Source organism: Astatotilapia calliptera, chromosome 20 (assembly GCF_900246225.1).
Source record: "Astatotilapia calliptera chromosome 20, fAstCal1.2, whole genome shotgun sequence".
Lineage (NCBI taxonomy): Eukaryota > Metazoa > Chordata > Actinopteri > Cichliformes > Cichlidae > Astatotilapia > Astatotilapia calliptera.
In genome coordinates, this window is record NC_039321.1 from 17401281 (window position 1) to 17523176 (window position 121896).

The 121896-nt window shown below is 41.1% G+C and overlaps 7 protein-coding genes across 12 annotated transcripts; 6 read left to right on the top strand and 1 right to left on the bottom strand.

The window, feature by feature from the left end:
- Positions 1–15511: 15511 nt before the first annotated feature.
- On the top strand, positions 15512–16450 carry LOC113013284 (39S ribosomal protein L49, mitochondrial-like). The gene has a single exon (XM_026154075.1). It carries the CDS (start codon positions 15559–15561, stop codon positions 16087–16089), a length of 531 nt encoding a protein of 176 aa, XP_026009860.1. The 5' UTR covers positions 15512–15558; the 3' UTR covers positions 16090–16450.
- Positions 16451–25878: 9428 nt separating this feature from the next.
- gss (glutathione synthetase) lies at positions 25879–36694 on the bottom strand. Its single transcript, XM_026154343.1, has 13 exons — positions 36450–36694; positions 36023–36164; positions 34503–34648; positions 34264–34339; positions 33127–33266; positions 30643–30759; positions 30229–30309; positions 30033–30110; positions 29839–29908; positions 28719–28913; positions 28494–28575; positions 26676–26865; positions 25879–26551 (listed from the first exon to the last, which is right to left on the bottom strand). Exons 2-13 carry the CDS (start codon positions 36158–36160, stop codon positions 26428–26430), a joined length of 1437 nt encoding a protein of 478 aa, XP_026010128.1. The 5' UTR covers positions 36161–36164; positions 36450–36694; the 3' UTR covers positions 25879–26427.
- A 79-nt stretch (positions 36695–36773) lies between these two features.
- zgc:103759 (U8 snoRNA-decapping enzyme) lies at positions 36774–45337 on the top strand. 3 transcript variants are annotated; one of them, XM_026154344.1, is made up of 5 exons: positions 36774–36845; positions 39048–39179; positions 39318–39358; positions 44190–44430; positions 44521–45337. In XM_026154344.1, exons 2-5 carry the CDS (start codon positions 39048–39050, stop codon positions 44764–44766), a joined length of 660 nt encoding a protein of 219 aa, XP_026010129.1. In that variant the 5' UTR covers positions 36774–36845; the 3' UTR covers positions 44767–45337. The 3 variants fall into 3 exon arrangements, with proteins under 3 accessions (XP_026010129.1, XP_026010130.1, XP_026010131.1); XM_026154345.1 differs by lacking the exon at positions 36774–36845 and adding an exon at positions 38810–38878; XM_026154346.1 differs by lacking the exon at positions 36774–36845 and adding an exon at positions 38831–38863.
- A 1602-nt stretch (positions 45338–46939) lies between these two features.
- Positions 46940–76272, top strand: arhgap4b (Rho GTPase activating protein 4b). Of its 2 annotated transcripts, none has more exons than XM_026153988.1 (24): positions 46940–47157; positions 55142–55499; positions 57323–57494; positions 57605–57767; positions 58578–58640; positions 58736–58909; positions 59106–59234; positions 59415–59636; positions 60044–60145; positions 60301–60486; positions 60626–60710; positions 61133–61160; positions 61393–61489; positions 63751–63811; positions 63976–64053; positions 66380–66508; positions 67144–67249; positions 67380–67607; positions 69326–69381; positions 69479–69650; positions 70557–70655; positions 70854–70961; positions 72654–72756; positions 74538–76272. In XM_026153988.1, exons 2-24 carry the CDS (start codon positions 55430–55432, stop codon positions 74760–74762), a joined length of 2856 nt encoding a protein of 951 aa, XP_026009773.1. In that variant the 5' UTR covers positions 46940–47157; positions 55142–55429; the 3' UTR covers positions 74763–76272. The 2 variants fall into 2 exon arrangements, with proteins under 2 accessions (XP_026009773.1, XP_026009774.1); XM_026153989.1 differs by lacking the exon at positions 61393–61489 and adding an exon at positions 62004–62031.
- A 1538-nt stretch (positions 76273–77810) lies between these two features.
- On the top strand, positions 77811–81566 carry cav4b (caveolin 4b). 2 transcript variants are annotated; one of them, XM_026154379.1, is made up of 5 exons: positions 77811–78267; positions 78505–78598; positions 78689–78967; positions 79944–80131; positions 81179–81566. In XM_026154379.1, exons 3-5 carry the CDS (start codon positions 78689–78691, stop codon positions 81360–81362), a joined length of 651 nt encoding a protein of 216 aa, XP_026010164.1. In that variant the 5' UTR covers positions 77811–78267; positions 78505–78598; the 3' UTR covers positions 81363–81566. The 2 variants fall into 2 exon arrangements, with proteins under 2 accessions (XP_026010164.1, XP_026010163.1); XM_026154378.1 differs by having other exon boundaries at positions 77813–78267; positions 78684–78967.
- A 552-nt stretch (positions 81567–82118) lies between these two features.
- fam50a (family with sequence similarity 50 member A) lies at positions 82119–97827 on the top strand. Its single transcript, XM_026154009.1, has 13 exons — positions 82119–82359; positions 83095–83179; positions 83299–83398; positions 88670–88791; positions 89617–89690; positions 90074–90140; positions 91969–92030; positions 92168–92244; positions 92737–92791; positions 92996–93044; positions 94618–94688; positions 95664–95774; positions 97612–97827. The coding sequence occupies exons 1-13, from the start codon at positions 82249–82251 to the stop codon at positions 97618–97620; spliced, it is 993 nt and encodes a 330-aa protein (XP_026009794.1). The 5' UTR covers positions 82119–82248; the 3' UTR covers positions 97621–97827.
- An 81-nt stretch (positions 97828–97908) lies between these two features.
- Positions 97909–114408, top strand: LOC113013262 (interleukin-17 receptor D). Of its 2 annotated transcripts, XM_026154007.1 has the most exons (12): positions 97909–98271; positions 101008–101092; positions 103675–103833; positions 104193–104311; positions 105465–105588; positions 105763–105801; positions 105897–106042; positions 106163–106237; positions 112234–112300; positions 112784–112927; positions 113075–113247; positions 113410–114408. In XM_026154007.1, exons 1-12 carry the CDS (start codon positions 98158–98160, stop codon positions 113923–113925), a joined length of 1761 nt encoding a protein of 586 aa, XP_026009792.1. In that variant the 5' UTR covers positions 97909–98157; the 3' UTR covers positions 113926–114408. The 2 variants fall into 2 exon arrangements, with proteins under 2 accessions (XP_026009792.1, XP_026009793.1); XM_026154008.1 differs by lacking the exon at positions 97909–98271 and having other exon boundaries at positions 100697–101092; positions 112234–112299; positions 112780–112927.
- Positions 114409–121896: the final 7488 nt, after the last annotated feature.

Genomic DNA, 121896 nt, shown 5'->3' on the forward strand with positions numbered 1-121896 from the left:
TATTCACTGAACCTCATTTTAAAGTTGGCTGCACCTGACTTATTTGAAAACAGGACTGAGTTTCTGCTGCTTCGAAATAAAATCCCAGAACAAACGATAACATCGCTTGAACTATTTGGCTGCATGAAGTCAGAGAGTGGTGGAAGTTTTCTATGTTTTTTTTTTAAGTGTGGAGATTTTATCACATAAAAAATACTATCTAGAAAAATACTATTCACTTTTATCTGATCAATTATATCATACCAAGGTTGTTCTGTATGTTTAATATGTGAAAGAATCCACAAAGTTGTAACCAGTGAATGTTAATCCTGTTATTATTAATATAGCTTACATTTTTATGACAGGCTTATGTATGGGGTGTAGCCACTCTGTCTTGCAGGTGACTGCCAACACACATGGCTGCAGCTGGCAGCCTTCCTGACCTCGACCTCTTGAACCATTTGTGGTGTTGGTGCTTATAAGTGCTATGGTTTAATCTGCAGTTAATTTGACTTAATTAACTTTGCTCTATTAATTTTACTTGGGTGTTTGTGAAGCATTGCTTTCTATGGATAAATGCTGTATGGACAAATGTACTGGGCCACCTACACATTAAACCTACAGGAACTGCTGAGCCATGCAAACCCATGCCATGAAGCTCCTGGCACAGAGTTGTTATGCTGATATTAATACCAGAGGGGGCTTGAGACTTTTACATACTATTTGCCTTAACATTCTGTGACCCCGCTCTGTAATTTTACATGGTCTGCAACTTTGTGGCTGTGGTTGACACTTCCACTCTGTAGTAATACCACTTTTAGACAGACAGTCATGAAATATCAAGGAGAGAAGAAATTTGATTTGACAAAACTGATTTGTTGCTATGATGACATCCTTTTACACTAATATCATTGAATTCAATAAAATCCCCTCCACCTCACCCCCAACTGGTTGAGACAGATAGCAGCCCCTCCATGAGTCTGGTTCTGCTGGAAGTTTGTTTCTTCCAGTTTTTCGTTCCCACTGTCACCAACGTGCTTGCTAATAAGGGGTCATCTGATTGTTGGGGTTCCCTGTATTATTGTGGGGTTTTTACCTTACAATATTTAACCTCTTAAGCCCCAACGCCTAACTGATATCCTGCCTTTTGCCCCCGTATCTGGGGGCGTTGGGGCTTAAGAAGTTAAGTGCCTTTAGTTGACCGTTGTTGTGGTTTGGGTTATATAAATAAAATTGGATTGAGTTGACCTGAACTCTTTAGAATGACCCATTCTTTCACAAATGTTTGTAAAGGTAGACTGCACAATACACCGTACTAATGAGACTGAAAACGCCTGATTTCAAAGATTAAGAGATGTGGCCCAAAACTTTTGTACATATCATAAACCTTATATAGAGCAGAGATACTTGACAATAACAAGAAGTCAAATTCTGGTGGAGCAACACATCTACAAGCACAGAAAACAAAAGAAGAAGCCTAGAAGACAAAAGGCCCTTTCACAGATGTTGCATGCACTGCGCTGACCGCTACCTAGTGCGAATGGTCCAAAATTTGTGATGGCTGTTGCGTTTTTTTTGTTGTCATTTTTTTTGCACCCGTTCTACATTTACTAGATGCGCCTGCTCCATGTCATGTGAAAACATGTGTCTCTCATCCATAAAGAAGTGAGCTTTGTCATGATCTCTACTAGTGAAGACTACTTTTCACCCCGAGGTCCTCAGAGACATTGAAAGGAATGACTTATTCAAGGGCTCTGGCGGTGCCTATGTATGCACATAAACCTAAGTTATAAATTTCACTGAACTCCGATATGCACAGAATGCTTTTGTTCATTGTGTGTTTGAACTTAGCACGGCTGTAGGCTTCGTTTCTATTCGTCAAAGGTACGTCACAGCGCGCAACCGTTATTGTGCAGTGCAAGCAATAGAAAAGAATGGAGTTCAGTACAGCGCTGTGGGGCCCGTGTCCAATGTGAAAGGACCTACAAAGTGTTGAAGAACAGAATAAAACATCACAAACATATTACAAACTTCATACACGTCACTACCTCAAACACTTACCTGTAGAATCTCTCTCACACACACACACACTTGCACACCTTCATACATCAAGTTTTTGCTTAATTCTCAGTATTTTGCACAACTCACTGTTATTGTTCACTTTTCTATTACACTGTTGTGTCTGCACTCTCTTGTGTCTGTATGGTTCTGTTCTGTCTGGTGTTGCACTGTCTTTGTTTTTGTTTCTTTTTTGCAATTTTTGCACACTTGCACTTTAGGTAGTCATGTGTTGTTATATGTTATACATAGCACCGTGGTCTTGGAGGAACATTGTCTTGTTTCTCTGTGGACTGTACCACTGCACATGGTTGAAATGACAATAAAGCCGCTTGACAGGGCAAGCCTTTACTTTGCTCTTAAACAAGTATTCAGTGTTTTTAGCCTAAAATGTTAGCATGGTTGTTTGCAAAGTCTGTGAGCTACTTCTGCTACAAAGGTTAGCATTAACTTCTTCAGGATGGCCCAGATGTATAAAGAGAATTAAATATTAAATACTAGGTCCTACTCATAGCATAAATGCTTAATGTTACCACCAAGTGTGGTAAAATATGCATGTGTTCATACTTTTTTGTGGGAGAAAAAGGTTGAAATATATTCGTGTTTTTGGTTTAGAATCTGAGGGGCTGAACATTAACAATCACTGAATATTTTTGTGACATCGATGGTGTGAACAAGTACATGTTGCGAGGTTCTGACATGTATTGTGTGGGTGTACTGGCTGGTTTATGAGATAAACATGACTTATTTTCTCCAATTGCATTTTAATATTTCTGCTAAAACATACTTTTGTGGTTGTTTCATATGTAACAACATGAAAGGAAATATGGGTGAGTGGTATCAGCTCCTGTCAGTCTTCCCTAAACACCCCTCTTAGCTGTCTATCACTCTGTGAGAACCTGTGTGATGTTTACAGGAGATTCTAGGGGAGTGCCACATTCCTCTCCAACTGACTCACAGCATTACACATTGTGCTGGTTGGTGCCACATCCGTTAAGGAAAGGTCAGCCTGCTTTCCCGCTCTGTCAGCAGGCAGTTTGGAAGTTGGGCAAAGGGTGAGGAGACACACACAGATCAATAAGGCAAACACATACATGTCAGTGATCTGTGATCAGCTTCACATTGTGTATTCTGTGTGCTGCAGTGCTTGCCAAGTAGAACACATCGTTTTTTAATGGCATTGTGAAAGGGAACAGAATGTATGATCACCCCCAGCTATAATAATTCCCTCTTTGAATAAGCCATCCCTTTGCCAAATAAGACTCCTTTCACAACAACCACCGGTTTGCCAAGACATTGCAAGTAGTAACACAGGCAGGGCGGGTACACAACAAACCAACCGCAGTGTGAGTAAGATGAGAAATGAGATTATCCAGCCTCAAATGTAATTAAAGTTTTCCACCTTTGCACTTTGCCTTCTTCTCATCCAGCTCTTCCTGTCTGTCTTAACAAATATTTGTCATAACCTCCCTGCCCACGTGCATTCCCATCCGCCCCTCCCTCTCACACTGGCTGTCTTCCCGTAAAGATGCTGCCTCACTCACTTCCTCATTCCTGAAAAAACTAATAAAGAACACTGATGTGGCAACGCTCAAACTTCTGCCTGCTCGTGCTGGCTGCAGTGCAGGGTGTCTGATGCTTATTTACAGATAAGCTCCTCGGAAGCCAAGACAACACGCTTCATTTTCTTAAACGCGTCGTTATGGACTGTCAACTGCTGATGACTGATACTTCAAGGATTAATGATTAACAGTGTGAAAGAGGTGCAGGGGCAATAAAAAGGGTTTTACTGTGATACTGCTTAGTGTATCATAATACCTCGAAGGATTGGAGGGAAACACAAGGCGGGAATGTAATCCTTCCCTTTTGTGTTGGTCATTTGTTTGTTTTATCGGAAAAAAAAAGATTCCGTTGAGAAACTATAGATGAAAATGACAAAATAATCCTAATTAAGGAACAAAACAAGTCTGCATTCAAAATCAATGCACTGCTTCAACAACTGAACTTTGTGGAAGAATTAAACACGTGCAACATTTATTTGTAGCAACAATACAGACAATAGCAAAACATTATTCTCAGCATAATGAAACTGGAATGCTTGTATAAATATTATTTGGTTTTGGTCCTCTGTACACCACAATGCACAGTTTCACTTTCTTCAACATACAGCCATTAAACACAAAGCTTATCAAAAACTGCAGCATTAACTGATCATCAGCAAACGTGAGCACCTGTAGAAAAGCAGACGTTTTGGCAGTTTGCTGGTCTGAAGCTACATCTGAGACTCTACACGCCTCAACTAGCGTGTTAAATGTTGATGTTCGTGACAGTACAATTAGAAAAAGACTGAACAAGTGTGGCTAGTTTGGAAGAGCTGCCAGGGGAGTCTCTTCTCTTCAAAAAGAAAATGGCAGCATGGTGTCGGCAAACTTGCATCTAAGGAATCTGTAAACGTGTCCTCTGAACAGATGAAGCCAAAGTGGACATGTATTGCTACAATACATAGTACCACATTTAACAGAACCAAATACAGCACATCATAAAAAACCCGGAAACCAACTGTCAAGCATGGTGCAGAAGGGGTGATAAGCTATAACACCTGAGCACGTTGCATTGCACTTTAAGTTACCGCTGTTAAAGGTCATTACATAAGCTAATATATCATAGGGTGTATTTATTTTTCCACACGACTGCAGAGATTCCGGTGAAAACTTCAGTTTTTAATGGCTGTATGTATGTTTAACTGTATGTAGCACTGATACACATAGATATGACAATATGCATTAACGCGCCCATACTATTGGGACAAAAATGCCACAATCATCTGTGCAATGTGGCCACGCTTAAAGGCTTTTCATTAACGTGGCATAAGGGATCAATAAGAATGTGCAGTGTCTTCCTGGTGTAAAGAACAGATATAACAGCAGTATTGATTTTCTCATCTACTGCTTGGAAAGAATATAAGCAGGCTCATTTCCCGATGTGTGGAATGATTTCTTAAAGCAATAAAGAAGAAAAAAGCTTGCCTCAGCAGCAAAGGTATCATCTACACTGAGTACTGATGTCTTCATAATCGGAACAACTCCTCCTCTGCACTCCATTGATTCTGTGGAATCTTCAGAGCTAGCACAAATAAAAGGCTATTACCGATCACTGAACACAGTACCTGACCAGCATAGGGGAAATAGTGACCTAGTTGAAAAGCTAAAAGTGTGTCCTGGTATTTAAAAAATAAACCAGTTACAGTTTTTTCTGAATGCTTAAACCCTAACTGTGATTCCTGTAGCACAATCTCTAAAACTATTCAGACTTATAGCAAAACCACTCACTGAGTTTGCAAAACTAAAAGCACAAAAACTGCTTTGCACTCAGTTTGCAATTTTGTAACACACACTTTGCAAAACTGTAGGCACAATTCACTGCACAACACTCAATTACCAAATTTCCAACACACTCGTAGCAAAAGTATACACATGTATGGCTATCATTAACACTAATTTGCCAACTGTCTGGCACACTTTCACATGTCAAAACTTTTTTAGATAATTCGTTCACTTTGCAATCAGCCTAAGCACTATAATACAGGTAAGCTGTGTGTGCGGAGTACAATGGAGGGAGCAGAAAGAGTGAGAAGTAGAGGAGGCCGAGGAAGAGGACGTGGAGGTGAAGAAGTAGGATGAAGAGGACGACAAGGACAAGGAGGAGCAAGAGGAAGACGAGGAGGAGGGAGAGGAAGATGAGGAGGGGGGAGAGGAAGGGTAGGAAGAGTAAGAAATAGAATTGCTGATGACATCAGAGCTACAATAGTGGACCATGTAATCAACCGTGGAATGACCCTGAGGGTAGCTGGCCAACGGGTCCAGCCTAACTCGAGCCGCTACACTGTAGCAAGCATCATAAGGACTTGAAATGAGAATCGGTTAGTACAGTCACTTCGCACAAAGATTTGTAGCACTGCCATATGCCAATGAGAAACACACCAACACCATTGATGTAAAAATACTGAAATTGTTACTTTACAGAATTGCTAGATGACCAGATGCTGGGGGCAGAGGAAGCATGTTCACTGCAGACCAAGTAACCCATATAGTCATTATGGCGATTGCAAATAATCCTATACTTGGAAATAAACACTTGTGTTTGTTTTGATGTGTTTGAATAAACACCAGTACTTGAAGTTTGGATCCCTCTATGCTTATGGATCTATGACAGAAGTATGAGCTCAAACTGACATAGCCTACCTTGTGCACAGAGAAAGCAAAAGCCAGATGTGTTTTGTATTCATACCATCAGTGTGCAGTTGGCACATTGTGTGCTTAGTAGATGATGGCTTGTGTGTACTGTTTGATACGGAAACACCATTTTTACAAAGGTGTGAAGAGTTAATCTAGCTGTGTTTGCTTTTGCAAGAGAACTACAATGTTTTGATTATTGGGTGACAGGTTTTCTTATTTGTGTGAAGAGTTTTGCAAAATTAGCCAATAGTTACAAAAAATGTGCTTAAGCAATCAGAAAAAACTGTAATAGTCAACAGTGCAATAGACTTCAATACTTGAAATGTGCAATTCCCTTGTATTCTTATTCCCATTTATCCCTTTCGTATATTTTATTTATATATGTCTCTGTATTTATATATGTGTATATATATAATATTCTGCTCACGTTCTGTAACTTCTGTCGGTGCTGTGCTTTTGGAAACCGAATTTCCCAGAGGAACCCACCCGAGGGATTAATAAAGTTTTATCTTATCTTATCTTAACACAAAAGACAAAACCCTTCGATACTCATCGTAGAGCGGTTTATCTTTTGAAACAAAATTTAGAAATCATTTCATCTCAAACACCTTTAATTCCTCTCTGCTTATTTTCCGGAACAGAATAAAATGGTGTAATGAATTTCCCACTCGAATGTTGTGAGTGAGAGCAAGCTTTCCGGCTCCTGCGATGCTGGTAGTAACTGCTGAGTAGGGAGAGAAGGTCAGCAGTCGCTGACCATCGGTTACATAAAGCTGTGTCCTTGCTGAACTTTCCATTGGGCTGTTTGTTAATCAGTCATTATTAGCAGAGGAAACTGACGATTAAGCCGTGTGAGGTTTACAGTAATGTAGAACTCGAAAAAGGTACAAAAACAGGAACTGACCTCGACTCTTCCTGCTGACTGTTTGTGTGTGCATGTGCCTGTGTGTATGTGTGCGTGTCTTTGTGTGTAAATGGACATTCTTGCTTCCTCTGAGCCACCGCAGGTAGAGAAATCCATGTGTGTGTGTGTGTGTGTGTGTGTGTGTGTGTGTGTGTGTGTGTGTGTGTGTGTGTGTGCGCTGTAGCTGGAATGTACAGAGGAGTCTTTCCTGTGTGATGAAACTGGTCGATTGCTTGCTTGTTACTGGCATCACTCGTGGCAGCACACACAGTGATGACAGGACAGGACACAGTGATCGCCGGAGAGACAATGCAAACAATGCTGACATTAACATTACAAATATGGGTGCATGCAGAATGCACTGTACAGAATCGTGATAAGGAGACAGATTTTAAAGGCAAATGCTGACTTTCAACCCCATTTGCCTTTAATTGAATTGAAACTTGAAGTGCTGTTATCAGACCGCAGCAGTGTGTGATCATTTGCACATGAACCTGACAGCACAGTCTGTGACAGGTACGAGCGCAAAGCACATGTTGATTACTCAGGGAAAGTGTCTGTTCCATTGAATCAGACATTTGTGTTATCATTTGCAAGCCTAGCTTACTCTTCGGGGTCACATCAGGGTCAAACGTAAAACATAAATAATGTCTTATTTTGTCCAACTGTAATATTCTTCTTTTTTAAAAACATTTTATTGTAAAAGGCTAGTTTTTTTCTTTACTTTCACAGCACATGTGACCTCAATAGCAGGACACTTGGATTGAGTTTGAATGGCTTGTTTTACTTGGGACGTTTTCTAGTAAATGAGAGAAGTGAACCGGAAGTATCTGTGAGGAAACCATATGAGGAGCTGGTTGAATTCTCTGAATTAAAACTCCTTTATTAAGAGGGACCTCTTCTGTATCAAAGCAAAGGAGATAAGGCTGTCGCACAATTTGAAGCAATGCACTACCATAACACGTTACACAAGCGACGCTGTCGTGGAACGAGAGGTCTGAGCAGGTCACCAGTTAGTCACAGGGCTGACACATAGGACAGGAAATGATTTCAAATGAAATTTCATTCATCTTGTTGTTATAGTTTTCTGTTAAAAGTTTGTAGGAGTTCCAATAAAAAGGGGTGAACATTAAAGAAGCCCTAAACCTAATCACAGAAACCTGAAGGAAGACTGGAACATCTGGAACAAAACATATGTGTGGACAGCAGGATGAGCATCAATTCTTAATACTGCATTTTCATATCTCTGTTGTTACTAGGAAGCTATAGTGTTTTAAAGCAGCTGTCCCCAACCCCCGGGCCAACTGAGCGGTACTGGTCTGTGAGTTGCTTGGTACCGGGCCGCGAGAGTTGAGGCTCGAGTGTGAAATTTATGGTTTTCAGGGTTTTTAGCAGTTTTTAGCATTATGTTTCATCGTTTTTATCATTAACCTGGTTTCCCTGGGTCTTTTCACATGTGTTATGAATAAATCTTCTTTTTTTTGGTACCGGTACTGGTTTTATTTTGTTGTATTTATACGCAACACCTTAAAGACCGGTCCGTAAAATATTTCTTTCTTGAATCTTGGGGCACTTTAGTTTGTCAAAAGTTCAACATTTGCTCTCATAATATAAAGATGTCTTTGCTCAGAATCTATGAATAGACACCGCTATCCTGTCCAGTGTGCGAGGCATGGACAGCAGTGCTTTAAGCTAAATGCCAGAATCAGCATGCTAAAGCCTTCATTCTCCAAAGCAGGTATCGTTTTTTGTCTTGTGCACTGCTTCAGCAGCATAGTATCACTGAACAAACTGCAGCAAATGAACAAATCAAATAAAAAGACATTCACCAATCGCCCTTACCAGCACTCTGTATCAAATCTTATCAAGGGTAAGCACTTTCAAAATAAAGAGTTGAGGAATTAGACTTACATATATTATCTTCACACTATTTTCTTTCATTAGAATAATCTTTTTTAAAAAAACACAAACACAATAATGTGTTTTGTACACGGTATTGACTGTAAAAGCTAAAGTGCTACTTCCACTTTTTTCTGCATTATCAGAAAGAATCCATTTCAGTAAATAATTCCTCATCTCCAACAAATATCTGTTAATTCAGATCTGGGCTGATGTCATTTATGGACTATTTATGTAATCTTTAAAAGTATTTTATCCTAAAGTGGAGCCGAAACTAAAGAAAATGTTATGGTGTCACTAACATAATTACATTTCTTCCCAAGGCGCCCATATATGTTTGCATTACATGAAGTAACAGTCCGTGCAGCAGTTATCAGGTCGTTTCATTTGACAAATGTGAGCCTCGCGGTGGTGGGTGAAAGTCATCAAAAAAGACATCAAAGTCTGAGAATTGTGACAAAGTTTAACCTCGCAGGTGTTGAGAGTGAAACTTTGACCTGCTTCTTGCAGAGGACCACAGGAAATCAATCCATCCATGTTTGTCTGCTTATCCAGTTGAGGCTTGCTAAAAACAAAAAATCGACAGGCGTGGTGGTACCTGATCAGGTGATGACCAGTTTAGCTCTAAAGGGGTTGCAAATGGATGTACTAAAATGTATCCTGCAGCAACTGAGATACACCATGCACCCTGTGGTGGCACAAGAGGAAAATTCAGGAGACAGTTAGTTGGAAGTCATTAGACACATCTTGAACCTGTGGAAGCCCGTTTCTGCCTCTTAAAAAAAGTATCCATATCTTTCTTGAAATTTAGAGTTATTTTCTTGAAGGTTCAACTTATTAACTCGAAATTTTGAGAAAAGTAACTCTTCACAAATGATAAAATTCTTGTGTTATTAGCCGAATCACATGGCGTTACTATCTGCAAACGTACCCTCGAGGGTGCCAATTTGTTGCAATCCAGTTTTGAGTGCGCATTCCTCTGCGCCATATCCTTCCGGGTAACAAGAAAATGACGTCATTCATGTAGATTACTGGTTGGCAGAGCTAACTCGAAATTTCGAGTTACTTTTCTCAAACTTTAGAGCTAATAAGTCAAAATTTCAAGTTATGTATAGCTTTTCTTTTTTTTGTGTGGCAAAAATGGGCTTCCATATGAACCCACTAGCTGTTGAGATATTTAAAAATATGAAAGGTCAACCTCACAGTGATACTAAAAAAAGTGATAGTGTTACGAAAGTTAGCATAACTTGTTGTGAAAGTATTCATTATATCCTGGGCTAACCAGTCAACCAATGACATGGTTGGCATACCACCATAGTCGCACTTGGAGTCACCACGCTACTGTTGCTAAAGCTGTATTTTTGCACAGGATTTCCTTTTTGCAGTTTACTTTTAGCAGAATGTTTGTTCCACTAACATAACATGGGATTTTTTTTAGCGCCTTTTTTAGCAGCATGCCAGTAATGCTGCTTTTTATAAAGGGTAATATATTGGTAATATTTATAGATGTGTTCTGGCACTTGGAGAGGAAAACTGACATACCACAATAGGAAATTAGCAGTTGTGGTCAAAGATACAATGGGAGTCAGAGGGCACATGTTCCAGCCTATGAAAGTGGTGCTTTTACTTCCAGTTATTGTTAATGGGACGTACAAAATAACGCTAGGAATGAAGCAGCGGGCGCTATCTGCCGTCGCTGTGTCTCCTCGTAGAGACCCACAGGATAAACACGCAGACACACACCCTACATTTTATGAGAAACTGTTATTGATTAAGAGTGCACTAACACATCTCAAAATCCTGCTGATGCCTCTGCTTCCCACTCTTCCTCTTTACAAAACCAGAGCAGGGTGACTCTGACCCACTTACATCCTGCTGTGACCCACATCGCAATTCTCTTCTTCTGTCCTCTGCCTGTGCAACATAACTGTATACTAACACAGATGTAGGATTTAAAGGAAATACATCAAAGAATTTAAAAGGAAATCTTTTTGTTAATAATCGGTTTTGTTAAATTGTTTGAAACTGGCTGATGGTGCACATTCTTGCCATTAAATCATAACCCGAAACTAAAAGTCAAACATCAGCAATGGTTTGAACTTTGCTGATGTTTGACTTTTAGTCAGCATATTTTTGATGCTGATATATTCAAAATATATCAGCATCAAAAAAACAAAAATGAAAACCGCATGCAAACTACCAGAATTCATAGCAGCAACATTGCATTGACATTTAGGGGGAAAACCGCTTCCACAGAGGTGTTTGTCTGGAGCTATTATCGCAGTGGAACGATGAATGCTGCGTGTTTCCTGTGGGAGATTGTGCCGTGGCGATGGCCCTCACTGACAGTGACATGTGTTTCTGTTTCATGACCCTGGCAGCTAACTAGAATGTGGCACTCGCAAGTCAGCACCAACAACTTCTAATCTGGAAGAAGCAGAAAAACAGGAGGTGGATATATAACAGGAAGATTTCTGTGGCACAAGCAATGAGTGATGTGTAAGGGATGAGACCAACTGCTGTGCAACTTATAGCACTTATTTGCATAAAGATCTAGATTCTGACTGGCTGGCTGGAAGGCATGGATTAATTTTTGGTATATAACAAGTGTAGCTGAACACCTGTGCCACATGTCATTACGCACCAAAGATTCTAAGTTTTCCATTGATGTGAGCACAGAATGAATGCATGGTTAAATGTAGCTTGTAGACTAAAGAGTAGACACAGGTAGAATAGTAGAAAAGTGCTAAATACCAGCCCGGTGTCATTCCTTGCACACAAAAAATACCCTAACTTTGAATCATCAACAGTTTACTTTGTAAAATTAAATATCTAAACTCATACATGCATAAGTCAGTTAATAATAAATTGTAATGAGGATGTTTTCACATTACTGATGTAAATATGTTCAGTTTAATCTCTAAGCATGTCATGCTGCACGCTGAGGAGCCCTCGTGAGCTCTGCTGCCTGCAGATTTCCTCAGGTTTGGCTGTTACTGGTGCAAAATGCCTTTGGCTCTTCTGCCACCTTGTGTTCACTCTGTTAACTGCAGGCCGCTTCATTTTGATTAAAAAACGCAGCACTCCTTGGCCCAACTTTGTGTGCATCACATAGAGCCACAGCCCAAAAAAATATAATGCTTTATTTTTAATAAGAGAAAAGAAAAAGAAAGAAAAGAAAAGCATGTGTTGCGGTCCTAGCAGGGCCTCCTCCTGAAGTTGCCTGTGTGGGCGTGTCCTACCATCTCTCCTGTGCCAAAGGTGCCACCTTTTTCTTTTGTGCAGCTGTGAGTGGTTGCTGCTAGTGAGCTGTGTGTTTGTGTGGTTGCCGCTAGTGAGCTGCTCTTTTTTGACTTACTTTTTTTGACCAACACTTGAGTTTTGTTTGTTTCCTTAAATGGTGATAGCGGCTTGTCCATCTCTTTTAGTTGAGCTACTTTAATAAAACTCTTTAATGTGACCCTTTTGCCTCCTTGTCTCCTTTTTCTGACCCGGACACTTTTTGTTACCTTCCGTCATCGTCTTGACCCTTTTAAGGAAACGTAACAGCTGGACAATCTAACTCAAAAACACACAGTTAGCTCGAGGTGTGATCTGTTTGCCTCTCAGCTCTGATTTACAGCTGAACAAAAAACTGTAGCAAGAAATAATTATTTACCTATAATTATACAATAATCAAGAAATTACAGTTCAACAAATTTATACATAGTAAAATCATAAATAACATGCATAGAACATTACCTTCGTAGCTTCAAAATTCCTTGGGTTTGAGCTGTTGTCCATCTTTCCTTTGTCATTGTCCAGTCACTAGCACTTGGATGAAACTGAGCATAAAGTATATTCTTTTACACCTTTGATTAAAAAAATGACTGCTATTGTCTTCTGTCAGGCCATCAGTAAACACACATGGTCCATCAGCATTTGAAGTGTGCTTCCTGTTTTAAAAATAGTAAATGGTGATCAGCACAGCTGTGAATGCTTCTAGAGAGGGTGCACTGTATAGAGATACTAGTGACCCATCACTCAAAATGATGTTTCCTGACCACAAGGACAAACTCAACATAATCTTTGCTGCCTGGACATTTTGAAAAGAATCAGTGAGTGAGATTTACTCACATCTGGTGAGGCAAATCCACAAGCAATGGAAGTAGTCTGATCCAGGCTAGTGTGATATGCATGACACAGACTTATTCCATCAACACAGCTTATGGTAGCATACAAAGAGAGACTCCACGTCTTCAACTCTCTCACTGTTTCTTAGAACTTTGTTTGTTTGTGACCTCTTGTATCTTGTGGGTTTATGCTTTTATCATTGGTAGCCTCTACAGGTTGCTGTTATAGACTGCTATGCCATAAGGGTTGCTAGATTGCTACCCATGGCTGATGTTAAACTTAGTCTGATGATGTATTTGTCAAATCCTGAAGAAGCTTTTCAAATTGATATATGCTGGTTTGTTTTTTGTCATTATCCACAAAAAATAAAGTTAAAATATTACATCATTTCTCTCAGTATACTTCCACCGCATATATACCACATTTGGAAATATTTTACATATAGTGCTGTTGAAAGAACCTTTTTCCCCTCTTCTTGATATGTTATGTTTTGCATAATTATCCTGTTTGCATATTATCATTAAACACAAAAGTAAATACAAAATACAGTTTATAAATTAAATTTAAATTGTAAAAAACTTATTTCAAAAGCTATATTTCAACAGTGATTGTGAAGGGAAAATAAGTTCATCATTATAAGGTCACATAGGCCTGCAAATTTTTATGGTATTTATTTTCTGTTGTAAGTTGGTACAGGAGAACACAATTACACACAATTATATTGGCAAAATTCATTTTTCACCATGACAATGATCACAAACTCTCTGCCAGTTCAGTAAATGGCTATCTGGATAGAAAAACACAATGGACCATCATAAGTCATGACTGTTCGGAGCTCAGGCCTTAACATTATTGAAGAAGTGTGGGATCATCTTTACAGAGAATGGGATCTGAGCTGATACAGGACGGTGTATTATTGCAGGGTCTACCTTACAATATAAAGCACCTTGAGGCGGCTGTTGTAATTTGGCGCTATATAAATAAAATTGAATTGAATAAGCCTCCACATATCTCAGAAATACTGAGAGAAAGTTTCAGCCAGCAGAGACATTTACTTAAGTCTGGTTGTCTAGCACAAGGGTGTGAGACGTCACACCTGGGTGCAGCCCATGTCTGAGTCCCAAAGCTATCATTCAGCTCTCCATACAGCTGATGAGCATGGGACAGACACTGATGAGGGGTTACAAGTTCATTCTCAGGGGTCTTAAGAACTGAAGATTCTTATTTTTCCTCTTAACATTAGGCATGCACCTCCTTTCTCTCCCCGTTATCAAGGAGTTTAATAGAATAATGATGAAGTGACACTGAACTAAACAACTGTTTTTTGTCACTTTGTCATTCAGACTGTTCTAAAAGCCTTATATGATTTTATAATGTAAGATGATGTTCAAAGTCAGGAATATGATCCAATATTTCATAATAAAACCACGAATTCAAATCAAGAAGCTTGTTGTGAAGCCACAATGCTGCAGTACTGTACCACACTTCTAAATGGATTATTTTTTCTGGAGCCTTCTTCAGAATATATCACACAACATATTATAATACTGTACAGATTATCTTTGTTATAGTACAGCCTGCACATGATTGACATGGAGTCAGAGCAATAAGGGAACACATAGTTACATTCAGCTATTTTAAATACCCAAAATACCCATTGCTAGCTTTACCATATAAATATATCACAAATAACAAAAGCCAAAGATATTAAGACATACCCACTACCCCAGCTTTTGTTAAATATATCAGCAGGGTAATATAGCTGTAAACAGTATACAAAAAGAGGACACAGTTGTACAAACCCACAACATGATTCAGTGTGCCAGTCTGCATGCAAAATGCCAGCAATGATAAGAAGTCCTTTACTGAGGTGCTCTGCTGGGTCTGTTCAGATGCATGTTCAGGAGGGATTTTTCAACATCTTGTTCCCATTATGATCGATTTGGACCAAACAGTTTCAACATTTTGTTTTTAAAATCTCTCATCTATTTCTTTTACCATAATAAAATTTCCCTGTTCCATCCATATTTATTTGAGTAGATTTTTATTTATTACAATGTATTTATTCTAATCTTATACTGGGTCTAAGAGCAACCCCTCAGTTGAACCTTTGTTTCGAACAGATTGTTTTAGCTCTCCTGTCCTTTTGTTTAAGCCAGTTTCCTTGGAAAGGCTCTCCTTGTATACAGAAGGTTTCCCACGGGATGAGATAGCTGCTTTTTCTGACATCAAACCAAGCTGAGTAGAGGGAACTGTCTGAAATCAAAATAACTAAAATAATAATAAAAGTCCTTTTATTTTTCTATGAAAGTCCTCGTACCGGAAGTTGCACACTACTTCCGGGTCGCGCTCGCCACACCGTTCCACATCATGGCGGCCCTCTTCGGAGCTACCGTACTCCGCAGAGCGTGGCTGGGACCTTCCAGCCTGTGCTGCAGGACACCGGGGGCTCCTGTCTCTGCTGCCGGGCTCCGGTTTGTGAGTAATGCTGCTCCAGAAGATAATCGGTCGCCGATAATAGAGTCCACGGAGGAATACAAGTACGTTGAGCGGCTCATCCCCTCATCACGGATTCCCACTCCGCCTAAACACACCGGTCCTACCCCATCGGGCTGGGTCCCTCCTGCGGATTCACCGCCGTCTCTGCCCTACATGATCCGCCGCTCCCGCATGCACAACATCCCGATTTATATCGACGTGACCAATAGCAACCGGAAATTAACGTTGATACGGAAAGTGGAGGGCGACATTTGGGCTCTAGAGAAGGACGTGAGGCAGTACCTGCAGGAGGTGACGGGAAAAGAGCTACCTACACAGGTCAACGAGGTCACCATGACCCTGAAGGTCAAAGGTCACTTCGATAAGGAGTTGAAGGACTGGCTGGTCAGCAAAGGTTTTTGACTGAAAGAGCTTCAGTTGCTGGCATCGACCTGCTGAAGGGACAGAGAGCCGTGGAGGAGGAGGCCTGTCAGCAGGAGCACACTTCAAAGCCTGCTTCAGTCCTTATGGAAGCGAGACTGCTGACCTGGGCCAATTTAATGAACTCTTTGACAGCAGTGAGATGCGATGTGACCACTGAGTGTAAAATGATGCAGGCCAGTTTAAGTCATTGTGATTAAACATTGAAGCATAGCAACTGTCTGTTTAATGTCATCCATGCTTTCTCCAAAAATGATGTAAAAAATCTCGACTCACAGTTTGTAGATTATTCAGACTGAGACTGAGTGCGCACAAACATTAAAATTACCTGCTTTAACAGTGACACTTTTCTGTGGAGGTCAATGTGCAGAAGTGTTACTGGTGGGCGGTTTGTTTGTTTGTTATTTTCAGTTTGGCCGACAAGATGACGTCAGATGTCTGTGATACGAGTGTGACAAACGCTTTCAGCCTTAAAGGGTCCAAAAGCATTTATTCACTAATGAAATTCACAAATCTCTACATCAACACTGAGTGCAGTACTTTCCCAACATGTCAGTCATGCTCATATTAAAACAGGGTGTATGACTCCAGTGAACACGCACCTCTTTCTGTCCCTCACAGTTAAAGAAAGAGGTGTGTGGTCCTGTAATGATAGCTGTGTTGTCTGTGTCTTAACACAACCACAGCTCAGACCCTCCTCCATGATTTTGATGAGTCTGTCACTCTAAACAACATCATTAATTTAGCTGAGAGAGAAAGTCTAGAATTCACCTGATAACCTTTTCCAGTTGAACAGCTAGTGGAGAAAAAAAAAGAAGAGTGAGGAAACAAATATTAAACAAACTCTAAATGTGAGCGTGAGTATTAAAACTGACGGCTCCAGTAGCGAGGCTGTGTTTGAAGCTGCTTTACCTCCTCGCTCATGGACTCAGAAGCTTCTGACACTTCCTTCAGCATTTCCAACTCCTGACAGATGCACACACACACACACACACAAGAGGACAGAACATGTCACTGTGTTTTTGTCCTACGAGACCAGCTCTGTTGAAGCTACACCCAAGTGTTACTTTATTGGTTACTCCGACCTGATATCAGTCCTGCAAAGCATCCTGACTAACTGAAGGTTCAGCTTTTGTTAAAACTGTTTCTGAGACGTTTGGACAGATAGATTCAGAATCTCTGTGAAACACTTCCAAGATAGTAGACACTTCTAAGTAGTGCTGCCAAATAGATAAATAGAATTTCATGTACAACAAGCCTGGATAAGCCATTAGTATGACCAGCTGCACTGCAGCACCAAACCTAGGACCTCGAGAGGTCCAGATCAGTAAGTGAAATGAGATGAATTGAAGCCTAGCAGGCAGAGGTTGGCTGTATGGCTGCCTGTGTCTGCACACCTTCCCATCAAAGTGTCACTAAGTGTAAGTTTCAAAACAGCTGAGTTATAAAAACAGAACAATCAAAACACCATTCAGTAGTTAAGTAAAGGGAACATAATCTAGTTATAGAAACTGGTTTTTGTTTCTGGCTGTAAAATCTGAACCACGTCTTCACTTAGATTGTCGGTGTTTCTATCCGTGTCTGAGACTGGAGTTTGGGAAAAGCTTCATTGCACCCTTCTGACAGCAGGTACTAATGATAAGTAAGAATAGAGAAGGGTGTGGGCACGAAAATGAGAACAAAAAGTGTGTAATGTGGGAATACAATCAGTTATAAAACTAAAAGGGGAGTGTATGAGGTGCAGTCCCACTCCCAGAATTAAGACAAAATATTTTAATTTCACTAGCAGGGAACACATCCTCAGTTATAGTTTCTTGAAAGTGAATGGTGGATGGAATAAACTTTAAGATTGATGAAAAAATATATAAGTGGTAGGCTTCCAATGACCTTAATGAGTTGGTCGGGGATTCTTTTGCGTGAAGCTGCTCTCCTTGTATGTACCCGTCCCAGTTTAGAAGGAAAGGCCAGAGAAGGGATCGGGAAAAATTCCAGGCAATGAGAAAACTTAATGGAAGTCTGAGTAGGACCAGAATCTGGCAGCAATGTGGCCGGACTCAGTGATGACTGGAGGGTCTGAAGGGGAAACTTGCTGGGATTTCTGAAGCTGGAGGTAACAGGCTAACTGCTTTCAAGGACTTGGGAGTTTATCTTGAAGTTAAACATGGGCAGGGGGCTGCTGCTTGCAATCTTATGAAATTAAGTGAAGGCTAGAGACCCACCCATGATGATCTGGATTGAATTTGGTTAGTTTCAAGTCTGAGCAGCGTAGGAATTTGAAGAAAGCAAGCTGGGAGTTCAATTGGAAGTACTAGCTGGACTCAAAGGGCTATTTAAAGAGTTAAACAGTTTACTATTCATTATAGGGAAACATCAAACGGGGGATGTAGTCGCTGTGGAACAGGTGAAACCATTGAATATGTTCTGTTGCGTTGTCAAATTTATCAGGAAGAAAGAAGCCAACTGATTCCAAACCTAGGGGAAAACAAGATTAAACTAGATATAAAGGATTTACTGCAAATGAACTCCAGAAATTGTGGTTATAAATATTTTGTACTTGTAAATCAAATGCATATTTGTGAACTGAGTTTTGTAACCTTCTAAACTAAAATATGTGAAAATTGTATGTTTGTGCATCTACAGATGGTAATTTGTGTGTTTACACGAGTTACACATTTTTTTAAGGTCTGCTTACAGATACAAAGCAAAAAACTACGTGTAAAACTGCGCTCAGGTTCCCTGGCTGTGTGTAACTCTCAACTTAAAAGTACAACTTTTGACTTGATTTTTCTTCCTTTCAGCTGATGGTTAAATTTGTGACTGACATGACATTGACCAATCTAATCAGAGAACAGATGGCTTTGGCTGTTGGAGGGGTGCTTTACTGAGCTTCAGGTCCTGGAAGGGTAATACTAGTGATGGGAATTCCAACTCTTTTTAGAGAACCGGCTCTTTCGGCTCCCAACCGGCTATTCGGGTTGTTTTGTTTCTTTAATTAATTTATTATCAACAACAATATAAAATTATGCACAAACGGAATTACTAATATAAAAAAAAAAAACGTGGGTTTTTTACATATGTTTATATATAAATATATACGGTGGCCCCTAGAGACAAAGCACGTACAAACTCCAAAACACATTTCTAGCATGAACTGAACTTCCAAAACAGAGCTACCTAGATCACTTAAATTACACAATTGAAAGCATGAAAGCATGTGTGTATTGTTTGTGTATTTATACACAAACATTCATTCATATATATTCAAATAATAAAAAAAAAAAAAAAAAAGTTCATTTACCTGTTACTACCACACACCAAATCCGGTCATTGGTACTTGCTGGCTTGTGTAGCCACTAGGTAACAAAAGCTCAACACTGCCCCTAGCATCCTGGAGCACTTCTGTTGTGTTTTGGAGTTTGTACGTGCTGCTTTGTCTCTAGGGGCCACCGTAAATATACTTTTATTTATTCACTCCACATAAAATGTAATAAATAAATTATATAATACAAAAACCAACTATTTACATTTCAACTTTTTCCTTTTAAACTAATTTAAAGTGAAATAACACAAAACACTGCAAACCACAACACAATTAAATATAAATTACAGTATGCAAAACAAAAAGAAGATGCATATTCTCTGTCATATGGGCCTGCATGAATAAACTTTCTGAATCCTTTATCATCTGCAACTGAAAATAGTTGTGGATGATTACTATACCTTTCCAATGTGACGATGTTGTCCCTGGCTTTCTTTCTCTCTCTCTCCCTCTGGCTCTGTTCATGTGCTACTGCAAGTGTAACTACCGCCCCTCCTCCCAGCGCAAAGCACAAGGCTCGCATGCGGAGTGAAGCGGAAAAAAAGGGTGAGAGAGAGGGTGAGAGGAAGAAAAAAAACAACCCACGGCTCGTGATAAGGAGCCAGCTCACGTCGTTCATGTCAAAGATCCGGCTCTAAGAGCCATTTCGTTCGTGACCGACACATCACTACTCTGCAGTGTTAACATCATCCTGAGAAGTAGTGCCTGGGTTATACTGAGCTGCCAGGTTGTGCACAAAGGACTTTGCTGCTTGCTGTATCTGGTGACTGAAATCAGTGATTTGGATCTAACAGGCAGGCTCCTGCTGGTGTAGCATCAAACTGTGTGGAATCAGGATTAAGAATAGCAGCAAAACGTTCTCTTAAACACTTCAGCAGCACTTGATTCCTAAAAGGACTTGTCAGCAGATGTGCCTCGAGGTTGAGCAGACATGGCACTACTTGTAATTGAGAGCGACTGGCTGTCACTCTGAAGATGGTCTGTATGAGCGTTCAAACAGCTTGACAAGGTTCTCCATCTTGGCACAATCATTTGTGAGAAGTGTGTCCATCCTCAGCTGCTCAAGCAGTTGGTTTTGTTCAGCTCTGGTTTCTAGCAGTCATCTGAACATGTCAAAAGTACTTTTCCAACGAGCAGTACAATCCCGGATCTGAGTTTTGCCATGTTTTTTGGACATTTCTTCATTTGCCACTGATGATTTTCTGACAGCATGTACCAGTTTTCTTGCTTTAGTTATGACCAGAGATGGTAATCCGATTACTTTTTTCAAGTAACGTGTAAAGTAAGGGATTACTATTGCAAAAAAGGTAATTAGATTACTGTTACTTTCCCGTAAGCACGCTGCATTACTGCGTTACTAAAACCGTGATTTTTTTTTACCAGAATGTGTCATGACAATGACGTAAGCAAGTGCAACATTTGTGGCAACAGCTGTGTGCAGATCAACAATGGATAATATATCGAGTGCAGGAGAGAGTATGAGCATGCAACGTTTAAAGCATGTAAGTACTGACCTCACTGAGTTTCATTCTGTGATAAAAACATTAGCGTCCATTGTGTGTGGGAAGAAAACTTCTCTTTACAGCGAAAAAAACCCCCTAAACTTCCAAGCAAGCACCGAGTGCGCTACGACGTAATGGGAAATTCACCTCGCGGATTCTTCCACTGACCGCTGCGGCTCACCTGCACCAGGGTAAACCTCCGCCTACCCCACTCCTGCTTTACAGGTGACAATAGAGCAAAAGGACCGCTAGTCTTTGATTTTATTTATTTTCTGCTGTGATCTGATGTGAAAGACTGAGTGTAAACACAAAAAAATATTTTATTTTATGTGCTGGAATGTGCAGAAAATAGGTTTAAATGTTAAACAACAACAACAAGTGAAAAAGCACAACTTCACCCATCTCCCTGCTACCCAAAACCTTTCTGCAGAGAACCCAGCGGTCCCGTTCCCAGCTGAAAAGTGTGTGGAAGCACTGGACATGCTGAAGGTGGAGTTCAGTGTGCGATTCCATCAACTACATGTTCATGCAAAAGAAATCCGTCTTTTCCAAAACCCCTTTGTTGCCGACAACGATGAAGCCCAATAAATGTTTACATTTCAGCAAACCTGCAATCGTCACACTTTTTCTGTTACAAACTGACCCTGGCCCCCCATCAGAGAAGGGAAAAGTTATGTGGCCCTCACTGGAAAAAGTTTGGGGACCCCTGCACTACACCATCAAACACAGCGGTTACTGTGAATGAGCAGCAGCAGCTAGAAGATGTGGACAGGTTCATGTACCTGAGTTGCACTTTTAGCAGTGATGGGGACGTGGAGCATGACGTTAATTGGGAAAGCATGGGCAGCCTTTCAACGTCTACGACCTATATGGATGACCACCGCACTGCCTTTACCAACCAAGTTGCTGCTCCTGAAGACCATCGTTATACCGACGGCACTGTACGTAGCGGAGACTTGGAAATCGACTGCAAACATCAACCGCCATCTCGACGTCTTCCAACAACGTTGTCTTCGACGGCTGCTCAAGATCACATATCGGGATCGCTTTGCCAATGGGGAAGTATATCGCCATGCGGGAGTAGAGCCGCTCAATGTCCAAGTCACCAAGCGTCGCTTCAGATTTGCCGGTCACATCCTTCGGCTACCGGACCCGGGACCTGCCCGTGTCGTGGTTCTTTGGAACCTGAAGAATGGAAAGAGATGGCGAGGAAGACCCAAAATAACATGGAGGAGGACTTTCCTTGAAGATTTACGCTCAGCCGAACTGGGATGAAGCAACAACTGCCGCGATGGACCGAGTTCAATGGCGCTCTCTTGTCGCCCGATGCGCGGGAGGATCTAAGTCTAAGTAAGACACCTGTCAAGCCTACACTTAAGATACAGTATATCATCTCATCCTAATTAATGTTGAAAAAAAAGCTTGTACTTGTCTTATTATATACTTTTTGTACACATTAGTCTGAGTCCAATAATCAAATAGGCTGATCGGAGAGTACTATGAAGAAGTCAAATATGGTTCGATTATTATACGTTTCTGTCTTTCATTTATTATCAGTGAGTTCAAAGTCAAATAACTTCATGATTAAAAAGGGCAAAGCCTGGTTCACTATTTTGCTTTTTATTATTTAGTGTAGTATCTATCAATACCAAGTGAATACAGGCTGGTATCGCTGATAACAATACTGATACTATTCAATAAATAAGGTGGATGCGTTATTGAATTGCCAAATCTCAATTAATTTTCATGACCTTAAGTGTTTTTTGTGATGTTTCCTTTTGTATTATTAAATAGTTAAACCCAGGACATAATTAGGACAAAGTTTATAATTATATAGAAAATGCTTATAGAAAATTAATATTCTTCATCTTAAATAAAAAGTGCACACAAACCAGTAAACAAATTAAAACAAACAAGTACAGTCCACAGCATTGCAAACAAGAGCGGAACTTAAAGTAAAGAATCGATCTCACCAGGCTAGTATCGATCCGATACCGATGCCGACTGGGTATCGATACAATCGATATTTGGGTCGATCCGCCCACCACTAGTTTATTAGTCAAAGAGTCAAGAGACCAGCTCACAGACAGGTCAGCTGATACTGCATGATTAGATGTCCAATCAGCTGAACTGTCACTGCGGGGTACAGCCCAACCACACCAGGATTACTTTTGTCAGTATTACACTACTGGGTATTTAAACCCGTCCAACTTCACTACCCTCTATTCCTTGCAGCTTCAGCTAAAAATGATAGGAAGAGATACAAACCTGTTTGAACGACAAACAGCTGCTATAACACTCCATGTAACACTCCCAACTTCAGGAGATTTGTTTTTTCAGATGTTTAGAGAAATGCACCGTTCCTGGAAATACTGCAATACCAGATTCATGTGTGGAGTGGCCGGAGCAAGCCCCTATTCCAGTGCTGTCCAAACCCAGGCCTCGAGGGCCGGTGTCCTGCAGGTTTTAGATGTGTGCTTAATCCAACACAGCTGATTTAAATGGCTAAATGACCTCCTCAACGTGTCTTGAAGTTTTCCAGAGGCCTGGTAATGAACTAATCATTTGATTCAGGTGTGTTGACCCAGGGTGAGATCTAAAACCTGCAGGACACCGGCCCTCGAGGTCTGGAGTTGGCCAAGCCTGCCCTATTCCACTTCCCCGTCCTTAAAATCAAGTTAATATGTGTTCACACGTTTGTGAAGAAGAGAGCTATCTAGCTAAAGAATCAGTAGTATCCATCAGATATTTTATGCTAACACAATGTATACTTACCTCGTGTAGCAAAGAAATCCTAAGGTTTCACTTTAATTGTCTTCAGAGAACATGTTGAAACACATTCAGAGAGAACTGAAAAAGTTAGAAGTCTTCCTCCATGATATCAGGGTAAGTTTTGCCTTAATGAACAATTATTTGGTGAGGTTTAATACATATTTAGTCAAAATGTGTACAAAAAATGTGTAAATGTGTAAGTCACACTCAACAAGCACCAAGGCCAACCGAGCTCCAAGATCAGTGTGTCCTTAAAAAGCACAGGGAAAAAATGTACAGGAAGACGTGTGATATTTATGAAGTGCAGTGTGTGCCACTCCGGAAGCGAGAGCACGAACCATGTATTTGCCTTTGACAGTGTATAGAGTTTCATTTGCTTGTAGTACTATTCTCTTTCATTGTGACATAAGTACTTTCGTGAAGGTGTTACATCTAGTACTGTGCAAAAGTCTGAAGCCACATCACATAACCTCTGCCAGGGAGGTTGTTAGTGTTTGCATCTGTGCCTGATATTCTGTCATATTGTCTGTAAATAGGATTACTCAAAACTTTTTAATGAATTCAGATACAAAAATAAAAAATTTAAAAAAAAAAAAACCTTGTGGGGGTGTAGTGTGGGCTCAAGTGACCAATCCGTTTGATTTCACCCAACATCCACAGAGGTTTTCAAGGTCAGTGTCATGATCTGTTGGTCAAAAATTGACAAAAAGCCTTATAATTTAGAAAGTATGACTCTTAAAAGTGTACTGTGTATTGTCATCATGTAGAAAGTAGTGTATAAACATATGTCACATTTGACCTGTGACCTCTTCATTAATAAATTGATCTGAAGGTCGAAGTGCTAGTAATGCCATATAGAGCTATTTAAAACCATGTTTCTTACTGCCAGTTTGACAGCATATAGACATATGGGAACAATTTATTTAAAAATGAATTGAGTTTCTTATTTCCTTCTAACTGTCCCATCTTACTCTTGTTTTAGTTTTTTAAATACATTTCCTGAAAAGTCCACAATTTCTATGATCAGACATGTGAGACTGATCTCACTAGATTAGATTAGATGAAACTTTATTAATCCCTCAGGTGGGTTCCTCCGGGGAATTCAGTTTCCAGTAGCACTGACAGAAGTTGCATGTTACAGATACAATCAAGGGGAATCAGAGCAGAATTTAAACATAAATATACCATATATATATATTTATATATATATACACAGAATATATAATATGGATAAATAGGAATACCTGTGGATTGCACATTTGAGTGAGTCTATTGCACAGTCGAATATAAGAGGAAATATTGTGAATATTGCACAGTGTAAAAAAACCCACTACAGCTCAGTTGTTCCCACTCTCCTTTGTCCCCGTTTCCCCTCCCTCTCTCCTCCAACGAGGAGTTAAACAGCTGGATGGCGTTTGGGACAAAGGAGTTTTTAAGTCTGTTGGTTCTTGACTTTGGGAGAAGCAACCTGTCGCTGAATAGGGGCTACTTGGGGCTAGGGTTAGGCAAATGAACAGAGAAGAAAGTCCAGCCTTACAGTCATAACATTTATTTTTTTCATTTACATCATACTGGATATTATTCTTTGGTCCACAAGGTGCACCAACTTCAGCAAGTTATCTGTCACTGTACTATGCAATTAACAGCATTAACCCTTCAATGCCTAGAAGAAGAAAAACTGAACATCCTTCACATGATCCAAAGTGGGCCATTCAAAAAGTCCAGAACCTGGAACTGTTTGTATACTTAACAATATATTGCTGAGCTTCTCTAAGTTACAGTAGCTTGTGTTAGTATGTGTACACAAAGATTATAAAAACACAGAATAAAATTGTAAGAAGTCATCAGTTGATGCAGTTTAAGGACACTTGTTCTTCTGTGCAGTCTCACCTGGAGCTCACGTTTGTAGTTCATGCCATCGTGACAAAAGACGTCCATGAATGCACTGCTAACTGCTCTTCAACCTTATAAAATTAACGTGCATTTTGATTAATAATAATAATAATGGATACTTTATTGATCCCCATGGGGAAATTACTTGTTTTTCTCTGCATTTGACCCATTCACTCAGTGAAGCAGTGGGCAGCCCACTAAGCAGGCGCCCGGGGAGCAGTGTGTAGGGACGGTACCTTGCTCAGGGGTACCTCAGGGTAGCCGTTAAGCAGATTCGAACCGCCGACCTTCCGATCATGGGGCGACCACTTTACCTACTGAGCTATCCCTGCCCCACGATTATGAACCACTTTTACAAAACCAAAAGCTTCACTGTCTTTAGTGATTTATATGTCTAAAAAAACGGGTTCAGTTTGTAACTGAGAGCGGCTCAGTGGCGCTGAATTATATTTCCAATAGAAACACAATTTCATATGTTGTAGTAACAACACACTGCCACAAGATGGCAGCCTAGTGACAGAGCCTTGAAAGAGTGACAGTGACACTTTTTATGAACTCATCTGTAATGTGTCACCTTTTCTGTAGAATGAAGAAGTGCTTCCCTTCTTTTAAAGTAAATACAGGCTTACAAAGATCCTCTAAACATGTTTCTGAAATAATCCTAAACACAATCATTAATTCAAAAATGCAAGAAACAATTTATCTAATCACTCTTCTTCACTTAATTACTGAACTTATTAAAAAAATAAACAAAGACTTTTTCTTTTTTTTTTAAAGAGACATTTCTGCTGTGACTTCACTGTGGTTTGTATGTGCAGGCAGGAGTGTAAAATCTCAGAACAGCAGAGGATTGTCGAGCACGGCCACTCCTGCTGCGACGCCCCCGTCTGAGTGTTCTGAGCTCTTGGTCCTCAGCAGATGGCCCACACACTCATTTGTCACCATGTCTTTACCCTGTCTGTAAGAAAACAAAGAAAAGGCTAAAATTAGAAACAACCACTACACTGGGAATCTGCAAATACTTCTAAAAAAACAGCCACAAACAAAATGCATTTAATATCAATGCAGTAGTGGTCACATACCTTACATATGCTCCAAACACTCCCAGTTCACTGAGACAGTTGCTTATTTTCAGGGGGCTGCCTTGTCTCATCAGGTAGTTCCTTACAGGGGTTGGATGGATTTTATCCATCAGAATATAGGCTGTACGCTCGGTACTCTCCTTCACTTCTTCCAGGACCTGGCAGATCTCTGATCCATAAATGTTGTTACCTAGAAAAACAATTCTACACTTAAGTATAGATAAAATGGACATGGCTAGATAGGAATTATTTCACATTAGCAGATGAGCAAACTTTTGTAAAACACTTTTTAAAATTAGTGAAGAGAAAGTTCAGTTTTACCCAGTGAACCACACCTGGCTACACCCGGCCAGTCTGACAGGCAAATGGAGAGATCTTTATTTGGCTGGGTTTTTTCCTACTTATGTTGGATAATGCTAGCCTGCTTGCTAGTACAAGCAAGTTGCTACATATTTAGAATAAAGAAATATTAAACAAATACTGCCTCAAGTAGTCTTTCTTTCAGATGCTCCCTTTAGGGGTTGCCACAGCGGATCATCTGCCCCTTTGTCATGCTATCCCTAACATCCTCCTCTGTCACACCAACCCTGTGCATGTCCTCCTTCACCACATCCATCAATCTCTTTGGTTTTTCGCTTCCTCCTGCCTGGCAGCTCCATCTTCAGCTCTGCTACCTCCAGCCCAGCCTCCTGTCTTTTTGTCAATGCCATTGTCACCAAACCATACATCATAGCAGGCCTCACTGCCATCTTGTAATCCTTCCCTTTCACTCTTGCTGCTATCCTTCTGTCACAAATCCCCACTGACACTTGTCTCCACCCACTCCACCCTGCCTGCACCCAACTCTTTACTTCTCTTGTGTGCTGTCTGTTGCTGTGGATAGTTGACCCCAAGTATTAAATCTCATCTACCTTCACTATCTCTACTTCTTCTATCTCCACCATTATACCTGCCTCCCTCTGACTCACATACATGTATTCTGTCTCGCGTCAGCTGACTTTCCTTCACCTTCTCTCCAGAGAATCTGTTGTGCTCTTTTCAGCACGAAGCCACACTCCTGCTCACTGAACGTCACCTCTCATTTTCACCTAGTCTCAGCAACTTTGTCCCATAGCTTCTTGATTTATCCTTCTGTAGTTACTACAGCTTTGCACATCTGTCTTGTTCTTGAAAATCAGCAGCAGCACACCTCTCCATTCCTCGGGCATCCTCTCAGTCTCTGTTAAACGGTCTGGTCAGATTGCCCTCTCATCTAACTCCCCTCCTCCATCCTCCTCTCTCTTTCATCTTCTACATTCATCAGCTCCTCAAAGTTCTCCTTCCAGTTCATGTGTAAAATTACTGCTAAAATAGCTCATATGAACCCTGATACTGACCTAAGTATTTATCAAAACAAATGCTCTGATATTACAAAGAAAACTAATGATTGCTTTTTACAGTATTAGCCCAGAGTGATGTAAGGCAGGGTGGTTAGTCAGCCATAACCTGCTGACAACTTGTATCTGGTAGCTTTTTCACATCCTGATCAATGTTGTTGTCAAGTGTGTCTCATACACACTATTATCTCAGTCACAGTACAGCATGCATGAATCACAGTAGATACACAGTAATGCAAAACAGCAGGCAGTCATGTATGTGTCGTCACTGTTTTGACTGAGGCTAGCTCATACGTGGAATGAAGCAAATACTGCACGTGTGTGCAGATCCATGCACTGCTTAAACTTCCCGAGTTTAACAAATGGTGAGCAGCAAACACAAGTTCCATCATTTGCTTCTGGTGTTAACATCAAGTGTGCTTTATTAAAAAGTTCAGTTTACCTCCTCCTTCTCGCTGAGGCTTCAAGACAAACCGCTCTGGTGCTGCCAAGGCCATTGACACTGTTTTGTCCCCCTCTGGACCCTGTAGACGAGCACAACCACAGAGAAATAAATGAGAGGAATAAAATGTGAATGATATTGCTTACACTGAACATCAACACCCAGGTGAGGATTATCTAATGCCAAACTTTCCAAACAATGAAAAAATCGTGTGCTTTTTCTCACCATGTCTAGAGTGTAGAGGCCGGCGAACGTCGCTCGGATCTGCTGCACAGCTTGAGGCTGGTCCGGGAAGAACCTCTCCAGGACTCCGGGTCTGGCGAGCACTTGCTGAACCTTCTTGGTACCAGCCAGGTGAGTGCTGATATCTGGACACTTCACAGCTCGAGAGCGCTCCATGAGGAGACGAGCATCCCAGCTCTGTAATTGAAAACAGACAATGAATTCTCTGCTTGTCTTTTTATCATTAGATGATTTTCCAGCATAAAATAGCCTCTATCATTTCACTAACTCTTGGAATCTTATTTCACTGCTGCTAATAACGTTTTACACACTGTCGCAGGTTTTTTTTAGCTTCGTTCGTACAAACTTTCTCGTGGTTGAGATTCCAGACAAAACAGCCAGCACACCGACCAGCAGAGCGTGACAATAGTTGGTTTATATTATGCTGAGATTTGACAGAGACAGAAGAATGAAGGAGAACAACACAGAGTCACGCTATCAAAGAGAGCCTGGACAGTAGATTCAGCAGTTTGGCTTAAATTTGCAAACTGTTTTAACTCGTTATGTCCAATTAAGTGTTGGTTCCATGGTGCTCGCCAGTTTTCCTTCACTTCCTGTTCCTGCCTGCAGAATTAACACACAGCTGCACGTATCTACACACAATGTTGCAGAGAACATTGTGGCTCAAGAGTTGGCAGTTTGTCTTGTAATCGGAAGGTTGCCGGTTCGAGCCCCGGCACCAACAGTCTAGGTCGCCTACTGGTGGTGGTCAGTGTCCGGCAGCCTCACCTCTGTCAGTGCGCCCCAGGGCAGCTGTGGCTACAATGTAGCTTGCCATCCCCAGTGTGTGAATGACTGAATGTAGTGTAAAGCGCTATACAAATACAGGCCATTTACCATCTAATCACCCATTCAGACTGACAAGGCGACAGGTCTGTTGTCACTTATATCAGCCAATCAGGGCTAGACTTGGTGTTGCTAGGCAGGGAAAGAAATAAACTGGATGATAATGACGTTCTAGTTTCTCATGAATACGAATCATTTTAAGTAAGTCTGCATGTTGCATGTTTCTAACTAAACTCTAATGTAATCTTCCATTCTGTGTGCAAATCAAAAGTTGGACCTGTTCAGAAGTGTAGTTGTCAGGCATGTAACCATTCCTGAAATACACCACGGCGACCTCTTTGCCGTCCCTGAAGTGAAAGCGACATAAAAGACACATTAAGGACCACTGCTATGCGTAACACAGTTTTTGTTTGAGAATAATACACTTAAATAATGTGTCAGTGCATTGTGAGCTGACAGAAATCGACTTACACAAAAAGCCTCTTGTCCTGATCAAGGGACCCTGCTTTAAAGACATCTTCAAACCGCAGTCTTATTACGTGAATGTTTCTGAAACACGGCATGTTGGTGAAAAGCACAACTCTTCAAATGCTTTAAGATAATGTTTTAACTTCCACACAAAGAAAACATGCAGGTATGAGAGCTCTAACCCTTCACACACACCTACCTCTTCCAAAGTTCATACTCAACGAATCGCTGATCAAAGATATTTCTCTGGACGTCTTCCACAAAGAACGCGACGACTGCTCTGCAACGACAACAACTGCATCTCAAAATTTCTGGACTTTTGGTTCTCACGGTTTTGATTTTAACTGAAATGATTTGCTTTTTGGTGCCCCATACTACCAAAACTGTCACTGGCCTTTGTTGTCCTGAAGAAATGTTTGTAATATTATGATGCACTGAGCAACCACACCAGCAGAAGCAGTGTTTGAATGTACAGCTCCACTGGCAAAAAGTTTTATTCTGGATGTACTAATTAATTCATCATGTATGGTGACATAATTAGACCAAGTGAATAAAGCAAAGAGCGATCAACAGCATGTCTGGCATGTACTCGATGGATGTACTTCATTCTTACTTCTCTGATCCATAGAGCTCCCAGGCTTTGGCAATAGCCCTGGCCAGACCAGCTGCAGGATTATTATCCAGGATACGCTCGCTCTCCTCCAGCTTGCCGGCCATCTTCAGGATATGTCTGTCAAGCAAGATTGTAAGCACTCTCAGCAAACCTAATCACAGCACATTATCATTATTATCATCATTATTTCCTGACCATGCCTCGAACAATCCAGTCTCACTCTAAGTCGCATGTGACGCCTTAAGATGAGCATTTTCGCTGCCATCATCTTGCCACCTTGAAACTGATAAACTGAGGGAAATTGTACAGCCATAGGCTAGCAACTTGTCGATCAATCCTGCCTTTTATAGTCTATAATTAAATTAACTTTATATTGTATTTAATAAGACATGACATTAATGAGCCTATAAACTCATAACAGGGGCATTTTCATGTAGACGTCTATACAACGGAATATCTTTCACAACCACAAGAGGCGCCCCCCCCTGGCCACTGAAAAGAATGCAGATTAAAAGAACTTCTGCAGTGGCTTCATTTTTCAGACACAAAAGCTATGTCTATCTTTTATACAGGGTGGACCATTTATATGGATACACCGTAATAACATGGGAATGGTTGGTGATATTAAAGTCCTGTTTGTGGCACATTAGTATATGTGAGGGGGCAAACTCCTCAAGATGGGTGGTGACCATGGTGGCCATTTAGAAGTCGGCCATCTTGGATATAACTTTTGTATTTTCAATAGGAAGAGGGCCATGTGACACATCAAACTTATTGGTAATGTCACAAGAAAAACAATGGTGTGCTTGGTTTCAACGTAACTTTATTCTTTCATGAGTTATTTACAAGTTTCTGACCACTTATAAAATGTGTTTAGTGTGCTGCCCATTGTGTTGGATTGTCAATGCAACCCTCTTCTCCCACTCTTCACACACTGATAGCAACACCGCAGGAGAAATGCCAGCACAGGCATCCAGTATCCGTAGTTTCAGGTGTTGCAAATGTCATATCTTCACACCATAGACAATTGCCTTCAGATGATCCCAAAGATAAAAGTCTAAGGGGGTCAGATCGGGAGACCTTGGGGGCCATTCAACTGGCCCACGACGACCAATCCACTTTCCAGGAAACTGTTCATCTAGGAATGCTCGGCCCTGGCACCCATAATGTGGTGGTGCACCATCTTGCTGGAAAAACTCAGGGAACGTGCCAGCTTCAGTGCATAAAGAGGGAAACTCATCATCATGTAGCAATTTCAAATATCCAGTGGCCTTGAGGTTTCCATTGATGAAGAATGGACCCACTATCGTTGTACCCCATATACCACACCGAACCATCACTTTTGTTGTTCCAACAGTCTTGGAGGGATCCATCCAATGTGGGTCAGTGTCAGACCAATAGCGGTGGTTTTGTTTGTTAACTTCACCATTCACATAAAAGTTTGCCTCATCACTGAACAAAATCTTCTTCGTGAACTGAGGGTCCTGTTCCAATTTTTGTTTTGCCCATTCTGCAAATTCTGTGTGCCAATCTGGGTCATCCTCATTGAGATGCTGCAATAGCTGGAGTTTGTAAGGGTGCCATTTGTGAGTAGCTAATATCCGCCGAAGGGATGTTCGACTAATGCCACTCTCCAGTGACATGCGGTGAGTGCTACGCTGTGGGCTCTTGCTGAATGAAGCTAGGACACCCACTGATGTTTCTTCATTAGTGACAGTTTTCTTGCGTCCACATTTTGGCAAATCCAACACTGAACCAGTTTCATGAAACTTAGCAAGCAGTTTGCTAACTGTAGCATGGGAGATGGGTGATCTCGTAGGGTGTCTTACATTGAAATCTGCTGCAATGACCCGGTTACTGCGTTCACCAGATATTAACGCAATTTCGATCCGCTCCTCACGTGTTAACCTCTTTGACATGTCAATGGCTGTGAACTAAGAGAAACTTGTAAATAACTCATGAAAGAATAAAGTTACGTTGAAACCAAGCACACCATTGTTTTTCTTGTGAAATTACCAATAAGTTTGATGTGTCACATGACCCTCTTCCTATTGAAAAAAAAAACGATATATCCAAGATGGCCGACTTCTAAATGGCCACCATGGTCACCACCCATCTTGAGGAGTTTGCCCCCTCACATATACTAATGTGCCACAAACAGGACTTTAATATCACCAACCATTCCCATGTTATTATGCTGTATCCATATAAATGGCCCACCCTGTAGATTGTTTATAGCTGTATTAAATCCCAAACCTACTGACAGCAAAGCAAAGAGATTGGTGTCAACTGTAAGGGAAATAAAGGAATGTGGGGTTTTTATTTATCTTTTTTTTTAAATAAGGGTAAAGTAGCTGTGTGAAACGGTGGCTATAAAGATGACAGTAAATATATTTGAAGGTCTTGGCCAACATGATCACTCTTACTGCTGAGTTCTAGTGGCTAACCTACAGAATATGGGTGACACATAAATGACCTGCTTACCTGTGTACATCTGGCGTGCGCGATGAAAGGCCTCCGAAACTGGCAGCAATGGTGTTGATCTCTATCTGCTTTAGCGATGGCGTGTCATTCTCTCTCTGGTCCAGCATGTAGTCAGACCGATTGAGACCCAACACAATGGACTGTAACAAAGGCAAAGAATCCCAGCTGCAGCATTTGGTCACTTTATAATCCATTAATAGATTTTTATGGTCCCAGCTACACTGTTGTAAGAACCTAATGGTTTTCTTCATTCTATGCTACAGCAGATCTAAAGATGTCACAGAGTTTTAGAAAATTGTGAAGAACTTTGTCAAGCAATAAAGCAAAACAGCTGATAATTGAAACAAGATTTTAGTTTTAGCCAAAATATAGCTTTTGCCTCTCACCCCTCTCCTCCCTGTCGTTCCCTGTCTTTTTTTCTCATAAGAAATCTCTCAGGATTTAATGGCTAGCATACGAAGCCCAAAAAGAAAAGAGCCTGCATCATCGTTCCATTTCTAACTTTTTAAAAAATTCCCTCCAAAAATGGCCCCAAAAGAAGCCAGATAGAAAGGTTTTCATGGTGAAAATACATAGTGGTGAAGGTAACCCAAAACAGCCAACACCCCAAAGGAACAGATAGGCTGAAAAATCATTCCTGTAAACGTTTACACAACCTCACACCTGCAGTGATGACCCAAGATGTTCATTCTACAAATACTCTATTTGAAATCCAATCTTCCTTAACTAGAAACTGTTTGATTTTTTATACACTCTTTCTTTTCACTACTTTTGAATCCTTATTGAGTGCAAGCAAACAGCTTTGTTGGATTTAGCAACACACCAAGGCCTTAGAGCCCAAACAGCTCAAGTACAATGATGATGGGAAATGGAATGATAATTATGCAGCACTTTGCTCTAACTGAAAGGCGCATTTTACTGCAAACCCTATTCACCCAACCACACAAAAGCCTCCAAACTGCCTTGTCTAACTTCGCACACACTGGATGCACTGGGGGAAACTCAGGGTTCATCATCTTGCCTAAGAAAACTGGAATCTGGACAAACTGGGTAATCAATCCGCCAAACTTCCAACTTACAGACTCTGCCTCCTGAGCTCCCCCTAACACCAGTGTCATCGGGGCTGTGCTGACGTACCTGTGACCTGCCTTCTTTAAGGATCTGTTGGTGGATTTTGAACAACCTTGCAGTGAAATCATCCACAGCGATGGTGCTGTAAACAGACACTTTGTTCAAATCTTGTCAGCAGGTTTTTCATCACAGTGTATTCATTTTGAATTAAACTAACGGGTCATTTGAAGACAGACTTCAGAGACTGTGACAATAATGAGTTTTTTTCTTCCAAACCACATACATGAGGTCATAATGCATCCTACCTAGCCAAAGCTTCTTGTAGGAAGTCTGCATCCTGACTAATCTTGTCCACCAGGGTGTTGTAGTGTGTTTGCACTGCCAGAGCCTGGGAGAATACAGCTTTAGGTACAGGTGTGGGGAACAGTGTGAATGGAGCAAAGGAGACCACCTGAAAAACAAGATGTAAAATGTGAGAAAAGAATGCTGACCAGGGGAAACAAAACAAAACAAACAAAACTGTTGGACAAACATTGGAGATGGCTTGTGGACTCAAAACACGGGCTTAATAAAGATCTCTCTGAAATCCTCTGCCCTAAGGCAGAACAAATTCCTAACATGACTTCACATTCAACACGGCCTTTTCATCAGCAACGGTTTAACATTCCACTGGTATGTGATCTTTGTTGTTGAGGCTTATTACCTAACATATGAATTCTGTTAAAGATGCTGAAAAAAATGTTTACTTACTTTTTTTTTTTTTAGTTTAAGCATTTATTTAAAGTATAACTACTTCACTACTTTGCTCATGGCCATTCAATCACATTCAGCTAAAACTGGACAAACAGATTAAATCAGTTGTTAAGGTCAGTCTCATTCAGTTCAGTATGATTGAATTAACCCTTTGTTTTAAAGACCTGCAACTGGTCATACGCTATATTCCCAAAAGTCTCCGTCTGGCAATCCGATGGACGACTCTGGGTTTGTCCGTTGCCAGGAGAACTGTGCATTGGTCTTAATATGACATCTATTACACGTTTGCAGCTGGTCTAAAATACTGTAGGTTACCTATTAATGGCTAAAGAGAAGCAAGACCAGATTACTGAAATTTTAGCCTCCCTTCACTGGTTACCTGTTTGTTTAAGAATCAGTCAGTCAACATGTTCCCAGTAGTTCCATAATCCAAAAGCAACAAGGGAACGTGCTTTGTTACGTGGCTTCACTAAACCTAACACCAGGAAAAGTATAATATTACAAATATACACTACATGTTACAAATATGTAGCGTCTTCCCCTGAATGAATATTTTGAGGAAATGTATTCTCATGGTCTGTAGCTTTACTCTTTCAGGTGCAGTTGTTGGATGGGGCAAGAATGAATATAATAAGACGATTCAAAATCATACCTGAGCAGACTTGCAAATTTTATATGAGTTTCACAAGTACACATTCCCTCTTTAAGATTATATAACTATACTAACACTTATCCAGCAATGAAAAACCAGTGAAAGTGCTTCTACATGTAAATGGTAAATGGACTGTTTCTTATATGGTGCTTTTCTACTCTACCTAAGCACTGAAAGTACTTTATACAACTTGCCTCATTCACCCATTCATACAGGCACTTTTTTCTATACTTTTTATATGTGTTTTCTATCTAACATTCACACACATTCACACAACTTGTGGATAGTATCTTGCCCAGTGACATTTGGCATGCAGACTGGAGCAGCCAGCCACGATCAATGACCTGCTCTACCTCCTGACCTACAGGCCAACCCTCAATGCTACAACCGCTACATGCTACATGTGTGTATAATTCGCACCTCAGATGAGTTGGGGGTCTCCTGGAGCCTCATTAGGACACCCTGTGTAACGGCTGAGTCTTTTGCCTCCTCTGCCAATTTTTTTATCAAAGCCGAGTTCATCAGCATCTCGTCTGGTAGCCCCTGCGCCATTCTCATTCACCTGAAGTAGGATAACCAAATAAGATTACTATTACTGCTAACGTTATTACCGCAGTGTTTGCTCATCACTTAAATTTCCTAAACTGCTTTAAATGATACACATATACATATACACAATACACAAGCGTAAATACTAAAATAAATTATATTTAAATAACAATAATTACAATGAAACACGTCATACATCGATAGTAACCTTAAACAATACATTAAACATTTTCTTTTCTGTAATAATCGTGTTATAGGATAGTTTATAACATCAAAACAACACATGTGGCTAACTTACCTGCTTAAGTTTTAACCAGGTCGTTTAACACCGTCTGTTAGCAGTCACCGGTAGTAGAAGCTAGTTAGCCATCAACCTAGAAGGTTCCCTTGGACTGTGTTCTCATCAAGTACTTTCACACTTATGCAGAGAGCGATTAAGACTGCCACCCTTTACCTTCCACGGTGCATCACAAGACCTAACCGGAGCATGTACACACTTCAATCCCTGACGCATAAACTAGATGAACCGGCTGAACGGCTACTACTAACCAAAGCTGATTGGTTGACCGGGGAGCTAACCGGAACCACATGCTTCGCTTAGCCAATCAACGGCCAGAACGTCATCGGAAAAGCCAGAAGTTTTGAAAAGGCACTGCTGACTGAAGAATGAGACAGCATTTAATGTAGAACAGAGGTAAATGCGTGTGACTTATTAAACAAGCGGGTTTACTTCATTTTTGATTAGAAGTAATATTGTTTGACTAAACGCGGCACTAACCTTTATTTCGTGTTGCTATTATGTCAAAATATTAAGAAAATAATTTATAAACTGTACGATAACAGTGTTTGAATGTTAGTTAAGACATCAATCTCCTTAAATAAACAAATAGAAACACACACTTATTAAGAGAACTTAATGCTGGGGAAATATACTCATGTTTATAACGTCCATGCTTACCCAGCCTTTACCGCGCATTTTAGCTTGCTAAACGATGGGGAAGTGTAAGCGCAGAGCGGAGAGTGCCGGTGTTGCAGGTTAACTGTTTTGTTAACTGGTTGGATTTGTTTACATATTCCATTCTCCGTGTTTCAGATGTTGGATCCGCAGATTCGTCTTTTTCACCGCGTGGTCGTATGTCATATAGTTTGACAAGATTAAAGACCTCGACAAAAAAGGTTTCCATCTCCAGCTCGTGCAAATGCATACACGTGTCAATATTAAATAATTTATTTATTTTTTTAATAAAAAATAATTTCATTGTTGTCTGAAGATGATAGTGATACCTGTGTGTCATACTGGCAATAGAGACGACCGCTCGGTGAAAAGGACGAATCTGGGGGACCAGATTGTTGAGCCATCTACGGATCATTAAAACATCCATGCGCACAACTGCAAAGAATGGATTTGAATTCGAGCAGGAAAACTGAAAAAAGGAATAAACTTGACAAAATATATATGTTTTGACAGATCAAAGGAAAGAGTTCCACAAAACAAATTTGTGGGTTATTAGCATTTTCTCAGTTCTGGATTACATGGTGATGTATTTTATTCATACACTGTTGCAGAGACGTCTGTGTTTGCACCTTCAGCCACTTCAGCACACAAAATGTCATCATAGGCCAGACATGATTTATTTTGATAGGCAATCGATCAAAATTAGAAATGAGCATGAGTTTCCAATATTTAACTGGATATAAAGTTAAAAAATATCTAAAAATGTTATGGCCAATGTGACGGTTTTTGGGTTTTTTTGGTCTGAAATGTATATTTCACCTTATTTTTAGTGCCAGCTGTTTGGATGTAATGTTCTACCACTGTCAGAAGGTGGCAGTCATACTTCAATCATAAAAACCTTGATTTTAGAGCGTGTTTTAATGCTGTTCATTGTTGGTTTTCACTAAACAATATTCTGACTCACTGAGTCTTAATTGGATCTTCTCTGTAGTGGGTCTCCAGTCGGTGGTGCCCGTAAGGCCCATATGGTTTGCTAATATACAACACTAACCCTGGCTGCTGAGGATTTAGCATAATTTTTCCAGTTAGAGCCTAAAGTATAAAAGACTGAAACTGAAAAAAAAAATCAAAATTAAATAACTGACTTTGAGCAAAGCATCTTTAGTCCATTTTTAAATGACAGCCTCTTTCAATTTTAATGAACTATAAAGAATTTTAAAAAGCTGACCAAAGAATACATTAATCTGAGATCTGAGGAAATACAGATTAATTGTTTTATTTTGTATGCTTACATTGTTTTACTTTGCACACAGAAACAAAATAATTTCATAAAAATGAAAACCACCAAGGTCTAAATTAATTCCCTCCCCAATGCTAATAGTCAGTTGTGATTCCTTTTTGCTGGAACAGCCTGCAACCATTTGTTGTAGTTTTCAGCAAGTCTCACACACATCTCTGATCAATCCCAGCTCATTTGTCTTTCTTCTTCTGAGTCTCACATACTCCTCCATATCCTCATAAAATAGACTTGCCGTTTCTGTGCTGACTTGGTTATGATACTGAATGAAAGGCAACTGTGTCAAAATTCATAATCATATTCCAAATTTTGAGGAAAAGTTCACTATGGAACAGGGATTATCTCACTCGACAGTTTGCTCCACCCCAGTAGAGGGAGCTAAAGCTTTCCCAATGCAAGTCACTCAGATCTGTTGTGTTTTTTTTTCTGCTTACAAGCCCACAGGCCTTCCAGCTAATCAGTAGGTTTCATTAAGGTCTGTTGGCTCAGCATATGAGGGAGAACAAATGACCAAAAAGAGCAGCTATAATAGGATGATGTCACTTTGGTAGCACATGGCAAAAGAGGGCATCCAGCCAGTGTGTTCAGGAAGCACTGAACTGTGACTGTATAATTTAGCACTGTGTTTGTGTGTATGCTTGTAGATGGCGAGTGGACAGCTGTCGAGGGCGGAGGCATTGGCATGCTCAGGCTGCAGGCATGCGTGCCATGTGATGCTCTACGCTGACACGAAAGCTCAGCTGTTTGGAAGAATTCCCATCAAACATATCATACTGGTGAGGTGTGTGTGTGTGTGTGTGTGTGTGTGTGTGTGTGTGTGTGTGTGTCATTTGAGCTACTCTAACACACACACACACCTTTACATGTCTGCCTCTTTGAGTGAACAGGCATATTTCTGTGTGTCACTTCCACAGATGCAGATGCGCTTTGACGGTCTGCTGGGTTTCCCTGGCGGGTGAGTCTTTCCTGGTGCTGCTTTTGCTCCTTGCAAACATAGGTACATTTTAGCTTTTGGTTTGTAAAGCCTTCTTGTTCTTCACAGAAGAAAGAAAAAAGAAACCCTTTACAGCTCAGAACAAACATTCAAACACTGATGCTACAATCCTCGTCCTGCAAGGATTGGCGATGATAAAATGTGCCTGACGGCTTCTTGTTTAAAGCGACTTATCTTGCCTTAAACCCCTGTTTGTAAAGATTGAGATTGTCACATACTGCTTAATTAGTATTCTGCTAAATGAATCACTTGTGCCTTTGTGATTTACTGTAGTCGCTGCCAGGATCTCTGGCATTTCATTTGCCAGCACAGTGAAATTATATAACGAGGAGGCAAAGAGACAGGGCTGAAAAATGATAGAGACATATGCAAAACAAGAGAAAACTACGTCAGCAAATAGCAACAGTGGCAGCTCTATTGATACAACTACATATGAATTGTGTAGCCTCTGTTTTTAATATACTGCTGCAGGTGGTGTATGAAGAAATCTTTCAAAAACGTGTACTGCCTGGCAACATTAAACATCCAAAACACTAGTTAGTTGTGTAAATTTGGTCTGCTACTAAAGTTAGCTGTTAGACTTGTGCAGGCATTCATACACATCCATCCATTTTTTGTCAGAGTCACAGGGGCAGCAGTCTAAGCACAAGTCCCCTCTCTTTCTCCCCGGCCAGTTCCTCCTTCTCATCTGGGAGGGACTCCGAGGCATTCCCCGAGGCATTCCCAAGCCAGCCAGGACACATGATCTGTGTCCTGGGACTGCCCTGGCATCTTCTGTCAGTAAGACATGCCCAAACCACCTTAACTGGTTCCTTTTGATATGTAGGAGTAGAGGCTATACTCTGAGTGCGTCCTAAATGTCCAAGTTCCTCAAACTCTTTGGCCAAGGGATCAACCTTTGAAGGAAGCTCATTTCCGCTGCCTCCACCCAGAACTTGTGGTCATAAGTGAGAGCAGAAGCGTAGATCAACCAGTAAACTCACACTTTTCCTTTCACACTCAGCTCTTTCTTTATCACAGAATACCTGTACAGCATCTGTATGACTGCAGACGCCACAGAAATCCATCTGCCAGTCTGCTGCTTCACTCACCCTCGCTTGTAAACTAGATCCTGATATACTTAGGGCAACAACTCATCCCTGAGTGTTCCACCCTTTTGCAGTTCAGGACCATGGTCTCAGACTTGAAGGTGTTACGGTAATTCCGATTTGCAATTTGGAACAAACATTCATGTCGCCCTTTTGGAGGCAGTCTGTTCACTTTGTATCAGTGGCCATCGTCAGCTCAAATGAGAAATTTACATTTTATTTGCGACAAAATGTTTTTGTTTTGGGTTTTTTTGCTTATGAATGCTAAACTAATATCTTCAAATCATCAGTCTGTTGGCACTGTGACTGATTCTACATGCCTGGATAAATTGAGTGAGAGTTTGAGTTTCTTTGGCTTTCTTATGCCTTAGACCAGTCAAACAAATAGTTATTGGCTGATTTTGAGTTTGAGGTTATACCAGAATTACATTAGAGCAGGTTGTGCCACAGATGGCTGTTCTATTGAAATGTGGTTATACGTTTCTCTAAAAAAAAAAAAAGTTTTTTAATTTCTGAGCTCTTTGAAGTCTGTGTATTGACACAGTGTGTCACTACATTTCATGGTTACTTTTAGCCATATATTTGTTGTAGACAGCATCTGGGTCACTGCCCTCTGCAGCAGTGCCAAGTTGGAAGCAAAATCATCTCAAACTGGAAAAAAAAAGTTTGAGTTTATTTGAACCACAGCTCATTCTGAACTACACTCGTCTCGCATCATCAAAGGGGCCCTCTACTGCTTATTTCCATTTTAGTTTTTTTTAACTGATTTGATCTACTATTGTAGCTTTGCATGATTCACAATTCAAAATAGTCATTCATCTTATACTGAGCCTCTACAGTGGGGCAAAATAGTATTTAGTCAGCCACCGATTGTGCAAGTTCCCCCACTTAAAATGATGACAGAGGTCAGTAATTTGCACCAGAGGTACACTTCAACTGTGAGAGACAGAATGTGAAAATAAAATCCATGAATCCACATGGTAGGATTTGTAAAGAATTTATTCGTAAATCAGGGTGGAAAATAAGTATTTGGTCAATAACAAAAATACAACTCAATACTTTGTAACATAACCTTTGTTGGCAATAACAGAGGTCAAACGTTTACTATAGGTCTTTACCAGGTTTGCACACACAGTAGTTGGTATTTTGGCCCAGTCCTCCATGCAGATCTTCTCGAGAGCAGTGATGTTTTGGGGCTGTCGCCGAGCAACACGGACTTTCAACTCCCGCCACAGATTTTCTATGGGGTTGAGGTCTGGAGACTGGCTAGGCCACTCCAGGACTTTCGAATGCTTCTTACGGAGCCACTCCTTTGTTGCCCGGGCGGTGTGTTTTGGATCATTGTCATGTTGGAAGACCCAGCCTCGTTTCATCTTCAAAGTTCTCACTGATGGAAGGAGGTTTCGGCTCAAAATCTCACGATACATGGCCCCATTCATTCTGTCCTTAACACGGATCAGTCGTCCTGTCCCCTTGGCAGAAAAACAGCCCCATAGCATGATGTTTCCACCCCCATGCTTCACAGTAGGTATGGTGTTCTTGGGATGCAACTCAGTATTCTTCTTCCTCCAAACACGACGAGTTGAGTTTATACCAAAAAGTTCTACTTTGGTTTCATCTGACCACATGACATTCTCCCAATCCTCTGCTGTATCATCCATGTGCTCTCTGGCAAACTTCAGACGGGCCTGGACATGCACTGTCTTCAGCAGCGGAACACGTCTGGCACTGCGGGATTTGATTCCCTGCCGTTGTAGTGTGTTACTGATGGTGACCTTTGTTACTTTGGTCCCAGCTCTCTGCAGCTCATTCACCAGGTCCCCCGTGTGGTTCTGGGATCTTTGCTCACCGTTCTCATGATCATTTTGACCCCACGGGATGAGATCTTGCGTGGAGCCCCAGATCGAGGGAGCTTATCAGTGGTCTTGTATGTCTTCCATTTTCTGATGATTGCTCCCACAGTTGATTTTTTCACACCAAGCTGCTTGCCTATTGTAGATTCACTCTTCCCAGTCTGGTGCAGGTCTACAATACTTTTCCTGGTGTCCTTCGAAAGCTCTTTGGTCTTGGCCATGGCGGAGTTTGGAGTCTGACTGTTTGAGGCTGTGGACAGGTGTCTTTTATACAGATGATGAGTTCAAACAGGTGCCATTCATACAGGTAACGAGTGGGGGACAGAAAAGCTTCTTACAGAAGACGTTACAGGTCTGTGAGAGCCAGAGATTTTCCTTGTTTGAGGTGACCAAATACTTATTTTCCACCCTAATTTACGAATAAAGTCTTTACAAATCCTACCATGTGAATTCATGGATTTTTTTTTCACATTCTGTCTCTCACAGTTGAAGTGTACCTCTGGTGCAAATTACTGACCTCTGTCATCATTTTAAGTGGGGGAACTTGCACAATCGGTGGCTGACTAAATACTTTTTTGCCCCACTGTATGTAGCCACACTTTTAGCTACTGTCCCTTTAAGTTCACTTTCCCTTTCAGACAACTTTCTTCTGATTGGCTGCCCCTCAAGAAGAGATGTTGTTAACGGTATGTGGGTGGGGCTATTCCCGCTCTGTGACCCAAACACTGAAGCCTGAACTGTTGGCTCATGAGGATTGCCTTAACTCACATTTTCCTCATTATTTAAATCTTTAGCCCTGTTAATATGGACATGCATAATAGCACCATTTTAACCTATTATTAATTGTGGGGCCACAATTAAGCTGTGCAAGAGTTATCACTCATGTTCTATGGAAAAAAAACCAAAAGAATCCAAGCACCACAGCAGAAAATACTCAGTAAGCGTAACAAAGATTGATAATGATACCAATAATGATAATAAACGTGTTAAAAAGGACTCCCAACTGTGCCCAGTCACAGTTCTGTCCACACAGCTTTGTTAGAGAGTGACCTGCTGAGACACGATACATGTAAAAGCAGCGGTCACTTCAGTTAATTGCACGACAGCAAGTGGCCTTTTCTGTCTCTTCCAGTGACATTTATGAGGGTTAAGAACCTCTCTAAAGAGCTGCTCTTAGTTGTCGGTGTTCTCCTAATGATAATGGAAATGTGCATCTGGATGTTGACCAATGCTTTGACACTATGGCAACAGTACAAAACACACCTAAACTCCTTCAGAGATTTTTATAGAAGCCTATAAATTGCTCTGAAATATATATAAAAAAAGAAAACGTGACAAACTTGATATGTTAGAATCACACGGAGCTGTTGATAAGCAAGTGTTCCGTATAAAATGGTTGTTGGCTGATATCCAAAGCGATTTGCTTTTAGGCATTTAACATCCCGCTAGCTGTTACCTTTTGCTTTCTTTTTGCTGTACTTGTGCTCTTCTGGATACAAACGTCACTCTGATCACTTTGGCAAATGTTTTTATTTTTGCGCACTGTCAAACACAGTGAAACTGTATCTTTAGCCTCTGTGCATTTCGTCCATTATGTCCGGTATATTGTTATTGTAACAGCTCAGGTTGAGCTTTTGTTACTATATTTTTTTTGCACATTTTCTAAGATGAGACTCGAAATCTAGTGACTTGAAGGAGAAGTGATCAGCACCATCACCTGGACAAACTAACTTAGGGCTTTAAATTGAATTAGCCTTTCAATTAGTGTGATTTATTGTCAGGAGAGCAGTGCCTCTGACATCGTTTATCTACTTTCACATCTGTTGCTGACCTTTGATTCTCACACTTCAGGCTCGTTAACCCTTCGGAGGAGACCCTTGAGTCGGGGCTTAGCAGGGAATTGTCAGAAGAGCTAGGCCTGGCTTTGCCAATATCTGTTGAAGATCATGTGGATTCTTGCTATGCACCTCCTTCCTCCCCCTCCTCCTCTTCACGTCTTATCACTCACTTTTACGTGAAGAAGATGGATGAAGAGCAGATTAGGGAGGTGGAGAGGGCAGCTGCATCCACTGCAGCAGATCACGGTTTGGAGGTAATGTGTCCTTCCAGAGTGACTGATTGCAGCGATTTACCTGATCTCATGCTCTGATCCTCACCACCTTCTTTCTCTGCCTGACTCCAGGTCCTGGGAATGGTCAGAGTCCCTCTCTACACCATGAAAGGAGGAGGAGGGCTCGCATCCTTCCTGTCACACTCTTTCATCGGCAACGCTCGCTCCCAGCTGGTCCACTCGATGCTGAGACTCAACCTGGTCGCCCCCGGGGAGTTGCACAAAGCCCTGACGCACTCTCTAAAGACTCATGCACACACGAAACAGGACCTGCAAGCAGCCCTGGCACTGACCCAGGGATTGAGGAAACAGTTTTAAAAAAATGCAGCTGCATTGCTACATCCTCTCAAAATGTAAATACAGATCCATCAGGACTGTTATAGACAAAAGATGATTTCAAATCCACTGTAACTTATACTCTGGAAACTCCCCGCCATACATGAGTATGGAAAGCCAAAGGTGGGAGGCCAGCAGCAAGAACAGAGCAGGCATTAAGGACAACGGATATGACACTAATTGAGTCAGACATGGCATTAAAATAAGAGAGGCAGGAGTGGAGGTGGGTTCCAAAGCGGCTTGTAGATGCACAGTAACCGTGGGCAGACTGAACCGGCTTAAATAGCGTGCCCTATTTGACATTTGTCAATTAACTGTGTAGAAGGGTCTCAGCTGAGCTTGATTTCCGTGGCCCGCCTGAACTAACCCTATGCTCGGTTTTGACCCTCCGCAGCACAATCTCACACATAAACCTCCACACTCACACTCATGCTGTCACGCTGACTCTGAGCTGGTGACTCATAATTGCATACTGTGCACCAAACAGTTTGGGGCAAAACATTATCAGCTCCCTTACAATTAATGGAAATAAAGCTGTTCACACTGCCCATCACGTCTGAGTCTTTCCTGTCATTTCTCTTCATTTCAGTCGTCAGCACTGTGTTGATTTCAAACAGCCAAAATTGAAATGCTAATTACAAGGCGCGAGAGCATTTTTAAATTTTTTTTTTTTTTACATTTACAGTCACATCTTTATGTGCTGGTGAAGGTTACTTTTCTGTTATTCTAGCAGCAATTTTGACACTTATCTCACAGGCATCTATCAAAAGTGCTACACAGCACTCAGAGAAGCAACATAAGATGAGGGGTTACCTTATATGGCATTGCATAGGCACCCTGTGGTTTCCTTTATCTGCTGGTATCAATAATGAGGCAGGATGTGTATGATCTACAGCCTTTTCAGTCAGAAGGGATTCTTTGTCTGTGTGCTCCTCACATTTCCTTTTCTTTCTTTCTTTTTTTGTTGTTGTTGGTAGGTTTCATTTGAAGTTGTAGCACATCAGCAGTGGTGGTGCTGGTGGTGGAGGATTAATTACGTCCGTGACATACTATACAGCCTGCAGGCGAAGATTTGATTCTGTTTAAGTGCACCCTTGGTGCACATAACGCGCTTGCTCCAGATGTTAGTAACCTCATTCCCCAACATTATTGCTGCCAGTGAGGAAGAGCAGAGACAGGATGTTGCTCAGCGTTCATGATACCTACTGTACTGAAAGTATAAGATCCATTCTCTGGTTTTATTTTATTTTTATTTATTTTTAAATCAGTCAACTTCTGCAGGTGCAGGAGCATCATTTATCCATGTCATATTATTACTACACTGCATTCATCCTCCTGCATTCATCAGATAAAAGCTGGAACGCGTGGAAGAAATGTGCAGAGTATCCCGCTCGTTCACTCATCTAACATAATGGATTTCATGGGGACTTATTGCATTCTTACAGGGGTGTCCATTAATCATGGCTACATGCAGATTGACTCATCATCGAGCAGGTGTTAATGCTATTAGTGATGAAGGTAGAATTAATTTGTGCAGCGGAGTACGGTGCGATCTGCTGTCGGTGCGCGTCTCTCGATCCGAGCGTGTTTTTCTGAGCTGTGAGGAGGAGGGGGGGAATACGCACCACATCCGACACGATAGACAGGAAGCAAAAGAGACTGGTAGTACCAATCGCTCCTGTCTGTGGTTGCCTTTTATGTGATCCTGTGGCCCTTTTTGTGTTTTTGTGTGTCGACGGTTGCATCTTGCATGACAGTAAGGTGTGTGTGTGTGTGTGGGGGGGGTGTAAAAGGATGCTGTCGTGTGCTGCAAGGGAAAATAATACAAGGTCATTAGGAAACATTTAGAAAAAGATTGGTGGGGGTTGAAGGGTGGTGCAGTGTAGGTGAGGGGGAAGGATGGATGCAGGGGGGAGAGAGCAGGAGCGAGGGATGCTGAGGGAGAAAGACGGTATATTCATAGCAGCAGCGGTATTTATAGCCGCCCAGAGGAGAGGAGAGAGCGCGGGGGCGTGGCTTTTTGCGCTGCTTCGCATGGCGGAGAGGGAGAGTGGGGAGGAGAGAGGCAGCTCTGGCGCGAGTGAGTGAGCGAGAGGAGAGGCTATTTGGCAGGAGAGGGAAGGAAGAAAGAAAGGCGGGAGAGAGGGAGGGCTGTTTTTTGAGTGAGCGAGTTTGTGTGTGTGTGTGTGTCCCTGAGAAATAGAGAGAGAGGGTGGAGAGTACTGAGCTGAGAGAAATCTGTCAGATTCAAACACACTGTCTGTGTGTGTATGTGTGTGTGTGTGTCTGTGGTAGAAAGAGAGCGAAGGATGTAAAGAGAGGTGGAGAGCTGAGGAACACATAGAAAGAGACCGAAGAGGACCACAAAGTGAGGTATGTACGGCTGTCATGCTGCTCATAAATCCAGAAACAACCTGTGTGTGTGAGCATGTGCATGCGTGACTGAAGTGAATGTGTCTGTGTGTTTATATATAGTTTGGTGTCTTAAATGGACACTGTGTCCTCTTGGGGGGTTTGTAAGTGGACAAATGGAGCTACTGGCTGTTAGAGGAGTATCAATTATGTAATACAGTGTGCACCATTTTCACTGTTGATGCTCTGTATATGAGTGTGAGTGTGTGTGAGAGAGAGTGTGTGTGTTTGCGTGCTTGTGTAATTATGCTGAGGTGTTTATGTGGCCATTGTGTGGAGCCCTGCCACTGTGCCTTGACCATATGGGGTGATTTACAGCCACTGTTAAAAACAAAAAAACACCAGTGCTGATGGAGCTGTGGAACCTTAAATCCCACCTGCTGGCCTTCTCACCTATAAGGAGTTCACAGCTATTTTCATGTTATGTTATTAAGGCACGCAGATAAACAAGCTTCTCAGAGGCATCTGCAAAGTAGCGCTCCCTTTGTGCTGTTGGTTCACAGTGCAACAACAAAGATTGTGATAGTAATGTAAGACAGCAGCTCGAGTACAGACACAGCAAGCTCAAAAGCTTATGTAGGAAGCCGAATGGTGTGTTTTGTTTTCTTATTTGATGAGCTTACCTTTAGTTAAACCCAGGAGGAGCAGCAGATTCGAGAGCGACATTGTCACGATAAAACTTGAAATTCTCACGTTGATTGAAATCGTAGCCCTTCCGGCTCACAGGTTGGCCTGATCTAAGATGCAAATCCCTGACCTCAGATGGCAACACGAGCGTCCTTGCTTTCACTGCATCAAAACAACTGCACAGACAGTGGTGTGCTTCAAGCGTGTTTGCTGTGCTTGCACATGCATAACGTGGTGCTAATTTTGACCTACTCCACTTCCCTCATGTGTTGATTTGCCAATGAGCTGTGCCGGACACTTAAGTGACATTACAGAAAATCAGGCGTGACACTTTTTCCACAGAATTTGAAACCACATGTGGTCACAGTCTTTAGGTCACAGTCATTTTAACCCAAAGGATGCAGAACAATTTAACAGTAATTTTACTTTCTATCTATTGATGCAGTCATATGCTGTAACCAATTCAATATAGGTGAATGTATGTCAGGTAGGGTGGACCTGCTTTATAACTATTTTATGACCATAACTTCAAATTTGTAATAGCAGGTCTGGCTAAAAGATGGTGGAGTCAAAAGTAGTTTTGTTTCCGTAAATGTAGAACAATGGAAATGGAAAGTGGCCTCAAATATGCTTACTATTAATATATATGCATATCTTAAAAAAACTGTAGTTAGATTTAGTAGCAGTGGAGATATTTGTGTAAATGTCCCTGATTTCATATTACAGCAGTGAGATTTTCTCTTTCAGTACTGTAGACCCGAGGAGCAAAAATATCAGTAGAACTAAACCTAAAGCGCTGATTAATTATCTCACTTAGAGAAGGTTTCAGCGCTGTGCTCAGGCAGTTTCAGCTGTGCCTGAGGAGCGGATGTGGCCTGACAGCCTTCCACCCCCTCACACTGCCCAACTGTTTCATTTCACCTTTTTTTTTTTTTTTTGATATCTGACGGGATCTACAGGTATGCATTCCACAAACATTGCCTGTAAATGATCTTCTGCATTAAAGTCAACTCTCCGTGCTTTTGCAATTAGGTATCATGCCAGAATCTAAAAGGCGCCTGCCATGTGTATAATATGGCTACTGTGCTACTGCCAGAAAAAATGTATGTCCTTTTGCAAATGTAAATCTTTTTGCTCTGTGCCGGTACTTAGTGGACTGCTGGCCGCACTTTCTTTTATGGGATGAATTCCGTGTGGTTCTCCTCTACCACCTTGAAACTAGCTGACCCTGTGCTGTGTGTTTTTGGCTGTGACGCGAGCCAGGATTAAGCTGCTGCTAAAAAGATTTGGTGAGATTTTCAGGTAACAGAGTAATTCTCTACAGATGGTTGTGAGAGGAAAAAAACCTGTGGTAGCATACTATTATGCAGTTTCCTGTTTGCTGTGGAAGTTTCTGCACAAGCAGCACTTCACAGGGTACACAGGAGTGTATAGAAACTCTGGCAAGAAGCAAACAAACCTGGATTTTGGCTACTTTGCATGGCGAATATAGCGTCCTAAATCTCATGGCAGATTCTTAATAAGTTATGGGCCTGGAGTCGGTATGAGTTTGTGCTACCTTTTGTTGTGATGCAGTCACGTTGGCTGTATACTGTGGTTTCAGAATTACCGTCATGCAGCCAGTTGGCTGACAAATAAGGTAACTTCCAGCAGTTGAAAGTCGGTTGATACCCACTACCTTTCTAGTTATCTTGATGACTCAAATCATTTTACACTGCAAGTCACACTCAGCCATTCACTAATACTGTTCTTTTGTAGAGTCTAAGCAAAAAAACTGTATATCAAAGATGGATGTAGCCACAATATCATCACTTGGGTTTTAGACTCCGTAGCTTGAAACCTCAACGTTAGCATTTTACCTTCTGCTGTGCTGTGCGGGGGGATTTTGTAGATCCATATAACCATATCTGGAAGGGAGTTCTAAGTGCTAAGTTATTAGTTAATGCTAGCAAGCTTAGCAAGGTGCATCAGGTTGTAAACCTGCTAATTAATGCTACGTAGGATTTCACTCACTAAAACTGAATCATTAACTTTTTGGGCAAGAAACTCCGCACCACACAGCAGGCCATATTATTGATCAGATAATTTTCTTTAAAAATCCGCCAAGTGGCACCAACAACACTAGGGCTGCCACGATTAGTCGACTAGTCACGATTACGTCGACTATCAAAATCGTCGACGACTGATTTAATAGTCGACGCGTCGTTTGAAGCTTTGTAAGATCACAAAAGACGCAGGAATATGTAGTAGGATTTAAGAGTGTAATAACGGATTGAAACAGAAGATGGCAGCACTGCATGTACAAGGATGCCAGCTGCCGTTAAACCCCGAAGAAGAAGCTGTGTCCCAGAATTCATAGCGCGGCCCAGCTCAGTTTCCAACAATGGCGGCAGCTAGTTAGTTTTAATATTACTCTTATTATTCTTTCTGGGTCACAAAATAAACGTTTAACATATTTTCAGGCGGGAATGTAGCTGTGGAAACCTCAAATATCTGCTCAGTTTATCAAGACACCGCATATTTTCAAAAGCGCTCCGACGTTTTCGGAGACGTCTGTTACCCACTAGCTCGATAGACATTTTAACAATGGAGCAAATGGGACGTGACTCAGTTTTGGAGCCAGCATCAAGTGGACAATAAAGGAAGTGTAGTTTTCAGTTCATCTACTTTGGTTAAATGTAAAACCTGTTGAAGTTGCTGTTGGCTTTTAGCATGTGTCAATCTCCAGCTGTGATTTGTAGTCACAGAGGTGAAAATTAAAAAAAAAAAAAGGCTACAAAAACTCACTGTAAGAGTTACTACAGAAAGTCAGTGTTGCATTTTCACAAAACTGGGATACTCAAACCAGACGACTTTTAGAAACAGCAGTCAAAACGGAAGCAGCCAACTTCTAAGATATCTACACATTCAGCTGGTTATATGAGAAAGCTCTTCATGAACCATATCGTGACTGGACAGCGGGTTTTATTCAGTCTCTTTCTGCCCACTACAGAAGTTTTATTTATTTTTTAATTTCACACCCACGATGTGTGGCATGCACTTACTCTTTAGATAACTCTGATTACATCATCAGGGTTTCCTCTAGACCATTAAACATTTATGATCATGTCCTGAGAAGTACTTATCATGATTAGTAAACAGAATTGGCCGAAGGTGTGATCCCTCATTTAGGTTACCTCCCTATGTGTGGAACAATATATGCTTAAAAATACATGATGCAGCTATATTTTTCCATCCACAGGTCCAGATTGTTGATCATTTATGCAAATTCTGTTTCATCAGTATGCTTTTTTTACATTGCACATTGTACAATAATATGACGTGCCAGACACAGTATGGGTCTATACTTTTCTTTTTTTTTTTGTAAGCCATGTAATGTAACATTTTTGTTAGCTGATGTTTATCCTACTCACTCCTCCTGCAGTATAAGCTGCAACCAGCTCCATCCTGTCCCAGGTCCTGATTGCATCTAAAAGAGGCTCTCCAATCAGCACGTCAATTGATCGGTGTCACACCTGACTCTGTCTGACTTGGGCTTTTACATCAGTCAATGCACAGCTAGAGCATACATTAGCATGATCATGCATTCATGATTTTCAACATTCATCTGTGGTGACGAAGCTGCTTCAGCACCTGTGTCTGCAGTGCTGTTGAGCGGAAGCCTAATAGTTCCCAAAAGTCAGCTTTTCGGGAAGTTAGATCATCTGGCCGAGGGTCCCGCTGGCTGACACCCATATGTTTCCTTACTTGTTTTTATGATTTTTTTTTGTTTGTTTTTACGGTTTGGCTATGTCCTGAGTTCAGGGGGTTTTGGGATAGTTTTCCTCCGAGGCAGCTGTGAGAAGTCTTACAATTTGCAATTAGACAGCACAACATAAAGTTCTGCACATTAACACGGTCAACATAGCAAATCGTTGCTGGCTAACAGTAGTGTCAGGAAATCCCCGTGCAGTATCAGCATAACATCTAACACAATATCATCCTTGTATTGATTCTGCTTAGTGTCCCTTTTTCTTTTTTCCTTTAACTGACATTAGCAGGAAACCCCCTTGATGGCAGTAAAGCTCTAAGACACGCTACCACATTTATCCTGCCCTGTCGTCAGTCTGCTTTATATTCACCACGTGCACCACGTGACCTCTTTCATTCAGTGACCTTGACTTTAAGTATGAAACACTGGTCCCCTCTAACCTCTGTCTCTCTGTCCCGGCCGCCACCCACCCACCCCCACTGTTTTCCCTCGTCTTTTGCTGAATCCCTCACATCCCCTCCTCTCTCCTCAGATCATTTACAGTGGCTTTGTTCTGTGCAGATTAAGGTCGCACGCTGATGAAGGCTTCCTGTGCCTCCAGAGGTCTCGGGACCCTTGGAGTCTCATTTGCAGATTTTCTCTTCGCGTTCGCTCGCTCTGCTTCCAGATTTACTCTCCACTTGAAACCATGACTGACTATGTCTGGATCACATTCAGTGCACTGTTTTTGGAGGAAATGAAAGCACAGGTCTGACAACAGTTGTTAAGATGGCATTGAAGAGATGCCAGGCCAGGCCAGCTTTCTTGTTTGTTTTTTATCTCCTTGAGTGTGCCGTACTGCCGTACAATCTACCTGCATCAACAGTATTAACTTTACAGTATAAATGAAACTGCATTAAACCACCTGGTGTCTTTTAACTTCAGTTACTTTTGTGAACTGAACACAATTGATTGCTTGTGGCGGATTGAGGAACAATTTCCACTGAAGGATTTTTTTTTTGTATCCTTCACAGGGTTCTGAAACCTGTTGAGAAACTGACACAGGATGTGGGGGGTGAAGCTGCCTCTGTATATATGGGTGTGTGTGTGCTTCCTTGCATGTGTGTTGAAGTTAAAAGTGAGAGATGAGTAAGAAACTGATTTTCATTGACAGCCTCGAAGGACTTGAAAGTCGTCCTCAAAGTACAGAAAATCAAGCGCACTTTGCATTCTCTAAATATGTTATTTTCTCCCGGTCTCTTTCCTGTTGGCTTCTCTTCTCTGTATGTTTAGTTATGCATAGGCACAATATATTTACATTGTGAACTTGTGAACATGACACGTCACAGCACTATGATTTGACTACAAACAAAAGATAACCAGACCTTATATTACACAGTGAATGGTAAAAATGTTTAAATATTAAGAGCACTAGACCAGAAGATGATTTAAGTTAAAAAAAAAACCTCACCCAGTTACCAAGCTTAAAAGGTTATTCTGTGTTGGAGAAATCAGCTTGTAGCCATTTTTAAAACCCAACCCAGTGTGATATTACGAGGTTCAACCAATGAAAAACCTGCCCACTAACTGAATACACTGAGCTAGGGAATAGACACCACCTGTTTGCACAGTAGAAATCATTAGCAAACATAGACTGTATATATGTGATGGATGTAGCCACTGTTGTTTCATGAAGTCCTTTTATGAAACCCCAAAGTCAGAGCGCTGTCTTAGTATTTTGGAAGAAGTAGTAACTATATTTAGGCTGGGGATGTGCACGTCGGGACATTTGTATGTTGCTGCTCTTGTTCGTCTGCGTCAGAAATGCTAGTAGGTTAAACATAGTTTATTAGTGCATAATTGCAGCTGTTTCAGAAATGCCACTAGCCAGGATGATAGCCCCTTATTTCTTTTCTTTTTCTGCTATTCTTTTCTAGATTAGCTGGGATCATTGTCCTGTTGCATCACCCAGTTTCAGTCGAGCTTTAGCTATGTCAAAGTTTTCCGTGTCCGAGAAGTGGCTAACTTTTTCATCCGGCTAAATCACCACGGTAACTTATGCTGAACACATAATGTTGTCTGGAACAGGCTATTCTCAGAGTTTCCACTTAAAATCGACTGGAAGTGCTACGTTTTCACTCATAAGCAATGTCTGAGATGAGGTGTTTGCGCTGTTAAGCTGTGTTTGGTTGTTGCTGTGCTTTGTGACCAGTCATCTCCAGTTTGGTCTGGTCTGTCCAGAAAAGGTTATTACAGAAGTCTTGTGGTTTCTTCATGTTGTTTGCTCAGATACAACTTTGTAAACCTAGGCTGTGTTTCCATGCACTCTCATTTAACATGCTGTCTGATGCCTGTACTGTCTGAGATGTGACTCTTGGGTTTTTTGCAGTTTGTGTGAGCTCTGCACAGTCTGACCTTGAGTTGGATTTATTGGACTACCCACTCCTGGGAAGATTGTGACATTGTGTGAACACACACCTGGATGCTCTGGACCAGAAAACTGCCAGAACGTCTGGTTTTATAGAGGTGCTCAAGCAGGCTACTGATCAATTAATGAAGTACATTTGATTATCACTACCTGGCTGCTACTCACTCTTAAGTAGTTACCCATAAGTTACGCTTAATTCCTATGGAAGCAGTAAGTGTGTACTTGCTTTTTCAGAGGAGACTGTGAATAATGCCCAACTGTTGGGAAATTTAAAATGGGAATTGACTCACTTCTGAAGTCGGCCTCTACTGGCCATTTTTAGGAACTGCAGTTTTTTGTCTCTTACATGTTAGCATCCCTTTTCATCTTGAAGGTGGCCTCTTGTTTCACCAATGCCTGTAGATGGGTATAACAAGTATACAATACTATAATGGGTATAACTTGAACTAATGTTCTCTATAGTGCTTCATAAATAAAGTTGTCTCGGATTAAAGTTGAGGAGCAGAATTAGGGGATCTCACAACAGATTTTTATGTCTTTTACCTGATGGTTGATGTTCTTCTCAGCCTGAGTAGCACATACACTGACTTTGCTGTGTTAGTGGGGTCACCTCTTAACACAAACCAACCCTCAAACCAAGAATGACAAGTCATTAATAGATCAGCAAACCACCAGTGATTGAAAAAACAAAAACATAGACCAGTGTGTGGTTGTTCTCTAACCAGCATTCATATATATGTGCTTCTGGAAAAGAAAAGAAAAATCACTGAATCACTGGAGGTATTTCCTTGCCTATTACCTTCACGGACATCCCCAACAACCAACCTACGAGGCTACGACTGTCCTTCATTATTGGTGTTACTCATCATCTCTCATCTCCCTCCCACCCCAGTCCTTAATCCTTCACATCCCCATCACTCTGCCCTCTTACTGTCCCTTCTCTGCACCACCCTTCTCTCTCCACCCCTCCTATTATATCTCCATCTCTGGTGTCACTGTCCCTTTCTGTCTTGTCACCCTGCCCCCATGTGTCCACTTCCTCTCATTCGTTCACTCTCTCATTGCGGCCTCCGTAAATCTGTTCCTGCTGCCTTTTTCCTCATCCATATCCAATCTCATTGTACTTCTATCTTTTTTTTTCTCCCCTGCCCGCTGCTCAGGCCAGCTCACCTATGGATCACCGCTCACATCGGAAACCCAGGGGATTCCATGGACGCATCGACCTGACTCACATCCCCGCCAAGAGCAGCCAATCGACACTGATGCCGATGCACTGCACTCAGCTGTAGAGCAGTGAGGCCAAGGGGTCAAGGGTGAAAGGTCACAGGCTACTGATCAAGAGCAGAAGCTGAGGTTACAAGGTTTCAGAAAGAGGGAAGGACAGCGAGACTCCGAGAAGCTATCGGGAAGGAGCGTCTCAGTGACAGACGAGGGCCAGGGGATCGAAGATGATGACTTCACATGGAAAGCTGAGGCGGGAGAAGGGGAGCCTGGCTGAGTATGAATCGCAGATGAAAGGTGAATATGCATGCGCTTGTCTCCGTGTATACGCTTGCGTTTGTACATGTGCGTTTGCCTGCACACATGACTGCACACAAGACAGCACACGGGCAGTCATGCATGAATGTGTGCACTGCGCAGTCATCCACACACACCCACACAAATATACATAACACACACAGTATCTGAACATATGTGTGCGTACTCAAACCTAAGCTCCGTGCAGAGTAAAGGGAGGAGAGCAGAAAAGCTTGCCTAGAAAGAAGCAAATCATTTTTGTGTAAGTGAAAACAAAACAACAGCAAAAATGACCAGTGCTGGCGTAATGAGGTTTTCTCGTGACACCAGCATGTTTTTGTGTGTTTGTGTGTGCGCATGTGTGCGTCGTGATTTGGAGGCTTCATGCCGTGGCTGCCTGGCTCTGTGTACTGTACTACAAGGGTGTATTTATAGCTAGTATTAGTGATGCTGTCTCCTCACATCCAGTCAGCCCCGGGCTGTGTACTCACACAAAGACAGAGGAAAAAGAGTAAAGAGGGGAAAGAAGGAGCGGGCGGAGTAGAGGGATGAGCAATGAGAGGGTGGGGGTAGAGGGGCAGGGGGTGAGGTGAAAGAGCCAAGCGAAGGTGGTGTTTTCTGAGAGAAGGATGTTTGTATTAGCCTTTTTAGAGCAAAGAGCAGCACTGGGTCGCTGTGCTACTGCTTTAGTTGGGTTTGCATACAAGCTAGTGTGTAATACATATCGATATGATTATAACAATTAGTATATCACTATCACATTACAGGGGTAGTCAAACAGCTGTATCGGTCACACCACTGGCTGCGTTTTATAAACCTGATCATAAGACATGAATTATTATTGATCCTCTATCTGAGTTAGAGGGAAAGAATTCCAGTGAAATGATTCATATACTAATGGTGAATGTGCGTGCATTATTTCCAAATGTGCAGAGATACAGTGTGTCTCCAGCTTGTACTTCAGGAGCCGTTGTGATAGGGGTTTTTATTTTTCCTGTCCTCTGTTATTGGTGTCTGGGGATGCCTGTCTTTGAGTGGTGGTGGTAGACGTACTCTCATTCTTTGCAATTAAAAGTAAAAAAAAATACTTACAAATGTACAAAATGTCCTTAAACATGAAAAGTTTGAGCTGATTGGCCCTTGTGAGAACACCTTTTAAGACTGTAAACGCTGTTTTAATCTGGTTTAAGTCCTCATCCTGATGCTCATGTTTGAACTTCAGATACTCATATTGTCTGCATCTTCATGCCTCAGTGCAATGAGTTGCTGCTTTCTGAGTGGCTGATTGGATATTTAGGTAAGCGAGAGGTTGCACCTGATAAAGTGTCTGAGTGCGTGTAGCAATAATAAGTCAATATAAGTCACAAACTCCTTATTCAGTATTTTTTTCTATTTATAATGTCAGTGAAGACAGATGCCCCGAATAGGGTTGTGCAATTATCCACATTTTAATTTTTGTTAATAATCCAAATGTTATTAAACACACACAGGGAAGATAAACTGTGTTGCTTTCTAACGCTTTAAATAAACAAAATTAAAGAAAAAAACACTGAAAACAACCTATACAATACTCTATAGTAGCTTTTGAATCAGTTATAAAAATCATAATCCTTATTTATTTTCCTGTGCTTATGTTATTTTAAAGTTCGTTTCCAAACCTTTATTTAGTGATTCAGTTGGACATCAGGCACAATACTGTATTTTATGCACTGGCTGAGCAGGTAATTACATTTGCTGTGATTGTTAGAGGTTGTGAGCATGTGTTTACTTCGGTGTCTAATCTATTTTTTGTCTCCCCTGTCTCCATCTCCCTCGCATCTCAGACCTGCGGGCCCAGCTGACAGACCAGATAAAGATTTTAGACTCCCAGGTGGAGGTGAAACAGCAGCAGCTCTCAGACCTGTCTGAGTTTCTCCGCCGTCGGGGTGACATCGAGTCTGAATATGCACGGGCCCTTGACAAACTCACAGAGAGGTTTACTCATAAAACAAAAAAGTAAGGCTGCATCAGTTGTGTTTATACATTTGGGTCTTTTCTGTTCCTCTCATGGGTCTGACGTGCGTGATCGTGCCATAATCTCGGTGCGCATCTCTGTTACTGTACAGGAAGGAGCAGTGGGGTCAGTCCGTGTGTCAGGTCTGGTCTGTTCTGCTGACTCAGACCCGTCTGGAGAGCCGGGAACATGCAGCACTGGGTGACACCTGCTGCAACACGCTCACACAAAGGCTGGCACATGGTACAGAGGACACACATCGCCTGCACAAACGGGTGAGAGGATGTTATAGTGTAAGGTCACATGTATGAAAAGCAGCAAAAGGTAGAGGGAGAGTCCTTCTACTCCAAAACAAGCCAATCATTTATTTTTTTCAAATAAAAAGATGATTTTACTTCTTTTACTTTACTCTAAAATGACTCCTTTAAAACTGAGCAGGCTCCCAGATATGAACTTGCAGCTTTGACAAATACCAAATACAGTGACGGCTTTAATATAGATCCTAATTTGTCTTGGTAACGCTGGGCCTCATTCACTTAAAAAAACATTACACAGACTCATCTTGTTCAAATTACTGGATGTCAGACATGCTCTCCGTACCTTCTTGTGGTTGAAATGTGAGCAGAATCTTAATTAAGCCACTACAGACATGTCAGAGGAGCTAAGAGGTTTTGTCTGGCCCGACATCAAGCAGAGGAACTCTTTTAGTTTTTCTAATATCACTTTCAGCACTGTATTAAATGAATTACTGCTACAGATCAAAGTAATACTATGGAAACAATATGAAGTGAAGAGATAATTTTACCAAGACAGAATAACTAAATCATATTTAATAAACCTCCAGGTTTTAATGCTGTCAAGCTCTGAAGGTCCTAAATTCCCACAGACTCAAATTTAAAGGTTCCATGTTTTTCACCCTTTTCACTCCTAATGGTACCCTAATTCTAGCGTTTAGCTGCTAGTACTATTTCTAGTACTCTTACCTGTACTAGGAGACTTAGTGTAACAGGCCTTTAAAGTGTAAAGGGCATATTGCATTGGTGGGCAACAGGAAGCCATTTTTATATATTTTGTCTTTATTTCAGAGCAAAGAAGTTGGAATCCAGATGCAAGATGAGCTGCTGAAGGTTACCACTGAACTGCAGACGGTGAGCACATTATACAGCCGTCCTGAGTGTAACAAGACAAAATACTACAGTCACTGAGACTAGCATGTTGACATGGGTTTGTGCTATTGATGAAGGCTCTGAAGACATATAACCAGTACCACACCGACTGCCTAATAGCTGAGGGGAAACTGAAGGAAGCCGAGCGGTTGGAGGAGAGACACACCGGCAAGTCAGCCGAACTGGGCCCCGGACAGCTGGGAGGGCAAAGGCGAAGCTCTGTTAAGAAGATGGAAAGACTGATGGAGAAGGTGAGCCTGTATTTCTGTGAACGATAAAGAACAACAGCAGTCTTAATATGTTTCTCACAAAGCAAACCACTTCCTGTATTCAAGTGCCAGATACTTGAGTACTGTACATCCGGATATTTATCACTAGATGTGGTTTCAAGTTGTTATTCGTGCTAATTCTCTTTCTTACTTTTTATGTTTGTGTATGCACACGCAGAGGCATGGCAGAGTGCAGGAGACCCAGCTGAAGTGTACCAAGGCTCGTAATGACTACCTGCTGAATCTAGCAGGAGCAAATGCTGCCATGAACAAGTACTACCTGCAGGATGTCAGCACCCTCATCGACGTAAGAAACATGCACTTTGTGTCGGGTGATTGTATGTTCATGCATTTATGACACACCTCAGCAGAATAATAAATGAAAGTTGTCACAGGGAGAAGAAAAACAATAGTTTGAATGCACATTCATCCACAGTTTCTCACGCTTTTCTTACACCCTTCATTTCTTCTCCCTCTCTCCTGCCAGTGCTGTGACCTTGGTTTCCATCTGTCTGTGGAGAGAGTGATGAAATGCTACCTGGCCAGCAGGTGGCGCATCCAAAAGACTGAGGAGACGGGGCTTAAGCAGTTGGAGACTGCGGTGACATCGCTGGACCAGAGCGGAGACAGAGATGCATTGCTGCAGCAACATGACGCCGCCTTCTGCCTTCCTTTCAGATTCAACTACCACCCACATGAAGGAGACCAGGTGAAGCTACCGTACCTCTGGTAGAGCTGTATGACCCAGCTCAAAGTGTTCAATAAAATGTGTGAAAGTCTAAGTATAAATGCAAGAACAGCCACATCCATTTAAGATAAGGTAAGGTTCATTTATTATATGTGACCTATGTGTTAATAACAGACCTATACACAGGGTTCTACCATTTCCTTTATTTCATTCGCCTCTCTCTTTCTACTCTCTCTGAGCAGTCCCATGAAATAAAGGCTAAAATGCTCCCCTAACATCTTAAAAACAATACAAGTTACAAGTTTTCATTTCCTAGTGCTGTGTGATTTCACTGGTCAAAATATACCTGAATGTTTGCTGAGATCAGCACCACTTTTCTTTTACTATACCTTATTTGACATTAGTTTTATATCTCTTGTGCATTTCAGGTGTGCGAGGTCAGTGCGGAGAGCCAGGTGAGGTACGAGTTGGAGACCAGGTTCCAGCAACTTCAGTCTCGACTTGCTGCCGTTACCTTGGAAACAGAGGAGGTCAGCTATTTGTTTTCTGCCTGTTTCCTTAATGGTCTGTCTGCCCTAGTCTGTCTGACACTGCGTTAGCCAGGGTGGAGCTTTGCAACATGAGCCTTAAACCTTGAACTCGGAGCAGCTAAACCCACAAATCGCCTTTTTTTTGCCTTTCTCAGATCAGTAAAACGCTTAAAGCCACACTCGCAGCCCTTCTGGACACTATGTGCGACAGCGACTGTAACCCCTCCCCCGATGTGCCCAGCAACCTATCACACGAGCCGCCCGGTGGAGGCACCCTTCCAAAACTTACCCTTGCCAAGCGTCGAGCCAATCAACAGGAGACAGAGACCTACTACTTCACAGTGAGTTAATGAATTGACATGATTGACAGGAGTTTCCTGATAGCAGTTTAAATGAGCAGTGGCTTTTTTTTCCAAACACAGATAAAAATGATCAACTGTTTTTGATTTATTCACTATTTCTTTCTTTTTTTCATCTTAGAAAGTGAAAGAGTTCCTTACCAGCAGCTCTCTGGCCTCCAAACTTCAAGCCAAACATGATATCCTACAAGATGCCATACAGAAAGGTACAAGGAGGATGGATTTAATGCAGTTTGTTCCAGTGTTGCCTTTGATTATGTCTGCAAAATATCCACATACATTAACCAAATTCCAACATGGCCACAAACTGCCTCTTGGCTTAATGAGCATCTTGCAGGTTTTGTCACTCATATGAAAAAACCTGTTAAAAATAAAACAGAAAGAAAGCATGACTGTACATGCTCCACAGTAACATTTAGAGCAGCTACAACAGGCCAAGTATAATAAGACTGCATCAGTGGTAGTCTCAGATTCTGATACTGTGCATTGCACTGAACTCTGTCATACACACACATATACATATGTTACGAGAGATGTCCTCACGCTCTCCAAAGTTATAGACTGTATACAAAAGATGGACATAGCCATGATGTCACTCTTTCACATATTTTCTGTTTCTGTCTTCCAGCTGAAGCCGTTGACAGTGACCCTTCCAGGTAAACAGACTGTATATAAGAGCTGAGAATAAATCAGTGTGACTGAAATGGAGAGAGTACAGAGGACATGGAGAGAGGACAGTGATGGGCTAAATTTAAACCAAAATTGCTTTTTCCATGATGTATACGAATCTATTTCTAGAGGGGCGGACACCTGACTTTGCAGTTATCAACAATACTACATCTTGACTGTCACTATGGGATCATGCATTTTATCTATTATATTTCCCAGAATGCAATGTGCTCGGTCAGTGCGCGTTCGGAAGTCCAGACCTGTTTCCCAATTCTGCCACACACTCTTCAATACAGACATACTGTCCTACATAGAGGTAACACTCACATTCATTCACACAGAAAACCAAATCCGCTCTTCATTTGTTTTTACTTGTCTTGTATTGTTTGCTGCGCTGCTGTTCAAACCTTCCAAATGAAAACCTGCCACATTGATGCAGAAGAATTGGGGATTGTTGAGGGTTCTTGCAGCACATGCGCACAATGACAGCCCCCCACCCCCCTTGCCCCCTCCAGTGTAGTTACTGCTGCCTTCGTGTGTATGGTCATGCTTATGGCTTACTGCTGGCTTTCTCTCCTTTCAATCCATTCCCCCTTTTATCTCCTCCTCTCTCTCTTGTGAAAGGATTAAAATGCACTGGCCTCTTTGCTGCCTCCTCTCGACTCCTCTATTCAGTGTGTGTGTACATGAGCGTATGTGTGCGTGCGCGTATGCTTATGTGTGCCTCTTCCCACTGCCTCTAAATCTTTATTCCCCTTATTGTCCCCTCTCCCTTCTCTTCTAATCTGCTTTTTCTGTGTCCCCGCTCTGCTGTGTTTGGCTTGGTGCAGAAGAAGAAGGCGAATGTCTCGGACACAGGTACTCAGCACCGTCTGTGTGACTGCTTATGCAGTGCATGCAGACTTGGGACTGTTTACCACAAAGAAGCAGTCACCATGTCTAAGTCGTGTCCAGTGCAGCTTTTTTCAGGGAAGTTTTAGCAGCAGGTGTAAAGCTCTTTTTATGAAATGTGTATGCAGTATTCCCCCTTCAGTCTGGGTCTCTCATGTTCATTAGCCAACTTGTAAAGCACTTTGCTCAACCTTTTACGATAGAATGTGCTATAGAAATAGAATTGACACTGGCAGCCTGGCCTCAGCAACACGCACCGTAAATGTTTAATCTACTGAGGCCCTGAAAAACTGGTGAAATACTCTTAATCTAACCATTTGCATGTTTACATACAGTACAACAGCTGAAAGTCATAGAAGTTGCTGGGTTTTTATTTATTTACATTACACCTATAGTTGTACTATATAATACAGATTTTTTTTTTCTGTGTACAATATCTCATCTCTTCATTGTCTTCATCATTCACCTTCCACACACATTTGAGTAGAGTTTTTCACCGACTAAAATGCCCAGTAGACAAAAAAGAGCAGACAAGAAAAACTGGTGCAGCTGCAAATGCACAGTCACGTTAAGCTCCAATTTAACAACTAAAGAGTCAAAAATATTTCCCATTTTCTCTCATTTGATGATGATGATAGCTCAGTCATTTCAATGCACACAAAAGTTCAGGCATGAACTTCTGTGCACAATCATGAGACTGGAAGGTTGAGTTTATTATGAACCTAATAATAATGATATTAATTTTATGCATCAGTGAGGAAATTGCCTAAAAATCACCTTTACTGGTGAACTATCAAATTGACAGTCATTATCAGTGTCACAGCCCTAATTTACTGTAGCACTTTAATCGTTGAAAATATCAGCTGTCGGTTAGCCTAGCATAGCGCATAAACTGGATGCAGAGAAGAAGAGTTAGCTGAGTTTTGTTGAAAAAGTTGTTTTTTCTAAAATATTTTTTAGATGTTTCTTTTTTTGTGTGCCTTAAACTAACATAGGACACTGTCAGTCTGCATGCTAGCTCTTGTTTCCACTGTGCTAAGCTACTAGCTTTAGCCAAAGTCTTTCTAGAAGTAAGTCTTGTGACTGGTAATGCCCCTGTGCAGTTATGTGGGCAGTTATTTTTGATGCCCCTATTTGAATGAATGAGAAAAGAGCCATAACCCTTTAATTATCGCTTGGTCTTAAAAACATCATGTGTAGAATCGACAGTCGAATCTGTTTAGAAAATGCTTTAAAGGTTAGCTAAACTTTTCCTGTGCATGTGCAAAGTTTCATTAAGGCTGCATATCCCATCTGAATCTTGCAGTAATACAAAAAGGATCATCATTACATTACAGAAGTGTCCCATAGATTTCTATTCAGGACTCTTTAAGTGTCGACTTGCTTTTATAAAGTCTTTGTTTTAGCTTTACATAATGGACAACGGTGGTTGTATAGTTTTTAGTTACTTGTAGCCAAGTGCCCTTAAAAGAACCTCAATTGATGAAACTTGTACTTTTCAGTCATCTTTAGTTTCTTGCATTGCATCTTTCTGTCTTGCATATTTCCCTTCCCTGTTATTGGTCTTCCTTTCTTTCATCCTTTTTTTCCTCCCCCTCTCTTTGCATCTCCCTCTTCACTCTGTTTCTGTCTTCAGCACCGCATTCTCGTCTCATCTCTCTTCTTCTAACCGTCTTTTTTCTGCAGAGCTCTGGACAGCAGATTCCTGTGGTGGTTGAAAGCTGCATTCGCTTCATAAACCTTCATGGTGAGTCAGTTTTTGTCATATCAGTAAGTCATGCTGTGAGAGCTTTGGACAGTGAAAATGAGTAGGTGGAAGGACCTGTTTTGTATTTTTTTTTGTGCACTTGTGCATATCAGGCATCTATGAACGCGTCATATGGTGTGAATATGTGTTTGTGTGTATCGCAGGCCTCCACCATGAAGGAATTTTCAGAGTTCCAGGCTCACAGAGGGAGGTGAACCTCCTCAGAGATGCATTTGAAAGAGGTAAGTGCTTTCCTCGTTTTTTCTTTCGTTTTTTTTTTTTTTGTTTGTTTGTTTTTTGTACATGTGCTGAGATAGCAGAACTTTTTCCTCAGATGGAGAAAACTAAATCAAAGAAGGGAAGTTGTTTATTTACATTGCAATAAATATGTCAGTTAAAGTTTACACAATTAAAACTGCAGAACACTATAGTTGTTCCATTAGCACAAACTAGTGGTTTACAAAAACTGCGTTTGCAATGAAGCCAGAGCCAGTGAATGTAAGTCTAGCATAACTGAGGGTTGACCTCAATCGACCAAGTAAATTTTAGCAACTCGAATGAGTGAGCTGGATCATTCATGGCCATTTATTTACACAGGAATACTACATTTGTCTTTATCAAGCTTGCACTGTTTCCCAGCCATCTATCTTCTTCCACTTATCCAATTCAGGATCATTGTTGGGGTGGCTCGTGGATTCAAACCCAGGAAACTTCCTGTCATAGTCCTGGGATTTTTGAGCTTGGAATTTTGAACATTTTTAGTTTTGTACAATCAGTTGGGTTTTTTATTACTCACAAAATGAGTTTGATGTCATTAGAATCTCTTTAGTTCCAGTTTCCATTTGTACTAGAGATTTATTGTTCCTCAACGTTTGATTTCCTTTTATTCACCAATCTCTGTGGTTTCATAGTTTCAGGTGTTTATTGTTTAGATTTTTGTGTTCTTTGTTCCCATTAGGTAGTTGTTTTCCTTTTCTCATAACCTTAAGTAGTTTCTGCTGTGTAATTAAAAACATTTTTTTTGTTTACCTAGTTTGCCAGTGAGTCCTGTATTTGGGTCCTGTTTCTTCCAGAACCATGACACTTTTTTGTTGTTGCTGTGAGGCAGTGATGCTAACTACCACACCAACATACCATCCTAAAATGGTTTAATGTGATTAATTATAGTTTTTCAACCATCCATCCATCTACCAATCACCATAGGGCTAGATGCATGCTACATTCTGGGCCGTGTCAGTAATCAGTTTTCAGTTATTTTTTTGGCATCAATGTTCCACCAAATCATTATGCCATATGTGGCTGTTTTAGACAGGATGCACTGCCTGAAACTGCACCTGTCTCTAAAACCACTAACCTTATCCACACACACACACACACAACATTGTCCAAATACCCCAGCAAGTTTGTCTGCGGCCTGCTTGCCCATCTGCTCTGGATGCTCAGATGTCAAATTGCATGTGCCTCAGGATATCTCTGAACCCTAGTTTAGGTCTGACATGGTTTTTTGTTTTTTTGATGAAAAAGATAATGTAAAAATTATTAACTTCCCGCTAACCATTGGCCACAATGAGTTTTAAGAAACACCCCACAACAGCACACATAAAATAGGTCTGGGAGAAATTACAAATATAATACGTCTATAAATAAATATCTGCATATGACCACACAGATATCTGTAGGTAGGGGACGTGACTTTTGGTTCTAAAAGCTTTCTGGTTTCTGGTCCGCTTCTAGTTCGGTTGGTACTGACAGCCAGTGGCTTTGTTTGCGAGCTTGTAAAAAGGTCATGTGAAGTGCAGAAGACTAAACGTTTTTCCCAAATCAACCTCAAACTACCGGCTGACAGTTTTAGCTTCTTAATAGCTCTTTGTATTCATAAACAAGAACTAGTACACAACGTTTTGGCTCAAATGTTCTTTAGTTACAGCCCTGAAAAGCAGACCATGTTCCAAGAGGCTGACACCAACGTTACAGTGTCCTCCTCATGATTCTGCAAGGGCTTGGATCTGCTTGGAGAGCGCCAAACATAGCACTTTCTTCACTTTTCTTTTCTTCTGTGTTGCAGTTTTTAATACCAAAGCAGTTCATCATTTTCTCCTCATGTGGATGTCGCTTTTTTGAGAGAGAGAGAGAGAGAGAGAGAGAGAGAGAGCGAGAGAGAGAGATATTTTTAATGTGTGTGAGTGAAACAAATCCTTTCAGTTTACTCAAGTGGAACTAAACGAGTATAATAGGATCACCCACTTGTCCGTGTTGTCAGCAGCTCTTCATGATTGAGTCAGCAAGCGAGTATTAGCCTGTAACCTGGTCTAAGTTAGATTGCAAATACATCTTACCTTTACAGTTTTGCAAATTCTAACTGGCATGAATCCTTTTTGCCAGTGACTTTCATCATCTATTCGCTAACTTTGTCTTTTCAGCGCTGAGCTGGTAGCATGCAGTTTACACTGTGAGATCTGAGACAACAACATAGAGCTAAAAGGCTTCATAGAGTGAAGGAAAAAGCTCATGCCTGTGTCCTCTGCTACTCCGATTCAGTCATCTCACGTGTGTTTAACCTCTGTGTAGGAGAGGATCCTCTGTCAGATAGTGAGTGTGACCTGGACTCTGTGGCCGGTGTGCTGAAGCTGTACTTCAGAGGCCTCGAGCCTCCTCTCTTCCCCTACGACAGCTACACTCAGCTGCTGGAGTGTGTCCGTAAGACCCCTTATGTAACTTCTCTATGTGTGTGTGTCTGTTTTCAGATTGTGTACTGGTTTCACTTGGGCTTTTTCATGTCTGCTTTCTGTTACTCGAGTATTTCTGGAACATTGTAGTTCCTAGATACTTTCTCAACCTTGGTTAAGCTGACTCAGCCCGTCGCGTACTGTGCAGTGAACCATTTTTTGCCTGTGATCCTGTTTATCTTGATATAACTTCACTGATGCTCAAACACAAAGCAGCAAAAACAATGCAGCGTTGATGCAAGAAGATGCAACTTATACAGCTGGTTCTTGCAGCGCATAGTTTGCTGTGTGTTTATCCCTTCCACTATCTCCCTGTTATTTCTGTAGGTCTCTTCCCAATTCAGTTTTTTTATTTTTCCAGGACAGATGCTCTGAGTCACAATTTGCACAGCTAACCAGTGCAGCAAACCTGCCTGGGGGTTGTTTACTCCCCTTAAATTTGTAGATTTTCCATTAGTGGCATAGCATAATCAATCCATCCTCCTCGCCTCTTTCTTTAAGGAAGGATTTTGGGTGAATTTTGGTCAATGCAGGCTTGGAAAAACTTAAATGCAACAACTAAAAGTTTTAGTTCATCAGGTCATTTTGTTTTCTTCCTGTCATCAGAAATCGAGGAGGAGGTGGACAAAGCCGTCCAGATTAAAATGATTGTCTCGACCTTCCCGAGGCCTCTCCTCATCGTGATGCGTTACCTTTTTGCTTTCCTCAACCAGTAAGTTGCACCAAAACCCAGTGTGGGATATTTTCACATATCAGATATGTGCCATCCTCATAAAACTGCACACTCGTGCCAGAAATAGAAAGTCACCATGTGCGTGTTTGTGTTTCTCTTTTTTTCTCAGTGTGTCTCAGTACAGCGACGAGAACATGATGCAGCCCTACAACCTGGCTGTTTGCTTTGGTCCAAGCCTGCTGAGGGGGATGGATTCTGATGACGCTGTTGCTAGGCAGCCACAGGTTAACGACCTTGTCAAGACCATGATCCTTCAGCATGACAGCATCTTTCCCAGCCAATCGGAGCTGCCGGGCCCTGTTTACGAGAAGCACATGACTCTGGAGCAGGAGTACTGGTGAGAGGAGTACTCATTGATAAAAATGTTGTTTTTGCTGCAAAAAGACAACAACTCTAAGTTCTTAACAGACAGCAATTTCAGTGAACACAACGCAAAGTAAGAAAACAACTTTTTCAGTTTGACATCAGAAGCAGCGAGTTGCGACCTGCTAGTCATGAAAATAATGTTGTCTAGTCCCTTTGTTAACCCTTTGTTTACGCCAACTTTCATTGCATTGGCTGCCCCTCACAAACCGATGGTTTGAAATGCAGGTGGGTGGGGCTCTTTGTTTACATCGAACTACAGAGGACTGATTTCAAAGACGCCCTGAAAATCAAAGTGTAAAAGTTCTGCAGCAGGCTAGTTCATTTTGCAGAAATTTAATTGTAGCAACTCAAAATGGTACTCAATTTGTATGCCCCCACCTGCTCGTATACATGCATCACTATAAATAAGATGGTGGATAGTGTCCTGGGGATCTCCTCCCACAACTGGACCATCGCTGAGCTCCTGGATAGGCTGAGGTGCAACCTGGAAGCATCAATGGACGGAAACATAATTTCCCCGAGGTGTTCCATTAGGTCAGGTGGGGTCCTCAGGCCACCACATGAAGTCTGTTTCACATTGTTGGTCAGAGACATTCACACCAGTGTCCTGCTGGAGGTCATTTTTAAGCTCTGGCAGTGCTCAGCCTGCTCCTCCTTGCACAAAGGAGAAGATATCTGTCCTGCTGATGAGTTAAGGACGTTCTACATCCCTGTCCAGCTCTCCTAGAGTAAATGCCTCTCCCGGAGTCTCCTCCATGCTCTTAAGACTGCGAGGAGACACAGCAAACCTTCTAGCAATGACACGTATTGATGTGCCATCTTGAGGAGTTGGACTACCTGTGGAACCTCTGTAGGGTCCAGGTATTGCCTCATGCTGCCAGTAGTGACACTAAACTAATGCAAAACTAGTGAGAAAAAGTAAAAATGCGAGGAGGGGAAAAAATGTCAGAGGCCTCCAGCTGTAAAAGCATTTCTGTTTTAGGGGTTGTCCCATTGTTGCCCCTCTAGTGCATTACCACCAAAGCAACTGAAACTGATTAATACCCCCTCTGCTACAAAACTGAGAGGATCAATATCCCAGAAATTCGGCTGATGTTTGATCCTGTACTCGGATTAAAAAGTGTACCTTTGGGCTTTTTTGAGCAGTAAATTAAGTAAATACATAAAAGTGCCTATCACGCTCAGTCTGAAAAGATATTTGTTGAAGTATTTACTGTCATCAGTAAATAATTGGGCAGCAGCCTTTTTGCTCCAGAGATTTGTTGTTCATGTCAAACTTTTAAGACTCAGGCTGAGATGGTTCCAAGTACATAAAGCATCTTCACCCCTCAGCCCCCTTTTCATGGTTCATCCTCTTGAAACAGAATTTCATGCCACGCCAAAGGCACTTCTGTGTAGCTCATAATGCTTTGTGTAAAAACATAACGCTTAATGCTATTAAGCCGATTGCTCGCTAAAATGGAACACTAGCCTCCAGGCTAACCCCCTACAACCCAAAGTCAGTCTGTTTCCTTCATGATCTTTTTATTAAAAATCATTCAGTATGACATTAGACCAAGCCTGAGGTTTTAGGGTCATTTGGGAAATCTCACAGCAGTATGAAGTCTTGCATAAAGAGAGGCTGTGGTGTGACAGTTAGCGGAAGAGAAGAGGAACCGAGCATGACTTTGGTTTTCTGCTTTTCTGCAGTGAACCAATCACAGAAGAGGGAGATGGTGAGACCGAGCATCTGCCCAGTGAGGATGGTCAGTACGCATAAGCACCAACCCTGTCACATTATTGTACTGTTACACCACAAAGGTACATTATAACCTTGCTTTGTGTGTCTGCTGGTGTGTACAGAATGGGAGGCGGTGGCTATGTTTGACTACGTGGCGAGATCCCCGGCGGAGCTTTCCTTCAAGCAGGGAGAGCCTCTCATCCTTCACAGCAAGGCCTCTTCTGATTGGTGGCGAGGAGAGGTGGGAGGGGTTAAGGGCCTCATCCCTCACAAGTACATCAGTGTGCTGGAAGGGTGAGTGACATTTCTATGTCACATAACCACTGCCAAAATGAAATTTCATGACACCCTTAAGGCATCATTATCATTTCATACAGAATTTACTGTTTTTGTCTGCTATTCAGGTCAGTTTATTCAGTGCCACAATTCAAAGTGAAATTAAGGCAAATCGGTTTCCCTGAGTGAGCGCCACGGCAGCCTGCAGTATGACTGGATAGATTTTCTTTAATAACTCATACGTTTGGATACTGTTAAGGTTTAAAGTTAGGAGTGTGGCTGCTTTGAACGACAAGTGCCGACACGGGCACCTTGGGTAATTCGATTCACTGAACTGGACCTCTCCATTACAAATGGCCCCACTAATATTCTTTACCAGTTAAAGTGACAGGAAGTGACAAAATGAAAGAAAAACAGCGTCTGTGTGTGTGTGTATGCTGATTGGATGCCATTAAATCAGATAAACTGGTAGAATTTAAAACCCACAAGTGGAGAGAGAAAGTATTTCAGCATCAATTCATATTCTCTGCTTGTGTGTAGGTGTCTGAACTGCATATCTAATTCATAGCGCCTTATACCAATCCCCAGTTATCTCTAATACAGATATGAAGAGATAACAGTGCTATGATATCCAACATTTATCAAAGTTAAAAACTGTGGCCTCAAACATTCCCAGGAGGGTGATTAAATATCAGTGCAGACTAAGCACCACCAGGACATCACAAGTTTCTCAAAGGTCATTTTCTTTTTTGAGGAGCTGTTGCTTTATTTTGAAGTTATTTTGTTCTTGTCACACATAAGTTCACCTCTGCTGCTGGTCCCTCCTACAAAACGTTTGTTGCTCAGTCTTCATCCCATATTTAAAACTGTACTGCTTGTGCTTTCTCTCGTGAAATATATATCTCTCTCCTTCTCCTCCCTTAGGTCAGATCGAGGGAAAAGAGAAGAAGGAGGAGGAGGTGGAGGAGGAGGCAGCACTGGAAACCTGACAGCAGAAGATCCACAGACAGAGAACACAACCCGGTACACAGAAGCATACACAGACGAACAAACACACTCAAATGCACACTGCGGTTTATTAAAAACATGTAATAGCCATAAACATCTAAGTACACAAACTCATACGTCTACCCAGCTCCACATTTTTGTACAAAGAAGCATATAAGCTCGTGTGCGTAAATAGACTTGAAAGTTCAGAAGTTTCTGTGTGTGTCTTCACAGGATGCGGGTGAACAGCGATAGCGCTTCGTTGCCAGGACGGCAGAGAGGAAGTGAGGGGAGCCCTAGTCGAAAGCCACCAACCTCCCCCGCCACACGACACCTGCCAGTGTAAGACTCGCACCTATCTTGACGCACTGCAGGCCTCATGCATGTGCAGCGTTACTCAGATTGATATAAATTAGGTTTGCAGCCAGTTGAGACTGTGGATAAACTCTGTTCAGGAAAAAACTGCATGAGGGGAAGTAATGTACACGTGAGAGCCACGAAGGTTTTGCATTACATTTTTTGTACAGCACCACATCACCCTCTGTTTGGACTGCTTACTGAGAGTTACAGTGGGAGAAAATAAAACTGTCATTATCTATATACGTGTGCATCTGTCTATATAAACAATGTGCAACATTACCATTTACATAGTAGTACACAGTCTTTATTTGCATACATCTGGTCATTTGCAAACTGAAGGCATATTACATCCACTGTAATATCTCATTTTTTTCCACTTACAGTCAGGTACATTCAGTAATTTTTTTAGGTTATGTATTACAAAAAACTGTATCATAAGTCTACACAGAACTTGAAACAAACTGATGCATTCTCATTAACTTTCCCAAAGTTTTACAGCTTCTTCCAGAGTAAAGGTGCACGCTTCTCACCTGGCATTGACAGCTGAGTTAAACAGCAATCTGACAGCCTACACAATAATTCGCTTCAATTCAATTGTTTATTATATAGCACCCAATCATAACTCATGGCTCTTAGTACCGTAAGGACCCTACAATGACGTCTATGTAAAAGTGTAAACTATTTAAGGGTGGGTGATTTTTCCCGAAGTGGTTGTGGCAATCACCAGCCAATCAGGATTGGTGGAATGAGACTGTTGCTTTTGAGAAATACGCAGGGAGGAGCATCCCATGGTGAGACATTGAAACGAATGCTAGGATTGAGCACTCACTTTTAACAGGAAGAAACCTCCAGCAGAACCAGGCTCAGGGAGGGGCAGCCATCTTCCTTGACCAGTTGGGGGTGGGGGAGTTGGGGGAGGAATAAAAGACAAGCTGTGGGTGATTAATAATAAAAAATAATAATAATTAAATGCAGACTGGTGTATAAACACAGAGTAAAAAAAGGTGAATGGAGATGAAACACTCGGTCCATCATGGGAAGCCCCCAGCAGTCTAGACCTATTGCAACATAACTAAGGGAGGGTTCAGGGTCACCTGATCCAGCCCTAACTATAAGCTTTGTCAAAAAGGAAATTAAGCCTAATCTTAAGAGTAGAGCGGCTGTCTGTTTTGTTTTTTTAATGTTTCAGAACTCTTAATAACAGTGCACTATTCTGGGTTAAACTGCTAGTCACTACTCTTGTATTTTTTAGTTTTACTTCATGGTGCCGGTGTCCTTGTGTCTTTGTATCAGTAGCCCGACACACTGATGCAGAAATTTGTCGATTTGGCTCATCTCCACAGTATTTCTGAGAAGAGCTGCAGCTGCTTACAGGTTTAGGCGGGAGCAGCACTTTCTGCTGCTGAGGATGAGGAATTTGTGGATTTCGGAATCAGATTGTGGAAAAGCAGAGCTACAGCATAGAAAGTAACATAGCAGGTCAGAACACTGCTTTCCACAATTGCACAATTCAGCTGTGGAATAAATGAGGCAAAGCCCAAAACTTTAGTCTTTATAGCGTGAGAAGATGGAGAGAAACTTTTCCAACACATTAAAGTAAGGTTCAGATCAGAGGTGGCATCTGCCCGTGTCTTTCAACATCTCTGTTAAGCTGTTTATGTTTTTTTCTTTCAGGTCTCAGGAGCGAAGGCACACGTTGGACACTCTGAGACAGGGAAACTTCAGACCCCCTGACAGACCTCCATTCATTCAGGCAGAAAGAACACCAATTGATAAGGTTAGCGGTGTAACATATTCAACCCTTTGTTAACAACCAAAACAAAAGCATTACATTACGAAAAATTCTAAAATGTGGGTATGACTTTTTATAAAAAAGTTCAAATGTATGCACAATATGAAGCAGTAACTTTGCTGGTGGTGTTTTTTTACGATGTTTCATCTGACGAGTGTTAGCTTGCTAGTTTTGCTCGTTGACGTTAGATTTATATTAGAGACTTTTGCATTGTGGCTCACAGCTGCAGGTCTATTTTTGCTTTAAAATGTTAGTTTTAGAGTTGCATCTCTGTCCTGGCTTGCTTTACTGGGGGTTTATTATGCACTCACATAGTCTAAAAGTAGATGTTGGTGCAATTTATGAAGGTTGGTATTACTACATAAAGACTATTAAAAGCAGCCGTGGTGGGCTTTGGGGGTTTTTTTGTTCTTCTTTCTGGTTAACACCACTAATGCAACTGTGAGAAAGGCGGTTATATATATTCAGAACTGATGATTAGAGAGGGGAAGTACTTTTTATTTTACAGAGAAGGGCTCTAGATAGAAAAATCTGAAAATCCTCTGGAGCCCACTGAAACTCTGAGGTCTTCATCACGGCTGTTTTTATTAGTTCATTTCATTTATTAGTTCAGATTGCTTTAAAAAAATTCATTTAAACAATCAGTTGCCATATTTGTTCCAAGTGACGCATTTTTGTCAACCTGCACAGTAACTTAACTAACCACTTACCACCACTGCAAACCATGCATGATCAATCACTGCTCTAAGGCATTACTATAATCACATAATTATTTCCCAGCATACAGTAATGTTTAATCAAAGCATGTTTTCACATAATAAGTGTGTGGTTGTGTAGCATTACTTCTTGAGAGCAATTTCCTCATACTCTTTCCATCCTTGTTAAATTGGACAAGTAACGCATGTGATAAAACACTCCAATAATCTAAACAAAGAATGACACCATCCATTTTCTTGGAAATGGTCCTTTATATCAGCGGTCCCCAACCTTTTTTGCGCCACAGACCGGTTTAATGTCAGACAATATTTTTACGGACGGGCCTTTAAGGTGTCTGTGATAAATACAACAAAATAAAATGATACGATCAAGACAAAAACTGTGGTATTTTGTAAATATAATAATAAACGCAAATTCACTGTGTGATTGTGTAACTTTATTAGCAGCGTCCTGAAATGCACCAACAACATTGAGAATAACATCCTCCTCTCTGCCCCTTAAAGCTCTCTGGTCGCTATGGTAACGCATAAATATTTCTTTCAAAATAAGACACACAACTTCAACACGGGAAACCGAGTTAACGATAAAAGCCCCCGAAAACCTTAAAATTTACACCCGAGCCACAACTCTGGCGGCCTGGTACCAAACGACTCACGGACCAGTACCGGTCCGTGGCCAGGGGGTTGGGGACCGCTGCTTTATATGATATTTGGATCACATCACTTCTTGATTCTGAGTAAGTAACTATGATGTTAGATGTGAGAGTGAATTCATTCTGCAGTGAGAACACCACCAGCAACTTATGTTGTTCAGTCAGTGGACTTTCTGTTAAAGTCTAGATTAAATTGACTTTGTATACAAAACTCCACCTTCAGAGTCGCTCAGTTATGAGATTCCAAGTTAGAGCCTTCACAAAAAAGTGATGAAAAAAAAGGACCTTCCAGTCTTTAACAGTGTCAGGATGCAGCAGTAGAATAATGCAGTATGTAACAGAAAAACTTTGATGTTCACCTCCCCTCCTCCTCCTCCTCCTCCTCTCGCTCTCTCAGGAGATGATCAACCGTCAGATGAACTCGGTGTTCAAGGAGCTCCTGTCTCGCCAGCCTCCCTTGCAGGGGTCCGGCATCACTGCACCTGTGGCCACTGCAGCCCCTGCACCCTCCTCTTCCTCCTCTTCATTGTCCACCTCCTCCTCTGTTCCTCAGGCTGCCCCTGTGGCCAAAAAAGCAGGATTCGGTCTCAGGGGACGGGCCCTTTTCAGACCGGTGGACTGAGACTAAGGAGGGGACAGCCAGGAAATTATTGATTCATTGTCTGACAATGATAATTATCCCGCTGATGCCAATTGTGCATTTGGGAAAGATCTTGATTTTTTTTCTTCTGTTTTTTCCCATTTTTTTTTGGACACGTGTATAATAAGTGAGTCTCTGCCATCTCATAGTGCCACTATTCTCTGTGCCGTGTATGTCCAGTGTGTCTGGTTTTGGTCTCTTTTTTTGCTTTGTTGTTGTTTTTTTATGGCCTGGTCTGCTTTTGTTCTCAATCAGGGATGTGACTTCACCAGACTGACTATTTAAACACAGTTGCCATGATACTAACTGTACATCAACAACAGAAGACTAAAACTGCCCCCTAGTGGCAGGTCTGAGATCAGTTCACCCAAAAACCTTTTTCCTTATTTAAAAGAGAAAAGAAAACTGATCTGGGGCCTGTGTCTAGGAGTGCCTTCACATCTTTTACTCTACATGTTTAATTCACTTGAAAAGATCTGATAATTTTCAATTCTGCATATTATAATAAAAATGTGACCCAGGCAGATGTGTATGGAACCCAAAGTGTTCAGTATTAGCAGCAAAACATTGTAGCATGATAAAAAGAAAGTGCTCCCTGTTTCAATTCTAAAGGTTTGACACATCACTGCATAATAAAAATAATATTTAGCAGATCTTAAAATTAAGTAAATAAAGCCTCAGATGAAATACAAAATACAACACATTTTATTGAGGTATTGAAGTGTGTGAAGAATTAAGTACTCCTTTACTGCTTTCATATGAAGTAACAGAAATAGTGTCTAGGTGCTGCTATTTAAATCCACCTGATTAACTGAATCAACAAGCAAGTGTCACCATGTATCATCTGCAATGATCTTGGGAGGCATCTGTTGCTGTCCATCAGTCTGGAAAGGTTTTTTTTACACATTCCAAACAGTCTGAAGTCCATCATTCTACAGTGGAAAGGAATATTTACAAGTGATAAATATTTAGGAATGTTGTCAATTTTCTCAGGAGTGAATGTCCTGGGAAATTTATCCCGAAGTGATATGAGCTACAACTGAGTGAACAGGCCTCATTTAGAAAGTTTAAGTTATTAGCAGTATACCTGGAAAAACACTGATCCAATATGGTTTGTATGGAACAGGAAATGGCCGATTTTAAACATGACATCAGCTAACTACTTCACCAGTTAACGAAAGTTTACTGTCTAACCCATTTGTTTTTTCCAGCTGACTCTTTTTGGAGAACAACATGCTAGGCACATCATATTTGTTGCTTTATATAAAAGAAGTTTATTGGAGTTACAGCAGTAGCTAATTTAGAATTGGTTTGGTTTGGTTAGCAGCTAACCCTGCTAGCTCAACAGCTAGCAAGGTTAGCTGTTAGCTGCTTTAGGACGGTAGCATACTGCTAAAAAAAAAAGGTAGTGGAAAAACACCTCTGTCATTAAATAGTGTGTTATTGGAGAAAAAAAAATAACACAAAAAGGGTTTTTTTAATATTTTGTGAATATTTTTTGAAAAATTCCTTTCAAGCTAAAAAAAAAAGATCAAACAACTTTTTATAATGATTATATCCTAAATCATCTCACAAATTACAACTTAACATTTACATTTATTATTCTGTTGATTTTTTATTTCATATTAATTTATTGAAAACTGAACACTTTGAGACTCCGTGTGTGTTAGCTAGATACGCTGTTAGCATTGAGGTTGGTATACTTGGTCTTTGCATAACAGCATGTTGTGTTGAAAAAACACAGAGAAGAAAAACACATTCCCCTTCATATGTGACGTGGCCTGATATGTTGGCCAAATCTCAGGGCTTATGCAGAGTTAAGGACAGGCTAACTCAGGTTTGGCTTAGAAGGAATAAGAAAGGGTTTTCTCTCAGGTCTTAGGTCGACTTACTCTTCAGCTGGAAACTGTGCCCTTGTCTCGAGAGCCAAAACGGCCCCTATATCAGAGAGGTGTCCGACTCTTTCTCTGATTTAAACTGTGAACACCATGGCGCTATTTTGGTGCCACAATTGAAACTCTTGTCTCATTCATCCACACTTTGGGCCCCCCTTGCTGTGTTTATGGCATCATCATAGGCACTATAAAACATGGACGTAGCTACCGTGATGTCACCTGTTGGTGTCTGAGGTCCCGTTTTGAAGCCACAAGATGAACATTTCTGTTGTCGCCATCTTGGTTGCAAGACACTGGCTCCAATGAGGACAAGCAGCAGTGAAACTGCTTGCTCATTGCTCAATATCTTGTGCCTGACAAGTCGTTAGACAGTGCATGAGCAGAAAATGCCACTGCTAATCTTCCTTTTTGAGACATGATATAACCAAGATTTTACTTTTTATTATTATTGTATATGACCCAAAACAAGTGACTAAAGTAAAGTTTTACCCAAAGACCCCTACAGTCTTTTTCAACAACAGCTATTGCCATCTGGTGGCCTTCAGAGAGAATGCAGGTTTTTAGGCACTTCTGCATTGGCTTTATTTTTAGGACCAGGAAGCATGTTTTTTCCCCACAGGTCCCATTCAAACGTGTTTCAGGATTCCTGCAGCAAGGTGAACAGCTCCTTTGACTCTAAAAGCATTTTAAAATCTTACATACATCATCTCACATTTTTTGTGTTTCAGTATTGGAAAAATGAAAGAAGAGTTGTTTTGTTTTCCCTTCTTTTATTGATTCTGCATCTATGGTTAAAACACCCTGTTGTTCTGGATCACTGTTCGATGATGTCACTAAGTTTACTGCGTCCAACTGTATATGTGGTTAAAAAAAATGAATAAAGATGACAAAGTGATGAATGGTTAACAGATTGTTGTTGTATTTAAGGGGATTGTTGTTCATTTGACTGGTGTGACTGCCACACGTGGTTCAGCTGAACTCGGGCATGATGGGGGTACAAGTGGTTGCGCTGTGCTTCTGAACATGGCTCTCCAGTAGTCACTCAAAGATTTTGCCTCTGGAAAAATAAGCAACCCCAACTTCCTGCGTGTGACAGTCTCTCTTGCAGTCTGACTCATCACTGTGGTGAATCAGTGTTGTATTAATGTTAATTGAAACATGTTTACGACATAATTGGTCTCTGTGGGTGCATGTGTCATTGTTTCTGTTTTAGGAAACCACACCAATTCTGTAATGCGATCATTCGGACCCGTCTGCTCCTTCTCCTAAAATAACCCCTTGACACAGCCACCCAACACACACGCACACACACACACACACACACACACACACACATAGAGAGCTACTGTACCGCATTTGCACTCCTGACACACTAAGTCGGTGTCAGACACTGTAGGTGTCTGTGTTGTGTCTCTGCATGTCCTGTAAATTCCACTTCAGCTTCGAGGGACATTGTGATGAAGCCGCTGAACTGATCTCATTGACATTTCAGATTAGCACTAAGCAGAGCACCCCTGCCCCATCTTTCTCTCTCTCTGAGGGTCTCTGTCAGTGAGAAAGGATTAAGATAGCATTTTGTTTTTAAAAAAAAGGTAAGTCAGACATGATTTATTCATATCTTTGCTGTCTCTGTGGTGAATCGTAAATCTTGAATTGAAAGTTTCATAGGAAGCACCAATATATTTTTTCACCTTTTTGATAGAAATGTTCTAAATGCACACGTGTTAGATCCGACCACTGGCTGCACTGTATCTAATGCGACCACTGGCCGCACTGCAGAGCTTTCCATTTAAAAATGCCGTCTTAAAATTACCAGCTGCTATTTACAGATTTTGGACTGACTTCTTTTTCGGGAGGCTGAAGAACAGGTGGAAGTGCCAGAGCTCAGCTCGCTTTTACACTGGCCTGCAATCAGCTGGAGGAGTGAGTCTCTCTGTCTGTGGGTTGAATCTAGTTGGCTTCAACAATTCTGCGTGATTCGAATGCAAACATTTACATTTGCTTTTAGCGAAGATGATGATGGTGAGCGACGACTGCCTGGTGGAGTGTAAGATTGACGACAGCGATGAAAACGACGAAGGGGAAGAACAGATAAACACTCCCCCTCCTCCCCCAGAGTTTGCATCCAAATCCTCAACCCCTGCACCCAAAGCTCCAACTCCACCTGGAGCTCTGACTACGCCCAGGGCCCCGACTCCACCCATAGCTCCAGCTCCACCTGCTGCTCCTCCTACAGCAGCAGCTACTCGTCCTGTCAGCAGGGATCCTCGTGGTATCAACCAGCACCTAAAGGTCCTGATGTTTGTTCTCTTTATTATCAGTCTGCTTTGTCACAACATCTGCCCTTGAGTCCTAAAATCCAGATGTCACATGCATAGACACAGTCCTACCAGAAAATTGTTTTTTTAACCTTCTAATTGGATCTGACCAGTCTCAGAACTGTTATCTATATCTATGACAAAATATCTGAGATGAAAATGTATTTTGGGGGAATTTGTACACTCTTTATAAGACTATCTTGGTTTTTAAAATGCTGCACACTTGTGAGGCTACACAATCATTTTCACCCTCATTTTCCCATCCGACAGACAGATGTCCCTGTTTATTTATTTATTTTCCCTGGGTTTCTTTTTGGCTTTTTTGGGAGGGGGCTCTTTCTCTTTGGAAAGAGTTAAATGGGACAATCTATAGATGACACAAATAAAACCCCAAAGAACACAACAAAACAGCAGTGAAATAACCCTTATTGATTGAAAGAGTTAATGCAACAGAAAACCTCAGATAAGCCAGACATGACACATTTCATTTTCCCAAACTTTGTGACATTTTGATAATAAAACGAATTTAAATCATTTTATATTGTTTTATTTTGAAGTTAACTAGATCATTTTTAATCATTTTTAATATAACATTAAGCTGACCAGAAATGCTGTGAATGGTATTCCCAGAGTGATCGCTCAGATACAGATATTCCAGATAATTTCCTGCTGCAAACATAGTTTCCAACATGAGTTGTCTGAGTGAAAAAACATAAAATATAATAAATTATTTCTGTTATAATGGAATATCTAGGAATAGGAATGAAATAGCTTTCAGTACAGATACACAAACCAAAACCTGCATGTTCCCAAAGCACATTGTGCATGGTTGTCATGTTAAAGATCTAACTGATCAAGATAGCAGTTGAAACTATCCTGATAAAAATAGAATTAACTTTGGCTAGTTTATTGTGTTCAGCCTCAGCGTTCTCTCCTGTTACCTTTTACAGGTGGAGGTCAGTGATGTGTTGGCAGAACCCAGCAAACCTCACAGCATAGACCAAGTGTGGATTTACAGCGTCACTGGCTTTGAGAATGCTCGTATCTGGACGTACCAGTGCCTCTCCTTGCTTTTTGCTGTGCCCTGCGCTCTCGTTTGTGGCATTTTCCTGGCCATTCTTGCCTGCCTTCATGTCTGGTATGTTGGAGAGTTATTAAATATTTCTCCTCTGGACACACATTGCTTTATCTGCAAATAACCACAAACACACATCCACAGTATTATTAGGATTATTGGCATGTTTTTTTTTTCCTAGCAAGAAAGAGTGTAGTTAGCCTCTAATGAAACATCAGACACAGCCTCTACTTTAAAACATGTTCAATATAACATTTGAGTGCATGGACTATATATCAGAGATGGACAAAGTTGTCACGTAACCCCTTACATATTCGTCTCTGCCCAGTTCATACCAGCATCCTGTTTTACTGTGTGTATACAGTTAGGATTAGGACTAAGGGGCAGGGGCAGTTCTTTATGGCGCAATTCACATGTGCAGAAATACGTTTGCAGACAGTCACATGTTTAATAGCTTTCTTTGCAGATTCCTGCTTGACATTATACCAATGTCACATGAATAAAACTCTCTTCTAGACACTGAGGAAGGTTCACTAAAATGAAACCTCAGTGGACTAAGGTCATAAGTACGGAAGAGCCCACTTTTCTTTTTCCAGTGGCCCTTTCCATACACAAGCAAAAGAAACCTTATTTACAGTCTTGGCTATCCTGTTAGCAGTATTGCAGATGTCTCACTTATAAATGTAAAAGGATTTTTGGGTCAAATAAGACTTTGTTGTTGTTGTACTGCAAGTGTGGTCGCACCACAGCCAGCAGATATTCAGCAGTACAAATTTTCAGCTTTGTTACATGCGCGCAGAAATTTCTCCAATTTGTGTGAATCTTTTGATTATGTCCTATAGATGATGAGATATGTAAAATCTTTGTAAATGTGCAGCTGTTGCAGCTTTGGACAAGTCTTGTGTTTTTGTTACTGGTGTTTGAACAATTGTTTCACAATTTATAGATTTATTTTTGCAAGCTGGTGAACTTCTGCCCCTCTTTACTTCTGAGAAACTCAGCCTCTCTTCCTGTAGCTGTTTGCCACATGAGTGTTCAGACACATTACACAGGTGTTTCTGCTGCCTAAGCCGTCTTCACTAACTTACTCTGATCTTTGTCTGTGCCTAGGTTTCTGGTTCCCTGCATACAGCTGAGCAACACTTTCCTTCCATGCCTGCGGTCCTTGTGTATGTGTGCCGTCAACGTTGTCATCTCTCCATTCTGTGCATCTGTTGCTCTCTGCTGCAGCCAAATCGCAATTTCACTGTCGAACAAGGACTGGATTCAAATGAAAGACAAAGACACAGTATGAATGCAAGATATGCACTCAGTGGGTGACTGAGTGAATGCTTAAATTGGGGGCCTATTTCTCATTTCTTTCTTTTTCTTCATGTTTTTTTTTATTTATGTTTTATTAACCTGCTCTGTTAATCCTACTCAAAATGTTTTCTACATGTAAACCAATTTCTGCTATTATTTCCACCATCAGGCTATAAAGAAATGTACTACTACTACTGCTACTACTATTATTATTGTTGTTGTTGTTGTTAATCATTTGATTTCTGGTTTATTTGTATGAAAGCTGAAACAAACTACAAATAAAAATGTCAAGACTTCCATGGGTATTTTTTTTTTATATTGGGTATTTATTTATTTTCCAAAATGAAATAGATATGAGTGTAAATCAAACAACTTTCAAGAAATATTAAGGTCACAAATATTTTGTTTTTAGTTAGTTTTTTTTTTTTAAGTAGAAAGTTTACACATACTATAAAATATAAATGTTCAAATAATTATCTCGTCTTAAAAATAATTTATGAAGCAAAAATATAAGTCCTATTCATTTGTTTCAAACTTGGCTTTGGGGCTTTTTTTCAGCTTTTCCTAAAAAACTATGGATGATTTTCACAAATTAATCAGAACATTTTGATTGATTGCTTAATCAGTAGTTGAAGCATGCGAACTTAGTGTTAATTGCTTCGAGAGAGAAATTTTTTTTCCACAATTATTCCGAGCTTCCCTGAAGCCCTTGAAGGCATCGTTTAATACGTAACTACCCGGCATGCACTTCGCCGTCGCCATTTTTCTTGTTGTGATTTGCGAGATACGCTGTCTTTACAGTTCTGGAAAAGTCTCTGAGAGATTTTATTATTAATCTTGTATTTGAACAAATATCTTTTTAAGCTCATTTTGAAAACATGGCGCAGTACAAAGGCGCTGCCAGTGAGGCTGGCAGGGCCATGCAGCTCATGAAGAAGCGTGAAAAAGAAAGAGAGCAGCTGGAGCAACTAAAGCAGAAGATTGCAGAGGTTTGGAACTTCTCCCCCTTGATTATAACAAGTCCAATAATAGTTCAGTGTCAATGAGAGCTACTTTAGCCGTTTATAAGTGGTCAAAACGACAGAACGCAGTCGCGTAAGGCCGGGAGCAAAGCGAGTGAAGGACAGTGGCGGAGCCAGGAAATTGTCCGTGGGGTGGCCAGGATGGATCTGTGATGATTTTAGAGGGCATACATCTCTCACAAAATATTGTATTGCTATTTAAGCTCCTTAAACTACACGCCTGTACAATATTTGAATCTAGGTAGTGGTGGCAAAGATCAAATGCTATCTCTAACATTTTTTCTTATTTGTGCAGATAAAGTAACAAAGAAGCACAATACAAATGTAGCACCACTTATAGACAGTTGTACTGTGTATTACTACTGTGCTGAGTTTAGCTTATGGTGATCAGCAGTATTATGAGCTAATCTGCTGTGTCATCAAGATACACAGACACAGATACATAATTAACTTTTTTTTATGTAGTTCGATCCAGGTATTTATACACGAAACAAACTACTTTACCGTTACAATCGCATAAAACATGGGAAAAAATGTTTAAAATGAGAGATTTGTCCAAATTTCTGTTTGAATTCTAAGATTTTTGAGACAAAGGCTGTAAGGGCTCTCTGATCTGTTCTAATATTGTGACCACACCAGGATAACAACATGCCTGACCTGCTCTTCACTGAGCCTTCACTGTGTGTGTGTGTTTTCTCATAGGACAACATGGTCAAGTCCAACATTGACAAGAAGTTCTCGGCTCACTATGATGCTGTAGAGGCAGAGCTGAAGTCCAGCACAGTTGGTGAGTGTGTTGTGTTATATTTAGATTAGGATGATTTGTTTCTGGCATTCTTGCTTACTTTTTAATTTACCTGTTGTGGTTTTTGTTTGTTTCTTTGTTCTCTTAAATCTCTTGATCAGGTCTGGTGACACTGAATGATATGAAAGCCAAGCAGGAGGCGCTGGTAAAAGAGCGAGAGAAACAGCTGGCCAAGAAGGAGCAGTCCAAGGAACTCCAGCTGTGAGTTTTTCTTACTGATGCTCTGGGGCCTCTGTTACGATCCAGGATTCAGTCTTATCTGGTTAAATTCAAGTTTCAACCTTGGTTGAGGAAAACAGCTGGATTTCCAGTAATTTAACAACAACTACATTTCCAGAAATTAGCGTCACCGTTCCCAGAAGATCAGCCAGACTTCTGGGCGTGGACATTTGGAGGAGGGTCTAAAGTTTTTGTTTTTGCCCAACGAGCACAGATGGACATAGATTCTTAAACACCACTTTATTATTTGATTCCTATTGTCTGCGAATGGTTTCACAGCAGTTTTATTCTATGAACAATAATTAATTAATTAACTATTAATCAATTAATATATGACATAGCGCCTGTTTGTATTTGCTTACCTCATATCAAACTTGCATGTAGACTAAGCCTACGTTTGAATTTTCTTTTAATAAGAATTCTTTATTCTCTTAAACGGCACCGATGCTGCAGAAATAATTGATTGCTATCCATCAGATTCTCTCATGTCCTATTGATAGAGTTGTGATATTGATAAGTCTGTTGACTCACACAGTCAGTTTTGTTTTCTTTCTTCTGAATATAGCAGCTGTTTTCCAGTCTTACTGACCGGAGCAGTTAAAGTGCACATTTTTAATACTGTAACACTCCACAGTGCTTTTCCTCACACTCACATCGCCGTGTGAATTTCAGTTTCTATTATGTGTTTTACCTCGTCATATTTTCCTGCACTATAATTTGATCTTCTTTTATGAAATCAGTCGCTCTGCTGCGAGGATACTTATCCATATTTGCGATTAGTTAGATGCAACCAGGGTCAGCCCTGTCGTGCGAATGTGCAGGGGAAACGCTGAAATTAATGAGAGGATTACCCAAGTTAGGATAAGTGTATCCAGATAATGTAGCATCTGGTCTGGCTGATCTAACTCTCCTTGGTGGTGTGGTGTGTGAATAGAAGAATAGAATAGAATAATTCTTTAATTGTCCCACAAGGGGAAATTTGGTTGTAACAGCAGCCAGAAAGACACATATACAAACAGGACACAGAACAGAAACATACACAATTTTTCTTAGATATTTACATTAAGGACAATGGTTACTATAAACAGAGTACTGTACAGTTATTAAATAAAATAAAATAAACTACAGATAAGAGGCAAACCAGGTTGTAGTGCGAATTGGTTGATTGAATTATTGCAGTTACAGCGCAGATGTAAACATCTGTGATTGTTGGGAGCAGTTTTGATTGTACAGTCTGACAGCTGCAGGGAGGAAGGACCTGCAGAAATGTCCTTCCTCGTACAACATACAACACTGTAAAAAATGACAGATGCCACCACAGAGTCATAGAAGGTCTTCAAAATCGCTCCCTGTACTCCAAATGACCTCAGCAGGTAGAGTCTGCTCTGACCCTTCCTGTAAAGAGCATCAGTGTTGTGGCTCCAGTCCAGTTTATTATTCAGGCAGGTGAACACCCAGATACCTATAAGAGTCCACTATCTCAATGTCCACTCCCTGGATGTTCACTGGTGTCAGTGTGGTGGGTCTGCGTCTCCGGAAGTCCACCACCAACTCCTTGGTTTTCCCAGCATTGATCAGCAGGTGGTTCTGCTGACACCAGTCTACAAAGTCCAGAGTCCACTGTCTGTACTCTGAGTCGTCCTCACCTGGGATGAGGCCGACTATGGCAGAGTCGTCAGAGAACATCTGTAGGTGGCAGCGTGGGGAGTTGATGGAGAAGTTTGCAGTGTAGAGGGTGAAGAGGAACGGTGCCAGCACAGTTCCCTGTGGGGCCCCCGTACTGCAGACCAGCGTATCAGAGACACAGCCCCGTGTCCTCACATACTGTGGGCGTTCTGTGAGGTAGTCCAGTATCCACTAGGACATGTGGTGGTCCACTCCCGATAGCTCCAGCTTGTCTCTCAGAAGTCGTGGCTGGATGGTGTTGAAAGCACTGGAAAAATCAAAGAACATGATCCTCACAGTGCTTCCAGGCTTCTCCAGGTGAGTCAGAGCTTGGTGCAGGAGGTAGATGATGGCGTCCTCCACCCCGATGCCAGGCTGGTAAGAAAACTGCAGCGGATCCAATGAAGAACTCACCAGGGGGCGCAGATGGTTTAGAACCAACCTCTCAAGGGTCTTCATCAGATGTGATGTCAGGGCTACCGGCCTGTAGCTGCTGAGGTCCTTGGGATGGGAGGTCTTTGGTACCGGTACCACACAGGAGGTCTTCCACAGCTGTGGTACTTTCCCCAGTGACAGGCTCAGGTTGAACAGATATCCTAGGATGCCACACAGTTAATCTGTGCAGCACCTCAGGAGCCTGGAGCTGATGCCATCTGGACCTGCAGCCTTTCGCACCTTGATCTTGCGAAGCTCGTTCCTCACTTGAAGTGCTGAGATAGAAAGAGTGGATTTTGGGGGAGGGGGGTGTATGTTGGAGTCTATAGAAGCCGGGGGTGGGTGTAATGACTGGGAGCTGGGAGGTGTGAAGTCCTGTGATGAAAGACAGGCAGGCCCTGAAGATGAGGGAGATTGCAGCAGGGGGGACGATGCTGGGGGAAGGGTGGGTGGTTGATCAAACCTATTAAAATGTTTATTTAGGTCATTCACCCACCCCAAGTCTCCTGCAGCCTGGGGGTTGGTTTTTGTCCTGAGATTGTCTTCAGGCTGTTCCAAACCCCTCTGAAGTTGTCCTGTTGCAGCTGCTCTTCCATCTTCCTCCTGTAGTTTTCCTTCCTTTGCCTTATCTTCCATTTCAGCTTCTTCTGAACAACTCTCAGCTCCTGTTTGTCTCCAGATCTAAAGACTCTCTTCTTCTCCTTGAGGAGAGCCTTAATTTCAGGATTTATCCATGGCTTGTTGTTAGAAAAACACCGTACCTTTATGATGGGTACGGTGTTGTCCACACAGAAGTTCATGTAATCTGTAATGCAGTCCGTGATGCTGTTGAGGTCATCCTCCAGGGGGCTGCAGAGGTTGTCCCACACAGAAGAACGGAAACAGTCCCTCAGGGCCTCTTCAGTCTCTGCCGACCATTTGCTTAATGGGTATTTCACAACTGTTTCTCTGTGTACTAGAGGTTTATACACAGGCTGGAGATGAACCAAGTTGTGATCTGAGCCCCCCAGGGGAGGGAGAGGTGATGAGCTGTATGCCTTCTTGGTGTTGGCATACAATAAGTCCAATGTTTTATTGTCTCTGGTGTGGCAGGTGACGTACTGGGTGAAGGTGGGGAGAGTGGAGGACATGTGATGTGATTAAAGCCCCCAGAGATCAGGAAAAGGGCCTGAGGGTGCTGTGTTTGGAGTCTGCTGGTTACAGTGTGCAGGACCTCACAGCCTGCTGTAGTGTTAACAGAGGGCGGGACATACACAGCTATCACAATCACGTGTGTAAACTCTCGCCGTAGATAGTACGGTCTCATGCTAACTGCTAGCAGCTCAATGTCCTTACAGCACAGCGTCTCTTTGATAGATAAACGCCCAGAGTTACACCATCTATCGTTCACAAACACAGCCAGACCCCCTCCTCTCTTCTTACCACTCTCCGCTGTTCTGTCGGCCCAGATCAGATGAAAACCATCTATGTTTACGTATGAGTCCGGAGTTAGCGCAGTTATCCACGACTCTATGAAGCACATTAGGCTGCACTCCCTGTAGCTCCTCTGATGTCGGGTAAGAGCCGCTAGTTCGTCTACTTTATTGGGTAGAGATCTCACATTCCCCATAATAATAGATGGAATCGCTGGCCGGTACCTCCTAACTTTACTGCGACGCCCGATCCCGGCCCGAGTACCGTGTCTCTTCCTCCTCACCTCGTGGGGGATGTTGGCTTGCTCGGTGGTAGGCAGGGCAGCGGAGGCTCCGAGGGTAGAGTAAACAATGGGAGGTCGGACCTCCATGCGCTCTCCGGACACAGACGCCGTAAATAATGTAATAAAGAACACGATTGTCCATAGAATTCTGAGCTCCATTGTGGGGACAACAGTCCAAAAACAAGAAACACAAGAACAACAAAGAAACAACTATTAAAGAGAAAAAAGGACTCGGTCAGGTCGGAGCTGCTGATACTGGCTGCCAGCTCGGAGCGGCGCCGGAAGTAATGACAGTAAATGTCAGAGAACCAGCTGTGGGGTGTCCTTTTGTGTACTGCTTAATGATGTGGTCTAAAAGGAAGCGTTCCAGCAGCAGTGGTTCAAACCCTGCTCCCCCCAGAAGAGGTCGCCAAATGATCACATTTAAAAAAAAAAGTTCATTTATTTATTTCCTTTCTTACTTTTAACCTTCTACTTGTGAGGTACCCACACATTTTTCAGGCTAATAATATTCATGCATTCTGGGAAATAATTGCTAAACATAAATACCAAACATTTAAATACCAGATTACAAAATTTGCTATCTTTGAGTTTTGGACTAAAAGTTGTGGAAGATGTCGTCTGCGTCACAGAAATATGTGATGTACCTTTTTTGTTTTGGTTTATTGTTTACTGGCTTATCAAACTATTAAAATGGCCTAATTTACATTGATGGATAGTGAATGTAGTTCCTGAGTTCAGTTCTTCTGAAATGTATCTGATGTGTGTACATCCCATGGAAATTGTTAGCTTTTTGGCCTTTTTGGTAAGCAACACGTTACCCTTCTACTTCAGGAGCTGCCTCGCTTCAGTTATGTGCACTGTAATAATTTCACTTCAGCTGAATTGAAATCAATGTTTTCTTTTTTTTAAATCTTGGCTGTTAGTCTCTGTGCAGATGAAACAGAAAGAATGCAGACTGTGCACCGACCTGCAGATCCTGTTTTTGAAATGTTGGGCTTCTTGGAAACAAACTCTTCTAAATTTTTGTTTTTAAAATTCTCACCAGATGCCTCACATGTGTATTCTTACTAAGTTGGCAGTAATTCTGCATTTGTGAACGAATGCTGCCAGATCATTAAATACAGGCAAGTTCGTTTTGGTCAACAGAAAGAACAAATTCAGTGCACGTGTGTGTGAACAGTTTAAGGAAACTCTAAGCAGTCCCTCTAAGGACCCAAATAAAATACAGATGAATAACACTCCTTGGTGCTGTCCAACCTGAATTGTGTTGCCAAACATATGAAACCTACAAGCAGCTTATCACAGCGTGTAAACAGTAAATTTTCTTTTCTGGGCTCTAGCTCAGCTCAGCTAAGCTCAGCAGCAAATAATTGTTTGACTGTAAGTATTTGCTTTCACGGACACCCTCTTGTGTCTCGATGGGTCAATATTTATATTTTCTCTTCTCTTTCCAGCAAGCTCGAGAAGCAGAAAGAGAAAAAGAGAAAGGAGGAGCAGAAGAGGAAAATAGCCAGCTTGTCATTTAATCCCGAGGACGAGGAAGAGGAGGAGGAGGATGAAGAGGAAGAGCAAGACTGTGAGCATTCGTTCTGTTTGGGACGTTAAGGCCTCAGTCATCTGAAGCAGTTTTCTTTCTTTATCTGTAACTTTGTTTAAAATCTCTTCTAAATCTGTTAGATTAGGTCAGAGCCTTACTGCTGAAATGAACATGTTCAGACCGAGCCCTGCAGGGAGACTAATCTGAATTCCAGAAACGGCAGAGATCTCGTTATACTTGTTAAAGGTTAATTTGAACTTGTTGATTTGTCGCTTCTCTTTTTCTGAACTATACAATTAGTTATACGTCACTCCTTACAAGTCGTTTAGATCATCAGATTAGAGGGATTGATAATACTCAGTACTGCTGGCCAGACCCCACGTGTAACCATAAGAGTTATGTTAAGAGCAGCAGTGGTGCAGGAGCAGCCAAAGTCTTTTCTGTGTGTTCATACAAATTAAAGGTAACAAAACACCCCACTCAGAGATTTCGTCACCACCGTGAGGCAACAAGTGCAGACTGATGGTGGTGATCACAGTTATTTTCTTATTGCCAAATAAAATTCCAGAAAGATCAAAAGTTAATGTGCGAAAATCTTGAGCCACCCCTCAAAGATGGCCTCAGTTTACGTCTCCACAATGGGGTTTCAGTCATGATGGCCTTGTCTATCTTCATGTATACAGTGACTTGGTTTGGTCTTTCTCATTAGAGATTGTAAGAGTCTTAATTAGCCTTGGTGACTAACACAGTCTTGGATTTTAAAGTCTGCTTAATAACTGTGATTTTTTTTTTTCTTGTACTGCTAAAACATAAATAATCTAGATGTCACATGATTTCTTATTGATCTTTGGTTTTGTCTTGTAGATCCAGTCAAGAAGAAAAAGCTGGGGAAAAATCCAGATGTGGACACAAGTTTCCTGCCTGATCGAGACAGGGAGGTGAGGTGGTTGTAAATCACATTAACTCCATGAGCGTGTGATAACATAATATGGTTGCACTTCTGGCTCTTCTTAGCTCTGCATGTATGTTCAGCTGTGCTCTGTTTTACCTGGCAAGCTGCCAGACACTGCAAATCTTAAGAAACGCGAAGGCTAAGAAGTGATGAATGATTACCTCTCCACAAGTAGCTCCACTTCACTGTCAGTTGTCCATGTCAGCAAAATAACAAACAGATTTCTGAATAATTGGAGCTCAAAAGTTAAGAGTTGGTGTCACTGTTGATCAGTTGGTGGTGTTGTCAATCTTCTGTAATCTGATCGTCTTTAAATGTAAAACTTGTTTGTAAGTATTTTTGCTCCACTGATGGGCTTTGTGTACTCAGGAGGAGGAGAACCGGCTCAGAGAGGAGCTCAGGCAGGAGTGGGAGCTCAAACAGGAGAAAATTAAGAGTGAGTATCAGGATTACAAAGTAAGTAATGATGATCACTTTAATGCTGAATACAAGGAGGCAGGCAGGAGCTACACAATGATCCATTTTGGATGTTTTCCGTGAGGACAGTTGACACTTTCCTCAAAGTGAAGTGCCGACCAAAGTGTTTTCCCCTGAGCCCAGCATGTTTTTTAGTTCTTTGCAATGGGAGTGTCACTGTGCTAGTGGCAGTGTGACAAGGTGCTGTGCACATCGCTGTTTGCTCTGACCCAGCCGCCTAACCGTCATCTCACAACCTTTAAATAACAATGGGAACTGTTTTCCTCCTGACATCCCCAGAGCCGTTGAATGAATGGCTTACTGAAAAGCTCTGAAGGTCTCTATATTTGCACGCAAACTAGTACAATGAAAACAGTCAAAGTTCAACTGCCATGATCGCTGTGATCTCAACTCTTTTTTTTCTGTACAACTTCACTGAACCGTCCCATACCAGCAACCGCCACAGCCAAACTCTTCTCGGGCAGTACTCGATAAGACTCCTGCTTTAGCTTGAAAGCTCCCTTCACCTCTGGTGTCTACCATCTGGTTCAGGGATTACCACCACTACAAGTATTAGCTACAGCTCCATGCAGCCGCTTCAGCAGTGGAGGTTAGGAACACGGTCCATTCAGACTCACTGACCCTCAGAATGCTGTTGAAGTTCTGTCGGAGGAGCCACATCCTCCACCTTATTGTAGTGGAGCAGTTTGTGTATACTTGGATTTCCTAGAAGCAATGTGGTTAGATGCTTTTGCCTCAGGTAGTGTCTCCCAAGTCATATTAGTCCTGGGTGAGGGCCTGACAAAGAGTGATTCAGAGCCAGGAAGAACGCTTATTTGCCAAGCTTTAGGAGAAGATGACTCTTTATTGTCATTGGACAGTCATACCTAGTACAATAGTACAACGAAGTTGGAAAGCGTCCCACGTTGGCACTACACACAACACAGTAACTTAAAGTGGATTTTTTTAAAAGTGCAAGAAAGATATGAACAAAAAAAGGAATGACTTAATAAATAAATAAAAGAATGAGTGAATGTTTATTGCACATTATTATTATTATCATTATTATTATTATTGTTATGTTATTGCCCCCCAAAAACAAAAACAAAACAAACAAAAACACCAGGGAGGTATCCAATGAGGTCAGCTGTTAGCATTGAGCTAACAAAGCTATTGCCCTGTTGTAAAGGTTTCCTTGAGTCTGTTTGTCCGAGACATCAGCAGCCTGAATCTCCTGCCAGACGGCAGCAGCTTAAACACCCGGTGTCCTGGATGTGTGCAGTCCTGTAGGATGCTGTACAGGTCCTTCAGGGAGGGAAGAGGATGTCCAATGATTTTTGGGGCCATATTAATGACCCTCTGTAGTGCTTTTTTGTGTGCCATGGTGCAGCTGGAGAACCACACACAGATGCAGCATGTCAGCACATGTTCAGTGGAGCAACGGTAGAAGACAATCAGCAGCTCCCTCTTCACGTCCATTTTTCTGAGGATTCTCAGAAAATGGAGACACTGTTGGGCCTTCTTTACAACCACCAAGGTCTTTGAGCTCCACTGGATGTCTGTCTGTGTCTAGCCCGTGCGGTCCGGTCACGGAGACCAGACTCACCCTCTTGGGGCCTCATTACTTTTAGAAGGCACTGCAGGGGCTGGGTGCAGTGTGCATCAGGCTGCAGGGCCCCGGTGATCTGAAAACGAACATCCTAATTAAAAAGTTGCTATTGCATTATTATGAAATCAGTGTGGCAGTACAGCAGTGCGCAACCCTATGTCTCTCTAAATCTGTAATAACTGTACATCTGTGTCATCAGATGAAGAGATTGAGATTACGTTCAGTTACTGGGACGGCTCTGGACATCGGAAAACTGTCAAGGTAAAGATTGAACCAACTGGCACTGAGGTTTTTAAGGAGAAAAAAAATGTTATCTGCACCGTGCGTAGCAACACTTTACACACCGGTTTCTCTCCTCATGCTTTTGTTTTCTCTCCGTTTGTGTATTTCTGCTTCAGATGAAGAAAGGTAACACCATTCAGAACTTCCTGCAGAAAGCCCTGGAAGTCCTCAGAAAGGACTTCAGCGAGCTCCGGTGAGTTTAGACATGAAAATAAGATCATTTTTGTTTTTCACTCGGACTGTTTGAGAATGCAGGTATTTACAAAAGTAGCTGCAGTTATGCCATACGAAAAGAAGGTTCCATGGTGGGAGTGTTCATCACTACAGGCCATCATATAACTGAATGCGGCATCATCTGAAATTGACACCGATGAGTAAAAGTAGAGTGAAGAAAAACAAACTAAGATGTTGTCTGTGTAAGGAAAAAAAGCTTTGACAGTGGTGTAAGTGCTGTCTGTAAGAGACCTCCTGCAGTGAACAGCTGGCCAATTTCTGACTTGCCAGAACTGACTTGGCGCACATCATGTGTCCTTCTCAGTTTCTCCATCTTTTAACGCTAGAGTGATAAACTGAAGCATTGCTGTCAGCCCCAGTGTTTTATTTCAGTTCCCATGGAGACATTAAAAAAAAGGCACCTTGGAGTTAATGGATGTGACAAAATGATAAATGGGATTTTTTTCCACAGATCTGCTGGAGTAGAGCAGCTGATGTACATTAAAGAAGATCTGATAATCCCACATGTAAGTGCTGTGACACACCCAGTTAACTGCTGCCAAACCTTTGCTTAACTTTGTTTTTTCCCTTTTTTCCTCCCTCTCTTGTTTAAACACCTGTGCGCCATTCAAATTCACTTTGATAGTTAAGTGTAGTCACACTAGTAGATTGTAATCAGAAAGAGAATTTTGTTTTTGATGTAAAGTTGTTTGTCTCCTTGTCTCCTTCAGCATCACAGTTTCTATGACTTCATTGTGACCAAAGCCAGAGGCAAATCAGGTAATCAGGCATCAACAGCTTCCACACTGTTGACATCCAATATCCCAATTTCCTGCTACAGACGATAGAAAAGCTCTAATATAAAACATTTTTGTTGTGCTATAGAGTGTATATAAAAGATGAACCAAGCCACAGTGACATGTGACACAAAGGCCCAAACATAAATAGTCCCTCATTAAACCAGAATGTTTTGTTAGAAATCAACTGTGGTTTAGTGTTTATTAATCCTTGTTTTTAAACTAATAGCATTTTGTGTCGTTCCTTTTTTACACAATATTTCATATTCAATTTAAAGTTAAATAGCACAGCTCGTCCAATCGCGATAAGTGGACGGGGGATTTTATTCTGGACATGTTTGTATGTTGTTGCTTTAGACTGCGGGTGTCTAAAGAGAAAAGCGCGAGACCAGGAATATTGTCCACATTTGGCTACCCCTAATCTGATATAACTAGTGATGTGTCGGTCGCGAACGAAACGACTCTTAGAGCCGGATCTTTGAAGTCAACGATGCAAGTCGTGGTTTTTTTTGTTTTTTTTTCTCTCACCCCCTCTCGCACTTTTTTTTCCGCTTCACTCCGCATGCGAGCCTTGTGCTTTGCGCTGGGAAGAGGGGGGAGGGGCGGTAGTTACACTCGCAGTAGCACAGGAACAGAGCGGGAGGGAGAGAGAGAGAAAGAGACAACAACGTCACATTAGAAAGGTATAGTAATCATCCACAACTATTGTTCAGTTGCGGATGATAAAGGATTCAGAAAGTTTATTCATGCAGTGAATCCTGTGTATGGAATTCCAAGCAGGAAAACACTCTCCCAAAAAATCATCCCCGGCCCATATGACAGAGAATGTGCATCTTTTTTTTTGTTTTGCATATTTTAATATATATTTAATTGTGTTGTGGTTTGCAGTGTTTTGTGCTGTTTCACTTTAAATGTGTTTAAAAGGAAAAAGCTGAAAATTTAAATAGTTAAAAGTTGAAATGTAAATAGTTGGTTTTTGTATTTTATAGTTTATTTAGTTTAGTACAAACTCCAAAACAAATGCAAATTCCGAAGCACAACAGAAGTGCTCCAGGATGCTGAGCGCAGTGTTGAGCTTTTGTTAACTAGTGGCTACACAAGCCAGGAAGTACCATCGACCAGATTTGGTGTGTGGTAACAGGTAAATGAACAGTTTTTAAAAATAATTTCAACATTCTTTTTGTGCATAATTTTATATTGTTGTTAATAATAAATTAATTAACGCAACAAAACAACCTGAAGAGCCGGTTCGGAGCCGAGAGAGCTGTTTCTCTAAAAAGAGCCGGAAATCCCATCACTAGTTATAACATTCAGGCTTCATTCTAACAGAGTCTCATTAATCACTGCACTTTGATAGTCTAAGAAGCTTGGAAACAAAAGCAGAGAGTCCCTCCACCAGCCCTATAGGGGTTAAATCTGGGCCCATGGGGGATGTTATAGTCTCTGTAGTTTATATTATCATGAGGCAATTATGTGTCGGAAATTCTTTCTTTCTTAAATGCCTCATGCTTCTTAGTTTTCTGCTTTTTCACCCAGTTGATATTTCTTCTCCGCAGGCCCTCTGTTCAGCTTTGATGTCCACGATGATATCCGATTGGTCAATGATGCCACTGTGGAGAAAGATGAGGTGAGGGGGAAAAACAGTTTATGGGAAATGGTTTCCTTTTTTTTTAGCTGATTAGAGCTACTCCTAAAGTACTCAAAAAAAGAAATGTCATAAGTCTGTTTCTACAGTTGCTTTGATTAGAAATACTCATAAGAAAGATGAAATATTTGTGTATCTGATACAGGAAAGGGAGTTTATAAGATTATAGAGGAATGAACAGAAAGAGTGTGATGTTGAAGTCAGACACAAGCCGAGATCAGAGAGAGAGCAAACAGAAGAAACAAGGCAGCGCGCTACATATAGGTAGACTGAAAAAATTAAGCAAGCATCAATTCTGGACCAAAATGGAGATAAAATGTAAAACTGACACAAAAATAGACACAGACACACACTGTTAATTGGACTGATACATCAGTGTCGGAGTCTAAAAGTATCACAAGTCACGGAATTCTGATTGTAAAATGTAAAAACAGCATTAATTTAATAGTTTACTGTCCTGTGCAACGTCTAACTTGAAATGAGTCAGTCTCTTCATCATGTATTAGTAGGATTTTTTTTCTCTTCACTTAATTTAGAAGGATAAAAATCCTTTAAAATGTCCTAAATTGTCCTCTTTGACAGGAAGAATGTTGAGTAGTTTGCAGTTGTGTTTTCAGAGTTTGAAAACAGATTTTGCTTACCCAGAAATCATCTTTACACTGACACTAATGTAGAAGAAACCAATACCACACCCTAGAGCCACGTTTGGACTTGTTGACTTGCCAAGCATATGTGGCTGAGACACATGGGTCCAATCCACTGTGTACCCACAAACTGAGCAGTGGGGGTCTGATGTCATATGGATTGTGTATCGTTGAAGGCTTTGGAGGTCTGGCTGTCCTGACTGGTTTTAGGGACAGAAATGTCTGAATATCTCTGTAAAATGTATTCTCCACCCATGCTGTATTGTGAAAACAAACAAAAATATTAAGTGCAGCTTTGCTCTTTTACCTCAAGTCTCATGCAGGGAAAGTGGTGCTGAGGAGCTGGTATGAGAAGAACAAGCATATCTTCCCTGCTAGTCGCTGGGAGCCATACGATCCTGAGAAGAAATGGGACAAATACACGGTAAGAGTCATTTCTGCCAAGCAAAAATTAATCAGCTGGTTATTTCCCCAGTTTCATTTTAAATTGGAGTCTCGTTGGCTCTGTGTGGCCTCACCACCAACGCTGCAAGCAAAGCTTTGAAGCTGACCCAGCTTTTCTCAGGTTCATCATTAACTGCAGGTGGAGCACCAGAATGCGAGGCAGAGGGGAGATGACTGGACCTCATTACTCTAATATATCTTCCATGTGTGCAGTTCAGTTTCAGTTTAGTTGTATTTATATAGTGCTGTTTCACAGTGACAGTCATCTCAAGGCGCTTCTATATGGGACATAAAAGCCCCACAATATTAGAGAGAAAAACCCCAAATATTGGATTACCTGTGAAAAGCAGGATGGGAAGAACTCCCTTTAAACAGGAAGTGACCCTGAACCAGGGTCAGACAGGGCCAGCCATCTGCTGAATGAGGTGAGGAGAAAGGAAAGACCAAAATGAAGAGCACAGTGAGACAAGAGTTAATGACATGCAGTGCTGGCAAAAGCACATGAGGAGTGAAAAGAAGAAGGTACATGTATACTGCTCAGTGCATCATGGGAAATCTATGAGTGTACCTGGCAGTCTGATCCTGTGGCATCCTTATAAGAGCATAATAAAGGGGAAAATCCAAGGTCAGAGCAAGCTGCTCTACATGAAAGCTGTGGTACTGTAGCTGTGGCCTGAGTAATGAGCAGGGTTTTAAAGTTGCTCCTGGATTCAATGATGAGTCAGTGAAGAGAAACAGCATGGGAGAAATGTAATGATATTTCTGCTCCCTGCGTCAGGCTCATTGCTGCGTGCTGACAGGATGATTTGTGGCACGAGTTTTCTTTGTAATTGTTCAGAGGGATGCTGGAAGGAAGTCCAGAGCTTTGTACTGTCACATTGTGACTGAGAAGATGCTTTTCACTTTATGGCATGCATTTAATTTTTAAATGCAGAAAATTGCATGGAAATTGTTAAGCACATATATTACAAATGTAGTGAAACTTTAATGAGCACCTCTGGGACTCTGCTCTGCAAGCTGCATGGTACAGCTTCTTCCCTCATCAGTGCTTTCTTACACGAGGCGGCTTCAGAGCAGTGAGGTCTAACCGCTGGTTTCAGGCTGACTTGATGGTTCTGGAAACTCTAGTAGTCCAAGAAAAAAAGGCTTTGAGGCTGGAAATGAACATAATCAGAACTGCTTTAACCTCCTAGGACCTGGCATCCACATATGTGGACATCACATTTTGGGTTATTTAGACCAAAATACTAAATCTTGCTCTACAAGGGCCTGATATCCACTTACGAGGACATTATACTGCCACTGTTTTATCTAAATTTTAAACAAATGTATGTGGCTCTAATTTTTCTTAGAAACAGAAATCAGGAAATTCTTTGTTTTTACATTCATCAGGTTCCAATCAGCCCAAATATCAAAGAGAAATTAAAAATACTTGCCATGAAAGAGTTTGGGTCTTAGGAGGTTAAAAATGAGCAAAATTCTGTAATACTTCAAATAAGCAGCTGTTTCAGCTTATTTAGATATTACTTTATCATTGATTGTTAGTGAGTAAATAGTTTATTGACACTCCAATGACTGGATGACTGTTTGCAGTGGGAATAGAGGAAAAGCTCAAGTGTTTGTTGAGCATCTAGTGGCCTTTTGTGGTATTGCACAAGGCGATTTTTTTATTCTTATTTGTTTTTCATTGTTTTCAGCCTCAGGACCTGGAAAAAAAATATGGCAGTTTGATGAGGAGCATGCATGATACACTCTATCTAATCAGCGTGTTTGTATTTGATTCTTTTGGCGTTACATAATATTTTTTTGTTTTCCAGATCCGATGAGACGCCGATGCTCCATCGCTATGTCCGGTCCTCGACGCAAATAGTTGCTAATTTCCATCTTTACTTGTTCTATTATTTGTTTTAATGTCAGTATTTCTTTTCAACATTTGATTGGTTTTATTTGAAAACAAAATTTTTTGTGTACATAGTTGATTACTCCTAAACCTTTGTTGGAACATCTGCTGAATAAAATGAACCTGGCTAACACCTCAAAGGTCTTTGGTGAAATTTGTGCAATGACTTGTTTTTCCTCACCTGATACTTAGGTTTAATAGACTTGCCATGAGATGTTTGTTTTTTTCTGCACTCTAATAACTTATTGTGGCAGCAGAGCTGTTCCAACATGTACAGGGAGTTTATAGGCCACACCTCCCGTGTAGCCTGAAGATACCACTCCCCTCCACGTCTTTCTTCCTTCTCCAAGGTTGCTGTCACTTAATGCTCGAGCACAACTTGGAGGTGCTTCAGCTGCCAGAGTGTCGGTGAGAGTTTGAGATCCAGTGCTCGCCATGACAATGAGGTCCTGGCCCTAGAAGCATGTGGAAGCTTTTGTACCTGTTTTTGACGCTTTGTCAGCTGCTCTGCTGTCAGGCTGAGGCCACAGCTGCTCCTGTCACCCCTCAGAGCTGCAGTCTGGACTGTATCCAGCAGGTAAGCTGGAGGTTGTATCTCCTTCATAGTCAACTGTTAACTCACCTTAATTCAGTAACTTTGTATAATTCGTACAATATGCAGCATCATGTTTTATTTTTTGTTTTGTGACAGATGTTCTCTCAGCCTTTGTTTGAAAAGTAAGAAAAACTCCCGACTAAAGATAATTCACATAACACATTTTTTTAAGAGAATTATTCAGTTTGTCCTGGTTTTAAGAAAAGTTTAGGTCTTCGTTAAGTGGTCGCAAGATAAATCTAAAGAATAGCAAATAAACAACCTGCAGATTGAGTTCCTGCTGCGTAACTGATGAGTTACACAGAAAATGACATCCTCAATTCTTCAAATATAAGATCCAAATTTAGTAGGGAAAAAAATTCATTTTAAACCGTCAAACTGCTGCATGGTTTAAAATCCCAGGTGTCACATTTTATTTCCCGCCCCTTCAGTGGGTATGTTGTTCTCTGTAGTGGAAAGTATGACGTGTACAAGATTTCCTATATTTGTTATCATCTAAGAAACAAATCTTATGTTCCTTTAATGTGTGTGTGTGTGTGTGTGTAACCCTGTAATCTTGAACATAAATCAAGTTAGAAATTGAGGGGGGCTTGAGTGGATTTTCTCATGCTATCGTCTCACACTACAAGCTCCAACAGTTTCAATCTGTCCACACTCTCGGTGGATGTCGGAATGTTTTCACTGCGTTATTTAGGTTGGCTGGAGTTACACATACTGGCTGTAAACAGATTATACCGTGATGACTGTGTGGTGTGTATTCGCATAATGAACCTATGATTGTTATTATCAGAGAAGGAAATCTGCAGCAGTTACCTTTAGTTTTAGGTGTCACAAGAAGAAGAGGGGAGGGGGGAGTTGTAATGATTTCCCGGCACAAAGATAAATTCATCACCCGCATATGGAGAGATTTTAAATGTGAAAAAGTTTAAAAAGCAAAGGAGGAGAGCATTTGGAGACTTTTCACTGGAGCTTGTGCCACAGAGATTTATGATGCAACTCATTAAAATGGATCCAGTCGTGAGCGATTATCCAAAATGTTGATTTTATTTGAGCCAGATTTGCTGTCAGTAATGCAGTGTTTTTACTTGAAAAGATATTACCCCTGGGTTACCATACCACAGTGAGATGGTTAAATCAAAGGGCCATGCTCACGTATTCCTTTCAATTTTATTTTGATTAATGAAAAGTGGGGCACTCAGTCATCTTGTAGAAATTAGACTTTGATTTTTCTCCAAAACTTAATTTGTGTGGGCTTTTTATATGGATTAAGACTTCCTCCATGTTTGCTCAGCTGGTTTGCTCCAGAAAACGAAGGTTTAGGCTACGCAGACTTTCTACCTAACCTTCCGCACACACGGTTTCTCTTTTATCATCCTATTAGTCATGATCTCTAAAACCTGTAGAGCAAGTCAGCAGTGTAAGAAAGTGATCAAACAATTTCTTAATGACAGAAACACCAACAGCCAGTGCTATATCTGTCTAGGGGCACACCAGACTTTCATTTTCACAGAAGGTGGAGGTAAACAGCTGTTTTATTACAGAGAAACTATAACAAATTCAGTGACCCAGTCACACTTTCACTGCTCCAACAAGTCAAATATGTCCTTCTGTAATTTAGCGTGCTTTGAGTGTGAAGCAGCATTAACTATAATTACACAAACACCCTGTAAAAGCGATGCTTTGGGAAATGCACTGTCCTGCTCTTCATTGATAATGTTCACTCAACAGCAGAGCACAGTGAGTCAACCCTGATCAGTGCCTTCACTACACAGTATGTTGAGAAGCATCCACTGTTTAAACACAAGAACAAGCCGCAGCACATACTGTACAGATGGGAATCAGATTTTACATGGAGAATCTTACAAAAACAAGAACCATATTGTTTGTAATATAGCAACAAGGTTCTCCAAACTTACCATGAAGGGTTGTCAGTGCTGATCCACTGTTTAAGCTGTGATAGGTAACTATGTGCAGATGTTTGGAAATCAAAGCACCTCTGATGATTGTTACTTGAACTCAACTGAACTGAACTGAAGTGGTGCACTACCTTTTTTTATGGCAGGCAAACTGAACATACAATTCTTACAATTCTTACAATACAATTCTTTTCAATTCAATTGTACTTTTACAGCGCCAAATCACACCACACTTACCTCAAGGTGCTTTATATTGTAAGGTAAAGACCCCAAAATAATAAAGAGAAAACACTGAAAACCCCAACAATCACATGACTCCCTATGAGCAAGCACTTTGGCAACAGTGGGGAGGAAAAACTTCCTTTTAAGAGGAAGTGTGGCCATTAGCCACGACCGGTTGGGGGTGAGGGGAGATAGACAGGATAAAGACACACTTTGGAAGAGTGCACAGTTGAACGTTTTCAGACTGTCTCTCATGGAAGGCTTTCATAGTGTTGGACAGATACATTTCAGATATGTAATTTACTGAAACTTAAGCTCTATGAAGAGTAAAGCAAAACTGCCAAAGGATATTAGTTCATTGTTGGGAAGCAGGAATGTGACTTAATTGTTGCTGCTATTAAGTCACATTTTTCCCTTCCCTACTCCTCCTCACTTTTGGCAGCTGAACAGGGATTGTACACAGTCCTGCTTTTCATTATAAAGTTAAAGGGAAGGTCAAATTGAACCTTGTGTGCACAAAACTACGAAAGAGATATAGATGAGTGTGTACAGTTTGACCTCTTTATTTTCTCCTATGCAGGGCGGTCCAGCATGTGAATACTGCAGAATAACAAGGAGTGATGTCAGAAAGGCTCTGGGCTTTAAATCCATGGAAAGGTTTGGAAGTAAGTCAGGTTCAAACATCATACTGCAAATATCTGAGCTCTATCTGAGTTTGAGGTTTGAATGAACTTGGTTCACACCTATTTCCACAGTGCTAAGAATGTGGTTCACCTTGTAATTATTATCTCTGCACAGCATCTGCTTCAACCATCATTTTTTTCTCTCTTTCCTGGTAAACTTCCGACCCTTCCACCTTCCGTGCTCAATCTTTTTCTAATTGTACTGTGATTAATTTCAACATTTAACATGCTAACTTTTGCAGAATTGGCAGAGATGTCCACTCCTTTCAACATTGTCTTCAGTGTTTTCCATTTGTAAATAATATTTCTCTCTGTAGAATGACAGACTAATTACCTCATAACGCTTCTCAGATCAATGGTTGTTTCACTAGGATCATCACCGTTTCAACACCAGTTCCTTCTTGGCACTGCACTAGCACATAGCTGAATGCTTCAGACCAGCAGGTTAGAGGTCAAGCCTTCTGAATGCGATAACTTAAGAATAAGGCAACCCAGTATTTTGACATTCATAACATAGGTGCATCTACTTGGAGGCTGAGGCACTACAGCTGACTGCTGCCAATATGTTTTTTATAACGTAATGACTGGCAGCTGTTGGTCCAACTAGATCCATGTCAACACAAAACTTTGCTTAGCTGTCAGCAAATCTCCATGTAATTTGGTTATTCATGGTCCCCAGAGGATTAATCGGTCTTTTAGCTTTTAAAAGTGCTTTTGAGAAATAGTTTCTTTCTGGAGGTTTTTCAAAGTTTTTCTTTTGGCTGCTTTTACACTCATTTTCACTCAAGTCCCAAGGAATGCTTTTTTGTTTGCTTAGCCACTTCACACTGACCTATGAATCATTCAAGCATAAAAAAGACCCCTAAATCAATGGATGAGTGATTGTTGTAGCTACATGCTACTGAGAATTTTGCAAAGAATCAGTGTTAAAATATATCTTTTTTCTTTCTTTTTTTCCTTGTTTTTTTTTACAACCGGCTTGGCACAAAAACAACAATTTGTTCTCTTTTATTTAGCTGAATCCACAAAAAAAGGTTTAAAAAAATACAAAAATAAAGACAACATAGTTGTATTGCACTCATCCCATAAACAGGCATCGTGTAGAATTTGCACATGTACATGTCAAATAATGTCTAGAAGTATTAAAACTGCAGTACATTTATCAGGATTACTACAGCTAGTGCTTGTCTAATTGATGCTAACACCATGACTAATATTAAATCTGCTTTAGACAGTCATGTTCCCCACTGCCCGGTCGTTCCAAAGATGAAAATTGTCTGGGTTTGGTAATACATTTTTTTCCTTCCATGGATCGAGTAATACCGCTCAATTTTGTTCCAGTAGTTCAAACAAGAATGAATGTATGCTGATCAAGGTACAGACTTTTGAGGATTATCAAATCCGGCTCATCAAATTACTGGGATTAACTGGGATTCAGGGGGGTTCCAAAATTCACATAAAATAAAAGATAACTGATTAATTACACTAGCAAAAACTCACCTTTTAGGCTGTTTTTGTCAGGGATTTTTCAGTTTTCTTCATTCCAAATTTAGCGGCTAGTCGAACGATATTTTGTTGTGGTTCCAAATTTTGGTGACCGTTAAGTTATGTAGGAGTGATGTATGTTGAATGTGACATGTGAAACAAATGCAAATGGTGAACATAACACCATAACACCAAGTCTTGTTCAGATTATCCCCACTGTGATGAAGGAGAGAGGGTTCATGCATGTAGTTGACAAAGCAGGTTTTAAAACATGAACATTGCTCTTTGTACAGCAACAACATGCTGATGGCAGAAATCATTAAGAGCATGTCTACAGATTTAAGTTTGCAATGGTTTAACTGTTATGTACTGCAATCAGCTTTAACATTCATAATTGATTACTTGTATTTCCTCTCTTTACCACTTTAATTAATTAAAAACTGAAGATCGTAATGTTTATATTGTATCTATAAAATACAGTGCATCATAAAATGACTGAAATAAGTGCATAACAATATTTTGTTGCATAAATACCTAACACAGAGTAGGCAATAATCCAGTTTGCCAGCTCTTAACTCTGTTTATCACGTCTAGTTTTCTTGTTTGATTGCTTTTTGAGTTTTGATTTTTCCTTTGTGATCAGACTGAATTCAACCCTCTGCTGGGATCCGGGTAATCCTGATATTCTGGATCAAATAAATTATTTTCCTATTAAAATGTGTTTAATCCAGATTTTAAAAAATAATAATTTTGGATTACCTGATCTTATCCGATCTTGCAATCCTATTTCTCCATTGAACCAGATTTGGATTGGGTCAGTTCAGATAGATTATATTTGAAAAACTGAGGATTGGTCAGAGAATTGTGTTATCTGTCTTTTCCTTTCATTACCGCTGTCAGCTTTATGACCATTGTTTACAATAACATTCCCATCAGCCCAAACTGTAACTATTTGTGGTGCAAATATTACCATCTTAGCATTCCAACCATATTAATTTAAATGTGTTAGCATGTTGGGATTAGCAAGTGCAGCCTCTCAGAGCTATTATTGAAGTATTTTCCTCATTATTCCTCTTCAGGTTGTATTCCATGGCCATGTTTTGAGCTGCTGGGAAATGAAGACCCTAAAATCTGTCAACACTACGTCCAAGCACCAAATGATGTGAAGGTTGAGTTTTTAAATGACTCAAACTCCCAATCTGACACCATCATTGTCTCCTGGAAACCCAGTTACTATGGTAAAATTTGTTTGCTTATTGAGAATATATACCTATCATTTATCATGTCGTATCCTAAGTTTCTAAGTGAAAAGAGTAATTTTTCACTTGGTGGTGGGATATCTATGATTTGTTTTTCTTTATTATTATGAGAGGTTAAAAAAGACATCTGACTTCAATTATGAGACATATGCGAGATGTCTCCAAAATTATTTTTCTTATTGTACTATGTGACTGAGGCACTGACACATGACAACGTCGGAGCCTGATAAAAAAACAAAAGAAAGAACAAACTCTCAGACGTAAACACTCGTACACACAGTGTGCAAGTTTGATGAAGGGTTGTTGCTAATTCTTTGTTTCTTTTGTGTTTGCTGCAGGGATCGCCTTCCTTCGTGGCTTTCAGGTGTCCCTCCAGGCTCTGGGAGGGACTAGCGTTGCCTGTCAGCTCTTTCTCTTCCACCGCAACTTATCCCTCCCAACTTCACATGCTCAACGGGTAGGAAGAGCCCCGCTGGCTTTGGCCTTTGGCTGTGTTATTTTTCCTTTTATTGTGTTAGACCACACAAAGAAAACGTCAAGCTTTTAAAGTTTTAAGTTACAGCTAGTTATGACAATAACTGGCTTCATGTGGATATATTTCCATTTACAAATGTTTTGAGTTACAAGTGGTTTCTAAATTTTTCTCAGTTACATTCCCCTGAACCAGAGCTTAAACAGCATCTTTCAGTTTTGGGGTGAAAACTGCAAAACACTGAATACAGAATAAAACAAAATAATGTTCTGGATGAGATTACGATCAAACATAAAACTGACAACATGTCCTTGGAGGAAACAGTTTAACATTTTATACTAAAGATCATCCAAATGCTGTAAATATGAGGCAGGACATAGAAGACTATTGTTTATAGATGAAGCCTTTTTTTAACAAGCTCGTCCGCAGTGGACTTAAATTATTTACATATATTCAAACCACATGGACACAACAATGAATAGCTCCATTCAATTTTTTTAACTGGTAAGTCTCAAAGAATGAAAAAGCAGCAACACTACTGACAGTAACAACAACATGTAACTAGCTTCTTTTTACTTCTTCTTGACGAAGAATCGCTCTTTCACACTAAAGTTCCCCTGTGCGATATTGCCTAAAATTTAAATAAAAACACAATGCAATGATTTGCAAACAAGGAAAAACATAAAAAATCTGAACTGAGTAAACAGTTGGAGGAACATTAGGTTAACTGGCAACAGGTCAGTAATATTATTGGGTATAAAAAGAGGTTCTTAGAGAGGCAAAGTGTCTCAGAAGTAAAGATGAGCAGAAGTTCACTGATCTGGAAAAAGGCAGCATCTACAAATTCCTCTTTCAGAATAGTTTCAGTTTTAAATTGAGAAGATTAAATATCTCATCTACAGTACACAATTTAATCTAAAGATTCTGAGAATCTGAAAAAATCTCAGTAAGTAGGGGACAAGGCTGAAATTTCCGGACCCTCATGGACCCTCTTGGGTGACGTTGCATTAAAAACAGACACGATTCTGTCATTGAAATCCCTGCATGAGCTCAGGAGCACAGGAACCATCGTCTGTGATCACAGTTCACTGCCCCAAACCATATATGAAGTGTATAATGTGCCCATGCTATTCTGCAGGTGTACAAGTCAGACCCGTTCCCCGGCCTCTCCCTTGGATCCCAGTATGCTGTTACTGTCATGGCTCTGCCAGTGCCTGAGGAGTGGGAGAGGTTCTACCGCAGTGAGATCTTCTCTACACGATGTAAGATGCTGTTTGGTGACCTTTATTATTTAAATCTGCCTTTTTAGTTTTGGTCCAACTTCAGTGAATAGCATTATCATAAATTTACATATTTTGCCACCAATCAGCTCTGCTATTCTGTCAACACTGCATTAAATCAATATTTAGAGTAACATGTGCTTCATGTTCTTGCAGCATGTGCAGAGAAGAATGGCTTTGAGCAGTGTAAAAATGGTGAGAAAACTTATTTTCCTGTGAAGTCCAGTCTGTGACAGTCTTTCTCCAAAGATCTGCTTTATTCATGACATTATGTTATGGTCTGGTTACAGACTGGTACCCTAAACATATTGAGGTTCAGCAGGAAGGCAGTGCCATCACTGTGACCTTTAACTTGGCTCCTCCAAATCTGGGAATAAGAAGCTACTTCTCGCTGTGTTACATAAATGGCAGGAAAAAATACACCAACATAATACCGGTAAGTAATTTCCTGTGCTGCACCTTTGTTTCAGTCAGTGCCTTTTATTTATTTTTTAGATATTTCTGATCATTTAGGTTCTCTTTATAAATGTAACAAGCATTAATTTCATCATCTTAGGATCTGACTACAAATAAAACTCACCATAGCTATCAGCTGAGCGACCTTCAAGAAGGAACCAATTACACCTGTGAGGTAAAAGAATTATGACTAACACTGTTTATAGTATATGTGGACATAAGTATAACTGTTTTCCACCAAAAGACTTGGTTGATGAATAAACTTGAATACTTGAATGGACTTTGTGTTTATTGACTTTTTCCCCCAAATCTTTTTACCACATGTGTGGATTTCATCAGAAAATAGTTTGCTCATCAGTCATATTGCGTGAGGTGATGACATTGTAGGTCTTTTCATATTCTTTTACTGTCTTTTAACTAACCGTTCAATTTTTATGGACAGCAGCTTTCCTGTTTTTGTGCACTTTCATTGTTCTCTTTCCCAGAAACAGCTAACTTTGTCTGATACAACAGCTCAACCCCCCCCCCCCCCCCCCCCACACACACACACACACACAATCAAAGTTAGCAAATAAGTGGTTGTGAAATGCATATACGAAGATCACACATATCATTGTGACCACCTGCCTAATATTGTGTTAATCTCCTTTTGCTGCCAAAACAGCCCTGACCCATCGAAGCATGGACTTTATTACCACTCCTGAATGTGTGCTTTGGTATCTGGCTTGTTTAACCAGCACATGCATGGCTTGATTGGATTAGGGTATTTAGAGGCCAGTTCAACACCTCAAACTTGTTGTTGTGCTCCTTAAACCATTCCTGAAGCATTTTTGCTTTGTGGCAGGGTGCATTATCCTGCTGAAAGAGCCCCACAGCTATTAGGGAACACCGTTTCTATGAAAGCATATACATGTTCTGCAATAATTCTTAGGTACACTACCAGTCAAAAGTTTGGACACACCTTCTGATTTAATGGTTTTTATTTATTTTAATGACTATTTACATTGTAGATTCTCACTGAAGACATCAAAACTATCAATGAACACATATGGAATCATTTAGTAAACAAAAAAGTGTGAAGTAACTCAAAACATGTTTTAGATTTTAGTTTTGTTTTTTTTTTAAATAGGCTCCCTTTATTACTTTGCACACTCTTGGCATTCCCCTCGATTAGCTTCATGAGGTAGTCACCTGAAATGGTTTTCCAAGAGTCTTGAAGGAGTTCCCGGAGATGCACTCGTTGGCCCTTTTGCCTTCACTCTGCAGTCTATCTCACCCCAAGGTGCGGTAAGCTGAACACAGCTTCAACCGTCTGTTTGTTGGAAAATAGTAACGCGACCGCACCGCATTTTCTTGTTAGTAACAGTAACGCCGTTGTAACGATAGAAATACTAATTAGTTAGATTACTCGTTACTGAAAAAAGTAACGCCGTCATTCCCATCACTGATTGTAACGCTTGATGGGTTTTGCGACTGCACTCGGGGACACATTCAAAGTTTTTGCAATTTTCTGGACTGACTGACCTTCATTTCTTAAAGTAATGACGGCCTGTTCTTTCTCTTTACTTAGCCGATTAGTTCTTGCCATAACACAAATTCTAACAGTTGTCAGATAGGGCTGCCAGCAGGCAAGAAATTCCACAAATGAACCCTGATGAGGCACAGCTGTGAGGTGAAAACCATTTCAGGAGACTACATCATGAAGCTTGAGAGAAGGGTTTAGCCAGCAGAACCAGGCTCAGGGAGGGGCGGGGCCATCTGCTGCGACCAGTTGGGGTGAGAGAAGGAAGACAGGATAAAAGACATGCTGTGGAAGAGAGACAGAGGTTAATAACAGATATGATTCAATGCAGAGAGGTCTGTTAATACATAGTGAGTGAGAAAGGTGACTGGAAAGGAAAAACTCAATGCATCATGGGAATCCCCAGCAGCCTATGTCTATTGCAGCATAACTAAGGCTACGTTCACACTGCAGGCGAAAGCGCATCAAATCCGATTTTTTGACCCTATGCGACCCATATCCGATCATGCTATGACAGTGTGAACGGCGCAAATCCGATATTTTCAAATCCGATCTGGGTCACTTTCGTATGTGGTACTGAATCCGATACATATCCGATGTTTTAGAAAGCGACTGCTGTTTGAACGGTCAGGTCGCATTAAATCCGTCTTTTACGTCACTGACACAAGACAGACGCCAATTATCAGTGCCAGAGAAGCGCCAGAGAAGACATCGCGAACGCTTCTCTGGCCATCCCGTGTAGATATCAGTGAAACTGTTGGGAAGATAATGTTGGAGAAACGTGAACATTTTATTTGTACTGTGTAATCTGCAGATTCTGACAGAAATCTGCAGCTATCCTTTGAAGCACCGCTCCTCTCTTAAACAGCAATAAGGATCATTATTAGGTTATTTACATTATTATGTAAATAACAAAATAACTTAAAGCAAAAATTGGGAAACGTGAAGACCGAAGTCTTTATATTAAGGGCCATCAGTCAAACAATACTGTTGCTCTGGGTCTAAACAGAGCGCGTTGTGTGTGACATCTTCTTTTGCGCATGCGGGCCGCTTTGAGCGTTCACACTAGAGAGCGTTTGCTGTCGCATTTTATTTGTAGTGTGAACGAGCAGACAAAAAAATCGGATTTGATCAAAAAATCGGAATTGAGCATTAAGACCTGCAGTGTGAACGTAGCCTAAGGGAGGATTCAGGGTCACCTGGTCCAGCCCTAACTATATGCTTTAGCAAAAAGGAAAGTTTTAAGCCTAATCTTAAAAGTAGAGATAGTGTCTGTCTCCTGAATCCAAACTGGAAGTTGGTTCCACAGAAGAGAGGCCTGAAAACTGAAGGCTCTCCCTCCCATTCTACTTTTAAATACTCTAGGAACAACAAGTAGGCCTGCAGAGCGAGAGCGAAGTGCTCTAATAGGGTGATATGGTACTACAAGGTCATTAAGATAAGATGGGGCCTGATTATTTAAGACCTTGTATGTGAGGAGCAGGATTTTGAATTCAATTCTGGATTTAACAGGAAGCCAATGAAGGGAAGCCAAAACAGGAGAAATATGCTCTCTCTTTCTAGTCCCTGTCAGCACTCTTGCTGCAGCATTTTGGATTAGCTGAAGGCTTTTCAGTGAGTTTTTTGGACATCCTGATAATAATGAATTACAGTAGTCCAGCCTGGAAGTAATAAATGCATGAACTAGTTTTTCAGCGTCACTCTGAGACAGGATATTTCTAACTTTAGAGATGTTGCGCAAATGGAAGAAAGCAGTCTTACATATTTGTTTAATATGTGCATTGAAGGACATGTCCTGGTCAAAAATGACTCCAAGGTTCCTCACAGCATTACTGGAGGACAAGGTAATGCCATCCAGAGTAAGAATCTGGTTAGATACCATATTTCTAGGCTTTTCAGGGCCGAGTACAATAACCTCAGTTTTATCTGAATTAAGAAGCAGAAAGTTAGCGGCCATCCAGGTCTTTATGTCTTTAAGACATTCCTGCAGTTTAACTAATTGGTGTGTGTTATCTGGCTTCATAGATAGATAGAGCTGGGTGTCATCAGCATAGCAGTGAAAATGTATGCTATGTCTTCTAATGATACTGCCTAAGGGAAGCATGTATAATGTAAACAGAATTGGTCCTAGCACTGAACCCTGTGGAACTCCATAATTAACCTCAGTGTGTGAAGAGGACTCTCCATTTACATGAACAAATTGGAGTCTATTAGATAGATATGATACAAACCACTGCAGCGCAGTACCTGTAATACCTACAGCATGTTCTAATCGCTCTAATAGGATATTATGGTCGACAGTATCGAATGCTGCACTAAGGTCTAGCAGGACAAGCACAGAGATGAGTCCACTGTCAGAGGCCATAAGAAGATCATTTGTAACCTTCACTAAAGCTGTTTCTGTGCTGTGCTGAGCTCTGAAACCTGACTGAAACTCTTCAAATAAACCATTCCTCTGCAGATGATCTGTTAGCTGTTTGACAACTACTCTTTCAAGGATTTTTGATATGAAAGGAAGGTTGGAGATTGGCCTATAATTAGCTAAGACTGCTGGGTCTAGAGATGGCTTTTTGAGTAAAGGTTTAACTACAGCTAGCTTGAAGGCCTTCTTTGCAGGACTTCTTTGAGCAGTTTTGTAGGAATGGGGTCTAAAAGACAGGTTGAAGGTTTGGAGGAAGTAATTATTGAAATTAACTCAGAAAGATCAATTAGAGAAAAAGAGTCTAACTTAACATCAATGGTACTAAGAGTAGCTGTAGATAATATTACATCTGTGGGATGATTACTGGTAATTTTTTCTCTAATGATAAAGATTTTATTTGTGAAGAAGTTCATGAAGTCATTACTAGTTAACGTTAAAGGGATTGTTGGCTCAAAAGAGCTCTGACTTTTTGTCAGCCTGGCTACAGTGCTGAAGAGAAACCTGGGGTTGTTCTTATTTTCTTCAATCAGTGATGAATAGTAAGATGTTCTGGCTTTGCGGAGGGCTTTCTTATAAAGCAGCAAACTATTTCTCCAGGCTAAATGATGATCCTCTAGATTTGTGTCACGCCATTTCCTCTCCAGATTACGAGTCATCTGCTTTAGACTATGTGTTTGAGAATTATACCATGGAGTCAGTTACTTCTGATTAGAGGCCTTAGTTTTCACAGGAGCTACAGTATCCAGAGTCGTACGTAGTGAGGAGGTGAAATTATTAACAAGATAATCGACCTCTGTTGGGGTAGCGTTCAGATAGCTGCTCTGCTCTATGTTGGTACAGGGCATTGAAGATGATAACAGTGGGTGGATTATATTCTTAAACTTAGTTACAGCGCTTTCAGAAAGACATCTACTTTGATAAAGTCTACTCTCCACCGCTGTGTAATCAATTATTGTAAATGTAAATGTTATCAGGAAATGATCAGACAGGAGAGGGTTTTCAGGAAACACTGTTAAATGTTCAGTTTCTATGCCATATGTTAAAACAAGATCTAGAGTGTGATTAAAGTGGTGGGTGGGTTCTTTTACATTTTGAGAGAAACCAATTGAGTCTAATAACAGATTAAATGCCATGTCGAGGCTGTCATTTTTAGCATCTACATGGATGTTAAAATCACTCACAATAATTATTTTATCTGAGCTCAGAACTAAATTAGATATAAAGTCTGAGAAATCAGACAGAAACTCTGTGTAAGGCCCAGGTGGACGATAGATGATAACAAGTAAGACTGGTTTCTGAGTTTTACAGCTGGGGTGGACGAGGCTAAGCATCAGGCTTTCAAATGAATTAAAAGTCTGTCTTGGTCTTTCATTAATTAATAGGCTGGTGTGAAAAATTGCTGCCACACCGCCCCCTCGGCCTGTGCTTCGAGATTTCTGGTAGTTAGAATGACTCGGGGGTGTTGATTCATTTAAACTAACATAATCATCCTGCTGCAACCAGGTTTCTGTAAGGCAGAGTAAATCGATTTGTTGATCAATTATTAAGTCATGTACTAACAGAGACTTGGAGGAGAGAGACCTAATATTTAATAATCCACATTTCACTGTTTTACTCTTTGGTTCAGATGTGGATACTGTATTGTTCTTTCTTTGTAATTGTTTATGTTTAAGTTGTTTGTTGATGGTTTTTAGTTTGTTTTTTGTCTTTTTGGAAGCTGACACAGTCTCTATGGAGATGGGTTTTTGGGGGGGGTAGCAGGAGGAGAGAAGCTGCAGAGAGGCGTGTAAGACTGCAACTCTGCTTCCTGGTCCCAACTCTGGATAGTCATATTTTGGGGGGTTTAATAAATTTGTCCATATTTCTAGAAATGAGAGCTGCTCCATCCAAAGTGGGATGGATGCCGTCTCTCCTAACAAGACCAGGTTTCCTCCAGAAGGTTTGCCAATTATCTATGAAGCCCACATCGTTTCTGGGACACCACTCAGACAGCCAGCAATTTAAGGAGAACATGCGGCTAAACATGTCACTCCTGGTCTGATTGGGGAGGGGACCAGAGAAAACTACAGAGTCTGACATTGTTTTGGCAAAGTTGCTCAAATCCTTGGGCTTGCCTAATCTTCCTGCTCCTAACACATTAACTTAGAGGACAAAATGTTCACTTGCTCTTCACTTGCTCAGTCAGATATGTACTTTCATGCTTCACCTATTTGACTTTTTTCCACAGATTGCAGCTAATGAAGTGGATGCAGTTAGGAAAATGTTCAATGTTCATGTCGTGCACACTCAGAAAGGTAAGGAAAGCTGTTTTGTTGCTGCATATTCACACAATTACTATGTCACAGTGTGTACAAAGCTTTCTGTACTTTTAGTTGTAAAGTTATATCTCCTGAACCATATGCAGGTTTCTTGCATGCATGCACAAATTTCTCAAGAACTATCACTGGACATGAAAAATGTGTATTCCCCAATGGCAAGCAGTTACTGGCTTTCACTAGGTGAAGGTGCGGCAGCAAGCAACCCTCCTAATTGTTTTGGTCGCAAGATTTCCACCCTTGTGTAGATGACGCCGACTTCTGTGCAAAATAGGAAACACATTAATGCTACTTTGTTAGTTATACTTGTTATACGTATTTCGCTGTCTGTTTGTTACTGATACACACTTGTGGCCAATGCAATAAGTCTTTTTATTTTAACTATTCTAATACTTTGAAAAGCAGTGGGATAATCCACTAAACTGTCTCAAGAAATAATTCAAACTTTGGTGTTATCCGAAGATGCCTCTCCAAGCTCTGTCACTCCCTCCTTGGCTTTTGTCCTTCCTCTGAGTCTGGTCGCGGTAGCCGTACTTGGAGGCTGTCTGGCTATTGTCATTAGGAGGAGGACCAAGCTGCAGATGAAGAAATTTGACATACAACTAGGTGCAAAAACAACCCAGACATGTCATGTAAAATCAGTATTTGAACCACTGCCAGTTATTACGTTTATACATTTTCATTTAGTATCTCTAATCCATCTGCTCCTTTCCCCAGCAGCACATGAAAATGTTTTGTTTTTTTAATCATCAGATATCATCAACAAACACGAGGAAGTTGGGAATCAGGAAGAATTGGTATCACTGCGCAAAAACAGGCTGACCCCTCCTCGTCTTCTGATTTGCTACAGCAGCCATGAGGGCCCCGCTCATGTCAAAGCTGTCATGCAGTTAGGTGTTTTCATACAGCAGCACATGGCCACTCAGGTACAGTTTTACATTTTATCTCTTAACTTGCAGCACATTTTGTAAGGGCAGTTTTGGCAACATTTTGCCAAAGTGTTCGTTAGTATGAGATGCATTTAATAAGAGAAAGAGATGGGATTCGGTTTATATTAACAAAGTCTTCCCACTTATTTTTCTTCAAAGGTGTGTCTGGATCTTTGGGACTCTCTGAGCGTGGCTGAGGAAGGCAGCATGGCCTGGCACTGCCGGCAGATCCGGGAAAGTGACTTTGTCTTGGTGATGTGCTCTAGGGGCTTTAACCAAAGACCCAAGCCAGAGGATGATGATGGTGATGAAGATCAGGCCTACAGCTCTGATGCAATCATCCAACTTATTGGTGCAGAGGTGGGCCGAGCCAAAGCCTGGGGCCAGGACCTGTCCAAATACATGGCAGCCATTTTCGAGTACTCAGAGGAGACAGACATTCCCACTGAACTGAGGCTCATTTCTCACTATGTACTGACAAGTGACTTACCACTGCTCTTCTCCCACCTCCATGGAGTGGCCCTGCACAGGCCTGGGGCTTACCTTAAGATAGACCACATCTCAGAGAAAGGCTTTGCCAAGGTGCCAGCTGGAGCTGCTCTGCAGTGGGCTATCTATGAGGCTGGAATGGCATTGGAGGGAAAAGGACAGCACTCTCTGGAAGAAGGGGACTAGATAGTGAAGAAGGGACTTACACACCCTCAGTTAATGATAGTTCTCAGCTCGATATGTGATAGTTGAATGAAACTGTGAGTTTACACCTCAAACGTGAGGAGTGGATCTACACCTGTGCCTCAGCACACACTATGACCTCTGCAATGCCTTAATATGCAACTTAATATGCACCCAGTATTATGTGTCCTGGCCAAAAAGATATTTTCTCAAATAAATATTTTCAGTCAATTTTCTTGCAGTATTGTGTAATAGGTTCCATGAATACATCAGCTATTAATCTTATTATCAAGCTTACTCTGTAAGACTGTTTATTTTGAAGTTGAATTTTAAATATTGTAAACAAGCAAATTTACAGCCATGCTTCACGTGTCTGTGTACATCTCTGCGTACAAATGGAAATCAAAGCTTCATGTCATTTAAACATATGAATAAATGTCTTGTCTTGTATATTACATTATATTTGTGTAAAATAATACAATTTATTTACATCGAAAATTTTAATAAAATAAAAAAGTTTCAAATAATGCCATTTTATTGCGACTTGTTTTTTGTTTGTTTTTTAACATTTTGCTGGTGCTGTAAGTCCTCAGCTTGTCTTTGATCAGAAACAGTCTTGGTTAAATATTGGCTCATACACACACTGTATTAAAAACAGGGGGAAATTTTATATCGTCAATCACTGTTCCATTTTTCTGAATATAAACTTTACAAGACAGACCATAATTGAAGATTATCTGTTTATTACCAAATGTCAGCAGCGTAACTAACAGCTCACTTGTTGGAATAGGTCAACAAAAGGCTGGAAAAGTCAAGTGACACTAAAATGAAACAGCTGGAGGAACAATTTGCAACTAATATGGTTAAATGGCAACAGTTTACGATATGAGTTTACAAAAGAAGCCAGATGTGAACATAATCCAGATCACTGTTGTCTAATTTTGGCCAGAGTTCATTTGAAATAGACTGAGACGAGGTGGAAAACTGTTCTGTGGTCAGACGAATTTAAATTTGAAATTCTTTTTGAAAACATGGACGCTGCTTTGTCTGGATTAAAGAGGAGACTGAACATCCAGCTTGTTCAAAAGTTTGCATCTCTTTTGCACCAATGGGGGTGCATTGGTGAAGATGGAATTGGCACCTTACACATCTGGAAAGGCACCATTCGCCTCCGTCAGTGCGCCCCAGGGCGGCTGTGGCTACACTGTAGCTTGCCATCACCAGTGTGTGAATGTGTGTTCAAGTTCAAGTTCAAATTTTTTTGCCACAAGCAGTGGCAGGTTGCCCGGCAGTGGAATGAACCCGCCCCCGACCTTACACACAGTACACAGACATCACATGGGGATACAAGTCAGAGAACGGTTGCATTACAGAAAAAAACACTGCAATATACACTACAATGGGAAAGTACAAGAGGAAAAAAAGAGACCTCTGTTCATGCTGGGCTATAGAGGACAGCATGAGAACAGGAAACAAAAACACTCCTCTGCACAGAAAGCACAGAAATGTCCACAGTACAACATTATGGAGCACGTGACCAGCAACAGGGTTGGGTAAGGGATGAGGAGTAATCCCAGGCAACACAGCAGCCATCCTGCCACTGTACCGACTCTCCAGCGCGGGCCCAGACCCGCCTTGTGTTCCCAGGAGGGAACAAGCATCAAAGGCATTGGAAGGGGAGGGGGGATGTATGAGTGCTTATCAGTGTAAGTGTATGTGTGTGCGTGTCCATAGTTCAGCTGAGACAGATGATTTTATTGTGATATTTATATTGCATGTTTGTTTATTGATATTTATATTGCATAGTTTTATCCTCATATTTATATTATGTGTGTTAGTGTTGTTGTACCATATTCCTTTAATCCACTGTGGACTAAGCAGACAATTGTAGGCACCTGTGAGGTGGGGGCGTTCACTAAGATGCCCTATCAGCCGCCGGGCTGACCTGTTAAAGGGGATAGTGAGCGCAGAGACAAGAGAAGGTTGTTTGCCAACCGCCATTAAAATGGAGGAGGAGAAGGAGAAGGAGGAGGAGGAGGAGGAGCAGCAGCAGCAAGAGAAGCGATGCATGAAAGGTGAGCAGGAGAAAAAGGAACACGTGTAAGCCCACACGTGTGTTGAAGGAACTGCTGCCTGACTGTGGGGTGCCACGAATCGTTCAGTGATCCAGTCCCAACGGCAGGAACAGCAACAGTGGGTGGCGATGGCCGCAATTCACAACAGGGCAGGGATGCCCCTCTGCCTGCATCTGACAGTGCTACGAGGGAGGTAGGTGCAGGTGTGGAGTGGGGCGAGATTGTGCGGCGACGTGCTGTCAGGAGGAGACAGGTCTGCGACAGGAGCCCCCTCCTTGTTCTTCTGCCCGGCGTGGTTTCCATCCCGGAAGAGAAATTCCTCTCCTGTGTCAGATAAGGAACATTCGCCCGCGTGTGGCTGTACTGTGGGATTATGGGACTGTGGGAGGGGAATTTTAGCATATGGGAGACATTCGTTTAGCTTTGTTTTAATAGTGTATAGTTATTTCTGCCGGCAGGGTTTTTAGCGCATTGAGAACTCTTTTTTTTTTTTTATTGTATACGGGGGATTTTAACTTGTATTTGTGATTCTGGCTGTGTTTTTTATGGAAATAAATGGTGTGTGTTCAAAGCCAGCGTAGTTTCTTCCTCTTGTATGTGAACGGACTTGGAGGTGAAGATTTAGGTCCACCAGTCCCTGTTTCTTTTTTTCCCCTTTTTGTCTTTGCTTCTTGATAAAAGGAGAAATACACTTTCCTACATATGCTATTCTACATGCTTTTAAACCATTTAAAATTACAATTCATAGTTTTACATTTGAATTATATAATGTTAAATTACTATTAAACAAATGACTGACTAAGTATTTTAGGCTTTAGTTTACTTCAATCATATTCCATATAAATCAGGTATCATACAAACATAAAAATAGCTTCAAATACAGTCATGACAATAAAAGACTATGACTTTAAAGACTTAACAACATTACTTCAGTTACACCAACATCTGTTATACATTAGCACTAAGGGAACACTGAATGACCTGGTGGGTTTTGTCCATAAAACTACTCATCTAAGATTACCACAAAGTAAAAGATCTCTCAGCAATTTTATGCAACATTTTAGGCACTATTGGCCCGATCAACTCAGTGAGCTGGGATTTTTTTTATTCTAAACATGAACTACTGTTACAGCAACAGAGACGGACTACTGGTGTCCCACACAACAACTCAATCTCCACTATGTGAAGCAGCCAAACACAGGCCTGCTCCTCTTGTTAACTGAGATAAACTGCTGGCATATTGGTTTTACAGCTATACTGTCCAGTCTCTCCTGGTGGACATACAGCAGCATTGTTTAATCTCATTCGAGTCAATGTTAACCTTACCCATCTTTTTAGTCTTTTTACAGACAATTGTTATTGAGTGAACTTGGCTTAAGTGACTTTAAGCAGGTTCTTGCCGTTGAAAATAAATTACTTCTTTCAGCCTCATACATGCGTTCTTTACCTTTTGCGCTGCCTCTTCCCTCTGTACTACTCTCCTGACCAGCGGCAGTGCATGCAATTCGATTCTTGTCTATACACTAATGACCGCTAAAACAGAGCTTCCTGTAAAGGCACAGCCAAATCACATTGTGCCCATATTTTGTTCACATCAGACGTCAGGATCTTTCAGTCTTTCTTGCCTCGCTGGGTGAAATTGAGACGTGACAGATGTTTTTTTCTTTTCTTATTATTTTAACGGGTTTAGCTTTTCGATCTTTTACTCGAAGAATCAAAATTAAAATTATGGTGGGAAAATATGGACCAATTCAATTATATCGCTGGATATTTGGATGTGGGACATGTCCCTTCCTTTGACCATGCCAAGTGATCTACAGTTCCCATTATACCAGTTTCTTTTGCTGCATAGCTTATAAATATGAAACTAATTGCATATTTGTCAGATTCTCATGCACGCTGGTGATGAGATGACAGATGTTTTTTATTTTACGGGTTATAAGAATCAAATATTGGTGAATTAATATGTATCACATGCCAATGATTTTCTATAAAAACATGTTTATGGGGACAATGTGACAAATCTTTGGTCCCTATTAATGGTTACTGAAGAGGAAGCTTGAACCATGGGGCTCTCCACCATCTGACCCTAGAACTGAAGAAGCTTCTCGGATGAGAGGCGCCACGTCTTCTAGCAAAGAAGTCCAGATGCTTTTCTTTCCAAGCTCCTTAGACTACGATGAACTGGATGACTGAGAACCTTCACAGACATTTAAATCAAGTGAGCAAACTCATCAAACAAATGTTTGCTACACACAGTTTACTTCCAACTGTGCTGATTTTTAACAATAAAAAAAATTACTGTCTTCATTTTTTTGTAGTTTAAATGTCACAATTGAAATGAGAGGACTTCTCCTGTGTTTAGAAAAAAATGCAATTTCTGTAAATCAGCCTTAAAACTATTGCACTCTGCGCTCTCATTTGACTAAACATTTTTTATTTTTTGTTTGAATGGTACTAACGTGTAGTAGAAAGTTTTATTCTGGCTCTTTTTTTTTCTTCTTCCAATTTTACGTGACAGGGAGCCGGGATATATCGACCGAGGTTACCGCCATCAACTGCCTAACTGATAGTAAACTGTGGTATGGAGACAACTGATTATAATATTTCCAGTGATACTCACAAGGTCTATCTTATAAGGTCCTTTTTTTTTTTTTTGCATTTAGACCTGGTTTAATTCTGGTATAGAACCAGTTGAATATTTGTATATATTCCCTGCAGCTGTCAGACTCTATAGCAGGGGTCACCAGCCTTTCTTAAAACTCAGACCTAGATAAAAATGTGAACAGTTCCTCTTTAGTTATATGATAATAACAATTCTATCTTGATATGCTGTGTCTTATCACAGGTTAATTTTTCAAAAAAGGCAAAAAAGGCCTGGGTCGTGTAGCAGCCAACAACTCCTCCAGAGAGGCTGTCCTGGTGAGGGAGAAGTCCATGGCCCACTTCTCGACGGAGGGAGCAGTGTCTTGGCAGCCAAACGAATAGCCCATTTGAATCAATCAGAATCAGAATCAGAATCAGAATACTTTATTGATCCCTGGGGGAAATTATTTTTTGTTACAGTGCTCCATTTTAAACCAACATTAAGACAGATCAGACAATACGCTAACTAAAATAGTACAATATATACATATATATACATACATACATACATACATAAGTCACTTTATAAATAATATTTGAAAAGAACATGTGTAGTTGTAGCAGCAAACAGTGTTAAGTGGATGCGTTGACAGGGAGATGGCCACAGGCAGGAATGATTTCCTGTGTCGTTCAGTGGTGCTTTTCGGTAATCTCAGTCTCTCACTGAACGAGCTCCTGTGACTGACCAGCATGTCATGGGAGTGGGTGGGAGTCCCAGTAACTTCCCCACAACGGCTCTGAGCCACCCACAAACCTCTAAAGAGCATTCCTGCCTTTTTAAAAAAAAATTCTTAATAAATGGAGCTTGCCTCCAAAATAAACTAACCTCTCTTTATTCTCTTAAATAATTGGTCTTCACTATGTTCCTATATAGTAGGATATTTTTCCATTAGTATAACATGAAATAAATTCTACATATGTCAAGCTGTGTGCCAATATTTGCTGTGTAATAGAACTGAGACATTAGTCATTACAAAAATTTGAAATAATATTAAAATTCTCAAACAGAAAAACATTAAACATAAATATATAAAATATAACTATTTACAGAGAGACAGGAATAAAAAGGACCCAGCTTAAAGTGGAAGAGCATCAGGGAGAAGGAGGAGAAAAATAGGAACATTGTTTCTGCCCTGGAGAGCCTGCTTTTTTCACACATACAGGAGCATTACTCGCAGTTCTCACAAGTTGATTCTCAAAGTGCAAACCTTTGTAGATTTCAAAACGTAAAAGTATTATTTTTCCAGGGTTTTCCTTCGTCTGCGCGCCACTTTTGTGCGCCTTTTTCCCTCCCGGAAAGTTCCACTTGTACTTGAGACCCGAGCAGCCCTTGCCAGTGTGCACAGTGCAGCAGCACAGACACCTCGGGGTCCATTATTTCCCCACTGTGGCTCTTCACTGGAAGCATTAGTTACTTGATTCAGTTGTGTCCTTTGAGAGGACTTGAAGGTGGGATGGTTGGAGATGTTAAGATGGTTGCTGGAAGTGATCAGAATGGACAGGATTAGAAATGAGTCTATCATAGGGACAGCTCAGGTTGAGCACTTTGAAGACAAAGTCAGAGAGGCAAGGCTGAGATCATTTGGACATGTTGGATAAAGAATGCTGAAGATGGATCTGCCTCGAAGTAAGGAAAAGAGGAGGACAATGGAGAAGACTGATGGAGCGAAGGAGGACATGCAGAGGGTTGGTGTGACAGAAGAGGGTGTTGAGGACAGGGTGAAATAATCCTCTGTGGTGACCCATAAAGGGAACAGCCAAAAGAAGAAGAAAATGTGAGCGGTTTCAGCTGAAGCTTTAAACCTTAAGGCCCATGAAGGCATCAAATCAAGTGAGGTGATCAACTATGTGCATGTTAATAAGTCCCCTCCAGTTATACAAAGACACACATCAAGTGCACCCACATATAAGAGACTAAAGCAGGCAAATAAATATCTGACCAATGGGTCAATGGAAGCACAACATCAAACTATTAAAAACAGATTTCTAAAAATATTTGAATTTTGTTGCTATCATGGCAGTAACTACTCCTAAAAGGCGTGATTTTTAAAATAGGCACAAAATAATTGACCAAAATGACTGATGTAACTAATTCAACTTGGCATAAATGCAGGTCCAGGTGAGCTGTGAGTATACTGCAGAGTCATCCTCTAATTCAGGGGTATATAATGACAGTTTCAACAGGGCCCGTGGGATCAAGATACCATTGGGTGCAGTGGCATAACCAAAAACGGAAGGACAACTTCCATCAACAATTTGTGCAGTTTAATGCAGATTTCTCTTATCTAATTATCAGTGACGCTGCAAAGAAGAACAGACACATTTAATAACGTGGTATTCAAAAACAAGACTGCTCAGCGTCATTTTACTCACATAGAGCACCACTAGGGGGGGTTCCTGCCCTTTTTATGGCTTCACTGTGTTGTGTATGGTGAACCAATACAGGAATTGAGCCATACATTGGGTGTGGGGGAGATTACCCCCTTTATGACCAAGGATGTTGTTAGAAACAGTTGTGATCAGGAAGTCATGCACACACATGGGTTTATGAGGGGAGGTACTTGTGTAAACCATTGTTTATTGTGACAGTTTTTTTTCAATAAAAGGCAGCGAGCGGAGACAGAAGAGGGGTCAGTCGTGATGGGATTCGAAGTGCGTTTCTGAGATAGCGACTGAGGCCTCCCTTGCGCAAGTAAATCGATCAATGCTGTTGCCTTCTTTTTTCATTCACGGGAATAACTCTCTGAGTCGGCGGGGTCTGAGTTTAGACTCCACACTCATAAATTAATCAGTGAATCAATAAAGTTCACATGTTTTCAAAACTTTCAAATTCCTAAAAAAAGAAGAAGAATTTTTCATGTTATTTTAGGGTTTGTAAACCATGATTGGGCAGCAAGTCCCTCACACTACAGCTACAGTTTGAGCAGATTCTTGGAGTCGGACTCATTCCCATCACCTCAGGATTGTACTACGAAGTGAGACTAAGGGCAGGAAGCTTATGTCAAGCTTACAGTCAGAGTTCTTAGTGTCTCAAAAGCAGCTCTCCTAGCTCTTATTAACAAAGGTAGGATGATTTGCCACTTAATTGTAACCGTTAAAGTATGCTTCTAGCTAATATTCATAAAGGTAGGACGGTTCGCCACTTAATTTCGTGTTGTGCGCATGTGCAGAACAACGGGTAGGATGGTTTGTCAGGTAGGATGGATTCCCAGAACACCGGCTGTGTATTTTTGTTACGTTTGCTACGTTCCTG

Excerpts from the sequence above, each read along its gene's own strand:
- fam50a (XM_026154009.1), top strand. The coding sequence starts at position 82,249 with ATGGCGCAGTACAAAGGCGCTGCCAGTGAGGCTGGCAGGGCCATGCAG. Across the intron at positions 82,360-83,094 it reads TAAAGCAGAAGATTGCAGAG|GACAACATGGTCAAGTCCAA; the intron begins GTTTGGAACTTC and ends GTTTTCTCATAG. Across the intron at positions 94,689-95,663 it reads CCACTGTGGAGAAAGATGAG|TCTCATGCAGGGAAAGTGGT; the intron begins GTGAGGGGGAAA and ends TTTTACCTCAAG.
- gss (XM_026154343.1), bottom strand. The coding sequence starts at position 36,160 with ATGAGAATGGCGCAGGGGCTACCAGACGAGATGCTGATGAACTCGGCT. Across the intron at positions 26,866-28,493 it reads GCCTCAGCGAGAAGGAGGAG|GTAACAACATTTATGGATCA; the intron begins GTAAACTGAACT and ends TTGTTTTTCTAG. Across the intron at positions 26,552-26,675 it reads GTGTTTGGAGCATATGTAAG|ACAGGGTAAAGACATGGTGA; the intron begins GTATGTGACCAC and ends GTTTTCTTACAG.
- zgc:103759 (XM_026154344.1), top strand. The coding sequence starts at position 39,048 with ATGGCGAGTGGACAGCTGTCGAGGGCGGAGGCATTGGCATGCTCAGGC. Across the intron at positions 39,180-39,317 it reads CCATCAAACATATCATACTG|ATGCAGATGCGCTTTGACGG; the intron begins GTGAGGTGTGTG and ends TCACTTCCACAG. Across the intron at positions 44,431-44,520 it reads CAGCAGATCACGGTTTGGAG|GTCCTGGGAATGGTCAGAGT; the intron begins GTAATGTGTCCT and ends GCCTGACTCCAG.
- LOC113013262 (XM_026154007.1), top strand. The coding sequence starts at position 98,158 with ATGTGGAAGCTTTTGTACCTGTTTTTGACGCTTTGTCAGCTGCTCTGC. Across the intron at positions 105,589-105,762 it reads TGAGATCTTCTCTACACGAT|CATGTGCAGAGAAGAATGGC; the intron begins GTAAGATGCTGT and ends ATGTTCTTGCAG. Across the intron at positions 105,802-105,896 it reads CTTTGAGCAGTGTAAAAATG|ACTGGTACCCTAAACATATT; the intron begins GTGAGAAAACTT and ends GTCTGGTTACAG.
- cav4b (XM_026154379.1), top strand. The coding sequence starts at position 78,689 with ATGATGATGGTGAGCGACGACTGCCTGGTGGAGTGTAAGATTGACGAC. Across the intron at positions 78,968-79,943 it reads GTATCAACCAGCACCTAAAG|GTGGAGGTCAGTGATGTGTT; the intron begins GTCCTGATGTTT and ends TACCTTTTACAG. Across the intron at positions 80,132-81,178 it reads CTTGCCTGCCTTCATGTCTG|GTTTCTGGTTCCCTGCATAC; the intron begins GTATGTTGGAGA and ends GTCTGTGCCTAG.
- arhgap4b (XM_026153988.1), top strand. The coding sequence starts at position 55,430 with ATGATGACTTCACATGGAAAGCTGAGGCGGGAGAAGGGGAGCCTGGCT. Across the intron at positions 60,146-60,300 it reads TTACCTTGGAAACAGAGGAG|ATCAGTAAAACGCTTAAAGC; the intron begins GTCAGCTATTTG and ends TGCCTTTCTCAG. Across the intron at positions 67,608-69,325 it reads ACTCTGGAGCAGGAGTACTG|TGAACCAATCACAGAAGAGG; the intron begins GTGAGAGGAGTA and ends GCTTTTCTGCAG.
- LOC113013284 (XM_026154075.1), top strand. The coding sequence starts at position 15,559 with ATGGCGGCCCTCTTCGGAGCTACCGTACTCCGCAGAGCGTGGCTGGGA.